At 42.8% G+C, this 144,179-nt stretch overlaps 3 protein-coding genes across 3 annotated transcripts; 1 reads left to right on the top strand and 2 right to left on the bottom strand.

The window, feature by feature from the left end:
* Positions 1–57,927: 57,927 nt before the first annotated feature.
* LOC144511886 (uncharacterized) lies at positions 57,928–81,450 on the bottom strand. Its single transcript, XM_078242315.1, has 9 exons — positions 79,973–81,450; positions 74,675–74,715; positions 73,034–73,109; positions 71,059–71,135; positions 68,194–68,273; positions 65,971–66,116; positions 64,063–64,164; positions 61,994–62,096; positions 57,928–60,204 (listed from the first exon to the last, which is right to left on the bottom strand). Exons 1-9 carry the CDS (start codon positions 81,378–81,380, stop codon positions 60,057–60,059), a joined length of 2,181 nt encoding a protein of 726 aa, XP_078098441.1. The 5' UTR covers positions 81,381–81,450; the 3' UTR covers positions 57,928–60,056.
* A 7,579-nt stretch (positions 81,451–89,029) lies between these two features.
* Positions 89,030–91,910, bottom strand: mlnl (motilin-like). The gene is made up of 4 exons (XM_078197871.1): positions 91,900–91,910; positions 89,887–90,055; positions 89,575–89,688; positions 89,030–89,161 (listed from the first exon to the last, which is right to left on the bottom strand). Exons 1-4 carry the CDS (start codon positions 91,908–91,910, stop codon positions 89,030–89,032), a joined length of 426 nt encoding a protein of 141 aa, XP_078053997.1.
* A 21,294-nt stretch (positions 91,911–113,204) lies between these two features.
* Positions 113,205–132,208, top strand: LOC144511885 (green-sensitive opsin-like). Its single transcript, XM_078242314.1, has 5 exons — positions 113,205–113,565; positions 114,461–114,629; positions 125,873–126,038; positions 129,756–129,995; positions 132,083–132,208. The coding sequence occupies exons 1-5, from the start codon at positions 113,205–113,207 to the stop codon at positions 132,206–132,208; spliced, it is 1,062 nt and encodes a 353-aa protein (XP_078098440.1).
* Positions 132,209–144,179: the final 11,971 nt, after the last annotated feature.

Raw genomic sequence — 144,179 nt, 5'->3', positions numbered from 1 at the left:
CAAACAAGGCAGAAATGCCGCAGTAGTCCCACCAGGATTAATGAGATTAATCGTCAATTAAGGCTTTCCCCTGTGGCCAAGTGCTATCTTGGTCACTGAACTGGTAAACCACAAACCTAGGTTCAAATCCCACCATGGTAGGTGGGTTTTGCCCTCCTGCTAGCTGGGAAGTGCTACAGATGCATTCGAGCCCGTACGACCAGGCTCAGGTACAGCTTCTTCCCCAAAGCTGTTACCCATCTGAACACCGTCCTTTAGCATATTCCCAGGTGATGGGCATTGTGCAATATGCATGTATACACTTAGTGACTATTGGCACCATTTTATGATGACTACTGCATTTGCTTTTTTTTGTATCTTGAGAGCCTTTTTGTTGTACTAGTATTTGTGCATTAAACAATGACAATAAATTTGAATTGAATTGAATTGAAATTTGGAATCTAAAATAAACCTAACCTTCTTCAAAACCTGAAACCACAAGCAAAGGCGGCCATGATCTTGGTTTAAATGTGAGTATTTTCTTGCTTCCTGTAGGGAGCCTTACAGTGGACAGTGGGTACTGGAAATTTGAACATGCGCTGTGCACGAGTTTCCAACCACTAAGTTATTTGTTCACCAAATCATATGCCACATGGCTCCAAACTTTTGATATGTGCTACTAGCAGATAATGCTTTTTGGCAGAAGCATGAAGTTGGAAAGTTGCACACTAACTACGATTCAAAGAATGGTGCCTGGAACATACGGCACTTGCTCAGTACTAGTTATTGAGCTCAGTACTAGTTGGTGAGCTCAAACTCTTTCATCTAGTACAGGTATAAGAATACTACCAACTAAGCTAAACTCGGATGATCTAAATAAATGCTGGCTCATTTATAAAATATTCGAGTAGGTACACTTACAACTTTCCAAATTAACTTGGATCCTCTAATGGCTTCTGCTGAGGAAAAGAAATAGTCAGTTTCCAAATTGTGTCATTCTGCTCAACTTCCAAAACCACTTAGCAATCCTTTTGTAGTTCATTCCAAAGGAGATTGTTGCTTTAAGAGACTTCCCCTCATGGCTTTGCAGCAATATTTATACTCAGTGGAGGGATCAACAAACTGGTGAACCTGATTCTCAATGATTAAATCAACAAACATTTTTTAAAATTCACTTAAAAAAAGAACTTCCGCAACGTTTTAATCTTTAAGCATGAATGCAAACTGTAACCACCTTAAGAATGCAGGTCTCGGAAAATGTACTGATAATATTCAATCTGAGAAAGAAATAAACCACAAAGGCTTCAGAACAGAATAAGGCCAATTACATTAATTTATGTTCAAATAGGCTCTGGCTCTGATAACAGGATTACTAACATTTTAATATGCCATAGGCATCAGTTTGTGTGGTTCTTTAATGGAGGTCTGTAGCATTGTAGTCAAACATTTCTCCTGTGTTTCAAAATTGTAAACCCAAGCAGCCTTATTGAAGGATGCAGGCTCCAGCATATCTCCTTTAGAAATTATTCCTTCTGGGATCAAGGACAAGTCAGAGAAGCATACCTGGGACAGCTGGCTGGGCATTCTCTTATTCTATGTCTTTTAACACACAAACTGCAGTAGGTAAATAACTCATCAGCTTTGAGTAGTTTATTTACTCAAGTTGTCTGGTACATCTTGGAAGAATAAGTTTATTTATTACAGTTCCTTCAATTAAAATCGCTAATGTCTAGTAAACAATACAGTGACAAACGACCACTATCACAATAAGTTAAAGGTACATAGCAATGTTACAATTTTGAAATACGATAAGATATAGAAGCAGAATTAGGCCATTCAGCCCATCAAGTCTGTTCCACCATTCAATCATGGCTGTTATGTTTCTCAACCCCATTCTCCCACCTCAAATACGCAACCAAGGCCATAATTAAGCGGTTTGGCTGCGTGTGGGTCACTGTGCTGCAAAATGGTTACCATTGTGCCAGCTTTAGGCTAATAAAATGGATACAATGATGTTGAATTTACATCTGATTAGGGTGTTTTAAATTCTCAAGGAATCGCCTTCTGTTTCATGTACCACATCAATACTGTCACTGAGTAGCATTGCTACAAAACAGCCATTAAGCGTTAACATCGTTGAGAATTTGAGATGTATGTTGTGTCCCAGGATCAACCAAAAAGCAAATCTATCTTTAAAAACAACATCCTCAGATATCGACTAATACTTTCCAGGTTTGTGAGAATGTGTTTTTGCCCTGAATGTTTATGATTAGTTCACACATATGCTAGATGGGATACATTTTCTTTTTGTTTCACTGATGGTAATATAATGAATTTATTCAAAACAGATTTACACTCTTAATTGTTGCATACTGACAGTTATGGGACCTAACAAAATGTGACTTGCATTTGTATAGCACTTTTCACAACCACTGGCTGTCTCAAGGCACTTTACAACTGATGAGGAACTTTTGAAGTGTAGTAACTTTAAACTCCCCTGCTCCTCATCAAAATAGTGCCATGGTGTCTTTTGCATCCACTCGAGCAGACAGATGAAGTCTCAGTTTAACGTCTCTTCCAAAAGATGGCATCTCCAACCGGGTAGATCTCTCTCAGTGCTACACTGCAGAGTCAGTCTTGATTTGTGTGCTCAAGACCTGGAGAGAACCCAGAATCTTCACAGGCAAAAGTGCCACTAATTGAGTCACCTACAAAAAAAAGACAAACCACGTAACATAAAAGCATTATTGTTCTGAGTTTAATTCTTCTGACATTTCTGTGGAGATGCCGGCATTGGACTGGGGTGGACACAGTAAGAAGTCTCACAACACCAGGTTGTGAAACCAGGTGGGTGGACTCCACTCACCTGATGGAGGAGCAGCACTCCGAAAGCTTGTGATTCCAAATATACCTGTTGGACTTTAACCTGGTATTGTGAGACTTCTTACTCAATTTCAATACACAGCTTATCACAGCTTCAGGTATGTTGCAACATGCACAGTGAATATTGCTTGCAAACTTGCATTTTAAAGAAAAATTCATTGTCAGTAATGGATAATTGGTTTCTTAAAGCTTGTATCAAAACAGATGAATTTCCATGTTCAAATACGGAGGCCACTAAGACTTTTTCTCTTTATGTGATATTTCCAGTCAATTAATTGGTTTCTTAAAGCTTGTATCAAAACAGATGAATTTCCATGTTCAAATAAGGAGGCCAATAAGATTTTATTTTCTTTCTTTATATGATTCTTTATATGATCTTTCCAGTTGAATTAAGTGAAAATTGTGCAATCGACCATATTACACAGACCATTAGCTAAGAACTTTTTCTCAGTCTAAAATGACTCTTGTTTCTCTCTGTCTGGTTCTGTGTTGCTGTGTCCAATTCTAATAGTGATTCAATGATCTAAGTCGAAAAGAGCGTCAATGCATCGTGTGAAAGCAGGAAATGCTGGAAATATTCAACAAGCAAGGCAGTATATGTGGAGGGAGGAACAAAAGTTATCATTCCAAGTCCATGATCATTGAAAGATCAATAACTTGAAAAGTTAACTGTTTTTCTTTGCCCCTCAATGCTGCCTGACCTGCTGAATATTTGCAGCATTTGCTGTTTTCATTTCAGATTTCCAGCATCTGCAGTGTTTTACTTTTGTACCATTCTATTGTAAACCACTTGCACATTTTTCCTTTTTAAAAATGTATCAGTGTGGAGTACAGGGGTTGCCTTCAGCTGTGTCCAGGCTTGGCATCCATAAAATATTTTGTTAATGTTACCAGTGGTCAGTTGTTTAGTGAGAAATGTAAGAGATACATATTTCCCAAAGGCTCAGACTTTTAAGATATTAGGAACTTAAGCATACCGATCATGAAATGTAGAATTAGCTGATTTCAGCTGAGAAAGTGGTTGGACTGCTATGATTCATCTCATCAACTTCGCATTAGAAAGAGAAAAATCCCATACTCTTGCTGGAAGAATATGTGTGCGTACATTAGTGAGGATAAGATTAAATTCAGCTGTGAAGACCCCTAAGGAGCGTTGACTGTCGGGCCATCTGTCACTTGTTCTGAAATTTTGCTTTCCCACAGCGCTGGCCTTTGTCCTGCTATTAACACATTCTGCCATTTTATTTTGCTTTCACACAGCACTGGCCTTTGTTTTTCCATTAACACATTCTGCCATCTTACCTTTATGTCCCTAAATTATCTTCTTCAGTCCTTGAATCTATCATTAACACTTCCTTTGTTCTTTGCCCAATCTTCCCTTCTCATATCTCATCATAGAATTCATAGAAACCCTACAGAGCAGAAGGAGGCCATTCGGCCCATCAAGTCTGCACCAGCAACAAACCTGCCCAGGCCCCATCCCTGTAACCCCTTGTATTTACCCAGATAATCCCCCTGACACTAAGGGGCATTTGGCATGGCCAATCCACCTAATCCACACATCTTTGGACTCTGGAAAGAAACTGGAGCACCCGAAGGAAACCCATGCAGACACAAGGAGAATATGCAAACTTCACACAGACAATGACCTGAGGCCGGAATTGAGCTTGGGTCCCTGGCGCTATGAGGCAGTGGTGCTAACCACTGTACCTCTGTACTGCCCTGACCTGATTTTCTCCACTCCTCTCATACAGTATAAAATCTGTGATGTGTTTCCCTCCCTCTTTAACTTTCTCTTGAACAAACTCAAAACGTTAACTCTGTTTCTCTCTCCACAGATGCCACCAGACCTGCTGGGGTTTTCCAGCATTTTCTGTTTTTATTTCAGATTGGCTATATTGAGACTCAGATGTGAAGAATGAGCATGCTGGCAACATAATCCAGACAACTTCTGGGAAATGGTAAAGAGAGAAGGCCTTGCAATGATATAGTGTCTTTCAGGACTGCAGGCCATCCCAGAACACTTTATAACCAATGAAGCATTTTAGAAGTGTAGTTACTGTTGTAGTGTAGCAAACCCTCGCACCAAGCAAATCCCCACAAACAGAAATGTGATAATGACCAGATAATCTGTTTTAATAATGTTGATTGAGGGATAAACATTGAACAGTACCCTAGAAAGAACTGCCCACTTATTCCTCAAAATGGTGCCACAGGATCTTGTACACCCACTGGAAAGGGTAGACAGGGACTCAGTTGAATGTCTCACCAAAAAGGAAATGCCTTGAACTATGCAGCATTCCTGCAGTACTCCACAGGGAATGACAGCCTGGGTTTTATGCTCAGTCTCTGGAGTGGGACTTGAACCCACAACTTGCCAACGGAGAGACGAGTTAGCTGCCATTGAACCTAAGCTGACATTGCTTAATAATGGCTCAATGTATTCAACAGAGAAGAAAGGGAGAACCTCAAATGAAATTTTCACAATAGAAACAAGTAGTTGTGAGGAAGCGTTGCTTACAGTAAAAAAAAGGAAACTATATAGCATTGTTTACAACCTCCAGATGTGCCACGGCAATATACAGCCAGCTTCAGTCACTGTTGTAATTTCTAAGCAGCAAGATCCCACAAATGGCAATATGGGGCACAATTTTACACTCTCCCCTGCAGGTTTTGAGGTGGGGCAGGGGCATAAAATTGTATGGATGGGATTCTCTCCGGGATCCCACCATCCTGATCCAGATGTAATACCATACTTGGGCAGGCAGGGCCTCGGTAGGAAATGCACTCTTTCCCCAATTAAGACCCACTTTATAGCCACTTGAGAGCCTTTTCCCACCCAGCCTCAATTTTTAGGCAGGTGGGCACGGGTCAGAGCAGGATGGGAAACCGAAAAAAGAAACAATTCTCCATTTCAGGTGAGAGAGTGGCGGGAGGGGGGGTGGGGGATGTGCCTAATCTGAAGGCCCCTTCAGGTTTGGGGACCTACCCCTCCAGGACCTTGGATCTCTGGCCCTCCTTCACACCTCACCCCCCCAACCCCAGTCAACTTCCCAATGCTATGATTACTCCTCTCCTGATCCCCAGGACATCCCCTAACCTCCGGGACTTAGCTCCAGACAGAGCACTGCAATATGCTGCAGTAAATCTTCTGGTCACTGCATGGTTGTGCCCAGACAGTTGAGAGAGCTGTCAGACAATGAGATTGACCGACATATCTCCAAGGTGGGGCTTCCTTTCAAGGACAGAGAATTGTGAAATGGCAGTGTTCTTCTGAAAGTCGACGGGTACACGTTCAGCTCGGTGCTCGCCATCCTGAAACTTCTGCCCATGATAATGGTCAGATTTTTTTGATATGGTGTTTGAGGGGTTACCATTGGTCAAGACACGGGGTAATTTCCTTACTCTTTGAAATTATACAATGGAATATTTTATATCCACTCAGTTTAATGTCTCATCTGAAACACAATACTTCGATTAGCATAGCACTCCCTTAGTACTGCACTGAAATGTCAGCTGGAGATTTTATAATCACCTGCGTTGAACCCAAACCCACAACCTTTGGAGGTACTGGTGAGAGTGTAACCACTGAGCCAGAACTGACACAGTAGCTGCTCTGATAGTGACTGAATAGTTTCTTTCCAATGAACTTACTCAAATGCCAAAGATGTGCAGGTTAGGTAGATCGGCCATGCTAAGTTGTTCCTTAGTGTCCCAAGGTATGTAAGTTAGGGTAATTAGCGGGGTTAATCCATGGGGTTGTGGGGATAGGGGCTGGGTGGGATTGTTGTTGGTACAGACTTGATGGGCCGAATGGCCTCCCACTGCACTGTAGGGGTTCTATGATTCTATATTATTTCAATTTCTTTCCAAATACAGAAATTGTCTAGATACTTTCTGTCCTCATGCAGTGAATTTTTCATCTTCAATTCTTATTTTCCCTCCTGTCTTATCTCCGAAACTAGTCTTTGTTCTTATTTATATAAATGACTTTTTCCCATGTTCCACATGTTATTTCTTGTGATAATTTCTTGTTATCAATAAAATGGAAAAGATATACACTCTTTGGCTTCAACACTGAAGAAGAGTAGAAATCCCTTGTTAAAATATTACTCATAGCATAATATACTAAGAATATATAAATGTGTACTTAACATTTCCTCCAAGTTTGTAATGGTGCGATAAGAAACCAGCACAGAACCATTAAACACAAATTCCTGAGTTCTCAGGGAAAATGCTATTAAATAATTTTTTTAACCATTAAACCATTGAAAGAAAATTCAGCAGCCATGCCCCATCTATATGTGCCCCTTTTAAGAAGGGGGCACTTACTACCCTCATTACATTAGGCATACGGCATGTGTGCCTTCATCGGTCGGGGCATTGAGTATAAAAATCGGCAGGTCATGCTACAGCTGGACAGAACCTTAGTTCGGCCTCATTTGCAATATTGCGTACAACTCTGGTCGCCACACTACCAGAATGATGCGGATGCTTTGGAGAGGCTACAGAAGAGGTTTACAAGGATGTTGCCCAGTCTGGAGGGTATTAGCTATGAGGAGAGGTTGGATAAACTCGGTCTGTTCTCGCTGGAACGGCAGAAATTGAGGGGTGACCTGATAAAGGTTTACAGGATTATGAGGGGCATGGACAGAGTGGATAGTCAGATGCTTTTTCCTAGCGTAGAAAAGCCAAGTACTCAGGGACATAGGTTTAATGTGCACGGGGAAAAGTTTAGAGGAGATGTGCGAGGCACTTTTTTTACACAGAGGGTTGTGAATGGCTGGAACGCGATGCCTGGAGAGGTGGTGGGAGCAGATACGATAGCGGCATTTAAGGGGCAACCAGACAAATACATGAATAGGATAGGAATTGAAGGATACCGACTCCATAAGTGCATACGGTTTTAGCTTAGGCAGGCATCATGATCAGCGCAGGCTTGGAGGGCCGAAGAGCCTGTTCCTGTGCTGTACTTTACTTCGTTCTTTGTAATTTTTACTGTTATCATTCGTTGAATAAAGATTTAGAAATTTGTTCACCTCAGCAATAGTGCCTCAAATGAAGTTTCCTTTAAATGTTCTGTTTAAGTGAGTTTGTTAATGGTACCACTTTAAGAAGGCAGCGTTCACTGCCTCTTTTAATTGACAAGCAACCTTAATTGTTTGAATATAAAAAAGGTGGAAATTCTGCAATTGTGACAGAATGTCATTGACCTGAAATGCTCACTGTTTCTCTCTCCACGGACGCTGCCTGACCAGTATCCGTAGTATTTTGTTTCGGCGGACATTCTGTAAGCTAAGTATTTCTGTGGTAAAATTTTATAATCTTTTTACAAGAAAGTCTCCCCAGTAGTTTTACTTGAGAGTAAATTTAAGTTGATTTGGACTAAACATAAAACCACCATTTCCTAGGGAGCACAGGGAAGTGGATTTTTTGAGATTTGTTCTTTGCTGATGACATCACTTTTACATCGATACAGCTAAAATTCCATTTGCATTCCTTCGCCTTTTCATAAGGGCCAGCACGGTGGCACTGCTGCTTCACAGCTCCATGGACCCAATTCAATTCCGGACTCGGGTATTCTCCTTGTGTCTGCGTGGGTTTCCTCCGGGTGCTCCGATTTCCTCCCACAGTCGAAAGACGTGCAGGTTAGGTGGATTGGCCATGCTGAATTGCCCCTTAGTGTCCAAAGATGTATAGGTTAGATGGATTCACCATGGTAAATGGGTTATGGGGTTGGGGCAGGGGAGAGGGTGTTGGTAAGATACTCTGTCAGAGAGTTGGTGCAGGCTTGATGGGCTGAATGGCCTCCTTCTGCACTCTAGGGATTCTAAAATATTTTAGTATGAGCAGAAGACAGAGGAGCACAATGGTTAGCACCGCTGCCTCACAGCGCCAGGGACTGGGTTCAATACCAGCCTCAGGTGATTGTCTGTATGGAGTTTGCACATTCTCCCCGTGTCTGCGTGGGTTTCCTCCGGATGCTCCAGTTTTCTCCCACAATCCAAAGATGTGCATGTTAGGTTGATTGACCATGCTAAATTGACCTTTAGTGTCAGGGGGATTAGCAGTGTAAATTTGTGGGGTTATGGGAATGGGGCCTGGGTGGGATTGTTGTTAGTGCAAGCTTGATGGGCCGAATGGCTTCCTTCTGCACTGTAGGGATTTTCTGATTCTCTGATTCTCTTCCTCGCGCTCTCCCTTTCTTCATGATGGCAGCCATTTTATGGGTTTGTACCAACTCTGGTACAAGTTCTTGGCTCCATTCACTAATCCAGTCCTCGCAGCACAGACTCGACCCTGTGTCCAATCTAAATATCAACATCCAGAAAAGCTGGTGGGAAAATCCTTGGAGAAGTTAGACATTTATGGTAACTTTCAGCATAACACCTTCCACGTTAACCATTATGATGATTGGCCGCTGGTTACAATCCTTTGGTGGGCCAAACTATGGCCTTCAGGCCATATGTTGAACAATGCTGATTTGCCTTGTCAAACCCCCTCAGAATTTTATGTGTTACAATAAGATCTCCTTTCATTCTTCTAAACTCCAGTGAGTATTGGCCTAACCCGTTCAACCGTTCCCCATAAGAAACCCATTTCATTGCAGGACTCAGTCTAGTGAACTCCCTCTGAACTGCTCCAAATGCAAGTATATCCCTCCTGTACAATACATGAGATGTGGTCTCACCAATGCCCTGTACAATTGTAGTAAAACTTCTCTACTTTTCCACTCCATCCCTCTTGCAATAAGGGCAGCATTCAATTTGGCTTCCTAGATATGCATGTGTGTGGCTTCCTAGATACTTGCTGTACCAGCATGCTAATGTCCTGTGATTTATGTAGAAGGACACTCGGGTCCCCCTTACTGCAGCATTCTGCTGTTCTATTCTTCCTGCCAAAGTGGACAACCTCACATTTTCCCACATTATATGCCATCAGCCAAATATTTTCCCCTTCATTTAACCTATCTATATCCCTTTGCAGACTATTTGTATCCTCCTCACACCTTGCTTTCCTACCTATCTTTGTATCATGAGCAAATTTGGCTACAATATAGTCGGTTCCTTTAGCCAACTGCCTGGGGCACTCAATTTACCCAGCCTCTCTGTTTCTTGTTAGTTATCCAATCCTCTATTCAAGCAAGTATCACCCCCAATACCCTCCTGCAATGAACTCTTACTTTTTATGCGGCACCTCTTCGAATGCCTTTTGGAAATCCAAATACATTACATCTACTGGTATCCCTTTATCCATCCTGATTGTTACACCTTCAAAGAACTCTAATAAATTTGTCAAACACAATTTCCCTTTCACAAAACTATTGTAATGTGAGACACGAACTGCCAGAAGACAACAAAACAGGGATTCTTTATTCCATTGGCATCAGATCTTTATAAGCATTAATGGAAGAGCTTAGCTCTAAGAAACCAACTATTTACTGTAGACATTCACCAGGATGCCATCAAGAGTGCAGTCTGATCTCTAATCAGCGAGGTAGCAGATTCAGTCCATGGAGCACCCATTGCCCGTGGTGGTCCCATGACCACCTGACCCAGATTAGCTTGTCTCCCAGCCACAAATGGGAACATCCCCTCCTCATGGCCTCTTGAACTCAGACGTCTAGGCAGTCTGCCTAGGTCTCCAACAGCTGCTGTAGTATGCATTAGAGATACTCCCAAAACATAAGGGAGATAATCTTCTCCAGATCATAGGTATGCCTCAGAGGAAAGCACAGCTACAGGAATGTCCTCACCATGCTGACAGTCAGCATGGTGAGGACAAACCAAAAGGAGATACAGGAGAAGATCCTGCAAGTCCAAAGATGTGCACCTTAGATGCATTGGCCATGCTAAATTGCCCCTTAGTGTCCCAAAATGTGTTGGTTACGGGAAATTAGTGGAGTAAATATGTGGGGGTATGGGGATAGGGCCTGGGTGGGATGCTCTGCTCAGTCAGAGAGTCAGTGCAGACTTGATGGGCCAAATGGCCTCCTTTTGTACTTTAGGGATTCTATGACTCTAGGTCTTGTTGACCTTATCCAACAAGTAATATATCTTTGATATCTGAAAGTTAATGGCCCAGATCTTCTGGTCTCTGAATATAATATAATAATGTAATATAACAATGTAATATAACAGCAATGGGATAGTTATCTAACAGTGATCAAATTCAATGTTAGGTTGGAAAGGAGAAAGAACACAATTACTAAGATGCAGTTGCTAAAAGGTGGAATTTTCTGGTCCCACCCATCAGCGGAATCTTCCAATCCTGCTGAAGTCAATGGAAATTTGGTTGACTTGTTGTGTCTGCCGTGGCGGAAGGGCCGGAAATCTTGGCCTAAGATCTTGGCAAGGCTAATTTTCACAGATTGAGACAGAAACTGGTAACAGCAAACTGCTCAAAACTGTCATTAGGTAAGACTACAAATAAACAATGGGAGATGTTCATAAAAGAATTTACTTGAATACATGAGCTGTATATACCCTGAATGATCAAGAGCTGTCCTTGTTGAACAAACAGGTTTATTTGGTAGCAAATGCCATTAGCTTTCGGAGCGCTGCTCCTTCGTCAGATGGAGTGGAAATCTGTTCTCAAACAGGGCACAGAGACACAAAATCAAGTTACAGAATACTGATTAGAATGCGAATCTCTACAGCCAAGGTTGGCTGTAGAGATTCGCATTCTAATCAGTATTCTGTAACTTGATTTTGTGTCTCTGTGCCCTGTTTGAGAGCAGATTTCCACTCCATCTGACGAAGGAGCAGCGTTCCGAAAGCTAATGGCATTTGCTACCAAATAAACCTGTTGGACTTTAACCTGGTGTTGTTAAAACTCTTCCTGTGTTTACCCCAGTCCAACGCCGGCATCTCCACATCTTGTTGAACAAAACAATTATGGTCCACACGAGGTAAAAGGTAACATAAAGCTTGAAGAAAGAGCATATAAAAATACAATGTATAGTATCTGTCCAGGGAACTGGATAGATACAAAGAACAGTGGAGAAAGCCAAAATATATCTATTGCTGACGATGTAAAAATGTAAGTGCCAATGGGAAAACAGGCCATGAAGGGGAAAGAACAGCTTTAAAATGAAGCAAAGTTTAGCTGGGTGACTTAAAGCGGGGATTTGCTGTAGTGTAAAATTACAAAGAGACTGGTAGATTTTGTGATTGGTCAAAACTGTGCCAGATGGCTTTCAATACAGTCATGTGAAGTCAATTATTTTGGACACTGACACAATTGAAATAGTGAAAGGCTAGGAGCATTGAAAGGCCAACGTGATATAGAGATCCATGTACACAGGTCATTAAAATGTATTTGATACAAAAAAAATTCAAAGAGATTAGATTTTACAATTAGAGAATGATAAGATGTGCAGGTTAGGTTGATTGGCCATGCTAAAAATTGCCCTTAGTGTCCTGAGATGCGTAGGTTAGAGGGATTAGTGGGTAAATATATGGGGATAGGGCCTGGGTGGGATTGTGGTCGGTGCAGACTCGATGGGCCGAATGGCCTCTTTCTGCACTGTAGGGTTTCTATGATAAGGGACCAAAGTCTTGCTAGAGGTATACAAAGCCCTGATTAGACTGCTTTTGGAGCATTGCGTACAGTTGTGGACACCATACCTCAAATAATATATTGTCCTTGGATTGAGTGAAGTGCAGATTTGCCTGAATATTACCAGGTCCTTCAGGGTTAAATTACGAAGAGAGATTATGTAAATAAATACAAAAGCAAAATATTGCAGATGCTGGAAATCTGAAATTAAAAATGGAAAGTGCTGGAAACACTCAGCAGGTCAGGCAGCATCTGCGGAGAGTGAAACAGAATACATTTACCTTATTTGTCAAGAAGTCAGTTCAGACTGTTGGAAGGGAAATCATAGAAGAGACATACATTTGCACAAGCCATGAGTGATTGCAAATGACTGTGAACGTAGTCCAATGATCATATGTGAAAAAGGAAAAGTAAGGACTTACGACAATAAATCTGATTAAATGTAGCAGTGAGCTGTCCATTGGTATGTGCAAGTCTAACTAAATAAAACATCAATAGTTCAGCACAATATCCATCAACTCAAATCTATAAAGTGCATTTAATCATCTTTCGGATCTAAAATATATTAAAGCCATCACTTTGCAGGTCACAGTTCTATTTTTCATCACCTAACGTTTGTGGTAATGACATTCCATGATACAATACATACTCGTTAATGGGCTCCCTGCTATTGGAACATTTACTCAGGAACTGACTCATTTCCCAATTCATTCAACACTCTTTGTTAAGTCGGAACATTTGGGTAAAGGGGATGCTTTATTCGCCATCGGGTTGTTCCCATTGAGAGGTTTCTACTGAGCAAGAAGTGATTAGAATGAATAAAAGGTAAATATTTCTGATTGCTCTTATTTTAAGATGAATTTGAAAACCCAGGATTACAGCATTTCTTTTGCAAATTTATCAGAAAGCCTTCTACAAGGTATAACATTCCAAAGTTGGGGTAAGTGAGTGCTGCTAGGTTTTACTCACAATGATTTTAAAATGCTGACCTTCTCACTCAAGAACAATAGTACTCTCTCCTTAAATTTACCACCTGCAAATCCCACTAATATAGGCACATCAGAACAAAACAGGAAATAAAAGAGACTACTGTACTCATATCAGTTTGTATTGAATTGAAACCACTTTCGTATTTTTTTCGGAATCCGGTTCACAAATGCCATTTTTCTGCACCGTATGTTGTTCTTGGCATGAGCTCTCCAAATGTATGTTACTTTAGACTAGTGTTTTTTTTCTTATGTTGGTTCCATACTTTATTTTTGAAATTGAGCCAAATGTTCCTCTATGAGTACTGTTTTGAAAATGCAGGCCAGCTGGTGCAGGATTCCTGACTTAATTCCAAGTAGATTTTAACTTGTGGTATTTCAGAGAAAGTCGGTGTAACCACTTAAAAGGGAACTTGCAGATACATGCACAGGGATGGAAATACCAAACTTGCATTTTGCATTGAGTTATTTGAAAAATGCTGAAACACCAGTGTAACCCTATAATGCCCTCATGCACCCCAAGTTCTGACTATATTGTGAATGGGGAAACCACATTAATTACTTGCTCAGTATACGACACTGTCCGTAAGAGAGAATTCCTGGGTCTATCATCCTTTGGATTATGATGCATTTTACGCAGAATTATTTAGAATTTGCACCATAGAGACTGGCCCACTTGGCCCATGGCAGTGCGTATGCACCACACCAGTTTCCTCCCACCCTTGGAGAGTCCAGGACCAGATGATCTCAGAGTAAGGGGTCAGCCATTTAGTATTTGGTTTTGCTACCAAATAAACCTGTTGGACTTTAACCTGGTGTTGTTAAAACTCTTACTGTGTTTACCCCAGTCCAACACCGGCATCTCCACATCATGTCAGCCATTTAAGACAGAGATGAGGAGGAATTTCTTCTCTGAGGGTAGTGAATCTGTGGAATTCTTTACTGCAGAGAGCTGAAGAGGTTGGTTTGTTAAGAATGCTCGAGGTTGAGATATACAGATTTTTAATCAGTAAAGGGAACGAAGGGTTTTGGAGATAAGGCGGGAAAGTGGAGTTGAGTATTATATCTGATCAATCATGATCTCATAGAATGGTGGAGTAGATTCGATGGGCTGAATGGCCTACTTCTGCTCCTACATCTGAGGGTCCTCTTCATCTGATGCTGCCTCCCAAACCTTCCTTTCCTTTGTCCCTCACGTGTATATGTAACTTTTCCTTAAGACATCTGTACTATTCAGCTCAACCACTCTTGTGGTAGCTGGTTCCATCCTACACTTTACTGAGGATATTAACCCTTTGTTGAGGTATCCAAAAGCTCCCTTCCTCTGGCTACTATTGCCAGTAAATTCTCCAGGCAGAACATCGAGTTTAAGACAGAAATTTCAGTTTTAGTTTATTTTCCACCAGTTGATAACTTCCACCAGATGTGAAATCGAGTGGAATTTTTCACCACAAAGTCTAATATTTAGCTCACTTACTAAAGGAAACGAAAATAGGATGGGACTAAATTGGACAGGCCCCGAGAATGAATGCAGGGCTCACCATGAACGATTACCTCACAGACATTCAATGTGATATAGGCAGCATACCAACTCTGGTGTTTGCCCTTTACTATTATTAAAGCTGGTGCTAACTCTTCTGTTGACTAGTTGCAAGCCTCAGAAGAAAATCATCAGAGACGAGTTAAAACTAACCAGCATAGCTCAAAACCTGCCCTGTATCTTTTCAAAGCGAGATGTATTGTGGCAGACATACTTGCACTGATGTGGAAAAAGACTAGGTGGGATTTTAAGGCCTCGTTCGTCTCGAAACCATAAAATCCAGCCCGAAGTCAATGGACCTTTCCATGGTCAGCCCCTCGCCCACTCCAATTCCCGTGATGGGTGGGGCGGTAAAGTTCCGGCCTCATTGAATCATGGAACAGCTTGAAAAGAGCATATTCAAGGATCTCAGACCCATGGATGAGAAGGAACAGAGTAGGACAGATGTACTTGATCCACTGCAAGTCAGGAGGCTCTGCAGACGAAAACTCAGAAACCAGTAGGGCAGATCAAAGGAGCAGTCAACACCAGGCATCATGCCACAAGAACCAAGACCCAAAAACGTTTAGTGACCTCCCAGGAGAGATAGGGTACTGAATTAATCTTCAAATGTTTTTTCCCCACAACTATATCACCTGTTTCAAATAGTGCTTAATGCACCATATCCAAGTCTCACACATCACACCCATCAGCACTCTGCTAGGGACCAGTTCAGAAACCCCAAGGTATATTATGAAGTTAGACTAGAGACATTTATACTAATTAATACACTCTGACTCACACACACTCATACTCACTCGCATCATATTCCCACACTCTCACTGATGCCCCAACACATTCATATTCTCACACATTCGTACTCGTTCAAACACACACATATTCACTCACACGGTCGTGTATTCATTCACACACTCTCATACTCACACACTCATTCTCTTACTCAGACACACACACTTGTACTCACTCATACACCATCATGCTCACTTATATTCACACACATGCTCACAAACACTCATGCTCACTTACACTCACGTTCACTCACACTTATGTGTATTCACACTCACACATTCATCCTTACCCTCACATACACACTCACAGTCACAAGCAGATAAAACACACGTACTGAAATGCTTTCTCACTCACATATACATCACCCCTACTCAGACACTCACATAGACCCTCACACACTCACACACTGACACACACAAGAACACCGACCCTCAACCACTCTCTCACAGGCTCACACACACAAACATTTCTCTCACCCACTCACACACGACCCACACTCAGACATACTCTCACTCATAAATGCACACTCACAGATACACACTCTCAGTCTCATACATACACTCACACTCACTCACACAGACAAAATGCACACACTGGCACGCTGACGCTCACACACACCACCCATGCTCAGACACTTACAGTCATGCACGTGTGCACAAACACACACACATGCCCATGCTCTTACACTCACTCTCTCACTCTCTCACTCTCATACACGTGCTCACGCTCACTCACACAAACGCACACCCTCGCACACTTACACACACAATCACACACACACACCCATGTTCTCACTCCCTCACACTCCGACTCAAACACACACATGCATAACACGGAAACACACACACACCCACACATGCTCACATTCATGCACGCTGACCCTCAACCACATTCTCTCACAGACACACACAGACCCACACACACAAACTCACACACACACACAAACACTCAACTCACTCAGTCACACACACACTGACACTTAACCCATGTTCAGAAACACTCTCATACACGCACACACACAGATTCACACACTCACCCTTACACACCTCACAGCTCTCCACTCACCTGATGAAGGAGCAGCACTCCGAAAGCTGGTGATACAAAAAAAAAACCTGTTGGACTTTAACCTGGTGTTGTGAGACTTCTTACTGTACGCACATAGCCAGCCATTCACTGCAGCAACCACATGAGTCCAACTACACACTCACTGTCACTTGCCTGACAATGTGGAGTACAATCAGAGGCAGCAGGAGCCTCTGTGTGTAATAGTCCCCCATTTTACTTTCGCTCTGTCCTGAACCTGTATCCACTTGGCCACAATGCAAAAATAAAAACCAACACAAAATAAACATTCCAAGGCAAAGTTAGAAATCCAAGCCTGTCTTATTGCATTCAAAAGTCAACTAATTCTTGTGCATTGCCTTAATGCTTTTCTTCTGTGTGCCTTTGCCTGTCCTCGTGCGCCTCTGGCTGATGGATGTTGCTTTCAGTCGGAGAGGCTCCAGATGGCTTTAGATGATGACCTTGAACAGGTTTGTGCTCCGTGCCATTGCCCTGAGGTGATCCCCCCTATTGGAGCACAGAATGCTGTGAGCCCCCTGCACAGTGCTCCCTTGAGAACTGGTATCTGCAGCCATGCTGGCAGCATTTTGAGCCTGCCTGACTGGAGGTCTCAGCGCACCCAGACATTGGGGGGTTTCTGTCTGTGCTGTAATGGAAACTGAGACATTAGCCATCAGCCATTGTGCCCAGGGTTGGTTCCATGAGTGTGCTAATGGAACTGACTACCATTTCCATGCTGCTTCTGCCCAAAGCCCTATGCAATGTTTTGCTGGATTGACATATTGTATACTGGATTTCTGACAGGTCTGCGAATGTGTAGTAAGTCTTCGGAGGCAGAAGTCCCTTCACCAAAATCCCTTTATTTACAATTCCAATATCGGTACACAGAGTTCTATCAGTCAGCAATCTACCTGCAGGAGTCCCAGAGGAACTGACACTCCCAGTTAAATACAAGGAAAAGACTCCCTGATTGGTTCATTAATTGATTCCATAATCAATGGGTATTTACAGTTACATTTGCTGATATTGCAGCCAGATGTGTTGTTCACGAACAGACTGGGCAAACAGGCACCGTCTGAATGGCCTCCTCCATTCCTCTTTCTCTTCCTCGTGCTCTCGCTTCCCAGCTGCTCACAATGTAGCTGATGGTAAAGGCCCCTCACGTTGGCAAGATGATACAACATTGCAGCGGGCCACTGCGAATCTTCACATCTGCTTTGTCAAGTATTATCTCCAGAGCAGTGGAGGCAGCGGAACCATTGATTCAGCACACCAATGGGTTGCTCTGTTATGTTTCATGTGGCAGCATGGCATTTGTGTTTGCCTGCTGCCCTGGTGCGTATAGGCTGCATGTCGGAGTCATCAGCCATGAGGATAGCCCTTATCACCCAGTAGCTATTGTTTGTTTTGCTGCAGGATGAAGGCACCATGACTGCAGTCAGGATACCAGGCATCGATCTGCGTGGAATCCCTTTCCATTTCAGTACATCCTCTGAGTTCACAAGCAAACAGATGTGTGTACACTCATTGACGTCCTGCATCCTGAAGAAGCCTACAATGTTCATGAAGCTGTGTACTCACCCTGCCTGCTGATACCCAGCAGAGTCTAGATGTGGTCTGCCCTCTTTGAATAGACCTCCCTTATGCAAAAGTGGAAGGAAAACTGTGAGGTGTTGCAAATGTCTCCAGCTCCAAACTGCCTGAAGCCTGTTGTGTTAAAATTCATGCCCATTATCAATGTGCTCTTTGGACTGTGGGAGGAAACCGGAGCCCCCAGAGGAAACCCACACAGTCACGGAGAGAATGTGCAAACCCCACCCAGACAGGTCGGAATCGAACCCGGTGCCCTGGCACTGTGAGGCAGCAGTGCTAACCACTGTGCCACTATGCTGCACTAATGCCATTTCCCTTCTCTTGCAGGAAACACATCCAAATAGGCCGGACCATCCTCGTGCCCCCTGGACCCACCAGACTCGAACAGCTTGGAGGGAGAATTCTCAGACCCCTCCATTGAAGAGGCATCACAGCTGTCACCCATACTCAGCACCAGCGCAGATGCTCAGACCTCAGTGGGTTCACTAAGTAGGCAGGCTTCTGGGCAACTCACTGGTGAGCATCTCACTGCTGATGATCAGCACCAGGTGGAGGCAGGGGTATTCCAGGGAACCAGCACTCGGGGGGGATGCCGGAGGCCAGGACTCTGCTGGACACCAGCTGATGATGTGCCCCTGGGCCATGTCATCCCAGATTTGATGGAACTGTAAAAGCAGAGTCGTGAGCATCAGGAGGGGATAACAGCATCTCTTCTTGGACAACAAGGTCAATTGGAAGAGTGCCATTGCCTTATGTCCAAAAATATAGTGCCGTCACTCCAGCACAATGAGGCCAACACTGTGAGGGGGGTGTCCACAGTGGAGATCTTGGCACAGGACATGCACTCCATGGCAGGAGATGTCCACACCATGGTTTACCTCACAATCTCCATGTTGAAGGGCATGAACTCCATGGTGCAGCCACTGGTGGGAATCCATGAGTGTCTGCACCAGAAGATGGTGAGGCTTCTGGACCTCACCAGAGGAATTACACCTCCCTGGTGTAATTAATTTTGCATCCTGGGGTTTTCTGCGGTCTTCCATGGTGGCCCTTTGTACCATAGAAAAGCAGTCTTCCATGCTGCCCCTTTGTACCATGGAAAAGCACCGGGGACCTGAAGGGATGAGGGTCATCTGGTGCACGGCAGACTGGGGTCTTCCACCCAGGACACTCTGGGGGTGTCCAGCTTATCTGCGTTTCTCCTTCCTGCGTGTGATGCCTCTCCAGTCCCACACACCTATGAGGACAGCACTGCAATATCCATGATGTTCAAAAGCAGGCCAAGTCCCCAAGGTCAACTGCGTCCAGTTCTGGTCGCCACACTACCAGAAGGACGTGGAGGCTTTGGAGAGAGTACAGAGGAGGTTTACCAGGATATTGCCTGGTATGGAGGGGCTTGGTTATGAGGACAGATTGGGGAAACTGGGGTTGTTCTCCTTGGAAAGATGGAGGATGAGGGGAGACTTAATAGAGGTGTATAAAATTATGAAAGGCATAGATAGGGTGAACGGTGGGAAGCTTTTCCCCGGGTCGGTGGTGACGTTCACGAGGGGTCATAGGTTCAAGGTGAAGGGGGGGAGGTTTAACACAGATATCAGAAGGACATATTTTACACAGAGGGTCGTGGGGGCCTGGAATGGGTTTCCGGGCAAGGTGGTGGAGGCGGACACACTGGGAACGTTTAAGACTTATCTAGACAGCTATATGAACGGAGTGGGAATGGAGGGATACAAAAGAGTGGTCTAGTTTGAACCAGGGAGCGGCGCGGGCTAATTGTTCTTTGTTTCTCGTTTCAAGGCTTCATTCTATGATCATCTTGCTGGTGCCAGTACAGAGCGAGACTGCAGATAGTTGGGAACCTGTCTCGGGGGCAGGGAATTCATATGGTGTTCGTGGAAGTGGAAATGAATAGGGTTGGGAAGCATTTTCCGATCAGGGCCAGTGTGATCTCCTGGACTCGTTTCGATCGCCTCAGGGGGTCAGAGAGGAATTTCCCAGATTTCTTTTCCCCATATTGGCCCTGGGGTTTTCACTCTGGGTTTTCGCCTCTCCCTGGAGATCACATGGTCTGGAATGGGGGGGGTGGGGGTGAGTTAATAGGTTGTGATAAACAAAGCATCGTAGCTGTGAGGGACAGCTTGGTGGATAGGATATTAGTATGTAGATAGGCTGGAAAATTGGGCGCGGATCCTGGATTCAGGATTCAATCCTGGACCGGGGAGCGGCGCGGGCTTGGAGGGCCGAAGGGCCTGTTCCTGTGCTGTATTGTTCTTTGTTCTTTGTTTGTTCTTTGTCAAGACTCCCCAGGGGACACATGCCAAGGTCATCTCGGGCAACAAGGCATGGAAGTCAGAAGGCTTCTTCAACCTCAGCTGCAGATCCTGGGGAAGAACCTATACATAGTAGGAGGGGGGGGGGAAGATTCATTCACAGAACATCGATATCAGAAGATTCTTGCCCAGCACTGTCTCTGACATTGCTTCTCCACCTGTGGTCCAGCACGTCATTGTCTCTGCTGCTGGCCAATCCCGATCAGTAGAAACACCAACTCAACAGGCCCCATGATTCTGATGAATCATGCACCTAAAGAGTGAGAACACCACTGTGAGTGCTGAGGAGTCCATCTCTGGCTGTCTCATGTTTGGTCTTAGCTTATCTACTGGCAAGAAGCCCATCCATACTTTAGTTAGCTATGGACTTGACTAATCCAATGCTCTCCTGCTCAACCTCACAATTTACACCCTTTGTAAGTTGAACTCATAAAGAACCCCCCTGCCCATTTCCTAACTCTCACCCAATCCTGTTCATCACACCAATGCTTGTTGACCTACATTGGCTCTTGTTACAGTAATGTTGCGATTTTAAAATTCTCATGCTACCTTTCAAAGCCCTCACCCTGCTCTCTGGATGGAATCCTCCCATCTAGTTCTAAATCCCGTGGCAGGGGCTGAATCAGGGAGTGTTTCCCGCTGCAGAGGCCAAGGGAAACCATGCCATATCTTCCATCCCTGGTGTAATTAATTTTGCATCCCGGGATTTTCTGCGGTCTTCCATGGTGGGCAGGTTTGACGGTGTGCGTCCCACCATCGTATCTGGATGTCTTATTTAAAAGGCACATATTAGCGGGATCCAAATCGGTTTCACACCGGCCCCCAGTAGGATTTCTGGTCCCCCATGGCGGGCAGCACTGGAGGATTCCACTGTAATTTCACACTCCAGCCAAGTTCTCCCCCTCCCCCAATGCCATTTGATCTGGCTGGCGGGAGCATGGGAGAATTCCACCCCCTAGCTTCCTCCAGCCCTATAATCCTCTGGAAAAATAAGTAGCAAAGTGATTGTGCTGCTGGTCTCATCACCCAGAGGATCGGACGAATGATGTGAGCTCTAAACACGCCATGAGCTGAGAAATTTAAATGCAGTTAATTAATACAAGCTAGCATAAAACAACTAGTCACGGGGCAGCATAGTGGTTAGCACTGCTGCCTCACAATGCCAGAGACCTGGGTTTGATTCTGGCCTCGGTTCAATGTCTGTGTGGAGTTTGTACGTTTTCCCCATGTCTGCATCGGTTTCCTCCGGTGTCCTCCCACAGTCCAAAGATGTGCGAGTTAGGTTGATTTGGTCATGCTAAATTGCCCCTTCGTGTCAGGGGGATTATCAGGGGGTTGTGGGGATAGGGCCTGGGTGGGATTGTTGTCGGTGCAGACGCGATGGGCCGAATGACCCCCTTCTGCACTGTAGATTCTATGATATTACGATCAGTAATGGTAATTATGGGCAGTTGGATTGTTGTTCACTCATGTGGTGGGATTTACCACACATCCTGCTATGTGTTTCGCAGCAGTGGGAGGCAGATCGCCACTGGTCTTGCCATTGTCAATGGGGTTTCCCATTGAATGCACTCCTTGCTGTTGTGAAACCCATGGCGAGGGTGCACCATCAGCGGGACCAGAAAATCCCGCTGACGTGAACAGCCGGAAAGTTCCGGCCATGGTCTTTAGGGTAAGAAATCTGCCACCCCTACGTTGTCTGGCCCACAGGTGACTACAAACCCACAGCAATGTGGTTGAATCTTAACTGCCCTCTGACGTGACCTAGCAAACGAATAAAGTATCTCAGCAACACCTTCTCAAGGACAATTAGGGATGGACAACAAATGTTGGCCTTTCCAACGAAGTCCGCATCCTGGAAATAAATAAAAATTAAACTCCAATCTTGGTCCCTTGTGCAGAACTGATTTTAATGATTGAACCATTAGTGGCCATTTTTTTTTATTTCAAAAATATACTTTATTAAAAAAAAACCTCTCAAATAAGACATTGCAAAACGACAGATCCAAAGTTATAAACAGTGCAAAAAAAAGAATCATTTTTACAGTACAATACAGTGCTTATTTACAAAACATTACATTTCATTACTTAAAACTATATACATACGTCAGAGTTTACTGTGTGCTGTTATTTTTCAGGTTGGCACACAGTTACGCAGGCCGAGGGTATTCTGCAGTTACCCGGCCCTCGGTCTGCCTCGGTTGAGACGCTTTACACGGTGGCCTTTCCCCATTGTGCCTTGGCGGCGGCTGCCCCAAGCTTGAGCGCGTCCCTGAGCACGTAGTCCTGGACCTTGGAATGTGCCAGTCTGCAACACTCGGTCGAGGACAATTCTTTCAGCTGGGAGATCAGCAAGTTTCGGGCGGACCAAAGCGCGTCCTTCACCGAGTTGATGACCCTCCAGCAGCAGTTGATATTTGTCTCGGTGTGCGTCCCCAGAAACAGCCCGTAGAGCACAGAGTCCTGCGTCACCGAGCTGCCCGGGACGAACCGCAACAAATACCACTGCATCTCACTCCAGACCTTCTTTGCAAAAGCACATTCCACAAGGAGGTGTGCGACCGTCTCATCAGCCCCGCAGCCGCTTCGAGGGCAGCGTGCGGTGAGGTTGAGCCCTCAGGCATGCATGAAGGATCTGACGGGGAGTGCCCTTCTCACCACCAGCCAAGCCAGGTCTTGGTGCTTGTTTGTGAGTTCTGGTGATGAGGCATTCTGCCAAATGACATTGACAGTCCGCTCAGGGAACCATCCGACAGGATCTGCCGTCTCCTTTTCTCTCAGGGCCTCAAGGACATTACGTGCTGACCACTGCTTGATAGCCATGTGGTCAAAGGTGTGTTTCCGGAAGAATTTCTCCACGAAGGACAGGTGCTGCGGTACGGTCCAACTACTTGGAGCGTCCTGCGGCAATGTGGCCAGACCCATCCTCTGCAACACTTGGGACAGGTAGAACCTCAAAAAATAGTGGCACTTGTTGTTAGTGTACCGAGGATCTACACACAGCTTGATGCAGCCGCACACAAAGGTGGCCATCAGGATGAGGGCGGCGTTGGGAACGTTTTTCCCTCCATTCTCTGGAGATTTGTGCATCGCCTCCCTCCGGACACGATCCACCTTTGATCTCCAGATAAATTTGAAGATGGCCCGGGTCACTGCTGCTGCGCAGGACTTGGGGAGAGGCCACACCTGCGCCACGTACAACAACATGGACAGTACCTCGCATCGGATCACAAGGTTTTTCCCAGTGATGGAGAGGGAGCGTTGCTCCCACAATCCCAATTTTTGTCTGGCTTTGGCGATGCGCTCCTCCCAGTTTTTGGCGCATGCCCCTGCCGCTCCGAACCATAACCCCAGCACCTTGAGGTAGTCTGCCCTAATGGTGAAGGGGACAAAGGATGTGTCAGGCCAGTTCCCAAAGAACATGGCCTCACTCTTACCCTGGTTGACTTTGGCCCCCGAGGCCAGCTCGAACTGCTCACAGACTTGAAGGAGCCTGCGAACAGATGAGGGGTCCGAGCAGAAGACAGCCACGTCATCCATGTAGAGGGAGGCTTTGACTTGCGTCCCTCCGCTGCCTGGGATTGTAACCCCTTTGATGCCTGGGTCGCTTCTGAGGGCCTCGGCAAAGGGTTCAATGCAACACACAAAAAGGACGGAGGAGAGAGGGCAGCCCTGCCTGACTCCAGACCTGATCTGAAACATATCTGATTCCCACCCATTGATTGAAACTGCGCTACTGATGTCTGTGTAGAGCAGTTGGATCCAATTGCAGATTCCCTCCCCAAAGCCCATTTTGGAGAGCACATCCATCATGTAGCTGTGCGATATTCTGTCAAACGCCTTCTCCTGGTCTAGACTGATGAGGCAGGTGTCCACCTGCCTGTCCTGCACGTAGGCGATCGTATCCCTGAGTAGCACGAGGCTATCAGAGATCTTCCTGCCTGGTACAGCACAGGTTTGATCAGGATGGATCACTGACCCCAGAGCAGACTTGACCCGGTTGGCGATGACCTTGGCCAGAATTTTATAATCCACATTCAGTCGTGAAATGGGTCTCCATTACTTCAGCTGACTAAGGCCAAAGATTTGGAATTCCCCCTCTGAACAACTTCACTGTGCCTCTCCCTCTTACTCCCCTCTTTTAAGTCTCCTTTTGCCAAACTTTGGTCACTTGTGTGATACCTCCTTACATAGTTTGGTGTCAATTTTTTGCCAATCAAAGTACCTTAGGATGCTTTGCTACATTAAAGGTGTGATATAATTGCAAGCTGCTTTTGTTGGGTACAGGACAGTCTTCAGTACTCCTGATCTTTTAGTCCAAAATATCAGCTGCCTTCCCAGGTAGTTAGCATTTCTTCAAAAGCAAACGAAGTTGAAGCGCTAATCAGCCAACATCTAACTGAATGGCAAAGCAGCCTCAAAGGGATTGATCTTTCATCTCTGAAAATCAAACAGCTCTGTGGAAATTTGCATCTATAATTTCAGCAAAGGCACGGGGTCTAGATCTTCTGCGGAGCAGCAATCGTCATTGGATGGCCACCGCTTCAGGAAATCTCCCCGGCCCGACACTGCTCCGCATTTCTTCGGGACTCTTCCAAACTTGGCTGTCCCAAAAACGTGAACTGCAGAGTCCCTCGGAAAGCTTCATCGGATCATGGCACAGTCACAGGAAGATGAGATAGCACCCCTCACCCCCACCCTACCACACCCTTTTTACAGCACTAGCAACTGTACGATCAGTTTAAATGTCCAATCTAAATGTTGGTGAATGAACATTAGTGGGTGGGTAAGGGGTAAATGGGGAAGGGGTAGGTGGGTGAGTGAGTAGGGGTAAGTGGGTAGTCAATCTGGGGATTAGTCGGGTCAAGTTGGGAGGGAACTTGTCTAATTGGGAGGGTAATTTGGGGATGGGAAAGGTAGTCGGGGTTGAAGTCATCACTGGCGGATAGGGAGGGTTGTCGGAGGTGTTGGGGGGTAGTCGGGAGGTGGGGAGTTTGGTGGTGTGATGGGGTGTCAGATGGATATTTGGGGGGGTTTAGGGGAGTGATAGATGGTTTAGGATGGTAACGGGGGGGGTCAGGAGGGTATTCAGGGGTGTTGGGGTGTGGTGAGTGGATGAGGAGGATATTTAGGGGCATTGTGGTAGGGCATTTGATAGGGTATTCGAGGCATCGGAGCTGAAGTCGGGGTGAGGATCGGGTGACTGGGAAGCCAGTTATGTAGTTCCCCCACAATTATACAAGGTTTTAGTCTGTCTGACATTTCCTGGGTAACAGAACTGTCCCAAGTTTCTGACTAGAACTCGGAGTTGGAGACGTTTGCAGAGGGTCCCAGGGAGTAGGAAATTGCCCATCGGAAATGAAAACATCCCAGACAAGAACAAAGAACAAAGAAAATTACAGCACAGGAACAGGCCCTTCGGCCCTCCAAGCCTGCACCGACCATGCTGCCCGACTTAACTAAAACCCCCTACCCTTCCGGGGACCATATCCCTCTATTCCCATCCTATTCATGTACTTGTCAAGATGCCCCTTAAAAGTCACTACCATATCCGCTTCCACTACCTCCCCCGGCAATGAGTTCCAGGCACGCACTACTCTCTGTGTAAAAGATCTGCCTCGTACATCTCCTTTAAACCTTGCCCCTCGCACCTTAAACATATGCCCCCTATTAATTGACTCCTCCACCCTGGGAAAAAGCTTCTGACTATCCACTCTGTCCATGCCTCTCATAATCTTGTAGATTTCTATCAGGTCTCCATCGCTCCAGTGAGAACAAACCAAGTTTCTCCAATCTCTCCTCATAGCTAATGCCCTCCATACCATGCAACATCCTGGTAAATCTTTTCTGTACCCCCTCCAAAGCCTCCACATCATTCTGGTAGTGTGGCGACCAAAATTGAACACTATATTCCAAGTGCAGCCTAACTAAGGTTCTATAAAGCTGCAACATGACTTGCCAATTTTTAAACTCAGTACCCAGGCCGATGAAGGCAAGCATGCCATATGCCTTCTTGACTACCTTCTCGACTTGCATTGCCACTTTCAGTGACCTGTGTACCTGTACACCCAGATCCTCCGCAAACGTCTCCAACTCCGAGTTCTATCAATACTCTTAAGGGTTCTGTCATTTACTGTATATTTCCTATCTGTATTAGACCTTCCAAAATGCATTACCTCACATTTGTCCAGATTAAACTCCATCTGCCATCTCTCTGCCCAAGTCTCCAACTGATATATATCCTACTGTATCCTCTGATGGTCCTCATCGCTATCCGCAAATCCACGAACTTTTGTGTCATCTGCAAACTTACTAATCAAACCAGTTACATTTTCCTCCAAATCATTTATATATATTACAAACAGCAAAGGTCCCAGCACTGATCCTTGAGGAACATATTCCAGACAAACCTCTCAGTCATAGGTCTGGTCATCTGGAAAACGGAAGATTTGGTCCAGGATTTTAATCATGCTTTGGAAATAGTATGGTTTTCCTAACATAGATTGGCTCACTTGTGATTCTGGTGTAGCTTGAGCTCAGTGTCAAAGAGCACCTTAGTGATAAAGAACAAAGAACAAAGAAAATTACAGCACAGGAACAGGCGATCGGCCCCCCAAGCCTGCACCGACCATGCTGCCCAACTTAACTAAAACCCCCTACCCTTCCGGGGACCATATCCCTCTATCCCCATCCTATTCATGTACTTGTCAAGACGCCCCTTAAAAGTCACTGATGAGGAGCTATCACTATGATTTCGCAAATAATGGCTCCTTCCATCACCTTGTGACAGTGCTAAACAATGACTAACATCAGCAAACACATCAAACTAGAAATGAACAAAAACTCATCTACAGCTTTAAAGAAAGTTGACACATTCCCAATCTGCCAACGCAAAAATGGTTCTGACATGTTAAGACAAGAGTTGCATGCACTTTGCTATTTTGTCTGTAGATAGAATCATAGAAACATAGAAACATAGAAAACCTACAGCACAAAACAGGTCCTTCCGCCCCACAAGTTGTGCCGAACATATCCCTACCTTCTAGGCCTACCTATAACCCTCCATCCTATTAAGTCCCATGTACTCATCCAGGAGTCTCTTAAAAGACCCTATTGAGTTTGCCTCCACCACCACTGACGGCAGCCGATTCCACTCGCCCACCACCCTCTGTGTGAAAAACTTCCCCCTAACATTTCCCCTGTACCTACCCCCCAGCACCTTAAACCTGTGTCCTCTCGTAGCAGCCATTTCCACCCTGGGAAAAAGCCTCTGAGAGTCCACCCGATCTATGCCTCTCAACATCTTATATACCTCTATTAGGTCTCCTCTCATCCTACGTCTCTCCAAGGAGAAAAGACCGAGCTCCCTCAGCCTATCCTCATAAGGCATGCCACTCAATCCAGGCAACATCCTTGTAAATCTCCTCTGCACCCTTTCAATCTTTTCCACATTCTTCCTGTAATGAGGCGACCAGAACTGAGCACAGTACTCCAAGTGGGGTCTGACAAGGGTCTTATACAACTGCATCATTATCCCCGGACTCCGAAACTCAATCCTCGATTAATAAAGGCCAGCACACCATGCGCCTTCTTAACCACCTCCTCCACCTGCGGGGCCGATTTTAGAGTGCTATGGACCCGGACCCCAAGGTCCTTCTGATCCTCTACAGTACTAAGGGTCTTTCCCTTTATATTGTACTCGTTCATCCCATTTGACCTGCCAAAATGGACCACTACGCATTTATCTGGGTTGAAGTCCATCTGCCACTTCTCCGCCCTGTCTTGCATCCTATCTATGTCCCACTGTAACATCTGACATCCCTCCAGACTATCCACAACCCCACCAACCTTTGTGTCGTCGGCAAACTTACCAACCCATCCCTCCACTTCCTCATCCAGATCATTTATGAAAATGACAAACAGCAAGGGTCCTAGAACAGATCCCTGGGGCACACCACTGCTGACCAACCTCCATTTAGAAAAAGACCCATCTATACCCACTCTCTGCCTCTTTTGGGAAAGCCAGTTCTGGATCCACAGGGCAGCAGCCCCTTGGATCCCATGCCCTCTCACTTTTTCTAGAAACCTTGCATGGAGGACCTTATTGAACGCCTTGCTAAAATCCATATAAACCACATCAACGGCTTTCCCTTTGTCAATGTGTTTAGTCACATTTTCGAAGAACTCCACCAGGCTCGTAAGGCACGATCTGCCTTTGACAAAGCCATGCTGAGTATTCTTAAGCATTCTAAATCTCTCTAAATGCTCATAAATCTTGTCCCTCAGAATCTTCTCCATCAGCTTACCAACCACTGAGGTTAGACTCACCGGTCGGTAATTTCCTGGGCTATCCCAACATTTTATGACTTCCGCTGTAGGAAACAAAATAACGGCACATGTTGGTGCTATCCAAATGTTGAAGACATAGAATCCCTACAGTGCAGAAGGAGATCATTCAGCCTGTCAAACCTGTACCAAGAACAATCTCATTCAGCCCCTATCCCTGTAACCCACTATATTTACACTACTAATCCCCCTAACACTAAGGGGCAATTTACCATGGCCAATCAACCTAACCCACACATCGTTGGACTGCGGGAGGAAACCAGAGTACCCGGAGGAAACCCACACAGACACGGGGAGAATGTGCAATCTCCACACAGACAGTCACCAGAATTGAACCTAAATGCCTGGCACTGTGAGGCAGCAGTGCTAACCACTGTGCCACCATGCCACCCTAGATGGATGTGTTGGGTTTAGGGTTAGGCTACATGCCCTCCCATCTCCATCTATAAAAATATGGAATTTGAACATTAAAAATTTGCATTTTGTTCATTTTAAGTGCTTTTTTACTTCACAAGTATTAGATTTTTAATTTTTACCTCAACAAAACCCATTCTATATCCAACACCTACAGCAGCAACCCCTCTGTCCCTACCACCCACTTCAGTTCATAAAAGCAGTCTTTGTGCTCCAGATCTGGGTCACAGCAAAACTAGGGGCCAAATTTTCCCTAAAAGTGACTAAAGCTGCGATTTCCCGTTTTGAGGCCAAGTGCCCACACCAGCAGGAAAACAGGAGTGTTTCCCGCTTGTGTTGGGAGTGTCTGTCAGCTAAAAGATGCAGATAAGCTCACTTCAAGCAACCTGTCAGCCAGACTGGCTGTTCCGAGACCAGGCTGCCATTTTTAAAGGAGGGCCTGATCTCCGAGCTCAATGACAGGCCCCCTCCCAAACAATGAAACGGTGCCCTCCCTCCTCCCACACTGACCACAGGAGCGCCACCAACCCCTCATCAAATAGAGGCATCCTCTGACCAACCTACAAATAATGGGTAGCCCCCCCTCCCCCCCCCCATACCATGCAGGCATGAGGGTGATCTGACCGGACTCTCCCCTCCCCACTCAGCCTCCTTCCCCCCCAGAATCCCCACCCAGCCTCCCTTCAGGCCACACACCTTGACAGTGCCAACAACAGATGCTGTCCCCTGACATCCTGGCCTGGTGCCTTGGGCCCTGAGTGGCTCAAGGAGGTATGTTCATTGGCCATTTGGCCCTCTGCTGCTGCCAGATTGCAGAGGAAGAATCCTTATCTGCGTTCTAGGTCACTAACACTGGGAGTAGTGAACAGAAAAAAGCGGGATCCGTCCCGTGCATTCGGCGGTGGACTTGCGATGAGTGGTGATGGAGGATAGCGGGTTGAGTGAGTGGCAGACAGTCAGCACAGTTGTGCTGATTTCTATCAGGAGACACTGACAGACTTCCAAGGTCCCCGAACACGCCCAACTCCATCACAACTATACAATGTGAATTCATGTTTAATGTTGATAATGTGTTAGCTTAATATGTGCAGAACCTTTTATGCAAAAATATTGATTGAGGTGTACACAATGACTGTCAGGTTTGCTTGAATGCAATGGGTTTGACCTCTGTAAAATGCTAAGGTGTGAAATCCAGATGGTTGGCGTTTACAAGGAACACTGGTTGATGCTTCCTCCTAGTTGAGAGATAGGAGGACCAATGTTAACACCTCTAATACTACCCAAGCTGAGGTCAATAAACTCAGCACAGGCCTGCAAATGAACCTGGGATCTTCCTGACACCACATTCACAAGGTGAAACGTGATTTCTTTTTGTGTGACAAGCAAATTTCTTGCCGATAGACATGATCGTTTTTTTTGTAACCAGATTGGTGAAGCTGACAGCTTGCATGAGATTACATGAGTTTAAAGGAACCTTTTTTAATTTAATGCACGGGCACAAGGTCCATGAAAAATGCCTTTTCTGCAGTTTCTTTGCTGAATAAAATCATTCTGACAGGGGAATTTTTCTTGGGGTGATTCACTCCAAAAATTGAACCGTTTTGTTTCACAGATTATGATCGAAGGCTGGGGTCTTGGCTTTTAATGCTCTCTTTCAGCCTCCTCCATATTTGTAGAATGTTTTCCAGCAATAATACTGTTCAGATGACTATAAAAATGGATCCTCCTGCACATATTAAGCTAACAGAGTCTGTCAATCTGCATGTTATGTTTCCGAAGTACTGACTCAGTGGTCCCTCCTGTATATTTCACTGACAGGTTATGATTAGCTTTTTGTGGTCCACATCCTCTAACAGGAAACTTTTGAAAGCCTGGAATGTGAGGGGCAGCTGTCTGCGCTGAATCAGAAATCATGAGCAGTGCATGACTCAGTCAAGCACCAAAAAAGAAACTTTATGGATTATGGAAATACAAACATAAACAGGGCAAACATTGTCTAGGGAGATTTTCATCAAAACAGGGTTGTCAGGCATTTTGTGACTGAATTCTGACATTGTTAAATTGTGAGACTATTTTAAAAAGTTATTTTTCCTTCCTTAGCAACAATTCAAACAATGGAAAACACATGGTAATACCAGGGTGCTTTGCCTCTGTGTGAATGTCAGAGATGATTTATGAAACAGTGTGGCTAATGTTTTCTTTTATGTGAAGCATTTGCCTTTGGTATGTAGAGGTTATTTATAGTTCAAGATTGATAATTAGGGTGCTCTACTGCAGCAATACTGATAAAGGCAGGTTGTTAACTGCGGCTCGATGGCAGTCTCTGAGTCAAAAAGTTGATCTCCTTCCAGCGATTTGAACACACAATTTAAGCACCTCAATGCAAAACTGAAGGAGCACTGTGATGGTCGAAAGTGCAGTCTTTCTGATGTTATGAGGTGGAGATGCCAGCGTTGGACTGGGCTGGGCACAGTAAGAAGTCTCACAACACCAGGTTAAAGTCCAAGAGATTTATTTGGAATCAGGAGATTTCGGAGCGCTGCTCCTTCATCAGGTGAGTCACTCCTGAAAGCTTGTGATTCCAAATAAGCCTGTTGAACTTTAACCTGGTGTAGTGAGACTTCTTACTGTTTCCGATGTTAATCCAAGGTCCCAGCAGCCCTCTCAGATGGATGTAAATGATCCCATGGCACTAATTAGGAGAAGAACAGGGGAATTCTTCTGAGCGTCCTGGCAAATTTATTCCTCCACCAACTTCACTAAAATAAATTATCTGTCATAATCAACTTGCTGCTTGCGGGTCCCTTGCTGCTTGCGGGTCCCTTGCTGCTTGCAGGTCCCTTGCTGTTTGCAGATCCCTTGCTGCTTGCGGGTCCCTCTTGCTGTTTGCGGGTCCCTTGCTGTTTGCAGGTCCATTGCTGTTTGCGGGTCCCTTGCTGCTTGCGGGTCCCTTGCTGCTTGCGGGTCCCTTGCTGCTTGCAGGTCCCTTGCTGCTTGCAGGTCCCTTGCTGCTTGCAGGTCCCTTGCTACTTGCGGGTCCCTTGCTGCTTGCGGGTCCCTTGCTACTTGTGGGTCCCTTGCTGCTTGCAGGTCCCTTGCTGCTTGCAGGTCCCTTGCTCCTTGCGGGTCCCTTGCTACTTGTGGGTCCCTTGCTGCTTGCAGGTCCCTTGCTGCTTGCAGGTCCCTTGCTGCTTGCGGGTCCCTTGCTGCTTGCAGGTACCTTGCTACTTGCGGGTCCCTTGCTGCTTGCAGGTCCCTTGCTGCTTGCGGGTCCCTTGCTGTTTGCAGGTCCCTTGCTGCTTGCAGGTCCCTTGCTACTTGCGGGTCCCTTGCTGCTTGCAGGTCCCTTGCTACTTGCGGGTCCATTGCTGCTTGCAGGTCCCTTGCTACTTGCGGGTCCATTGCTGCTTGTGGGTCCCTTGCTGCTTGCGGGTCCCTTGCTGCTTGCAGGTCCCTTGCTACTTGCGGGTCCCTTGCTGCTTGCAGGTCCCTTGCTACTTGCGGGTCCATTGCTGCTTGTGGGTCCCTTGCTGCTTGCAGGTCCCTTGCTGCTTGCGGGTCCCTTGCTGCTTGCAGGTCCCTTGCTACTTGCGGGTCCCTTGCTGCTTGCGGGTCCATTGCTGTTTGCGGGTCCCTTGCTGCTTGCAGGTCCCTTGCTGCTTGCGGGTCCATTGCTGTTTGCAGGTCCCTTGCTGCTTGCAGGTCCCTTGCTGCTTGCAGGTCCCTTGCTACTTGCGGGTCCCTTGCTACTTGCGGGTCCATTGCTGTTTGCGGGTCCCTTGCTGCTTGCGGGTCCATTGCTGTTTGCGGGTCCCTTGCTGCTTGCAGGTCCCTTGCTGCTTGCGGGTCCATTGCTGTTTGCAGGTCCCTTGCTGCTTGCGAGTCCATTGCTGTTTGCGGGTCCCTTGCTGCTTGCGGGTCCATTGCTGTTTGCGGGTCCCTTGCTGCTTGCGGGTCCATTGCTGTTTGCGGGTCCATTGCTGTTTGCGGGTCCATTGCTGTTTGCGGATCCCTTGCTGTTTGCGGGTCCCTTGCTGCTTGCGGGTCCATTGCTGTTTGCGGGTCCATTGCTGTTTGCGGGTCCCTTGCTGTTTGCGGATCCCTTGCTGTTTGCGGGTCCCTTGCTGCTTGCGGGTCCCTTGCTGCTTGCGGGTCCATTGCTGTTTGCAGGTCCCTTGCTGTTTGCGAGCCCTTTGCTGCTTGCAGGTCCCTTGCTACTTGCGGGTCCATTGCTGCTTGCAGGTCCCTTGCTACTTGCGGGTCCATTGCTGCTTGTGGGTCCCTTGCTGCTTGCGGGTCCATTGCTGCTTGCAGGTCCCTTGCTACTTGCGGGTCCCTTGCTGCTTGCAGGTCCCTTGCTACTTGCGGGTCCATTGCTGCTTGTGGGTCCCTTGCTGCTTGCAGGTCCCTTGCTGCTTGCGGGTCCCTTGCTGCTTGCAGGTCCCTTGCTACTTGCGGGTCCCTTGCTGCTTGCGGGTCCATTGCTGTTTGCGGGTCCCTTGCTGCTTGCAGGTCCCTTGCTGCTTGCGGGTCCATTGCTGTTTGCAGGTCCCTTGCTGCTTGCAGGTCCCTTGCTGCTTGCAGGTCCCTTGCTACTTGCGGGTCCCTTGCTACTTGCGGGTCCATTGCTGTTTGCGGGTCCCTTGCTGCTTGCGGGTCCATTGCTGTTTGCGGGTCCCTTGCTGCTTGCAGGTCCCTTGCTGCTTGCGGGTCCATTGCTGTTTGCAGGTCCCTTGCTGCTTGCGAGTCCATTGCTGTTTGCGGGTCCCTTGCTGCTTGCGGGTCCATTGCTGTTTGCGGGTCCCTTGCTGCTTGCGGGTCCATTGCTGTTTGCGGGTCCATTGCTGTTTGCGGGTCCATTGCTGTTTGCGGATCCCTTGCTGTTTGCGGGTCCCTTGCTGCTTGCGGGTCCATTGCTGTTTGCGGGTCCATTGCTGTTTGCGGGTCCCTTGCTGTTTGCGGATCCCTTGCTGTTTGCGGGTCCCTTGCTGCTTGCGGGTCCCTTGCTGCTTGCGGGTCCATTGCTGTTTGCAGGTCCCTTGCTGTTTGCGAGCCCTTTGCTGTGCACATGTCGGTTGTCACCCCTCCTGCATTACCGCAGTGACTACACTTCAAAAGTACCTAATTGCTTCTAAACTGTTTTGGGGTGTGCCAAGATCAGAAAAGCTGCTACACAAATGCAATTTCTTTCTTCGTCTTTGATCTATGTAGGGATCTTTCTTTATCTATTTTAACATGAGTAACTTCTTCCCAAAATAAATCTATTGATTCTGAAGCAAGAAGTTGTGATGCAACAAAAACCAAGAATCATTTGTATGTGCTATTGTGTGTCAGGTTTCTAATTGTGTTGCGATAATCATCAAGGATGGAGTGACAGGAACAGGAAGGTAGTTAAATACTGTCGTACCCATTTTGAGTGGGTACAAAATGAGTATCCTGGTAATCAGGAGCCCAAAACCAGTGGTGGGATTCGACTGCTAAATTCAGCATAAGCTGGACAAAGTGTGCACCATGTAGGCTCTACGTACTTTTACCAGCACTACAGCAGGCTAACCAGCAGTTCATAGAAAATCATAGAAATCATAGAAACCCTACAGTACAGAAAGAGGCCATTCGGCCCATCAAGTCTGCACCGACTACAATCCCACCCAGGCCCTACCCCCATATCCCGACATATTTTACCCACTAATCCCTCTAACCTACGCATCCCAGGACACTAAGGGGCAATTTTAGCATGACCAATCAACCTAACCCGCACATCTTACAGAGATTAATGGACACTATCGACAGAAGAACAATTGAACGTGTCTTTAGTTTAAACAGTTATATGGAGAGAAGGAACCACTCCTGACCCCAGATTGCCCCCTTCCAATTTTCCCTTATGCCCCATCCAGGACTGATCTCTAGGCAGGCTGAATATCTCGGGTTACAACTGACAAGCTGCATTGGCGTCCATAGCTTGCCAGTTTTACATAGCTGCAAAGACCACTTAGATCAATCCTCAGTTAAAGCCTTTAGGCGTGTGTACTAGATACACAATCCATTTTGTGGTGACTTCTAGCATTAGAACAGTTTTTTCCTCATTGCTCCTCTTCCCCTACCCCACTCCATGCAATGTCCTCGCCTGTTCCCTCCTCCTTTCATGTTGGCACTAAATCATGCTGGGATTGAGTTTCAGATTCCTCAGGTACCTTGTCTCAGGGAGTCAAGCTTCACCTGTGAGCCAAGAGTGTGAGTGTCACCACATGTATTTCATTAATGGAAGGCATTTCAGGCCTTAATCCATCCTCATGCAACAGCCACAGATCCACTTTACAACTATTTAACAGGCATAATTTGCCTCTCCCTTCCCAGTGCCACTCCCAGTGCAGTCTTGCTTCTATCAGCTAACTCAAACGCAGAACTGGAATTAAATTATTGTTTAAATCCGCATCTGGAATCTTCACTGCCAGACTGGGAGGTGTATTTATCCATTGGATATCATGACAAAGTACTTGACAACAAATTTTTGTTCGGGAAGCTGAACCAGAAGACCCATAAATATTTTGTTTAACAATAACTTCACACTCCAACAACATAAAATAAATTTGACATGCCCTAACCTTGTGCCTTAAAGAAATAAACAAACAGAGCTCTATCCAAAAGAGAAAATGCTGGAAAATCTCAGCAGGTCCTGCAGCATCTGTAAGGAGAGAAAAGAGCTGACATTTTGAGTCCAGATAAATGATAATGTGGACTCGAAACTCTTTTCTTTCCTTACAGATGCTGCCAGACCTGCTGAGATTTTCCAGCATTTTCTCTTTTGGTTTCAGATTCCAATATCTTCAATAATTTGCTTTTAAACAGAGCTGTATAACTTTATTTCCTGATTATTGCTGCCCCTTTAGAATATTGCAAATTTATCATAATTCCCCCATGAAATGAAATAATATTATGACTGAACATTCATGTTATTTCATAGATACATTTTATATCTGTTTTTGTCCATCTGTCGTAGAAAAGCATTTGATAATTATTGGACTGTGTTATTCTCCAGATAAAAATAATTGCTGAGGCAAGAAGTTCAATATTTCTCTTCTGAAATTCGAGTGTATCTAGTTTCAGACTAGATCTATATTTTCTGATAATATAAAAGCAAATTATGGTGGATGCTGGAATTTGAAACAAAAACAGAAAATGGTGAAAAATCTCAGCAGGTCTGACAGTATCTGTGGAGAGCGCAGAGCCAATGCTTCAATCAGGATGACACTGTCAGAGCTGAAGACAAGGAAAATAGGACAAAAGTTATACTGTGAGGGTAATGGGGGGAGGGGGGTGGCGTGCTGTAATTGATAGGAATGGCATAGACAAAAAGACAAAGGGAATGTAATTGATGATGATGAAGGCTAGGAATGGTTCTAAGAGCATCCATTAAGCGATCAGAATGTGTAAATGGCAGAACAAAGGTGCAGAGTACCACCTACTTTCTTCTTAATCGTGGTTTTCCACCCATTGTGGTTGACAGGGCTCTCAGCCATGTCTAACTCATCTCTCAGGCCACTGCTCTCATTCCCTCTCATCCCTCCCAGAACCAGGATAGGGTCCTTCTTGTCTTCACTTTTCACCTCACCAGCCTTCGCATTCAAAGGATCAACCTCCGCCATTTCCACCAACTCCAGCATGATGCCACCACTCAATACATCTTCCCCTCACTCCCCCTGTCAGCATTCTGCAGGGATCATTCCCTCCGGGCCACTCTGGTCCACCCAACACCTCACCCACCGCCAATGGCATCTTCCCACGCAATCGCAGAAGGTGCAACACCTGCCTCTTTACCTCCTCCCTGCTCACCATCCCAGGGCCCAAACACTCTTTTCAGGTGAAGCAGCGTTTCATGTGCACCTCCTTTAACCTGACTATTGCATTCGATCTACTCTACATCAGAGAGACCAGACGCAGACTGGGTGACCACTTTGCAGAACAGCTTTGGTCTGTCCGCAAGCAAGACTCAAACCTTCCTGTCGCTTGCCATTTCAACACACCACTCTGCTCTGCCGTCCACATGTCCATCCTTGGCCTTTTGCAATGTTCCAGTGAAGCCCAACGTAAACCAAAGGAACAACACCTCATCTTCCGATTTGGCACTTTACAACCTTCTGGACTGAACATTGAGTTCAACCACTTCAGAGCATGAATTCTCTACTCCACACCCACACTCCATTTCTATTTATTTTATTTCCTTTCTTCTTTTCATCTTATCAATCCATTTTTATTACTTTATATTCTTATTTTTACTTTTACTTTTATTTATAAAATCTTACTTTCCATTTTGTTCCCCCCTTCCCCCCATCCCACTAGGGATACCTGCCACATTCCTACACTCTGCACCTTTGTTCTGCCATTTACACATTCCAATCTCTTAATTTACACTCTTAGCACCATTCCTAGCCTTCATCATCACCATTTACAATCCCTTTGTCTTTTTGTCTATGGCATCCCTATCATTTACAGCCCCCCTCGTCCTCACAGTATAAATTTTGTTCTATTTTCCTTGACTTCAGCTCTGACAAAGGGTCATCCTGACTGGAAATGTTAGCTCTATTTTCTCTCAACATATGCTGTCAGACCTGCTGAGACTTTCCAGCATTTTCTATTTTTGCTGTCTACCTTTTCTGTGTTGTGGTGGACGATTTTCTTGTTTCACAAGTCAGAAATTTCAAGTCCTCTGGACTGTTTTCCAGTTAAGCATGCAAAAGTCTATCCTTACAGTCAATTGTTGATTTGCCATTTGTCTCATTTTCATTTTGACCAGTTCTGTCTGTGGAAAAGTGATCTATAATAATAGTTGTAACTACAAAAGTTGCAAGAATTCAAAACTGCAAACACACATCAATCAGAGTGGTAAATTATTTTGAATCGTTCAGTCGTAAAATGAACTTAACGCCACAATCTTTAAATGGCCATAAGTTGTTTTTGTTCAGGCTACTAAAGAGAGTGAGAACCATTCAAATTGTTTCTTATTGTTGATTTAAAAGCCTGAGGGATTTGTAAACTTCTAATTTAATAAAATATTTGATTTGTTATTATTGTCACTTGTATTTGTATACAATGAAAAGTATTGTTTCTTGTGCGCTATACAAAGCATACCATTCATAGAGAAGGAAAGGAAAGGGTGCAAAATGTTGTGTTACAGTTATAGCTAGGGTGTAGAGAAACTTAATATAAGGTAGCATTGTTAGAGAGTTTGAAAGAGTTATGAGTTTCAAAAGCATAGAATGAGAGTAAAAGATAGAATTAGACAGCTCGCAAGAAGTCACCTCGCTCTGGTGCCATCTTAGTTGAACATGATTGAAATAGTGACTGCTTCAGACAGGAGAAGACTGGCACTTTATCTTCTCCACTGTCTATCTATTTTGGTGAATCTCTAAAACCCTGAATCCAATTTGTTAACACAAACCGGTCTACTTTCTTCTTGAAATCTATTAAGGTTCCCATTAAGCATTAAAAAAAACCAAAATCAAACACCACGTAAATCCAAGAAAATTGGTAAAGATTAGTATTTTATTTGGAGGATAGCAAAAGCTCAGAGGGTAAAACAAGGTGAAGATAAAGATAGGGAAAAATGTGCATTTGTATATAGCCTTTTATAACCTCAGACCTACTCAAAAGTGCATTACAACTCATTAAGTACGCTGTAAAGAGGCATAGTCAAGTAAAATTATAATCCACAATTATTTATACATTTCTCTGGACACCACTTTTAACAGGTCATCATTGAACTCACTGAGCCTGTAGATTTATTTTAAATTAAAGTAACATTAAAGAACCTATGGTTTTGGGTGGAGCCACCTGCCTTCCACTGTGATGATTTTAGGAGATTATACACAGGACACCAGTTGCAGTTATGCTTTTAGTATGCTGCGCATTGGTATATAACCTGAGTCATCCTTTGATCACTGACCTAAGTTGTTAGTGTGGCTACTCTGACCGGGTTAGAAAAAGTAGAGCAGCACATTAATGAGGAGGGAAAGGCTTTCAATTGAAACAGTAAAATGGTTCACAGTCCAGGTCCAAGTCATAAGTTTCAGACCCTCCGAAAAGCGTAACAGGAATTACACATTGTAAGAAGTCTCACAACACCAGGTTAAAGTCCAATAGGTTTATTTGGCACTAGCTTTCGGAATCTCAGGCTCCTTCATCAGGTGAGTGAGGACTTGTGATCACAAACAGATCATATATAGACACAAACTCAATTTACAAGATAATGGTTGGAATGCGAGTCTTTACAGGTAATCAAGTCTTAAAGGTACAGACAATGTGAATGGAGAGAGGGCCAAGTTCAAGTTAAAGAGGTGTGTATTGTCTCCAGTCAGGACAGTTAGTGAGATTTTGCAAGCCCAGGCAAGTCGTGGGGGTTACAGATAGTGTGACATGAACCCAAGATCCCGGTTGAGGCTGTCCTCATGTGTGCAGAACTTGGCTATCAGTTTCTGCTCAGCGATTCTGCGTTGTCGCGTGTCGTGAAGGCCGCCTTGGAGAACGCTTACCTGAAGATCAGAGGCTGAATGCCTGTGACTGCTGAAGTGTTCCCCGACTGGAAGGGAACACTCTTGCCTGGTGGTTGTCAAGTGGTGTTCATTCATCCATTGTCGTAGTGCCTGCATGGTCTCCCCAATGTACCATACCTCGGGACAGTCTTTCCTGCAACGTATCAGGTAGACAACATTGGCCGAGTCGCAAGAGTATGTACCGTGTACCTGGTGGATGGTGTTCTCACATGAGATGATGGCATCCGTGTCGATGATCCAGCACATCTTGCAGAGGTTGCTGTGACAGGGTTGTGTGATGTCGTGGTCACTGTTCTCCTGAAGGCTGGGTAGTTTGCTGCGGACAATGGTCTGTCTGAGGTTGCGTGGTTGTTTGAAGGCAAGAGTGGGGGTGTGGCGATGGCCTTGCGAGATGTTCGTCTTCATCGATGACATGTTGAAGGTTCCGGAGAAGATGTCATAGCTTCTCTGCTCCGGGGAAGTACTAGACGACGAAGGGCACTCTGTCCGCCATGTCCCGTGTTTGTCTTCTGAGGGGGTTGGTGCAGTTTTTCACTGTGGCACGTCGGAACTGTCGATCGATAAGTCGAGTGCATTTTTTCGCTGTGGCACTGTCCTGGTTGGAGACAATACACACCTCTTTAACCTGTGCTTGGCCCTCTCTCCACTCACATTGTCTGTACCTTTAAGGCTTGATTACCTGTAAAGACTCGCATTCCAACCATTATCTTGTAAATTCAGTTTGTGTCTGTACATGACCTGTTTGTGATCACAAGTCCTCACTCACCTGATGAAGGAGCCTGAGACTCCGAAAGCTAGTGCCAAATAATCCTATTGGACTTTAACCTGGTGTTGTGAGACTTCTTACTGTGCTTACCCCAGTCCAATGCCGGCATCTCCACATCAGAATTACACATCCCCATTGCTTTACCTGATAAAATTCATTCCCAGAGACACATGGGGATGGTTTTTACATTCCATCACAAGTGGGTTCGAAGACAGCAAGGGAGAAAGTGAAATCTAGTGGGTGGCCTTTCTGCCCCTTCCCACTGTCCCTGATCTGCCTAAAATTTTACAAAGGGTGACCAAGGCGTCAGGCAGCCCAACCACCCTTGGGTCTATAAAAGCCCTCAAGTAGCCAAATACTGGCCTCATTCTACCACTGCCAGTATTTGACCCTGGCTGGGATGAGGCCCACGCCATGCAGGAAGTCTGACAGTTTTAAATGTGCGAACTGGGTTCACGCAAGGAAGGAACTTGCTTTGGGGGTCCCAGGGCCCATTTGAGGCATCTCCCCCCCCCCTCAAAGTCACCCCCCCTTAGAAACTCCCTCCCCACCCCCCTCCAACCACTTGAACTCAATCAATACCCCTTCTCACTGAGAACCCCAACCTCAGACTTAACTAGGCTCTTTGACATGGTGGGACTACCTCTAGTTTCATCAGTGGCCTCAGTCTGCTGGTGTTGCTGGGACTACAGAACTGCTGGTCATCCCATCAACTGGCTGCTTTCTAAAGTGAGATTACTCCTCAGGTAGGGGCGGACGTCTTGCCTTAAAGCAATTAACCCTGCTCCCAGTGTTAAATTGTTGATTCTCTGACCTTTTAGCCAAAAGGGGTGGGGGAGGGTGGAGGGTGGGGGTGGGGGAGTGCAGGGGAGTAATTGGGACTGCAGCACCCATGTAAAACCCAGCCCCATGTCAGTGTGGCACAGAGAACACCATCGCCACAGGTGGGATTTTCCAGCCACGCTTGCCCCAAGGCCAGAAATTCCCGGCAGAGATCAACTTTGCAGGTTTGAAAGGTCCTCCCCCGCCTGCTACAATTCCCGTGACAGGCGGGACGTGAAAATTCTGCCCATAACTGAGGCAAAGAGGCCTATGTTTATCTTTGAATGGTTCTTGCACAAAGTACTTGTGGCTGCTAATAAGGTGGATGTTATTGTTACAGGTGCAATGTGAGGCTATCTCTGGAGATGTGTTAGGTGAAGCAAGATTTAAATTCTGAAGAAAATGAATTCTGATCAATCCCAACATCTGAACAGAAAATGTTAATTAATGGGAAAAAGGGTTAAAAAAAAATTTAAACAATGTTAAATTATGAAGAGAATTCCAATTTATTCATCCGAAAGTTAAAGGGGCTTTGAGGTTGTCACAGCCCTCAGTAGCTGCTGTACTGCTCCTCATGCCAATATAACCATAGGAAGCCGCAGTCTGAACTCTATAGTCTGAACTCTACTTTGTATTGACACAGTAAACTGGGCAATGTAACAGGGCATTAGCAGGGTAAATATGTGGGTTACGGGAATAGGGCATGGGTGGGATTGTGGTCGGTGCAGGCTCGATGGGCCAAATGGCCTCCTTCTGCACTGGAGGGATTCTACGGATTCTATGGAACGCTCTACTACTTTCCCTTTGAATAATTGCAAAAGCAATTTGAAATCTAACGGCCCTCCCAGTATGTTCTGAGCGGCCCCTTTACTCCTCCACCAGCAGTGGATATGTGAGACACTGACGGGGAAATTGGACATTTTCAGCTCTTTTCATTGCTTGCAGAATGTCTCAATTCAAAACCCAGCTGCTGTGTTGAGCCAGGTCTCTGGATCCGGTTCCTGCCCAAGGTTTAATGTAGACTACAAAATGGAGATGAAGCTATTTTCAAACTGTGCCTCATCACCTACCACAGAACATTTCAAATTGCTTCTGTAAATATTCAAAGGAAAGCAAGTAGAGTATTACATTGTCCAGTGTGCTGTAACAGTACAAAATAGAGTTCAGAGTCCACCTCCTATCGCAGAAATGAACAAAGAACACATTCTTTATGAAATATCTTCTCCCTTCACCAGCTTTAGATTTATTTACATAGTAAGGAATGTTCAGAGAAGTACCTCCTCATACAGAGTATATAAACCCCGAGTGCCCATAACCCTGATGCTCCATATTATATACACATTCAGGCCTCGCTGATTGGACGAGCCATTGCTGCCTTAATCTGGGAGCTCGTATTTTAAGAGGTCCACATTGTGGGCCTTGTTAAAGTCATTACACTTTAGAACTTAAATCACAATACAAATGTCTTCAGCAATCCGACTGGTGACATGTAAATTTGTTTTGGTAGTGTTATTTGTGTTAGGGCCTTGATGATAGAATGGAATGGAATAGAATAGAATCCCTAGAATGCAGAAGGAGGCCATTCGGCCCACCAAGTTTGCACCAACAACAATCCCACCCAGGCCCCATCCCCGTAACCTCACATATTTACCCTGCTAATCCCTTTGACACTAAAGGACAATTTAGCATGGTCAATCAACCTAACCCGTATCTTTGGAGTGTGGGAGGAAACCCCCTCAAGCACCCGGAAGAAACCCACACAAACACGGGGAGAATGTGCAAACTGACGGCGACCCGAGGCCGGAATTGAACCCGGAAAGTCAGTGCAGACTTGATGGGCCGAATGGCCTGCTTCTGCACTGTAGGGTTTCTATGATTCTATGATGCCAGATATAAAGCTGAAGTATTTACAATGAAACCGATTTTCCTTTTAACATTAAAATAAAAACAGGAAATGTTGGATAAGCTCAGCATTTGTGGAGAGAGACACACAGTTAATGTTTTGAGTCCATATGACTCTTCGTCTTTAATATTCATTGATTGAAGTTTCAAGATGAACATGAAAATAAGTACCTAACATCATAGCCAGATCCAATTTAACCCAGAATGAGCGAATCCGTACATCAATTTCTCATATTTTGCTGGCTTCATATGGAAGCAAAATTTGAAAATATGCTTTACAACTGCATGAAATCGCATCAGTGCTTACCAAAGACTAAGGGGCTCTTATTTCATCAAACTAATTTATCAATCTGGCACAGTGGTTAGCACTGCTGCCTCACAGCGCCAGGGACCTGTGTTCAATTCTGACCTTGGGTGACTGTGTGGAGTTTGTATGTTCTACCCATGTCTGCGTGGGTTTCCTCCGGGTGCTCCGGTTTCCTCCCACAGTCCAAAGATGGGTTGGGTTGATTGGTCATGATAGATTGCCCCTTAGTATCAGGGAGATTAGCAGGGTAAATGCATGGGGCTACAGTGGGAGGGCCTGGGTGGGATTGTTGTCAGTGCAGGCTCAAAGGGCTGAATAGTCTCCTTCTGCACTGTAGGGATTCTATCAAAAAGGTTATGGCACTATTTCCAAACCTACCACTTCCTTCATGATCTAGAATTACAGTAATATTAAATTGAGTTTGAGACGTTTACAACAACATTACACACTTCCTACTCCCCAATGAAGAACTGAGTTGGAGATCATCAGTGCCAGAATTAATGAATCCACTATTCAAGGTCTCGGAGTAAAATACAACCTCGGAATGAGGTCACTCCCAAGTTTTCATGATGCTGCTGATGATGTTTGAGTAAACGCAGTCATTCCTAAAATAAAAAGGAAAATAAAAGTGGGACACGCTGCTCACACTCAGGGAAGTTTTTGTTTCAAACAAGCAGATTTCTTGTGGTATTGCTCACAGCTAGTCATGAGTCTGGAGAAAGTTGCAATGTTTAATTGCTTACCTGGCCTATTCCTTTACAACTCCCATCCCCAAGCTTTGACTTGTGCCAAAATTATAAATATAGCTATAAAAAGCAAGCTCTGTCTGTCACAGAGGCCAATGGCATGGATCAGCGAAAAATGTACTTTTCGACCTTATTTTTATTAAACAGCTGATGAGTCAATTTCCCTTCCTGTCTCTCGTGTTAACTGATATAGTTAATGGTTCTTTCTCATCACAGACTGTCTGTCTACATTTCAAAATTGTTGTCGTCATTCTCCTCCTTAAAGTGGTACAACCCATGATCCTCCTGCATTTGTAAAGCACTGTCCAAACTTCTCCCTCCCTTTCCTTTCCTGTCTTTGTCACCTCTTAAATCCGTGTCTATCTTTTCTGCAACTCCATCTTTGAACCTCTTCAACCAGGTTTCTGCTCTGCCACAACCTGGAAATAACGCTTACCATCCTGTGTGACTGTGACCACTGTCCTCCATCCCTTCTCAACCCAGCTTCAGACTTTGACATGGTTGGTTACATCAATGTCAACAAAACGAAGGAGATTGTCATCGACTTCAGGAAGCGTAAAGGAGAACATGCCCCTGTCTACGTCAATGGGGACAAAGTAGAAAGGGTCGAGAGCTTCAAGTTTTTAGGTGTCCAGATCACCAACAACCTGTCCTGGTCCCCCCAAGCCGACAGTATAGTTAAGAAAGCCCACCAACGTCTCTACTTTCTCAGAAGACTAAGGAAATTTGGCATGTCAGCTACGACTCTCACCAACCTTTACAGATGCACCATTGAAAGCATTCTTTCTGGTTGTATCACAGCTTGGTATGGCTCCTGCTCTGCCCAAGACCGCAAGGAACTACAAAAGGTCATGAATGTAGCCCAATCCATCACGCAAACCAGCCTCCCATCCATTGACACTGTCTACACTTGCCACTGCCTCGGCAAAGCAGCCAGCATAATCAAGGACCCCATCCATTCCAGGCATTCTCTCTTCCACCTTCCTCCTTCAAGAAAAAGATACAAAGGTCTGAGGTCACGTACCAACCGACTCAAGAACAGCTTCTTCCCTGCTGCTGTCAGACTTTTGAATGGACTTAGAAATCATAGAAAGAATCATAGAGACCCTACAGTGTAGAAAGAGGCCATTTGGCCCATCGAGTCTACACCGACCACAATCCCACCCAGGCCCTACCCCCATATCCCTACATATTTACCCACTAATCCCTCTAACCTACCCATCTCAAGACACTAAGGGGCAATTTTAGCATGGCCAATCAACCTAACCCGCACATCTTTGAACTGTGGGAGGAAACCGGAGCACCCGGAGGAAAACCACGCAGACACGAGGAGAATGTGCAAACTCCACACAGACAGTGACCCAAGCCAGGAATCGAACCCGGGTCCCTGGAGCTGTGAAGCAGCAGTGCTAACCACTGTGCTACCGTGCCGGCCCTTACCTTGCATTAAGTTGATCTTTCTCTACACCCTAGCTTTGACTGTTACACTACATTCTGCACAAGAAAAAAATACTTTTCACTGTATGTTAATACATGTTAATACATGTGACAATAATAAATCAAATCAAATCAAATCATGCTCCTTCAGTGATTATTCCAACAGGTATACTGGGTCAGGTGTACTGGGCATCCTGCTCTGGAGTAGGTTTGGACAGTGCTGTACAAAGGCAGAAGGACCATGGACCCTGCACTGGAGTAGGTTAAGATGCCATTGAGGTCTCAATCATTTCCATTCATTAATCTCACGCAAATCAGTGACTGTGTTGTGTCCTGGTTAAATTAATGCTCGATTCTAAACTTCACTTTTTAATATTTTTATAAATTTTTATGTATCCGTTCATGGGATGCGGGCATCACAGGCTAGACCAGCATTTATTGTCCATCACTCTCTTCTACCTTCTTCCTTCAGGAAAAAAATGCAAAAGTTTCTGGTCACGTACCAACCGACTCAAGAACAGCTTCTTCCCTGCTGCTGTCAGACTTTTGAATGGACTTAGCTTGCATTAATTTGATCTTTCTCTACACCTTAGCTTTGACGGTATCACACATTCTGCATTCTCTCATTTCCTTCTCTATGAACAGTATGTTTTGTCTGTATAGCGCGTAAGAAACAATACTTTTCACTGTATGTTAATACATGTGACAATAATAAATCAAATCAAATCAAATCAGAATCAAATCTAATTGTACTTGAGAAGGTGCTTCTTGACCTGCATTCTTGAACCCCTGCAGTCCATGTTGTAGGAACACACATTGTGATATTAGGGAGGGAGTTCTAGGATTCTGAAGCAGCGATAGTGAAGGAACAACAATATAATTTCAAGTCAGGATAGTGTGTGACTAGGAGGGGAATTTACAGGTGGTGGTGTTCCCATGCACCTGCTGCCATTGTCCTTCTAGGTGGTAGAGACTGTGGGTTTGAAAGGTGCTGTTGAAGGAACCTTGGAAGTTGCTGCAGTGCATTTTGTAGCACACACTGCTGCTATTGTGCAAAGAACAAAGAACAGTACAGCACAGGAAACAGGCCCTTCGGCCCTCCAAGCCTGTGCCGCTCCTTGGTCCAACTAGACCAATCGTTTGTATCCCTCCATTCCCAGGCTGCTCATGTGACTATCCAGGTAAGTCTTAAACGATGTCAGCGTGCCTGCCTCCACCACCCTACTTGGCAGCGCATTCCAGGCCCCCACCATCCTCTGTGTAAAAAACGTCCCTCTGATATCTGAGTTATACTTCGCCCCTCTCAGCTTGAGCCCGTGACCCCTCGTGATCGTCACCTCCGACCTGGGAAAAAGCTTCCCACTGTTCACCCTATCTATACCCTTCATAATCTTGTACACCTCTATTAGATCTCCCCTCATTCTCCGTCTTTCCAAGGAGAACAACCCCAGTCTACCCAATCTCTCCTCATAGCTAAGACCCTCCATACCAGGCAACATCCTGGTAAACCTTCTCTGCACTCTCTCCAATGCCTCCACATCCTTCTGGTAGTGCGGCGACCAGAACTGGACGCAGTACTCCAAATGTGGCCTAACCAGCGTTCTATACAGCTGCATCATCAGACTCCAGCTTTTATACTCTATACCCCGTCCTATAAAGGCAAGCATACCATATGCCTTCTTCACCACCTTCTCCACCTGTGTTGCCACCTTCAAGGATTTGTGGACTTGCACACCTAGGTCCCTCTGTGTTTCTATACTCCTGATGACTCTGCCATTTATTGTATAACTCCTCCCTACATTATTTCTTCCAAAATGCATCACTTCGCATTTATCCGGATTAAACTCCATCTGCCAACTCTCCGCCCAATTTTCCAGCCTATCTATATCCTGCTGTATTGCCCGACAATGCTCTTCGCTATCCGCAAGTCCAGCCATCTTCGTGTCATCCGCAAACTTGCTGATTACACCAGTTACACCTTCTTCCAAATCATTTATATATATCACAAATAGCAGAGGTCCCAGTACAGAGCCCTGCGGAACACCACTGGTCACAGACCTCCAGCCGGAAAAAGACCCTTCGACCACTACCCTCTGTCTCCTATGGCCAAGCCAGTTCTCCACCCATCTAGCCACTTCTCCTTGTATCCCATGAGCCTTAACCTTCTTAACCAACCTGCCATGTGGGACTTTGTCAAATGCCTTACTGAAATCCATATAGACGACATCCACGGCCCTTCCTTCACCAACCGTTTTTGTCACTTCCTCAAAAAACTCCACCAAATTTGTAAGGCATGACCTCCCTCTTACAAAACCATGCTGTCTGTCACTAATGAGATTGTTCCGTTCTGAATGCACATACATCCTGTCTCTAAGAATCCTCTCCAACAACTTCCCTACCACGGACGTCAAGCTCACCGGCCTATAATTTCCTGGGTTATCCCTGCTACCCTTCTTAAACAACGGGACCACATTCGCTATCCTCCAATCCTCAGGGACCTCACCCGTGTCCAAAGAAGCGACAAAGATTTCCGTCAGAGGCCCAGCAATTTCATCTCTCGTATCCCTGAGCAGTCGAGGATAGATGCCATCAGGCCCTGGGGCTTTGTCAGTTTTAATGTTCCCTAAAAAACCTAACACTTCCTCTCTTGTAATGGAGATTTTCTCTAACGGGTCAACACCTCCCTCCGAGACACTCCCGGTTAACACGCCCCTCTCCTTCGTGAATACCGATGCAAAGTATTCATTTAGGATCTCCCCTATTCCCTTGGGTTCTAAGCATAATTCCCCTCCTTTGTCCCTGAGAGGTCCGATTTTCTCCCTGACAACTCTTTTGTTCCTAACGTATGAACAGAATGCCTTAGGATTCTCCTTAATCCTGCCTGCCAAGAACATCTCGTGACCTCTTTTTGCCCTTCTAACTCCCCGTTTGAGTTCTTTCCTACTCTCTCTGTATTCCTCCAGAGCTCCATCTGTTTTCAGTTGCCTGGACTTAACGTACGCCTCCCTTTTCATTTTAATCAGATCCTCAATTTCCCTGGTTATCCACGGCTCTCGAATCCTACCTTTCCTATCTTTTCTTTTTACAGGCACATGCCTATCCTGCAGCCTTATCAATAGTTCCTTAAAAGACAGTGAATTTTGAAGGTGGTCCCAAAAAAATGCTGAACGCTCAACTACCCTATGGCAGCTGAGATTTAAAGTGGTTTCCTCTACTCAGATACTGTCCCCCTTCCATTCCAAAACTATCATCAAACCTCGGCTCAAAAAAAAGCCCCTGATTCTCTGTGTTCTTGCAAATCGCTGTGGCCCTGACCAAAGTCACGAGTAAAATTCTCAGTGACTGTGACTGCTGCAGTGTTTCTTGGTGCACTCATTGACTTTTGCAGCCAGTGACGTGGTTTTCTCATGACACCATCTCTCCCAACCTCCTTTCTGATGAGCAGTGGATTATTCCATTGAGGGTGATTGCAATGATACTTCTGCAACGACATTAACCAAGATGAAGATGGATATGGGAAACAGAGCAGGGCCAAGTTCAAACCACTGAGGGACTCTTCTGTGGGTGGTGTGGTAAGACTTTTGTTTTTCTAGCTTAATGTTCCTTTTTTCCTACATCATCTCTCTTTATTTCTAAAACTATCCTTTCTCCAGCTGATCATCGCAATAGGTTGTTGTAACTTCCATACATTCAAAATGATTTTTATTCCTCATTGAGTGTTTCCAGCTTTTTCTTTTATATTTTTCCATTCCATATTTATTTCTCTTGCAGTAACTGAAAGTAATAACTCTTTGGAGAGAGAAAAAAACTGTCCCACCTGACCTGTTAATCATTCTTCCCACAACAATTCAAAAAGATGTAAACTCCCAGAGAGTGCGTTAGGCCCAGATTAAGAATAAACAAAACCCAATTTAAACCATTTATACAGCAATAGAAAGGACATCGAATCAGGCAGCCAATGCCACAATGAAAAAGAAACAAATTCAAAATAATTTTCATTCCTCAATGAGTGTTTTCCAGCATTTTCTTTTATATTTTTCCATTCCATTTTTATTTCTCTTGCAGTAATGTCTACTTTCCCTCATTTTACACTTCTTTTCAGGATTAATTACTCTTTGCACATTCTCATTGTAGTTAACTTGCAGAGTCCAAAACTACATGGACTCAGTTCACAATAAATTCAGGCATTCGGAAAATAGAATTCCTATCAATTGTTTCTTACAACAAACAGTTATCACTTAAAGTTCCACTGTGCAAATTCATTCTCTCACAAAATCAAAGCACTTCTTCCAGGTGAAATGAATGTTTAGAAAAGAACACTGGATGATAAACCAAATAACCACGTCAGGCTTCAAATATTCAAAGTTTCAGCTTCAATGGTTTTATTCACAGGGTGGCACAATGGTTAGCAGTGCTGCCTCACAGTGTCAGGGACCCGGGTTCGATTCCTGGCTTGGATCAGCGACTGTGCAGAGTCTGCATGTTCTCCCCGTGCCTGCGTGGCTTTCCTCTGGGTGCTCCAGTTTCCACCCACAGTCCGAAAGACGTGCTGTTTAGGTGCATTGGCCAGGCTAAACTCTCCAGCAATGTACCCGAACAGGTGCCGGAGTGTGGCAACTCGGGGATTTTCACAGTAACTTAATTGCAGTGTTGATGTAAGCTTACTTGTGACACCAATAAACTTTATTCAAAGTGCATCCCTGCCTTCAGCACAATATTTAAAATTCAGTTTCATTTGACAATAATTTTTTGATTGCTTTTGTGTGTCATTTTCCTATAATATTGCATATATTTTGGTATGAAGAACCATCCTGTTTGACCTGCTCTGATAAACCTATAAAGCTATAAGTAGCTTTTTTGCAGACTTGAATGAGATCATGGCATCATATGCTTTAATGTCAATATTTGCTGGTGGGAAGGCAAGTGGTGAAGATGACATTAAGGGCGGGACTTTCCGGCTGCACTCGTCACAAAACCAGAAAATCCCACTTGAGGTCAGCGGACCTTTGCATGGTACGCCTCCCCCCACCCGCTACGATTCCTGTAACGGGCGGGACAGGAAAATTCCCCCCAAAGAGTCTACAGAGGGATATGGACAGGTTAAGTGAGTGGGCAAAAACTTGGTAGAAGGAATATAATGCAGGAAAATGTGAAGTTATGCACGTTGGTAGGAAGAATAAAAGAGCTGAATATTATTTAAATGGAGAAAGACTGCGGAAAGCTCTGGCACAGAGGGATCTGTGGTCATTGGCGGGGGTTCCTTGAGCATAAATCACAAAAAGCCAGCATGCAAGTTCAGCAGGTAACTGGGAAGGCAAATGGAATATTGCAAAAGGGAATGGAGTATAAAAATAGGGAAGTCTTGCTAAAACTATAGAAGGCACTAGTTAGACCACATCTGGAATACTGTGAACAGTTTTGGTCCCCTTAGCTAAGGAAAGATATACTAGCATTGGAGGCAGTCCAGAGTAGGTTCACTAGGTTGATCCCTGGTATGGAGGGTTTTTATGAGGAGAGGAAGGGATTGGCATGCTCAAGATGCGCTTCATGTTAGTTTCCTGGACAGATCTGGAGATACCCTTTCGTACACAGGACCCAGGGTTTCTAGAATGGTTATGATGTGAACATTGCACTTCCATGAGAATGGAAGCTGCAGGGCGAACAAGGCAAAGAGCATACATTGTATGCAGACTAAAAAAATGAGAAGAAATGAAATGAGGAAGACAAGGGGGAGAAAGTTGATGATGCCAGTATAGCATCAGCCACTCACATTGCTACCCAGATTATCAAAGATTCACTTATTGATGAAAGGTTTGGTTAGTTATTACCACTTCCAAAATGGAATGGCAGTGATAAACCTGAATAAAGTTCTTCATCCATTTGAGAAGGAATTGAATTCCTCTTAACTCTTAAAAATGCACTATAAACCAACATTGTTTAGAAAAGGAGTTAGAGGAAAAATAACGTGTGCTAGGTTCCTTTCCCCATGCTGTCCCCACTGCCACTGTCAAAGTTTATCCAGCGAACAATCAACACCCAATACATATTCTCTCATTGGTCACCATCCATTCACATCTTGATCATTCACCATTGACCATCAAGCAACCGCAAAGATGACTTGCCATGTAAAAATTGGCAACACAGATAAGTGGTGCCAAGTAATGAAATTCATCGGATTCTCTTAAAGAACAGAAACTTCACAAAGTAACACCTTCTTGTACACCCATAGAATCATAGAATGTTTACAGCACAGAAAGAGGCACTTGGCCCATTGTGTCTATGCTGGCTGAAAAATGAGCCACCCAGCCTAATCCTACTTTCCAGCATTTGGTCCATAGCCTGACAGATTACGGCACTTGAGGTGCATATCCAAACACCATGGGCATGCTTTTGTTTGAAGTTTTACTCTTCCTTTTCCTAGCATTCTGATGTGGTGCAACCCCTGTGGCATCAGCTAAAGTAGAGGTAGGCGATTAGAATCTCTGCTTTTGGCTGATGGCCCCCACCTTTTGCAGCTTGTGGGACTCCACTATAGATCGCTATGCCTTTACCTGTGCAGGAGGAGGACTCGACCATCAGGAGAGATAGTATGCTGGGAGAGAGTAGCCAACAGATGAGCAGTAGGAGCACCTTCAGTGGAGTCTCTACTTCCATGTCCTCTTACATTATCATCGCTCTGGTAGACCAGCCATACTTTACTGTCATCATTGTGGTAGTGAGCAGATTGGTGCAGATCAGTGTTGCACTCTAAGGCCAAGTCTAAGCAACCTGTCATCTTATGAAAGTGTGTAGGAAGCAGATTCAACTTTCAAAAGAGAACTGGATAAATATTTGAAGGAAAAAATTGACAAGACTATATGAAAAGAACAGGGGAATGGACTATTGTATAGCTCTCAAAGAAGTGGTACAGGCATGATAGGGCAAATAGCCTTAGTTTGTGTTGATCATCCTATGATTCTACTCAACGAACCAGCCAACCAAAGTCTGCATGGCCAAGGTCAAGATATGGGTGGACTCATTTCATTTCTCCAATTGATGTTGCATGCAGTGGGCCACGATATCCATGCAAGAAGACATAATTTCAATTTCCTGTGACACCAACCCACACATGCCTGAGGTGGACTGTTCCATTCCCTCTACAATTGTTGTTAGTGTATTTAGAAGGACTGTCAGTACATCGCACATTCTCTGCTGCTGCTCATTAATGACCCCGACTGCATAGCATCACTGTCCACCTGAGCAGAGCTTGGAATTGGCTGCACTTTCTGATGAGGACTTTCTACTGATGTCCCTGTCACCACCATTTTCTCTTGCTTACTTGTGAAATGTGAACCACCTGGGTGAAAACCCAACCATCTGTGTAGCTGGACCGTCTGAGAATCTGCGCTGGTGCTCGGTAAGCACCTGTGGTAGTGTACCCTCAGAAATAATCAGTTCCTCTGAAGATCCTTTATTTATGAAGTCCATAGACTTCTGCTGTAATGATATGTCATCTCCTCCAGCCCCACAGCCCTCAGAAATATCTGCGCACGTCTAATTCTGTCCTTTCAACATCCTCGATTTTTAATCACTACCATTTCAACGGCCAAGATCCTGGACTCAGGAATTCCCTCTCTAGACCACTCCTTAAAACTATCTCTTTGACCATTTGTCCTTATATTCCATAAATTACTCGATCATTTCTTTCTTTATAAGACTCCTGTGAAGGGACTGTTACATTAAAACTGCAATATAGATACAAGCTAATGAAGTTAGCTATGCAATATATCGGTGAAGTGCAGTGCTCAAAACAATGCCTTCAAGTGGTAATACAATGGTACTGCAAAATACCAACAGCTAGTATAAAGTATGGGGTAAGCCGGGATTTTTGATTTTGTACGATAACTTTCCTCACATTTCACTATCTCACTTGATCTCTATATTTTTAACTTTACTGATAAGATGTGATGAAAATTAAATGCCTTTGTTCATATTTAATTTTAATGCCAAAGTTTTCCCTGGTATTTCTTCAAGTGATAACAGGGATTTCCCCGGGTTAACTAGAAACCATGGTGGAGATTTCGACTTCAACATGAAAAATGTTTTGTGGGACTAGGTTATTAGCTAAACAGGAGTTCAGAAGTAAACAAAAGTCATCAGGATCTCAGTAATGATTGATTTAGGGAGCTAAAGTATTTATTTTACCAGGTTGATGCTCATATTTATCGGATGTTTGTGAAAATTAAACACATTTATTAAATAATCCACTGGTGATATAGTTTAAATAATACAAAAATTCACATGGCATGACTTCAGACTTCATTTTTGACAAATTATATATTATAAATATATTTTCAAAATTCAGAGTGTGACAACCAATTTCTGTCAAACTTAAATAATTTGCAAATTGAATGAATCGTTCAGCTGCTGTCACCTTCTCTCAGGATTATCATCAGGCATGATGCAGGTAAAATATATTGATGAAAGTGATCATTTTTTTTATAACAACAGGCGGCACGGTGGCTCAGTGGTTAGCATTGCTGCTTCACATTGCCTTGGGTGACTGTGGAGTTGGTACGTTCTCCCCATATCTATGTGGGTCTCCTCTAGTTGCTCCAGTTTCCCCCCCACAGTCCAAAGATGTGCGGGTTAGGATGATTGGCTATGCTAAATTGCCCTTAATGCCAGGGCGACTAGAAGGGCAAATATGTGGGGTTATGGGGAAAGGGCCTGGGTGGGATTGTGGTCAGCACAGGCTTGATGGGCCGAATAGCCTCTTCTGCACTGTAGAGATTCTATGAATTGTGTAATGCTTTAGATTTAAGGGGGAACCATTGAGATTCTGAAATGGTCCATGGGACAAAAGCCTACTAAGTAACAGTGAGATTGTGACCAAGATTTCTCACTATTTCATGGTTTTGGCATATGCATTCTGAGCCATCGGCACAGATTGGCACAATGGCTAGTTACTGTGCAAAGTGGATAACTGTCTTGAAACAACACTTGAGTGGCAATTGTGCATGTCAGATACCAAGCAAGAATTAAAAAATGCAAATTTTGATTTGTTTGCAAGGCAGAATGTGAAATCTATTATTTAATGTATTACATTGATATTATACAATACAGCATGTTGTTTTAAGCCCTTCCAATTCTGATTAAGGATCTGCATCGCATTTCAAATGCAGAAGAACGTGCAATGTAGCTCAGGTATTATTTATTTTAACTTCAGATTTCCAATTGTTCTGTTAAAAATTCATAAAAAGATTGCACTTAAATAGATAAATTCATTCAGCGTTATGATTATGAGTTTGTGTAATCGACGAGAATAATGAATAGACTGTTCAAGGAAATTGTGCCATCCCCAAAACCTCTGCACTGTCGTGTTAATTTTCATGTACAAATATCAACTTCATTAGATTTTAGCATTTTTTAAAATTTAGGCAAGTTTTATGTGTACTTTACATAGCAAAATTAGATTTTAAAAATCTGTTTAATTTCCATTCAGCAGGTACACCACACCTTGTACTATAATATGCTAGTGTTGCAAAAGGGTTCTGTATATACTTTTCTCTTCAAACTCTGAAATATGAACTGTGACACTAGAGATTCCAATGTTGGGTCTGAAACAATGACTGAGCATATACATACTGCCAGCCTCAAAATCTTTAATGGACAATATTTGTCATAATCTTGCTTTGGTTACATTAAAAATATATTGCTAATAGTCAAACAGGGTCTGGAATAATATCGTGATGCAACATCACTGCATGGAATTTTGCACAAAGAATTGCCATGAAGCAAGACATTTTAGTGTTAACTTGAAATTAAATATTCTCTATTGAATATTGCACAAATTTGCTTCCATATTCCACCTCATTGTCTTTCAAAATACATCACATAGACAGAAGTCCATGCTCTAATTATTTATTGCCTAATATTCAGGAATGAGACTTTCTATCAGGGACGTTCCCATTCTTTTAGCGAACCAGGTGTGGCATTGTACCCACTTGATGTACAAATATATGTATTATCTTTTATATACTACTGCTGTCATTGCAGAACAGTATTCTAATCCTGTGTGAACTTCGCTCTGTAATAAATTTCATTATAAAAGCACTTACCTGCAAAACATCTTATACTTGTATACTATCATAGGTGTTTGCAATGAAGCCACTGCAGATGTGCATAACCTTTATTCACTCTCCACGCAGTTTGACCACTGGGTGCTGCTATGGAGCAATTCTTGCCATTCGATTAAAAGAACATTATCTCAATAATTTGACCAACTAAATGTAAAAAGTCAAGGAAAAGAAGGTGCAGCCCTATTCTGGCTATTTCTATGCCATTGGAATGAAGGGGAAAGAACGAGGAGGATGTTAAATTTTACACCAATGGAACTTTTGACCCAAACCATGGTTCCTCAAGTAACTAATTTCATGCAGTTGCAATGCGTCCACCCACCATATCATTGCCCTCACTGCTCCAGTTTCAACTGGATCTTGCACTGATTATCACAAGCCAGGCACGCATTTTCACTCTTGCTTTCTGTCTCATTTCTTTCTCTCTCAACAAAATCTTTCCCTCCCTTTATTTTTCTCTATCTGGGAAGCATATTGTCAAAAGATGGCTACTGCCATAAATAAATCATAACTAAAATAACAGTTGGTAAAGAATGCATTTTTCAAGGCTAAAGAATTGGTGCATAAGAAAAATAAAAGATTTTAAGACAATAATCATCAACATTGATTTGGAGAGTTGTTGTACAAGGATGAGGTGTGGATCTTCAGCAAAAGTGAACTTCTACTGAATTAGAAAGAGGTAAAATGTGGTTCTGGAGAAGGATGGAGCAGGTTAGTTTGAGGGAATGCAAGAGCAATGAAACATAACACTGTAATAGTAATAAAATACTCTTCCAAACTTTGGTTGAGGCACCTTGTTGGGACAGAGAAGAGGAAGTTAGGTGTGCTTAAATGTCGTAACAAATAATCTATTATTCCATTGTCACAAAGTTAAATCATTGTCCTGTTGACAACACCTCAGGTAATTAATTTACGGAACAGAATGCTCACAAGTGCCCACCATTTGAAGGTCATTTTGCAATTGCAACAAAATACCTAGTTAGATGTGTCACTTTTGATATATTAAATAGAATATTGCCTAGGCATGCTGTTTATGGTTGAATTAAACAATATATTGTTTTATAATTGTTATTAAATAATGTAATGCATAATTTAAGGATATAAGGGCCACTGATTTACTTTGACTAAAGAAGTCAAATTTCCTTCTTATCGCTTGATATTCTAGGATATTTACCAGCATCTCCAAGGTTTAATTATACAATTGTTAATTTGTCAGTGAAAATTGTAAATTAGTGTCCTTGATTACTAGTTTCCACTTTAGACACATTAAGTGATTCCAGTGCAAATTGTTAAAATAAAAGCAAATTATTGATGTCTGAAATCTGAAACAAAAACAGAAAATGCTGGAAAATCTCAGCAGATCTGACAACATCTGTGAAGAGAGAACATAGCTAACGTTTCAATCTGGATGACTGTCAAATAAGTGCAAATTGTGCCCGTTTTGAAAAGCTGGCCTCCCCTCACTCTCCTGGGTTTCCACTCAAATTCATTTGCTTGTCACCAAACACAAAATCTGCCTCGACCAAGTGCAGTCAGGCAGCATTATAAATTGCAATTTATTTTTAAAACAAATTTTGCTTAAAAAATATATCCCTTGATATATGCAAGAACAGTAACCAGGTATGCAACTGACAGTAGATCTATTACTAAACCTAAGTATTTTAAGTCAGTATTGATTCAACACCTTAAGGTAACCAGAGTTGCTGATAATGACTTTAAAATTATAATTTTAATTTAAAATGTCACAATTAATTTAACTGAGATTTTAATCATATTCAGATATTTCATAAATCCACAAGCATTGTTTTAATATTTTATTAAACTCTTCAGATAATTTTGGTTCTGAAAAATTGTGAAACTCAATACAAAAAGATGCCCACATAAAAACTGTACCAAATGCTAAATATAAATGGACAATTAATTTGTAGAATGCAATTTTTTAACTTCCTTAAAGAGAGCAGTTTGGCACATTGTGAGCATAATTCACTAAATTATACACAAAATATAAACCATGAAAAGATTCATTTATATACCGATCCAATAAGAAACTGTGTACAATAAAACATTTAACCTAATGCAGTGCTTTTTAGTTCATGCGCTATTATGTTTTAAGATATGCATATTCTAATTTAATCACTTATTTCTTCATGCAAAAGAAAATGTATTATAAAATAAGAATCAGGGATTTGCAATAAGTGCTGGTGCGGCATGGTGGCACAGTGGTTAGCACTGTTGCCTCACAGTGCCAGGGATCCAGGTTCAATTCCGGCCTTGGGTCACTGTCTGTGTGGAGTTTGCACTTTCTCTCTGTGTCGCGTGGGTTTCCTCCCACAGTCCAAAGATGTGCAGGTTATGTTGATTGGCCATGTTAAATTGACCTTAGTGTCGGGGAGATTAGCAGGGTAAATGTGTGGGGTTACGGAAATAGGGCCTGGGTGGGATTTTGGATGGTACAGACTCAATGGGCCGAATGGCCTTCTTCTGTATTGTTGTGATTCTATTATATTCAAAAAATGTGAATGAATTAAAAAAATGCTAAATATTAAAGCACTATAAAACTCAAACTCATTGCCTGCTGCATTTTTCATTCCCAAATAGTCTTCCTCTAATATGTAAAACAGTTAAGTTGTCCATATAAAATAAGTGAATAGGTATCGTTTTAAGTCAGAAAGCTGCAACTCAGCCATCACTTTTCATCAGGTATTACATAACTACATGAAACTGTTTTCACCTTTTAAAATAAGAAAGGATGAGCTTGCATTTTAAGAAGTAAAGTTAAACAAAATTTACCTTTTGGAAGAAAATACCATTTACAAATAATCTGAGCTACCCAATTTTGGAGATTTGCTTTATCCTTTTGCTGCTCAAGTTCAAAAACAGAAATAGAGCAGATGTGGGTAAAGGGTAGGTGAGTTGTACACAGTTGTGGGGGAAAACTAATGTGTACTGAAATTATAAACATGTTTATAAAGAATATATTTGTTACGTACAGTATGAAAGGAAATCTACTCCAAAATGTGTAATATCAGGTGACGAAAGAGCAGCACTCCGAAAGCTAGTGCCTTTTGCTACCAAATAAACCTGTTGGACTTTAACCTGGTGTGTGAGACTTCTTACTGTGTTTACCCCAGTCCAACGCCGGCATCTCCATATCAAGTGTTTAAAACTCAGGGTGACCTGACTAAAGTCCCCTTACATAGAAGGATTAATTCAAGGCTTTGCATCATTTTATTGCTGTCAGACTAGAAATCTCTCTTTCCCTGGTATTTTTGGATATCCACATACTATGCACATCCTCTAGCAGTTAGAAGAAGCAAATGACCTACTTCTATATTTCTATCAATTTTAATAAATACAGCTATGGTGTAGTGTTTGTTACTAAATGAGTAATCCAAAGGCCTGAGCTAATAATTCAGAAGACATAGTTTAAATCTCAACGTTGAGATTTGAACTATGTCTTGAATTTAGCTTAAATTGGAAATTATAAACTTTTGAAATCTGTCACTCCTGTCAGGAGAAACTCTGCCATCTATCCTGTTTGGACTATAAGCATCTCCAGTTCCTCAATGTATGGTTGACTCTTAACTGCCCTTTGCTGTAGCCTGGTGAGTCACTCAGTTATATTAGGGATGAGCAATGCTGGCCTTGCTAATGATTCCCCAATCCCAACAATGAATAATAATAATTTTAAAATCTGTGAATAGGCATTGTAAGATGACCCAGGGTATTCAGTGATTTCCTCTCCCTTCTCATGGAGTAGTGCTTACCACTTGCCTTCAAATGACCAATCAATATCAACTGGTGTGTGGAGAACTTCAGACACAAACACATATTTGTTCACTACATGGTAAAGGGTGCTGCTCTGCCAACACACCACATCAGCAGGTTAGCTCCTAACTTCCCTCTACATCATACATTGAGTTATTTATCACATTGAGTCACAAAGAGATGAAGGCTGTGTCCACCTCCAGACCAAGAAATCTTCTCCGTTTATTCTCTGTGTCTCTGTACGAATCCGGGACTCATTTGCTTCAAGAAACTGAACAGCCTTCTGCCAGATCTTCTTCAGCTTTTTCCTGCAGCAAAAAAGATTTAAAAAAATAAAAGTTTGATTAAGTTAGCATCAAAATTTGCTTTCTATTTCAAAAGAAACATTCTAAAAACAAAGAGAAGCGTATTTTAGATAAATTTTGTTGAGGCATGCAATTGTAGTCTTGGCATACTATCTACAGGTAGTCCACAGAGTTAACACACAACACAGTTTTCAGGAACTAATTATAAGTTGAAACATTGCAAGTTGGGACCAACTTCCCCACAGAAATAATACTATAAATAGGGAAATGGTTCCTGAACCAAGACCAGAGATCAGTCACGGGGTGCCCAGTGGTCTTAAATGCTCTCAACTCTTGCCCTGTCAAAGTTGCTGAGGCGGCTGTTGATGCCTGAACACCTTAGCACAAGTTCTTCGATTAGGGGGATACAAGGAAGCCATTGATCACTTTCAGTTGCCTATTTAACCTTGAATGGCTGCAGGTCTGAGTGCATATTAAATACAATGTAAGCGTATAAATGCATTAATATTGTGATGGCTGTGCCAAAAAAATAGACTGACACTGGCTCACGGATGGATTCACAGAATAAAGTACTACTTTCCAACCTAATAAACAAACGGTTTGACCTGATAAAGATGGTATAATGGTTGGAGTGACATTGTCCAGTCATGGAGATGGGTGGCGCAGAATGTCGATGTACACATATTAACGTGCTGGCATGGCGTCGTAAAGTCAATACCAACTTTATAAAGTTGAAAGAGAGTGTCAATCCATAAACATGGCAAGTGTCATTCGTTGTAACACAAATGTCATAACGTGGAGTACTGCCTGTATTGTATACACTTTTTTCCCCCTTTTGGGCAGTGTCACGTTATTGCTTTGGTATTTTTATGGCGAACTACATGGTGGAAATGCAGAGTCAATGACCAACTTATCTCAAAACAAGATAGAAATTCTTATACACAAAACAAGGAACTTGGAACATGATTTTTCAGCTGAAAATAGTAAAAAGGGGCTGTGATGTTTGCTTGCATATACCAGCAAGTTTGTTTTTTCTAGGTTAATAGCACTGCTGACAGTGATAAAGTCACAGTAAAGGCAGCCTTTTATCTGCTGCAAATAAAGTGAGCTGTACAGTAATTAACATTCTACTGTTTTTGAGTGGTGTTTGAAAAAATAAAACATTTGTAGCATGGAAAGTCTGTTTGCACAATTGGCATAAATTAAATTATCACTCACGATCACGGTAGCAATGGGCGGCACGGTAGCACAGTGGTTAACACTGCTGCTTCACAGCTCCAGGAACCTGGGTTCGATTCCCGGTTTGGGTCACTGTCTGTGTGGAGTTTGCACATTCTCCTTGTGTCTGCGTGGGTTTCCTCCGGGTGCTCCGGTTTCCACCCACAGTCCAAAGATGTGCGGGTTAGGTTGATTGGCCATGCTAAAATTGCCTCTTAGTGTCCTGAGATGCGTAGGTTAGAGGGAATAGCGGGTAAATATGTAGGGATAAGTGGGTAGGGCTTGGATGGGATTGCGGTCGGTGCAGACTCAATGGGCCAAATGGCCTGTTTCTGCACTGTAGGGTTTCTATGAAAAAGGATACTTAAGTTTTGGATGGTGGGGCATGAGTAGTTGCAACAATATTTTGATTTTGGTGTAGAAATATTGCTACGTTGCTGATGAGATTAATCAGCAGGAAGGATTGAAAGAAATATCTGTAGGAGTATGTGACATTTATTTTTATGCGTGAGTTTAGAAACAAAGATACATGAACAGTCGTACAGATTTATTTCTTGTAACTTAGTAAACTCACCTATCCTCAGGTTGGATCAGTGTGTCACGGACATGGGGAACAGGTACATAAGGTATGAGTTCTAAATCCTTTTCCCAGTCTTGATTGTGAGCACGAACGACACCTGTTTAAAATTAAATTAAATTTGTGAACCAAAAATCTGACATACATAATTGTAAGACAAAGAATTCAATTAAATCTATTCTGTTTCATTAACTGAAAGACACAATTTACTCCTTTGGCACTGACTTTTGATGAAATATGGTCCTGTGATTGTCAGTTAACTTTGAATACTCACAAAAATTGTGAGTTTGCAGGTGAAGCTCTCAAGTATGGATCAGCAAAGTATTCCACGCTTTTGCAATCAACGCCAAGCCGAATCATATCCTATCTATGTTCAAAATAGCCCACTTTGAGGATGACAACTTTGGAAGATAAGAAGTGGAAACCCAAGCCAATTCTTCCCCATCCTAACTTAGAACCATTGATACAGAACTTCTGTGGAGTGACAATCACAGTTGGAGTACCACTCTGCTTCTTTTTATTTACCTTAGTCTGGAGCTGCACATTTGGCTGGACTTCCAATCCAAGCTTGCTGAGAAATGTGCAGATGGTGATGATGGGGAGGGGGTGGTTGGGCGTGGGGTGGCCAGTCAGAGGACAGCCAGGGAAGAGTGGTGGTGATATTGAAAAATTGAAGAATTAAAACCAATTGTAGCTTCTGGGTAACTACCCTGCCCCCCCCCCCCCAACAGACATCCCACCTGTGACCCCCACCCCCCCAACCACACAGGACTCCCCCCGACACCTAAGGACCTTTATCTCCCAAAGGGAACACCCCAACCTACAGGGTTTCCCCCCAGCCCCAAGGCCTCCCCCCACAACCAGGCCCAACTTTATCTACCTTCTCCCACAAAGCTGCCACCAGACCTGACTCTTACCCAAACCACACTCCACTTCTCAAGGCCTGACCCTACAACCCCACACCCCCACTTCAAGGCCTGACCCAACAACCACCTCCTCCATCCAAGCCTGACCAGATACCCCCAAACCCAAGGCCTAATCCACCACCGCCCTCCCGAAGACCCGACCTGACACTCCACGCTTGTCAAGGTATGATCCGAAACCAGCCCTTCATTCCCCCAAAAGCCCAACCCGCCGTCGCCTTCCCAATCCTATCCACTGGCCTTTTACACTTATCTCTCACTGGCTTTTCAAGGACCTGGCTGGACCTTTAAACTTACCTGGTTTATGGTAGCTAGTGGCTTCCCCACCGGTGACTGAGCTGCCCTCGATGCTAGGCTCTGGGGACGCACTTTTGTCCAAATTTTGCCAGGTCTGAGTCGGAAAGTTGGGTGAATTAGGTTGTTTGGATTTCAAGGTTCAAGGAGAGTAGAAATCCAACTCAATTGCCACTCCACCAGATGTTAAGGCAATACGTAAATCAATGTAAAAACCAGGGAAAGTATAGAGAAAACAGTTCAAGTCTGCATGGCTCTGGCCAATCAAGCAGGGTAAAACCAGAAATCTGAAGTTTAAACTAGCCATGTAAGGATCAGAGACGTGATTACACTAGGGTTTCCGATGGGTTCCTCATGTAGCTTTCAGGGTACTTCCAGTCTCTAACTCTTCAGAGACAGATAGATCTGGGCTATTGATTACAAATGTGGTGATTCTAGTGGTGGCTGAATGAGATCAAATATCTCGAACTTTTCAGACATGTATGGTTAACTGGATAAACTCATTGAGTTATCAAAACATTTTCAAAACTGCTTTTAAAACAAATTAGAAATATCATTTGATTTGAATGCTCAATTTCACAACCATATTGGGACAAGCTTAATTTGCCATCAACTGAACAGAAATAAACTATTTTTAAGCTACTTTAACTCTATGTCATAACCCAGAACTGTGACTTTACTATTGTAAGGGTGCACATTTTAATTGAAAAACAGACAGCATGAGAAAAAGAACATGTGCCAGCCACAAAACAAACACACCGCCTGCACACACACACGCAATGACTCAAACACAAACATTTGCAACTTTAGCAGTGTCATACAATTTTATTTTTAAAAATCATACAGTACCTATGATTTTGTTCACCATTTCATACACAGCTTGTTTTTGTTCTTTCATTTTCTTCATTTGGTACTTCAGAAGTAGCAATATAATCCACAAAAGGCTTAAAGCTTTATAAAAACACGGAAAAGCTCATCAGCACACAAATTCTTTTCTGGCTCTTTTATAATAAATTGATTAAGCAATTGTGTGTTCTAAATGGGAATCTGGCTTCCTTTGTCTACTTCCTCTCTCAGCTCCACTGTCCAAATTGCAGCCTCCAGCAATTCTGTCTCTACTGTCCAGAACTCTTTCCCTAAATCCCTCCACCTTATTTCTTCTCTTCCCCCATAAAAAATCCTAAAAATTGAAATCTTTAACCATTCTTTTGGTCATCACACCTAAATCTTCTACTGCCTGGGATTACAGGTGTTATTTATATCAATATTGTTGCATCAGCCCTTACAATAGAATGTAAGGTTTCAGAGTTTCACATTGAACTTTACATGCAACAGTTAATCTATGGTTACTATAAACAACAGTGGTCAAAACCATTAAGGACTAGCATGCTTACAGAACATTCACCTGAAAGCAGGTTTTGAAGAAGCTTTTAATGGTGGAGGGATCTGGGAAGGATTTATAGAGCCAGGAAAAGTGAAGGCTGCGATACAAATAGTGACAACAGAGTACTGTGGTGTAGTGGCTATGTTGCTGGCTTGGTAATTGAGAAAATGAGAACATGAGTCCCAAACCCAGCAGTTAGAGAATCTGAAGTCAACTTAAACAAACTCTCAAAGTTAAAGGCTGGATGGTTGTAAAAACCTAATGGGTTCAGTAATGTCCTTCTAGCAAAACAACCTGCCCATTCTTATCTGATGTATATGGTTGGGGTTGACGTTACATATTAATGTGCTTGTCCACTGGCAATAGTAGAGTACTAAGGTTTACTTTTGTGTTCAGCCAGCGAGTGGACTACAGTTGTGTTTTGTTCAGAATACAAAAAAAGCTTATTTAATTAATTTAAAACACTGGGGAACGTCATGAGAATTAAAAGAACCAACCTGCGTTTGTTTAGTGGCTTTCAAAACTTCAAGATGTTTCCCAAATTGCTTCACAGTTAATAAATTGTTTGAAATTGTAATTAAACTGTTGATTTGTAGATGAATACAGTGGCCAAAGTGTACAAGCAAAATACCACTATAGCAAGCTGACACTTTAGGGGTGAAAGTTATGTAGAAGCAGACCAAGGGAAAGGGGTGAGGCAAAAGGAAGAGGAAAAATCAAAAAAAGAAGAGGATTGTGGCAAACAACTTAAATACAAGGGCAAAGAACTTTTAGCGAAACTTTATGGAACCGAGATACTACCAGTTTGGTAACTTACCCTTACTAATTATTTAGATTACCTGTTGCTTTATATAACAAACTCAAAGCAGATTTATTGCTACAACGCAGTGATTTCAGAGAGGTATGATATATGACTGTTTTGCTACAATAAACAAATTATAGAGGGTGAGGCGACTTGTCAAATTATAGACTGGTTGCAATAAACAGAATATGATCAGTGTTTATCATTCCAAACATTAAACTAGTTGGAAAGGTGCTGTTTATGTTAAACAATTTGAGTAAGAAGTAACAAATTTAAGGTAACTGAAAATAACAAATGCGTTAAAATATATCACATTTTCCCACATATATCTATACTGCAACACATGATTTGGATTCAGAGAGTTTATCCTGCTATTCTTCATTAAACGTAATCATGAGTGCTCCTCTTATCTTACATCGTGGGCTTTTTTCAATGATTATTTTTATAAGGATTGTTGCCAAATCTGTCACAGATCTTGATTTGAGACAACTATAATTACTGTGGCACTGACCATTTTAAAATCTAAACCGGTGTATTACATCTACACAGATTAACATTTTCAATGACTTACCCAAGATAACGATTAACATTCTGTGGAGAATTAGGAGAACAGCCTGGCGGAGGCGACAATGCAAATTCATTTGTGGACGAGTAGATTCAAGACAAATCACTTGATCCACGGCAGTTACTGCTGTTTCTGAATCTTTACCAACTAGCCTGTAACAAGATATGCAAAAAGATATAAACTGACAACTGCATGAACTTTCTTCAAGAGCATGGCTGCAATGGTCACTAAGTTTTTAAATGACACGCACACAATATAGAGTGACTCAAGTAAATAATTCAAATTTGACAGCGACAATCTTTATTAAGGATAACTTTCAAACAACTTTGCCTGAGGACCAAGACTGTTAATTATTATGCCATCTCAAATCAACTGACTGTTTCTACCATACATCAGGTAACTCAGACAAAATTTTAGCCAGAGACTTCTGTGACATACCATTAAGAGAACATATACAAAAGAGATAATTTCCTAAAGTTACTAATAAGTAAAGTTTATTTATTAGTCACAAGTAGGCTTACATTCGCACTGTAATGAAGTTATTGTGAAAATCCCCTAGTCGCCACACTCTGGCACCTGTTCAAATACACTGAGGGAGAATTGAGCATGGCCAATTCACCTAACCTGCACATCTTTGGACTGTGGGAGGAAACCGGAGCACCTGGAGGAAACCCACGCAGACACGGGGAGAATGCGCAAACTCCACACAGACAGTGACCCAAGCCGGGAATTTAACCTGGGTCCCTGGCACTGTGAGGTAGCAGTGCTAACCACTGTGCCACCATGCTGCCCCCATATTTTTGCCCATTCTAAGTTCAAACAATTATGAGAATACTTGATCAAAATAACGAACCATGCAGTCCCAGCAGAAAATTAATATTGAAAAAAACTTTAAAATTTAATCTATACTTTGCCACATGGCTTGACTTCTTTTGCAAAACTGTAATTTTTCAGGACATTGTTTCCAATTAAGGAAATAAAGTCTCATGATTGTACAAAGCAGATTGGATTTTTTTTTTAAAAATCAAAAAGGGAAAATTTATAACACCTAATTTTTGTCTTCTTGCTACCTCATCAACCAATGCTCCCAACAGTAGAAGGGGATGGTTCACTGATTTCTGTGCCTTTCTATGAGAAAACATTTCAGTTGGAAGCAGTGCCTTCCATGAAGGCAGGACCTCAAACTAATAATTTCTTGTGTGCCACATCTCCAGTTCAAAACCACATTTTACCACTTCACTCCTTAATATTGCTGAATCTAAAGCTGCTTCATTTAAAAAAAACTGAATGGCTAATAAAAAGGAAATGTGCCAACTTTTTACAATGGTGGCACAGTACTGCTGCCTCATAGTACCAGGCACCCAGATTCAATTCCAGCCTCTGGTCCCTGTCTGAGTGGAGTTTGCTCGTTCTTCCCATGTCTGCGTGAGTTTCCTTCAGATGCTCCGGTTTCCTCCCACAGTCCAAAGATGTGTGGGTTAGGCTGATTGACCATAGTAAATTTCCCCCTAGTGTCAGGGGGACTAGCAGGGTAAATATGTGAGGTTACGGAGTGGGATTGTGGTCGGTGCAGACTCGATGGGCCAAATGGCTTCCTTCTGCATTGTAGGGATTCTACGAATCTTATCAATCCACTTAAATTTACAATGCGGATTGCAGTTTACCGAGAGGAGTGCTGTATTAATGTTATTTGTATAAATGATTTTTTGTAAAAATAAAAGATAATGTTTGAACTCCATTAATATGGCACTTAAAATGCTGAGACAGTTGAACATTGCGCCAATTGTGAACTACACTGAAATTGCCAAAGCAGATTTAAATTTGGACTCCTGACATGCAGGAAAGACATTTTAATCCAATCTCTTCTCTTAATTTGTATCAACATTCTAACAAGTCTTTCCGAAACACAGATATATGGTGATTGCAGAAGTTTGCTTGTTCACCTTGGTGAAATTTCCTAATTAAATAATTGCAGTTTTCAAAAAGTTTATTTCAAAATAAATTAAAAACGAGATAAAAGTATTATTTCAAATCTGGTCAAAAAGTGATTCAAACTTGAACTGTTTCTCCAATTGACCATTATTCTATATGTTCAAAGATTTTTTTAAAAAGATAGGGTAAAGATAAAGTGGTAGAATCCATGCACATGTACAACTACAAGAGATTGTGGTTTTTTTTCAAATACTGTTCATTAGTTCCAACTAGAATTCAGAAGAAAACACAACTCACCTAATCCCAAGGTCCCGGGTACTCTGAATGATCCACTCTAGTGCCTCATCAAATTTTTCTGAATTAGGAACTTCAGAAATCTGGGGAAGCAAATGAGGATTTTAAAAACATACCTTCAAGCCACTTTGCTAGATGGTCTGGTAAACATTCTATTTTGCCACATTTAAGATGGTGCAGATCATTTTCAACAGGAAATTTCAGGATGCATTTGGTTTTGAATCTAAACCTAAATTTAACATTGAACCACAGATAGTTTGAGAATAAGATTTTTCTGCTGCCCTAATTAATGAGCCTTGGAACTTCAGTGGCAAAATTCAACAATAAGGCTGAAGGAAAGCAATCGAAAGTGGTCTCTTATAAAATGTGCTGGTGGCCAGGTGACACTATCAGCATATCAAAATCATGCTGCTTGGGGAGAGAAAAGTGTTGCTTGATAACAAACTAGATTAAAAAGTCACCAATCAAGTGTTGTATACATCAGCTTTTTTACATACTATACAGTAATATCAGTGCTACTCTCAATGAGCAGGTCATTCACAATTACCCGTAACCCCAAGTCAATGCGCTTGATTCATTAAGTAAAGCTCCTGGGAAGATCTATAATTAGCTCGGTCCAACTGCAGAATTTTGGAAGTCCAGTAAATTGACATGGGGAATGCCAGTGCTTGCACACAATCCATGTATCAGGAAGAAGCCTGGCTAGCACATCAAATGGCAATAGAAAATCAGCTATTGAAAGGATTTAATGCCCAGAAAGTTCAGGCCAATAATCTAGGGCTAAAAATGTTTGTTTCTTTCCTTCAAGCATGCCAAGAGCACCAATTGCGAAGTTGTGCATTCCCAGATCAGAATTTTTCACCCATTACAGTGAACATACAGAAAATCATTGCATCTGGTGTGCTTCTTTGTGAAGAAAACGTTTGACAAAGTCCCGCACAAGAGATTATCGTGCAAGATTAAAGCGCATGGGATTGGAGGAAATCTATTGAGATGGATAGAAAACTGGTTGGCAGAGAGGAAACAAACAGTAGGAATTAATGGGTGCTTTTCAAATTGGCAGACAGTAACAAGTGGGGTGCCATAGGGATCGGTGCCAAGACCCCAGCTATTCACAATATACATTAATGATTTGGATGAGGGAACAAAATGTAATATCTCAAAGTTTGCAGATAACACCAAGTTGGGTGGGAGGGTGAACTGTGACGAGGATGCAGAGATTCTTCAGAATGATCTGGACAGGTTGGGTGAGTGGGCTAATCAATGGCAGATGCAGTATAATTTGGATAAGTGTGAGGTTATTCACTTTGGAAGCAAAAACAAGAAGGCAGATTACTACCTGAATGGCTGTAAATTAGGAGAGGGGAGTGTGCAGCGGGACCTGGGTGTCCTTGTGCACCAGTCACTGAAGGTAAGCATGCAGGTGCAGCAGGCGGTAAAGAAGGCAAATGGCATGTTGGCCTTCATTGCGAGAGGATTAGAGTACAGGAGCAGGGATGTGTTGTTGCAACTATACAGGGCCTTGGTGATGCCAACACCAAAGTATTGTGTGCAGTTTCTGAGGAAGGGTGTTCTTGCTCTCGAGGAAGTGCAACAAAGGTTTACCAGGCTGATTCTGGGGATGGCGGGACTGATGCATGACGAGAGGTTGACTAGCTTGGGATTGTTTTCGCTGGAGTTCAGACGAACGACGGGGGATCTCATAGAGACTTATAAAATTCTAACAGGTCGAGGCAGGATAGGTGCAGGGAGGATGGTCCCGATGGTGGGGGGAGTCCAGAACCAGGGGTCACAGTCTGAGAATTCAGAGTAGACGATGTAGGATGGAGGTGAGGAGACATTTCTTCACCCAAAGAGTGGTGAGCCTGTGGAATTCATTACCACAGGAAGTAGTTGATGCCAAAACATTGAAAGCATTCAAGAGGCGTCTGGATATAGCACTTGGGGCAAATGGGATCAACGGTTATGGGGAAAAAGCAGGATTAGGCTATTGAGTTGAATGATCAGCCAAATTCTTAATGAATGGCGGAGAAAGCTCGAAGGGCCAAATGACCTCCTCTTGTTCCTATCGTCCATGTTTCTATCGCAATCCTAGTACATGATAAGGAATTGCAAATCTAAATGTTTACCCCCTCAATACCAGGAATATTAGACAAATGAAAGGGAGAAAATGTAAAACCAAATATCATAGTCAGATTTTTCTAGCTTCAAACTGAAGGTAAACATGCTTGTCACATTTCACTGGATGGCAACATACGGTAGTATATATCAATTTGTTTTAAGTATGTACTCCTCAGATTTTGGCCGATGTACAATTCCAATGGAATCAATCCAGTGGTGACAGATCACAATGTAAGAGTTTAATTCTTTTCTCCTGAGGCCAAAGACTGATTCTGATGTACGCTTGCAGATTTTTATGACTTCTAAATACAGTGGTGTTACTTATGAGCTGACATAAAAAACACAATGATTTTTTATAGCAATTAGCCTAAAAGAGCAATTATAATCATTTTCATTGCATATTCCAACAATAGTTTGTTACATTAATTTTATTATTAAATGAATGCCAGTTTAGAGGAAAGAGAAATGAGTATACAGTACAAAACAATTGTATTTGTATGAAACTTCTTCGTCCAGTATTTTAAAAGATTATAAATTCATTCAAAATAAAATGGATGAATGTCAACATTAACAGGGTAGGCAAACAAATGTCTGATGAGTGCATTAGCAATATTTCACCCATATCTTTGTTAATCATTTCTAAGGCATGTTTTATTGCCCAAAACACCTGATCCTATCAACTGCAATTAACCTAGAACGGATTGTATTTGGCTTGAAAAATATTTTCAGGTTAAATCCATTACTTACCACCAAGTGTCTCTTTACTTCAATGACTGGTACACATTTGCTCTTCAATGGATATTCAGATCCACATTCAAATTCACCTAAAAAGTTCAAGAGTTAAACAATTTGCTTTAAATACAATCATCTACTTAATAACTAAAAATGTGCATTTCTAAGGGAGAATCAAATATCCCAAATTAACTGACACTTATAAATTTATTTAGGTCTAAATTTATTAGCACTTTCTTTGATGTGGCACCTTATCAAATGCCTTCTGGAAATCTAATTGCAGTACATCCACCAGTTCCTCTTTATCCACATGACTTTTTCAAAGAACCCCAATAAATTGGCTAAATGTGATTTCCCTTTCACAAGACCATGTTAACTCTGCCAGATTACACTAAATTGATCTAAGTGCCTTGTTATAATGTCCTTGATAATACCTTTTAACATTGTCGCTATGACAGATTTTAAGCTCGATGGACTATAATTTCCTGCTTTCTGTCTCCCTTTTTGAATAAAGGAGGTATATTAGCTATTTTACAATCTAATGGAACATACCTGAACCTAGGGAATTTTGGAAAGCCAAAACCAATGCATCTCACTAGCCACTTGAGAACATAGAATGAAAGCCATCAGGATCCAGGGAAATGTCAACTGCAGTTCCAACAATGTACCACTACAGTGATGATTGCAAATTTTCTGGGGTTCTTTCCTTCCAATTCCTGTTATTTGCATCCTCTATAGTGAAGACTGATGCAAAATGCTGTTCAATTCATCTGCATCTCCTTATTTTCCATCTTCTCCCCTTGCTGATTTTAAACAGTGCAGCTCCCGTCTCACTCCTTGCTAATTTTGAACAGTAAAGCTTCAGGTGCTTTCCTCGCTGAGTTTAAACAACGAAGCTGCCATTTCCCTCCTCGCTAATTATGAAAAGTGAAGCTCCCGGCTCCCTCCTCACAAATTTTAACCAGTGAAGCTCCTGACTCTCTTCTCGCTGATTTTGAAGAACAAAGCCCTCAACTCCTCCTTCATTGAATTTAAAAAATGAAGTGCACTCTTTTGCCTGAGAATACATCAGCACCGATTCTCCCGAATTGGGACACAAGTGCCCATTCCAGTTGGCATTAGCAGCACCAATCAGGTGTGATTCTCCCATTTAATGGATTCTAATTTATGCATCGCAGACAATCTGCAGGCCAGCCCTGCTGTTCCAAGACCAGGCCACCATTTGTAAATGGCTCCCCGAACGTCGTGCTCAGAGACAGGCCACCCTCCCTAAAAAATGAATTGTGTCCCTCCCGGACTGACCAGGGGAGCACCACCAAGTCCTCACCGAAGAGGGGAAGGGAATCCTGCCCTGCCGCCCCCTCCCCGGCTGCAAAATCGCCATAGCACACAGGCATGGGAGTGACCTGGCCCGAAACCTTCTCCCTCCTCTGCTTCCTTCCCCCCCCCCCCCAATGATTTCTTCAAAACAACTGTGCTATGCAAGAGAGGAAAGAGAAAACGGAATCACAGGCTGTTAATCAGGTTCTGGCTACACTGCAGTCAGGATCAATGGGATAGTTGAGATGTATTCAACTGCAAAGGGAAATGAAAATAAACACAGGTGGTTGGTGGATGATAGAAATCCAGTCTTTTTCAAGGCACTGTTCTATGAAAGTTAAGCTGGATTTAAGTCACTGTCTTTGCAATAGACTGTTCTCTCAGGCTTGAATTTAGAGTCTGTTTAATGACAATGACCAGATAAAATCCTTCAGCCTTGTTGTTATCGGACATAATTAATTTTTCAGTTAGCTGCATGACATCTTATCTACAATTGTGATTAATTTAAGCAACTTAATCTCTTCTTAAAAAGCCATGTTATGGTAGGTGTTAAATTTAGTTTTATAGATTTCATATTTTGCTTAGCACCTCACAGCTTACATTTTTGTAGTTAGATATTGTAACTTACAGCAAGAATACTTCCTTATTTTGAGATTATCCTCTAACTTACCTGCCATTTCTGCCAAATACTCAAACATTTCAGACAATAAGAGCATTACGGTTTTGTGTTCTTTAGCTTGGCAAAACTGGAAAAAAATAAAACTCACTAAATGAAATTGAAATATTAATGCAAATAACGCATGAAATTTAAGATATAAGCAAAATACTGCAGATGCTGGAATCGGAAATAAAAACAGAAAATGCTGGAAAATCTCAGAGCTCTGACAAAGGGTCATCCAGACTGGAAATGTTGGCCCTGTTCTGTCTCCACAGACCCGCTGAGATTTTGCAGCATTTTCTATTTTTGTTTGTATGCAATTGAACGTACATTCAAAAATGAAAAAGGCTAAACTAAATACTGTGAAAAGTTCTGTACTGTATTAAGTATATCTAGGAATAAGAGTCACGCAATTATTCAAAAACAAATAAAGCAATGTTCAATTTTGCTTTTGACTGAAAACACCATTTTGCTAATTATTCCATCTGGCATTCTGCACAAGACGTGCGGGTTTGGTACATTGGCCATGCTAAATTCTCCCTCAGTGTACCCAAAAAGGCACCGGAGTGTGGCAACTGAGGGATTTTCACAGTAACTCCATTGCTGTGTTAATGTAAGCCTACTTGTGACATGAATAAATAAACAAACTGAAAAAAACACTGCACATCTAGTACAGAACAGTGACCTCCAGTGAGCTATTAATGCCATAGCCAAATATCAGCAGGTGAATGCTCAACATTTTTGAACTCCTTATGTACATACATAATGTGTGTGTATAAATATGTATCAGCATCATGAGTCCAAATCAGCTTTGAAAAGGGTAAAATATCATAGAAATCATAGAAACCCTACAGTACAGAAAGAGGCCATTCGGCCCATCGAGTCTGCACCGACCACAATCCCACCCAGGCCCTACCCCCATATCCCTACACATTTTACCCGCTAATCCCTCTAATCTACGCATCCCAGGACACTAAGGGGCAATTTTAGCATGGCCAATCAACCTAACCCGCACATCTTTGGACTGTGGGAGGAAACCGGAGCACCCGAAGGAAACCCACGCAGACACGAGGAGAATGTGCAAACTCCACACAGACAGTGACCCAAGCTGGGAATCGAACCCAGGTCCCTGGAGCTGTGAAGCAGCAGTGCTAACCACTGTGCTACCGTGCAAATATGTTTTAGGTTTAGACTAATGATGGTCTGAATTTGAGTCAGATTGTTCCTATGCTGAGGAAGACAGAGTTCCATAGAAGTAATTGGTGAGAAGAATATGCAGTTCCACAACTGATCTGTTATGGGTTGCCAACAGGCATTTAGTAATTATTTTGGTGACAGTTTGAGCTGGAGAATTAATTATCCTTAAATTCAAACCTAAGTTATAAGTACGATTTTAGTCCTCTTATTTTGAAGTTGAGACACAAGTTGAAGTGGTTGAAGTGAATTAATTGGAAATATAACTTTGCTCAGATACACAAAAATATCCATGCACTTCTATTGCACCTCCTCAATATTGCCAAACCCTGCTGTTATCGTGGATGGGTGGAGTGTTTATCAAATTTGGATTTGTGTATTGAATATTATAGAAGTTCCAGATTAAAATCTACCATCGTCTAAGGATCAACTGTAATTGCAAACAAAATGGTTACTCACTGCATCTGTTTTACCGCTGCAATCCACTGGCAACATCTTAACTATAATGAAAGAAAACCATAGATGATATAATTCTGTACAGCGCACAAAATAGTTAAATACAAGTATCTGGTCTGCTATACAGAAAATTCCTAGAATAGTTTTCAGTTTGATGCGTAGAAAAATAGGTAAAAAGCAGGTAGTCTTAATATCGCAATTCATGTTAATATCATTAAACAAGACTATATGACATTGCAAAGAAATATTCAGAATCAGCAATATTGGGAGCACAAATAATCATAGAATCCCGACATTGCAGAAAGAGACCACCTAGGCCATCGAGTTTGCACCGACTCTTCAAAAGAGCATCCATGCCCTCCTCTTTGCCCTATCCTGTAACCCCTCGCATTTACCATGGCTAATCCACCTAACCTACACATCTTTGGACTGTGGGAGGAAAGTGGAGCACCCAGAGGAAACCTGCACAAACATGGGGAGAATGTGTAAACTCCACACAGATAGTCACTTAAGACCGAAATCAAACATGGGTCCCGGGCACTGTGAGGTAGCATTAACTACTGTGCCACCATCCCTGTTAAACCAAGATTCAGAATGAGGGTTGAAAACATGCTGAAAGCTCAGAAATATAGCTGGTGTGGATTAAAAAACTGAGCCTTACACATAAAATCGTTTTCAAAATAAACAGAGGGACAGTCCAGATTTAATCCCCATTCTCCACAGAACGAGGTGATCCAAGCCTCAGCAACACTGCTATTGTGTGTGCGTGCTCAACAATTAGAGAAAGGTCTGGATACATACCTGCCTTCAGTTGGGTTCTGATGTTGCAGATGTATAGAACGTTGGTTCGGCCGCATTTGGAATACTGCGTCCAGTTCTGGTTGCCACACTACCAGAAGGACGTGGAGGCTTTGGAGAGAGTACAGAGGAGGTTTACCAGGATGTTGCCTGGTATGGAGGGGCTTAGTTATGAGGAGAGATTGGGTAAACTGGGGTTGTTCTCTCTGGAAAGACGGAGGATGAGGGGAGACTTAATAGAGGTGTATAAAATTATGAAAGGCATAGATGGGGTGAACGGTGGGAAGCTTTTCCCCAGGTCGGTGGTGACGTTCACGAGGGGTCATAGGTTCAAGGTGAAGGGGGGGGGGGGGAGGTTTAACACAGATATCAGAAGGACATATTTTACACAGAGGGTGGTGGGGGCCTGGAATGAGCTGCCAGGCAAGGTGGTGGAGGCGGACACACTGGGAACGTTTAAGACTTATCTAGACAGCCATATGAATGGAGTGGGAATGGAGGGATACAAAAAAATGGTCTAGTTTGGACCAGGGAGCGGCACAAGCTTGGAGGGCCGAAGGGCCTGTTCCTGTGCTGTATTGTTCTTTGTTCAGTACACTTAGTATATTGCAAAGCAGATTGCTACAATTCCTCATGAAGTTTTACTTTAGGCATAAAGAACTTTTTTAAAGTGACTGCTAATGTAATTGTGATACATTTTTGCTGCAGTTAAACTTTTTCTACATTTTATATTCTCATGTTTCAAACTTATTTTGACCCATGTGAAAATTTTAAAATTACTTGAAAATGTCATCTTTATTGAAGCTAAACATACAACTTTTACATTTACAAAATGTTAACTGCTTGCATTAAATTTCAACTTAAATAAACAGTCTTTTCATTATTTCTCCTGAGCTGAATTTAGTCTTATTTCTAAGAAGCTATAAATGTCCAATGACACAAACTAAATCTATTTGTTACACAAGAAACTGTATTTAGTATCATTGGCAAAGTGCCTGGTAATTCTATCCTGAAATTAGAAAAGCTGTGCACACTGTGATTTTCTCAAACACATGGCACAATTCATCACCTGACTCAAGGACAGGTGGAAGTGGACTCAAATGGGCCAAGTAGTAACTTCATGGTATTTGAAAACATAAAAAAGGAAAAGAAGTTCTTTGCAGCAAGGGCTGATTGATTTTTTAACACCAGGTAGATATCTACCTGATAGAATATATGACTAACAAGTGCTTGCTGTACTGTGGCTGCTCTATATTTTCATAAAACAGTACCAAGGCATGCTTTTAACTTCCCGTAAAGCCAATTTTTATTATTCTTTAGCTTAAGAATAAAAATCATACGTGTTACATGTAGTGAAATATCTAGAAGCTACATGACCATTCACAGTAGACAGCAGCTGCTGTGGATATTAGTTTTTCTTCAAGGGTGTATAACAACTATTAACAGAGGAACTTTAGGAACAGGAGTAGGCTGTTAATCCCCCAGCAGCTGCTCTGCTATTTAACTAATTCATGGCTGATCTATAACTCTATCCACCTTTTCTCTTACCCAACAAAAATCTATCTTAAAAACGCCAATTGTTCTAACATCCCAGCTTTTTGGATTAGGGAGGGAAAAAAGCCTTTCAGATTTCTTCACCCGTTATAAGAAAGTGATTTTTGAATTTGTTCCTAAATGGCCCAGCTCTAATTTAGTGTTCTTTTCTTCATTTCCACTACCACAGGAAATGGTTTCTCCCTATCTAGCCTATTGGATCCTTTTAACATTTCAAATACTTCAATCACATCACCCTGACTGATTAAAAGCAATCAAAAGCTCTCTCATTCTTTATCTAAAGTGTTCACTACAAGATGTGGACAAGCACCAGTACCACCCACAAAGTAAGAGAGAGATATTCTTGTGCAAAATGGACACTTTATCAACCTAATGGAAAATAAACACCCACATTTCATGGTTAATCTTAAGCTTCAGAAAGTCTGTTTGTTGCCACAAACCTGCTACTTTTGTCCATACTAAAAGAGATACAGAATTATACAGAAAAAGAATACTCAAGTATTTGCTTTTTTGTACCACAGGGTGCATAAGGAGCATTAGGGTTATATATAAAGTTTAAATGCATATTCTCAATAAGCTATTTTTACTACAGATTTTAGTCTCCTGATTTACTAACCAATGAGGCAATAGTATTAAGGACAGATCTTTCCAAATCTCCAGGAACCCAAAATTCAAACAGGACAAAATAAAATGAAAAGATAAACAGGACTTGACTACCAGGACTCAGGAGCTGCGTGTGGCTGGGGATTGCAGTTCAAATGTAGTACTCTATCTTATGTAACAACCTAGTAATGCAGAGTTCACAAATCACTATATAAAATAGTAGATTATTCTGTTTCCGTATCATGAGACAGAAGAGAGGAAATTCACATGGCATGGGATTCATGGATTAAGTTTCCGAGATCAGGACCAAGATGACTGAAAGCTTTGCCACAAAATTAGGAATACCTGGAAAAGAGGTGATGCAATGGAGGTGCTGAAAGTGAGAGGACTAGAGAGCTTTGTGCATCATTACAGAGATGGAACAGAGCGAGGCCATGAAAGGCTTCATCAATGAGCCCAAAAAATTTGAATTTTGTATCGATGCAACTCTGTGATTGGACGATATTTGCTAAACAATACTGATTGTGCTAAGAATTACACTGAAACCAATTTAAGATCATCAGTCAGGCTCACAGTGTGGCTCATTGATGCATGCTGGAAACTACATATATTTGCACACAAGGTCCTGTCCTTTGCAGACTAAAGGAACATGTCCACATTTTTCACCTAAACAAAAGCTTATGGAATGGTCATTTGCTTGTTCATTCCTCAGGACAATGGTTGACCAGAGTCAATCTGCCCAGTTTAAACTTGAGCAAAATTGGACAGCTAATGGCTGCATACTGCATTTTCCATGATAATGCCTTCACCGATCAGAGTCCATTTGCCAATCAAGCAGCACTCTCTTCTATACAGTATTACATGTTGTTCCCCTGTTAATATTTGGTAATTTCCTGTTGAGTGCAAGACAAAAAGCTTAGATTTCATGTCTCTTTTTCAGTATTACTCAAAACTTGAATTTGTTGCACTGGGAGACTCAGTGGAAGTCAGTGCAGTCAGGGTAGGGAGACTTCAGCAGGGTTAAGTTTGGACATGGTAGAGAAATTTGTTTGAAAAAATTAACTTCGACAAAGGGTCATCTAGACGCAAAACATCAGCTCTTTTCTCTCCTTACAGGTGCTGCCAGACCTGCTGAGATTTTCCAGCATTTTCTCTTTTGGAGTTAGTTTGAAAGGCCATCAAGGATATTGTACAGGGGCTGATATACTGATAGCATGGAAAAAGATTACAGATAAAGAAGTGAAAATGGCCAAAGTTCGAAGCGTAAAAGTAGGCTGCCTTGACGATATATAGGATATGAGGTTTGAAACTCAGCTAATGTATTTAAAATGTTGGCGCAAGTAGAGAACAAATCTTCTCTTCTCTTCAAAAAATACTGGGCTCTCAAGAAACAGTCCTAGATGTTATTAGGCACAGATCACAAAGTCCATCACCAAAGTAGAGAAACAGTCACACTAACTAACAGGATATTGTTGTATTAATAGAACCATTGTGTAAATTGAAGCATATCCTTTTGTTGCTATACAGGTTGCTGATCAGATTGCATCTGGAGCAGTGTACCAAATTTTGATCTTTCCACATGGTGAGTGCTGTAGTGGACTGGAAAGAAGAGCTACAAGAAAGATTCCTCACTCAAAAAACTTCAACTACTCTGAAAGACGAAGGTCTTTGGCCCATTTACTTTAGATCAGTGTGGGTTCACAGATTTATAAAATAATTAGTGGCCTGGATAGCGTCCTAATTGATATATTTTAGGTTAACAGATTTCACAGGACCAGGGACATGAGTTGAATTGATCCATCAGTAGAAATAAACTGGATGTTAGACAGTTCTTCTTTTCCCAGAATGCAGTGAGCTTCTGGAATACTGTAGTGGCTGGTGGTGGATCCTAACTCTCAGTATGCCTTCAAGAAGGATGTGACTGAGGCAGAGATTGCACCATTTGAAAGATAACATAAGTAGGCCATTCAGCCCTTCGAGCCATTAAAATTGTCTTCATCTTTCAGCACTATCTATATCCCTCAATATTGAAAAATATTTTTTCCTCATAGGCCCGTGTTTTTATCTTTCTCCCAAGGGAGAGGGGTTAAGGAATTTGTATTTAGTCATAAAACTCCAGTCCTCAAGGCATGGAACAGGATTAACAGAACAACTAGATTTTGTCTCATCAATTTCTGAAAGCTCTCAAATTTCTAATGTTTACACCTCAGCTGAATCAAATGACCTTTTTGTGTGCATCTATTTAATCTCTCAGTATTTCTCACAATATTTTATTTTGTACTACCACCAAAAGCTGTAAATAAAACATCAAGATTAGTTACTTCAAAAAGCAATGTGTGTACTTACTATTTTTTCCTACGTCTTCCACAGATCCTTCAAACAACCCTAAGGTTTTGACACAGATTAACCCCACTAGAACAAGGCAAAGGACAATTGTAGCCACCTGGAGAAACCACGATAGGTAAAACTCAAATTTATCTAGACGATTCTTAGGTTTCTGCACTTCCTTCTTAGGAAGTCCACCAGAGGCTTGTCTTGTGTAGCGTTCATTTTCAGACAAACTATCAGACTTTCCTCTGTAACGACCATCAGAATAGAGGCTGCCTGAATTCCTCAAATATCGATCCGAATACAAGCTGCTCAATCTTCCTGGACGTACATCTGAACTCAGGCTGTCAGATTTTCCTGCATATCGATCTGAATACAAGCTATCAGATTTCCTTGTGTCTGGATTTGAATCCAGGCTTGTATATTTCCTTGTATATCGATCTGAACTCAGGATGTCAGATGTTTTTGCATACGGATCTGAATATGAGCTATCAGACTTCTTTGCATATGGGTCTGAATACAAATTGTTAGATTTTCTTGTATATGTATCCGAATGTAAACTGTCTGATATAATGGTATATGGATCTGAATATAAGCTGCCAGATTTCTTTGTATATGAATCTGGATATAAGTTGTCGGATTCTTTTGAATATTGATTTGAATTCAGACTCGTATATCTCCCCGTGAATCGATCTGAATATGGGCTGTCAGATTTTCTGGTATATGAATCTGAATTCTGGCTGTCAGATGCGCTTGTATATCGATCTGAATATGCGCTGTCAGATTTCCTGGTAAATGGACCTGAATTGAAGCTGCTAGAAATCCCGGTGTATCGATGCGAACTCAGGCGGTCAGATTTCCCCTCATATCCGCCGTCCACAGCATGAAGTCGATCCGTGAAGTAACCGCCCGACGTCCCTGTATACTGTCTGATGGGCGGCTCAGGGTCAGGCTCAGGCTCGGCCTGCCCGCCGTCTAAATCGGCCTTGGCGCTGGAGGTGAAGTCGGACCTCCGCCTTCTGGGCTGTTCCGGGGCCGGGCTCTCCACCTCCCGCTGCCTGAGGCTCTCGCGACTCCGCAGCACTCGACCGCGCTGTTCATTCTGCCTCTTTTCGGACTGCAGCTGGTCTAGTTTGTTGAGGTACAGCGACCGAGTGCTGTCGGTAATGGGTCCGGCCGTGTAGCCCAAGGCCTTCAGTTTGCGTCGCAAATCTTTGTCGTTAATTGTCGACGCCATTTTGCACCTCGCCGCCTCCAATTCGCCTGCGCAACCCTGCCCCGAGCATGCGCGGCCCTGCTCCCAGCCCCGAGCATGCGCGGCCCTGTCCCCAGCCCCGAGCATGCGCGGCTCTGTCCCCCAGCCCCGAGCATGCGCGGCCCTGTCCCCAGCCCCGAGCATGCGCGGCCCTGTCCCCAGCCCAAGCATGCGCAATAGACACGGCTCCAGTTTGACTATTGTCTTAAGGCCAAGAGGCAGTGCCGGATTTAGGCATAAGCTAAACAAGCTACAGCTTAGGGCCTCACAAAATTTCAGAAGGTTTACAATGAAGAGAACATTTAAGAGCGGATACCAGAAAAGAAAAAGAAAGCAACAGCTTGAAGAGCAACTCAAAAAATTACTAAAAGTTGACAGTCACTTTACTCCAGAAACAGATAAGGATCCACAAACCCAAGGTGATCAGCAAAGTCCAAAACAACCACAGCCTAGTGCCTCTGCTACTGAGACAACAGAGTCTGGAATCTCAGCTGAGGAAAACACTGGAAGTGATGCAAATGTGAGCGTTGCAGAGCCGACATCCACAGTTGAAACAACAAAATTCACGAAATTCAATGATGTAGGTCAATGGGGTGCCTTAACCGAGGATGAACTCTCATACTGGATCCTTAAGGGTCCTTCAGAGTGTCAACACTGGAACGGTCCATTTGAAAACTCAAAGCGGTCATTCAAAAATCAAGATAGATATTGTTCAAAAGGTCTTTTTCAGTCCAGAAAAGTTAATGGTGAAATATACGATCGGGAATGGCTAGTGTACTCTCCAACAACTGGCTGTGTTTACTGCTTTGTCTGCAAGCTCTTTTCAACATCAACTGCAGCACTAGCTTCTGGTGGGTTTTCTGACTGGCGAAATCCCATTGCAATTAAAAGTCATGAAAACTCTGAAGAGCATAGAACAGCTTTGCTGACATACTTGACAAGAAAGTGTGGTTCAACCTTAGACTCAAGACTAGCAGAACAAATAAAAACAGAACAACAGTACTGGAGACATGTGCTTGAGCGTGTTGTCGCGGTGATATGCACATTAGCAGAACGTGGGCTAACTTTTAGGGGAGACAATGAAACTTTTGGATCACCAAATAATGGCAACTACCTTGGCCTGTTAGAATTAGTTGCTAAGTTTGATCCATTTCTTTCCAACCACATAAAACAATATGAAAACAGAGGATCTGGGTCTCCTTCATATTTGTCTAAGACAATATGTGATGAACTTATTCAGCTTATGGGTAATAGAGTAAGAGAATCAGTTTTGGATGATTTGAGAAAAGCAGGCTACTTCAGTTTGTCTGTGGACTCTACACCAGATCTTTCCCACGTGGATCAACTAAATGTTATAGTAAGATATGTATCACCTGATGATGGTTTACCTGTTGAACGCTTTCTAACTTCCCTCGAGTTGGAAAATCACAGTGGTGAAAGTATGGCGGATATGGTGGTGGACTATCTAAGTAAAGACTGCAAAGTTGATTTCAGTAAGTGCCGAGGACAGTCATATGATAGTGCAGCAAATATGGCTGGTAAATACAAAGGAATGCAGCAAAAAATTCTAGAGAAAAACAAGCATGCTATGTATATTCCCTGTGCCGGACATTCACTAAATCTTGTTGGCCGTGCTGCAGTAGATTGCTGTTTAGATGCAGTAAACTTTTTTGCTGTTGTGCAAGAAATATACACTTTCTTTTCATCTTCTACAAAGAGGTGGGCTGTGTTGTTATCATTCTTGAATGCAGACTCCAGAGTACCAAAGTATGTTAAGTATCTGTCCGACACTAGATGGGAAGCACATGCCAAAGCTGTGTCTGCCATAAATGAGAGTTACAGGTCAATCACCGATGCTCTAAGTCATCTCCATACTAATGAGAATGAAAAGGGTGATACAAGAAGACAAGCTGGTACTCTTCTGGAAAAAATGGAGGAACTGGAGTTTGTTTTTATGCTACACTTATGGACTCGTTTGCTGGAGGAGTTTCACAAAACCAGTAAGGCTCTCCAGGATCCACAGATCGCACTTACCGCATGTGCGAATCTGTACACGTCACTTTCCCACTTTATGAAAAATATTCGAGAAAACTTTGATGATATTGAACAAGAAGCTAAATCCAAACTGCCTGATGTAGATTACAAGTGTGCAGAGAAAAGGAGGAGGGTGAGAAAAAAACAAGCCTACGGTGGAGTTGCACCTGATGCTGATGAAGAGCTTTCTCCAAGAGACAAATTTCGAGTGAAATCCTTCATTCCTATAATCGATGTCCTTAAAGCAAACTTGAGGAGAAGAGCAACAGTCTACAATTATGCTGCAAACAAATTTTCATTTTTAGTTGATTTAGAAGCTTCAGAGGCACAGCTGCGTGAAGCAGTAGAAACTTTGATGAAAGAGTATCCAAACGATGTTGATATTAACCTTACGGGGGAACTGAAGCACTTCCATGCTTATGTCAAGCAGAATTATCCAGGAAAAAAACAAATTTGCCACAAAGATCTGTATCAAATCATCTTCCAAGACAAGATTCATTTAGTTTTCCCTAATGTGGAAGCAATATTACAACTATTTTTATGTCTGATGGTAACAAATTGTTCAGGAGAAAGGTCATTTTCACAGCTAAAGAGAATCAAAAATGAACTGAGAGCAACCACGTCTCAAGACAAACTGTCTGCACTTAGCATCATGTGCATAGAAAGCGATAAGCTGTGTAGCATATCATTTGAGGACATAATTCATGATTTTGCTTTTGAGAAATCAAGAAAGAAAATGTTTTAAGTTGTATCTGATATCAGTTTTCTGATTTTTGCAAACAATTTCATGATTACTTATTTTAATAAAAGTGATCGTAATTACTTATTTTGTCAGCATTTTGTATATATATTAATGTATCTTAAAATTATTTTAAAAATTACATTTAAGCACTGTTTCCAGGGTATACTATATTATAATCTATGAGAGAGATCAAGCCAGCCAAATGATAAATATGTAATCAGTAAATGCATTCATTTGAAAATAATTTGTATTTTTCACTTTAAATACCTTGCTATTAAATAATTAAAAGGCATCATTATGTTTTCAATTTTTTTGTGGCGACCCAAGGTCCTGTTTTGGTATGCACCTTTGTGAGACCTTTTGGTGTAACTTTTTAACAAGAGGCCTCCAAGCTTTATATAGCTTAGGGCCAAACCAAGTCTAAATCCAGTACTGCCAAGAGGTGACTGATGGTAAATGTGCAGAAATAATTGAAGGTGACATATGATAGTTTGAGAAAGGATTAATAAGGGGCACGGATCTTGGGTTTTGGAAATAGAGCTTGAATGAAAGTCTTGATGATTCATTACAAAACACCAGTTTGGCCTCAGCTGGAGTATTGGGTCCAATTTCTCAGTACCCAATGTTTTTTTTTAGGAAAGGTTAAACTGGTTGGGACTCCACTGATTGGAATTTAGATGAATGAGGGGTGATCTCATTGAAACAAGCATTCTTAAGAGGCTTGACAGAGTAAATGCTGAGAGGATGATTCCCCTCATGGGAGAGTCTAAGATAAGAGGGCATAACCTCAGAATAAAGGGGTGCAAATTTAAGACTGAGATAAAGAGGAATTTCTTCTCTCAGAGGATTGTGAGTCTTTGGAACTCCTTGCCATAGAGAGCTGTGGGAGCAGAGTCCTTATGTATATTTAAGGCTGAGATAAATAACTTTTTGTTCAGTGAGGGAATCAAGGGTTACGAGGAAAGTGGATGTGAAGAATGTCAGATCAGCCATGATCCTATTGAAGGTCTGAATGGCCTACTCCTGTTCCTATTTCTTATGGTTTTATGAAGGTGTTGGCGAGGGTGCAGAAAAGATTTGTGAGTAGGATTCCAGGGGTGAAGATCTTCAGTTATAAGGATACATTGGAAAAGCTGGAGCTGTCCTCCTTTTGAGATAAAAAGGCTGAGACGTTATTTGATAGAGGTGTTCAAAGTCCCAAGTAGATAGAGGGAAACCTCCCATTGACAGAAAGGTCTAGAACCAGAGGACACTAAGGTTAATGGTGAAAAAACCAAAGGCAAGCAATGAGGTACTTAAAAGTGTGGTGGAGGCAGATTCAGTTGTAGCTTTCAAAAGAGAATTGGATAATTATTTAAAGGAAAAACAATTGCTGGACTGCAAAGGAAAGGGCAGGGGTTTGGGACAAACTGAGTTATTGTGGAGAGCTGGCATGGACACAAAGGACCGAATAGCCTCTTGTACTGTAATCTTTCTATGATTCTTTGACTTAATTGCTTTTTGTGAGATCTTGGGAAATGTTTGCCACTTTTGCTTACATAAGTACACTCCAAAAATATAATTAATTGAAAGTGAAATACTTTGAGACGTTTCTGAAAAGTGTGATAAGTTGCTAATTAAAATAAGTATTTTGCTGATATTTTTGTTTACTTAAGTTTCCTTTCGACTTTGTTTTTTGTTCGGGCTGTTCCCCCTTCCTTTTTGGGGAGCTGCCCCTCTTAATTTGTCCCTAAGTTAATTTGAGTTAGTTTATTGGTTTGGTATTTAAGAGATTCCCTAATGACCAGTGTTTACCAGTCACTTAAAGTCATAGAGGTTCGCAGCATGGAAACAGGCCCTTCGGCCCAACTTGTCCATGCCGCCCTTTTTTTTTGAAACCCCTAAGCTAGTCCCAATTGCCTGCATTTGGCCCATATCCCTCTATACTCATCATACCCATGTAACTGTCTAAATGCTTTTTAAAAGACAAAATTATACCCAAATTTGGTTTGAAAGGGGAAGGGGTATTGAAGAGAAAAAGGTCTTTATTCTCCTATTTATGTCATAAAATTAATATCTGAGTATTTGTATTCCTGAAACAACTTACGATTTATTTTTTATTTCCAGCACTGCTGTGTTGGCTACCAAAGCAAATTTTTGCTTGGGAAACACAAAAATAAAAATTAAAAGGGTTCAATAAAGCTGAAGATCATTAATCCCAATAGTGTGAGACAAACTGAAAAGCAACCACTGTCTAACTTTATTTAAATACACCTGCTTCATACATTGCTATGGATTACAAAAACAGAGCCGTGGAAATTTAGCCAAACTGAAAAAGAATTGTGCAACAATGTGGTAGAACGTTACAATGTTGACAACACTTCAAAAGTACTTCATTCATTATAAAGGGCTATGGATGTGCCAAAGTCCTCCTTTCAATGAAGACTTCTTTGCCTCATTTCCGATGTAATACTTGTCTCTGCTGAGTTTGCAGGTGAAGTAGCAATCTCGGCTAGCAATTTGAAAACCAAACTCGATTCTGATTTCTGATTGTTGCAGAGTGATCCTTAGAAAGTGAGGGTGTTTGGATATGAGGGATAGCAAAGGATTGTGCTCAGTTGTAATGCCCTGTCCTCATATTAGAACACTCAGTGGGCTAGGCAGAGGAGAGATTTGTGGGTGTGACATATGTACTGTTTTAAAATTAGTGGTCGCCCCTTATAGGACAAAGATGAGATTTTTTTTCACTGAGGGTTGTGTGACTTTGGAACGCTCTGGACGGAATTTTCCCGTCTCACCCACCACGGGAATTGTAGCGAGTGGGACATGGACCATGCAAAGGTATATTGACCGCGGGTGGGATTTTCTGGCCTAGGGGCGAACACAGCTGGAAAATTTAATTCCTCAGCCAGCACTGAATTGTGATGGGATCAGGAATAATGGATGTCAATTGGCTCACTAATGAACCTAATTTACATCGCACTAGTGTTGGCTGGGAATTCTGTGTCAGCCCCTTCTGCCCTTCGACTTAGAGGAGGTTTTTCCACTGCCATGAGGCCTCTCTTGCATTAAGTGGGCCCAGCCACCATGTTTCCCACTATGACGGGCTGCATTAAATCCAGCCCCATATCTCAGCATGAGTCACTGTTCCCTTGAGAGATATCAAGAAACAGGTGGGGAAGTTTTAAAATAATCCACAGAGTGAAGGAAAAATTAATCCCAAGACTGCTCCAGAATTGTTATAATTAATGCTGTATGATGCACATATAAGCAGAGTAATGAGACACTAGACAAAAATCATAGTTGCATGCTAATTTTATTAATTACTAAACATCACTATACATAACATTTCTCACAATCTTTTTATATACAGGTATAGACTGTATGAATTATACATCGATATTTAACCGGTCTGATTGTTGATGTCATTGGCCTGTTAAAAGAATTGAAATTGCCTTCAGTTTTTATACATCTTTCAACATCACATGATCCTCAAACAATATCAAAGCCTTGAAAGTAACATTTGATTTCAAGATCGTTTTAATGTGAAAAGACGAGGCGATGGCCTGGTAGTATTATCGCTAGACTATTAATCCAGCAACTCAGCTAATGTCCTGGGGACTTGGATTCAAATCCCGCTATGGCAGATGGTGGAATTTGAATTCAATAAAAAATATCTGGAATTAAGAATCTATTGATGACCATGAAATCACTGTTGATAGTCGGAAAACCCATCTGGTTCACTAATGTGCTTCAGGGAAGGAAATCTGCTGTCCTTACCTGGTCTGGCCTACATGTGACTCCAGAGCCACAGCGATGTGGTTGACTCTTAATTGCCCTCCAAGGGCAACTAGGGCTGGGCAATAAATGCTGGCCAGCCAGTGAAGCCCACGCCCCACAAATTAATAAAAGAAAAAGTGACAGTTACCTTAATAGACTTCTAATAGTATAAAAAACTTTTCAAATTAGTTGTACAGATCCTGAAGAACACCATAGGATAAACCTGAAATTTAGATCTGCATTTTTACTTCATACTGCTATCTAAAACTATTTTGGGGAAGCTCAGATCTGTATCTATTTAGAATAAATGGATTAATACTTCCACTAAAAAAAAGCAACTTCATATGAATGGATTAAATTTGTATCCCAGAATATAATATTTTGCTCATAACTTTTCATACTGTTTTGTTTTCATTTTTCTCGTACCGATTTGCTTGACACCATCTCATTAGCAAATGGGAAAATTCTAAATGATAAGAAATCATAGAAACCTTACAGTGCAGAAGGAGGCCTTTCGGCCCATCAAGTCTGCAATGACCACAATCCCACCCAGACCCTACCCCCACATATTTACCCACTAATCCCTCAAACCTACGCATCTCAAGACTCTAAGGGGCAATTTTTTTTTTTTAGCATGACCAATCAACCTAACCTGCACATCTTTGGACTGTGGGAGGAAACCGGAGCTCCCGGACGAAACCCACACAGACACGAGGAGAATGTGCAAACTCCACACAGACAGTGATCCAAGCTGGGAATCGAACCCAGGTCCCTGGAGCTGTGAAGCAGCAGTGCTAACCACTGTGCTACCATGATGTTTATATTCTCTGAAAAACTGGCAGTGTGACAGGTCTTATTTCCCATGTTTACTCGATTATGTCACATTTTCATGAATATTACTGATATTGCTTTTTGTAGAGTTAAAGAGCACTATGAGGACTGTTAACTGGGATAGAAATGTCATAAATGCCTGATCAAGATTTGACACTATTGTTTTGAGACTGAATGTGTTTTTTCCAATAAATTTGGTCGGAGATTACCGTAAATATTTTGAAATTTGCAGTTATTTAAATAAATTTGAGATTTAAGGACAATAGGATAAGTAATTTCTTATTTTATCAAAACACTTGGATCTACTGTATAAATAGTGAGGTGAAGACTAATCGGTTCGAAAATGCAACAACTAAGAATTACTAGAGAAATTTCATTCCTGATTTAGTTTATTGCAACATGATCATTCAATGTTTTAAGTTTTAGTTTTCTCTAAAGCCTTGGAGATGACGTTTCAAGGACTGAGTAGAACCTTACCATTTGTGCCTTCTGATAACATGTTCTTCAGGAACTCACTCAAGAGTTCTCCGTACTTCTGAGATTGTTTGGCATTCATCTTGATTCCAATTTCCAGAGGAACACAAACCTGTACAAAATTTGTAAAGTAGAAAACAGCAAAATCAGATACAAGTAGTTTCTGTGAACAATATGTGGCCTCCACAATAGCTTCAATTTGTCTGATATCTTTAATGTAAAAATAAATCTCTCATTGCTTCACAGATATGTAATCAGACAAAACTGGACACTGAGATGTCAGAACCAGTGACCAGAAACTCTCCCACTTATGCTGGGCTTATGTTGGAAAGATTTCCAACTTGATACTCAACCAGTTTGGCTGTGGAATGAACACACCTTCCTTGACCATCAAGTCTCCAAGTGGGCTTCTGGCGCAGAGGCAGGGTGCTACCTATCGCACCCAAGACCTTCCATCAGTGTAAATATCTGACATAAGAAACAGTTTGTACAAAGAACTATGCTACTATTTTTGCATTTACGTACCTTTATTACTTCTTTCATGTCTTCCATACCCAACACTTCTGATAAGCTACGTTCCTCAAATCTCTGTTGGAGGTGCACTGGCACTTCATTCCCCTTCCTGATTCTGTCATTTTGCTTTGAAACAAGAAGGTATTGTCAAATGGCATTGCAATAACAGTAAATGAATAAGAACAAAACCAGATGTATCTTTCATGGGGCAAGATTAGACCAATTCTGGACTGCTTCCTAGCTCTTAAAATGTGACCCCATTTATTCAGTACTTTAATATTACAAACTTTTAAAGAGCAAATGGGACAATCAGCCACTGCTTACAACACAATCAGTCAAGTATTTAAATGATTTCAGTGTTTTACGTACAATCTTCTTTTGGTAATCACTTGGGCTCAGAAAACTCAGGAACCCCTCAGTCTCTTCAGCCAGCATTGCCACAATGCAAATGACCATCATGCTTATCATTACATTCTTAGAAGTCATCTTTGACCTGGAAAAGAAACATGTTTTTTAAAGAATGAATGAATTTTTTAACCAAGATCAGACAGTCGGAATGAAATATTCAACACTGTGGGAAATAATTTATCCATATATCCATTCATTTATTTATCCAGACTTACCACAATTACCATTAACTGGAGATATCAGGTACTAATTTGAAACTATTAACAGTTTCTGTAAATACAGTAAATTAAAATTATCTAAGTATCAAATATCTTTGTGGTAACTAATTACAAATGTCATCCTCAAAGAAGAGCAAGATTTGTTGGGAAAAAAAACTTAAGAAACATAACTCATTTATATTAAAGATTTCAATAAACATTCATTCAAAAAAGTAACTGGATTTTTATACACCTGATAATACTTAGTTTACAGCCCAAACATCACAATGTTTTACTTTCACGTGAAGGAACCAGTAGTTCTGACTTGAGAATAACAGATCAATCTTCATTCCTCCAGTGAGCAGTGAGATTGGTATTCATCCTACCCTTTAAAAAAGACCCTTTTACACGTCGGTTTTATTTTGAAAGGATTTACTTTTTTCTGCATTTACATCCCTCCGCCACCTTCCACTTCCAGTATGACCTGTCTACCTTTCTATTTTTTGGATAAAAATTGATCAGACGATCTTGGATCTCCAAAAGAAAAATAATACATTCCCTCTCCAGCTTTTAGGACAGTTTAAATAAATGATCAGAAGTGGAGCTGTGCAGAAGCCCGTCACCATGCATATGCAAAGCTCCCTTCTTGGCAGTATAAATGACAACAACTTAGCAAGAACCAATACTTCAGGACTTGTCGCTGATAAATGGGTGCACTGTAAAGGGGAAAAAAATACATAAGAGGTTAAAATCAGTACAAGTTTATGACTTGAATATAACTTCCCATAAATGTATTCATCAATCAATATATACAGTTTAAAATTCTTATATAAAAAATACTGACATCCAATTTCAGTATTTACTGTTGTGATTTCTTCTTAGCTGAGTTCTCTGTTTTGCAATTCTATTTTTAAGATATATGCTTGCTTGCTGGGCTTTTATACCGATGAATGCTATCTGTTTTATTTAATAAATCTTCCTTGTACCATAGCAATATAAAGCATCACCTTCTGAAACAAAAAAACCCCATTAAAATATTTTGTTTTCATAGAAACAAATATGTTTCCCTATTTTCTGTAATTACGTGTAAGATCACACATCCTCGAAGTGCAATAAAAGTGCAGATTATTACTTGTAGGATTGTTTCCAGAATCATATTACAATGTGATTATGGTTAATGCGTATTGATTGATAGATTATTTAGCCGTCCAGGTTTGTGCAGTATTATTTTTATGGTCTGTCATTTTTTTGATACCAGCAATAATGTCACTTTCCAAATGTCAGGGTCGATTTTTAGTACATTTTTATTCATTGCAGTTTAAGCATCATTTTGAAGGCCAGATCACATATTCAGATCAGTTTTCAGAATAAAAAGACCACAAAATACTTTTTGTCTAATGAGGAGCAACATCGTTCATAAAAAGATTCATAAAAAATGACATTTGTTCACAGATTAATAAAAAGTCACTGACTTCAACTTCTGATGCAAATCCAACAATGTTTTATTTGCCTTTTAAAAATGGCATGATCTCATGCCTACATGATCTTATGTAGGCATGAGATCATGGCTAATCTACTCCAACATCATTTTCCTGCATTATCCCAGTATCCCTTGATGTTTTTAATGTGTCGAGATCCAGCAATCTCAGTCTTGATTCTGACCTACTCTGGATGCACAGTTCAAGACGGCAATTTCACTAAGATGTAAAAAAGATGAAGGATGGAATCTTACCAGCTTGCCATGCCGGTAGATCGGCATAGCGAGCCGGTAAGATATGACAAATGGCAAAAAATCAGGTTCGCGCCTGATTTCGCACCTCTCGCGATCTTGCTAGCCCTATTCTGCTGGCAAAATCGTGCTTGGGAAGGGCACGAGGCTGATTTAAATATTAGTAAGAAGTTTAACAACACCAGGTTAAAGTCCAACAGGTTTATTTGGTAGCAAAAGCCACACAAGCTTTCGGAGCTCCAAGCCCCTTCTTCAGGTGAGTGGGAATTCTGTTCACAAACAGGGCATATAAAGACACAGACTCAATTTACATGAATAATGGTTGGAATGCGAATACTTACAGCTAATCAAGTCTTTAAGATACAAACAACGTGAGTGGAGAGAGCATCAAGACAGGCTAAAAAGATGTGTATTGTCTCCAGACAAGACAGCCAGTGAAACTCTGCAGGTCCAGGCAGACTGTGGGGGTTACAAATAGTGTGACATGAACCCAATATCCCGGTTGAGGCCATCCTCGTGCGTGCGGAACTAGTCTATCAGTTTCTGCTCAGCGACTCTGCGCCGTCATGTGTCGTGAAGACCAGGTGGTCGGGTCATGGCCAGTCAGTATCCATGCAGCACTGGTAATCTGGCGCCCAGGCAGTGCCCACCGGTAGTGCCAAGTTTTTGGGACCTGATGGGTGGGGCCTGAGGGGGCAGAATCTGACAGGACAGAGCCTGGCCAGGGGGGAGGTTGAGGCGGGGGAGATCCATTGCAAGGGAGGGAAGGGGAGGAACTCTGCATTGGGGGGTGGGGGCTGATTGGTAGGGGTGGCGATCGGGGGGGGGGGGGTCCAATCGGCCGGGGTGGTGATCAGAGGGAGTGTATATTGGGAGATCAGGGTGCCTGTGTAATGGCGCCATTAGAGCACAGCAGCCAGCCTCACAGGCAAGCTGAGACTTCACCCTTCCCCCTACTTTCAGTGGGAAATTGAGGAGCAAATATGCAAGGAGATTACAGATAGCTCCAAGAAAAGTAGTAGTAGGGGACTTTAACTTTTCCAACATTGACTGGGACAGCCATAGTATTAGGGGCTTGGATGGAGAGAAATTTGTTGAGTGTATTTAGGAGGAATGTTTCATTCAGTATGTGGATGGCCCAACTAGAGAGGGGGCAAAACTTGACCTCCTCTTGGGAAATAAGGAAGGCAGGTGACAGAAGTGTTAGTGAGGGATCACTTTGGAACCAGTGACCATAATTCCATTTGTTTTAAAATAGCTATGGGGAATGATAGGTCTGGCCCAAAAGTCAAAATTCTAAATTGGGGCAAGGCCAATTTTGATGGTATTAGACATGAACTTTCAAAAGTTGATTGGGGGAATCTGTTGGCAGGCAAAGGGACGGCTGGTAAGTGGGAGGCTTTCAAAAGTGTGTTAACCAGGGTTCAAGGCAAGCACATTCCTTTTAGAGTGAAGGGCAAGGCTAGTAGAAGTAGGGAACCCTGGATGACTCAGGATATGAGGCCCTGGTCAAGAAGAAGAAGGAGGCATATGATATGCATGGGCAGCTGGGATCAAGTGGATCCCTTGAAGAGTGTAGAGAGTGTTGGCGTAGGGTTAAGAGAGAAATCAGGAGGGCAAAGAGAGGACACGAGATTGCTTTGGCAGATAAGGCAAAGGAGAATTCAAAGAACTTCTGCAAATAAATAAAGGGCAAAAAAGTAACTAGAGAGAGAATAGGGCTCTTAAGGATCAACAAAGTCATCTATGTGCGGAGCCACAAGAGATGGGTGAGATCCTAAATTAATATTTCTATCAGTATTTACTGTTGAGAAAAGCATGGATGTTAGGGAACTTTGGGAAATAAATAATGATGTTTTGAGGAATGTACATATTACAGAGAAGGAGATGCTGGAAATCTTACAGTACATCAAGGTAGAAAAATTCCCGAGAAGTGTATCCCAAGACGTTGTGGGAGGCTAGGGAGGAAACTGCGTGTCCCCAAGCACAGATATTTGATTCTCAGGTGAGGTGCCTGGAGATTGGAGGGTGGCAAATGTTGTGCCTGTTTAAGAAGGGTTGTAAGGAAAAGCCTGGGAACTACAGGCCGGTGAGCCTAACGTCTGTAGTGGATAAGTTGTTAGATGGTGTTCTGAGAGACAGGATTTACAGGCACATAGAGAGGCAATAACTGATTAGGGACAGCATGGCTTTGTGAGTGGAAAATCATGTCTCACGAATTTGACTGAGTTTTTTGAAGGGGTAACCAAGAAGGTAAATGAGAGCGGTGCAATCGATGTTGTGTACATAGACTTTAGCGAGGCCTTTATTGGGGTGCCACATGGTAGTTTGTTGCATAAGGTTAAATCTCACGGGATCCAGGGTGAGGTAGCCAATTGGATACAAAATTGGCTTAATGACAGAAGTCATGATGTGGAGATGCCGGCGTTGGACTGGGGTAAACACAGTAAGAAGTTTAACAACACCAGGTTAAAGTCCAACAGGTTTATTTGGTAGCAAAAGCCACACAAGCTTTCGAAGCTCTAAGCCCCTTCTTCAGGTGAGTGACTCACCTGAAGAAGGGGCTTAGAGCTTCGAAAGCTTGTGTGGCTTTTGCTACCAAATAAACCTGTTGGACTTTAACCTGGTGTTGTTAAACTTCTTAATGACAGAAGACAGAGGGTGGTTGTAGAGGGTTGTTTTTCAAACTGGAGGTCTGTGACCAGCGGTGTGACACAGTAAGAACTCTCACAACACCAGGTTGTGATCTGGTGACCAGCGATGTGACTCAAGGATTAATGCTGGGTCCATGTTATTTACAGTAAGAAGTCTCACAACACCAGGTTAAAGTTCAACAGGTTTATTTGGCAGCACAACTTTCTTCAGGTGAGTAAGGAGTTGTGTTCACAAACAGATATATCGACACAAACTCAATTTACAAGATAATGGTTGGAATGCGAGGCTTTACAGGTAATCAAGTCTCAAAGGTACAGACAATGTGAGTGGAGATAGGGTTAAGCACAGTTTAAAGAGGTGTGTATTGTCTCCAGCCAGGACAGTTAGTGAGATTTTGCAAGCCCAGGTAAGTCGTGAGGGTTACAGATAGTGTGACATGAACCCAAGATCCCGGTTGAGGCCGTCCTCATGTGTGCGGAACTTGGCTATCAGTTTCTGCTCAGCGATTCTGCATTGTCGTGAGTCGTGAAGGCCGCCTTGGAGAACGCTTACCCGAAGATCAGAGGCTGAATGCCGGTGACTGCTGAAGTGTTCCCTGACAGGAAGAGAAAACTCCTGCCTGGTGATTGTCGAGCGGTGTTCTTTCATCCGTTGTCGTAGCATCTGCATGGTCTCCCCAATGTACCATGCCTCGGGACATCCTTTCCTGCAGCGTATCAGGTAAGAAGTCTAACAACACCAGGTTAAACTGCTGTTAGATTTCTGACTGTGTTTACCCCAGTCCAACGCCAGCATCTCCACATCATGCGTATCAGGTAGACAACGTTGGCCGAGTAGCAAGAGTATGTACCGTGTACCTCGCAGATGGTGTTCTCACGTTATCCGTATCGATGATCCGGCACGTCTTGCAGAGGTTGCTGTGGCAGGGATGTGTGGTGTCGTGGTCACTGTTCTCCTGAAGGCTGGGTAGTTTGCTGCGGACAATGGTCTGTTTGAGGTATGTGGTTGTTTGAAGGCAAGAAGTGGGGGTGTGGGGATGGCCTTGGCGAGATGTTCGTCTTCATCAATGACATGTTGAAGGCTCCGGAGAAGATGTTGTAGCTTCTCCGCTCCGGGGAAGTACTGGATGACGAAGGGTACTTTTTCAGCTGTGTCCCGTGTTTGTCTTCTGAGGAGGTTGGTGCGGTTTTTCGCTGTGGCGCGTCGGAACTTTCGATGAATGAGTCGAGCGCCATATCCTGTTCTTATGAGGGCATCTTTCAGCATCTGTAGGTGTCTGTTGTGATCCTCCTCATTTGAGCAGATCCTGTGTATACGGAGGGCTTGTCCGTAGGGGATGGCCTGTTTAATGTGGTTGAGGTGAAAGCTGGAGAAGTGGAGCATCATGAGGTTGTCCGTACAGTGAAGTGCTGAGGTGACCGTTCTTGATGGAGATGCGTATGTCCAAGAATGCAACCGATTCATCCACTGTTATTTGTCATTTATATTAATGTTTTGGATGAGAATTTAGGAGGCATGGTTAGTAAGTTTGCAGATGACACCAAGATTGATGGCATAGTGGACAGTGAAAAAGGTTATCTAGGGATAATGCAACGGAATCTTGATCAATTGGGCCAGTGGGCTGACGAATGGCAGATGGAGTTTAATTTAGATGAATGCAAGGTGATGCATTTTGGTAGATCGAACCAGGGCAGGACTTACTCAGTTAATGGTGGGTGTTGGAGAGAGTTATAGAACAAAGAGATCGAGAGGTACAGATTCATAGTTCCTTGAAAGTGGAGTCACAGGTGGACAGGATGGTGAAGAAGGCATTCGGCATGCTTAGTTTCATTGGTCAGAACATTGAATACAGGATTTGGGACGTCTTGTTGAAGTTGTACAAGACATTGGTAAGGCCACACTTGGAATACTGGGTACCCAATTATAGAAAGGATATTATTAAACTAGAAAGAGTGCAAAAAAGGTTTACTAGGATGCTAGTACCTTTTCCCAAAGGTAGGGGAGTCTAAAACTAGAGGGCATAGGTTTAAGGTGAGAGGGGAGAGATACAAAAGTGTTTCAGAAAGAGTATGGTGAGTGTCTGGAATGAGCTGCCAGAGGTAGTAGTAGAGGTCGGTACAATTTTGTCTTTTAAAAAGCATTTAGACAGTTACATAGGTAAGATTGGTATAGAGCGATATGGGCCAAATTCAGGCCAATTGGGACTAGTTAAATGTAAAAACTGGGCAGCATGGACAAGTTGAGCCAAAGGGCCTGTTTCCATGCTGTAAACCTCTCTGACTACGACTGAACTGGTGAGAATCACATTACGGCCTCTGTATTGCACAGAGTGCCGTAAATTATCATTAACTACCTCGCTGAAAAAACAGGCGAGAAAACCTTCCATTTTCTCATCCATTCGACACTTAGAATACTTCTGAGTAAATTCTACCTGAAGTGTGCGATTCTCCCAATTGCACACAAAATGCTATCGCCAGCGGGAAAGTTGGAGGAATTCCCTCTGGTGCTGGCAGTGCTTAACAGATCTAATTCAACTTATTTAAATGAACTATCTCTCCCTCACAGGAATCACACTGTGCTGAACAGCCCAGACACATGCCCTGTTGTAATTGGCAATCAGATTTTCAGCCGAAAGTCAAGCCCACTTCCTGCTTTTCCTTCTGTCACAAGAACTGAAGGAACAATAACTGCAGAAAGCATTTTATGTTACATCTTTCATCAGACCAATATTTTTTATTTGGAACTAAGGAATAACCTCTGAAAATCTGTACTGTAGCAAGACCCAAAAGAAAACATTCTACTATCAGACTAAATCGATATTAAATGCAATATCCCTGTAAAAAGAATGTGGTTTAACAGAAGCAAACCTGTAGTTTTCCCCATGACAACTGCACCTCAATAGTTCTATCCTTCACACAAACCCATAATAATAGAATGAGGTGTAGTTCTGAAATTGGACCTGGTGCAGGAGCATCCGAGAGGCACATGACACTAGGATTTTCAGCTTGTGGACAATAAAGCTGAGAATTAGATTAGCACAGATGGTGCCTCATGAGTTTCCAATCCCATCTAAACATTGGAAGGCAAACATTAACCACACCGGGAGGGAGAGTTACTCCAGTACCAGCCCATGCGTGCCTCCTAGTGACCAGCTGCCCGCCATCTCAATTGCAGATGCTGAAAATGTTGAGAGAACCATCACAACCAAATTTGCATTCTTGCATAGCATCTTATCATGACCTCATGGTGAGTCAGAGTGCCAATGAATGACATTGACATAATATTAACAGGATTTAAGAAGGTGAACATTGATCAGGAGAAAGTAAAATCATACAGAAAGAGTCTGGTGCTTTAATTAGCAGTTCTCTCATGAAGGATCTGGCATGTTTGTTAAATGTGATATTGTCATTACTCTGAGGTCAATTTCAAATCCAAGGTAGCCACAACAAGGACAGACTTGTGAGACTTCTAGAGAATACGAGCAGAGGAGAAGGCCAATCAGCCCATCAGATGTCTGCCTTCTGAAAGAGAAATCATTTTTCAGTCCTTGGCTGTATCCCCATAGATCTTTGAACTTTAATGCATAAGCACACCTTGCACGTTTCATAAGCTTTCTGCCTCTAACCCCCCGCGCAGCTTAAAATATCTCCCTCCTCAACTCCCCTTTATTCCTTCAGCCAATCCCTTTTAATTCATGCCCCTTGGTGACTCCTTTGCCATTAGAAATAAGTCCTTACATATCCACTCTGTCAAGGCCCCCTCATTGTTTTATGCAGTCAAACTAAATCTTCTCTTAGCCTCTATCTCAAAGATTGAAACCCCAGGCTATCCAACCTTGAAGATTGGCAAAGTTAAAAAAAAGTACAGTAAGTGAAAAAAGAGGATCAGTGAAGCTCATGGGTTCAGTGAGAAACTTTGCAGGCAAGACAAAAAAGTCAATGCTTAAAAGTAAGGGGTACTGGAAATTGTTTCTGCTTTCTGGAAAGGATCGGAGACTGTAAAAAAAAGGTGCAGTGTTAAAAAATGGGGCCAGACAGAACAGCTGTGGTGAAAAGAGGAAGTACTTCAGGATTACTGAAGCATGAAATGATTGTATCAACAATGCAGGCTTTGCTCTCCTCTGGAGCTGTCACTCAAAAAGCTTTCGGCTGCTAATGCACCATCTGCTCCTTATGTCAACAAAGCCAACCTGTTCTTTGATGTGGTTTGGGCTGTCAATCAGGCAGCCTTACAATCAGGTGAATGTACAGACAAACACTTATGGAGCAAGTGAAACTGACAGCCTCCTGTCAATCAAAGCAGTTTAAAGAGGTTTCAGATCAGCTGGGGTTTATAAGAGAAAGCAAGGGGATCTCCCTGCTGCACAGTGACACAGGGGTTCGCACTGCTGGTGCACAGTGCTAGGGACCTGGATTCGATTCCTGGCTTGGGTCACTGTCTGTGTGGAGTTTGCACATTCTCCCCATGTCTGCGTGGGCTTCCTCCGGGTGCTCCGGTTTCCTCCCACACTCCAAAGTTGTGCGGGTTAGGTTGATTGGCCATGCTAAATTGCCCTTTAGTGTCAGGGGGTTAGTAGGGTAAATAAGTAGGGTTATGGGGATAGGCCTGGGTTCGATTGTGGTCGGTGCAGACTCGATGGGCCGAATGGCCTCCTTCTGCACTGTAGGGTGTCTATGAAACTGACAGTTCCTTTCAGGGTTTTGAGGAACACAGACAATAATGAAGATCTGAACCAGAATGGTATCTGAAATCGTGGAGTGATTATCATGTTTTCCAAGGCAACAAGGAGAGGTCCAGCCACAAGAGCCCTATCCTGGGGAGAGTCCTATCATGGGAGGCACTCCTGAAGTCAAACCCTTCCCCCCAGCCCGAGCACCCCTCAACCCCAGATCCCTTAAGGGACCCCTCCACCTCTGCAGCCTGGCAGTGGCAGAGGGCCCATAGGAACAATTGGAGGCTGGACTTATTTCCTTGCCCACCCCCCCCTCCCCTCCCCTCCCCCACCTTGGAGTCCATGGTGCCACATCCTCACTTGTCAAGACCCGTACTGTCTGGTGCCCACTGACATCCATTGGGGGCGGGGGTGTTGTGGTGGGAGAGCACCGGGATGCCATTGAATTGAGCTTCCAACCTGCAAATTACATTCAAGTACATTAAAATCAGTTTCAATCAACCAAAAAAATAGTAATGCCACCCTGGACAAAAGGATAGACAGCAATAAACAATTTAAGAAATCAATGGAGCTAACTTCAGTTGCTTCCATAACCCTGAAATTAGATATGAAATAGGTAGGTGCGTAATATTGAATATTTGAATGGTTGCAAATTTGAATGGTTGCAAATTCTCACTAATCAAACCACATTTTAGTGTGTAATGCTTGAGCACATTTTATTTGAAGAAATTATGTGCATTCTTTTTAGTGTTTTAATCAGTGTTGCATGAGTATCTACGAAGAAATATTATGCTATCTCTGCAGTCTATTTTAGCTACTGTATATTGTAGTGCACTCCTGTAATTTATTGTAAGTTCCACAGAAATGCTGTTAATTATATCCAATTGTGTTGAGAACTGATGTAAAAATAGTTGCCTCACTGGGGAATGTGGCATTCCGATTTTATTGCAGCACTAAAAAGTACTGCACTGAAGGAAACTGTGAATGTCACCAAATAGTTTAATGCATTTGCAAAACTAATCATCTCACAAATAATGGCAATAAATACAGGAAGCACTTGGTAAGGACTTGGCTGCCATGGCTTTTATTGGTGTAATTTAAGCAATGAGGTGGAAATGCCGGCGTTGGACTGAGGTAAACACAGTAAGAAGTCTCACAACACCAGATTAAAGTCCAAAAGGTTTATTTGGTAGCACAAGCCACTAGCTTTCGGAGCGCTGCCCCTTCATCAGGTGAGTGGGAGTTCTGTTCACAAACAGGGCATATAAAGACACAAACTCAATTTGCAAGATAATGGTTGGAATGCGAGTCTTTACAGGTAATCAAGTCTTAAAGGTACAGACAATGTGAGTGGAGAGAAGCTTAAACACAGGTTAAGGAGATGTGTATTGTCTCCAGCCAGGACAGTTAGTGAGATTTTGCAAGCCCAGGCAAGTCGTGGGGGTTACAGATAGTGTGACATGAACCCAAGATCCCAGTTGAGGCCGTCCTCATGTGTGCAGAACTTGGCTATCAGTCTCTGCTCAGCGACTCTGCGTTGTCGTGTGTCGTGAAGGCCGCCTTGGAGAATGCTTACCCGAAGATCAGAGGCCGAATGCCCATAACCGCTGAAGTGTTCCCCAACAGGAAGAGAACACTCTTGCCTGGTAATTGTCGAGCGGTGTTCATTCATCCGTTGTCGTAGCGTCTGCATGGTCTCCTCAATGTACCATGCCTCAGGACATCCTTCCCTGCAGCGTATCAGGTAGGCAATGTTGGCCGAGTTGCAAGAGTATGTACCATGTACCTGGTGGATGGTGTTCTCATGTGAGATGATGGCATCCATGTTGATGATCCGGCACGTCTTGCAGAGGTTGCTGTGGCAGGGTTGTGTGGTGTTGTGGTCACTGTTTTCCTGAAGGCTGGGTAGTTTGCTGAGGCTGGAGACAATACACATCTCTTTAACCTGTACTTAACCCTCTCTCCATTCACATTATCTGTACCTTTAAGACCTGATTACCTGTAAAGACTCACATTCCAACCATTATTTTGTAAATTGAGTTTGTGTCTTTATATGCCCTGTTTGTTAACAGAACTCCCACTCACCGGATGAAGGGGCAGCGCTCCGAAAGCTAGTGGCTTGTGCTACCAAATAAACCTGTTGGACTTTAACCTAGTGTTGTGAGACTTCTTACTGTAATTTAAGCAATATAGCTGGATACTCAAGATGTATTATGTTCTTAGCATTATATAGTAGAAGCCTGATCTTTTTAACTAAGTGAATCATGCTTGATAAGTGATATGACGTTAAGAGATTTGCAGTTGTACAAGACTTAAATGATTGTTCCAATTTTGCTTTGGAAGTTAGCAATTTAATGATCTCTGTTTCAAGGTAATGTTTTCCAATGTTTTCGTTTATTGTTTTAAATTAGTACATTGTATCTCATCTCATGCTAGGGTCACTTTTACACTGAGTTTATTTCAGAATTGTCTTCAGAATTGCTGTTGCACAGAAAAATGTTTTAAACAAAAGGAAAATGAAGCTTTTTTCTTTTTATTTTCTAAAATAATCTGAGAATGATTGAAGAAGTTTTTTGGCTGGGATCTTGCGCATGTGCTTTCTGCAAACACAAATGGCTACATGGGTGCAAAATCCCGCATGAGCCAAAAGTGAGAATCTCGCCAGCAAGGTCTCACAACACGATCATCCCCATCCCCTGCCATTGACGTAATGATGTTCCTGCCCAGAAAGGTCGGGAACTAATGTAAATACATCAAACTCCTATTAGGGGGCTTCATCATCCGCTGCATCATCCCCCCACAATGGGATTTCCCTCTCAGGTGGGCAAGGTTTATAACAGGTCCAGGGGTGCACAGGTAACTGCAGTCCCCAGCGAGGAGAGGGCGCTAGGGGGAGGCAATGGCCTAGTGGTATTATCACTAGATTATCAATCCAGAAACTCAGCTAATGTTCTAGGGACCTGGGTTCGAATCCAGCCACGGCAGTTGGTGGAATTTGAATTCAATAAAATTATCTGGAATTAAGAATCTGCAGATGACCATGAAACCATTATCAATTGTTAGGAAAAACCCAATTGGTTCACTAATATCCTTCAGAGAAGAAAATCTGCCATCCTTACCTGGTCTGGCCTACAAGTGACTCCGGAGCCACAACAATGTGGTTGACTCTCAACTGTCCTCGGGCAATGAGGGATGGACAATAAATGCTGGCCAAGCAATAACGCCCATGTATGAATTTAAAAAAACAATTTTACTGAAGTTGGTCTGAAGTAGCTCTTTGACAAAAGAGGATAGGGTTCATAATGGGAGAACATTCATAGTGAAATTCATATTTTTATTTTCTGATATTTCATTGCTCATAATGTTACTCAGCAGAAAAAAGGGAACTATGTTCTATCGAAAATGTCTGTATTTTGTAACCTAGAATAGTCGTATTAGATCAATGATAATACTGTTCTTATTATGGTTTGCCAAAAATTCTGCATTAAATATTGATTTTCAACTATTTTACAATTGTGTTAACTATTAATACAATAAAACTTATTCCAATAAACTGTAATTATACAACGTTCCACTTTCACAACCTATTCCTTAGTCCTTGCTCAGAAAGTTTTGATACAAATTTTAGATCAGTAGCTATAGATTCTATTTCAGTCTGTATTGTGCCTCCTGGTTGCAAATCACACTCACTGAGTAAGTGAAGAACTCCATGAATGTTTATTCATATACATACACTTGAGTTTCAATTCCAGCTGTTTTTGTAAGAGTGTTAGCATGATTTTCCATTTTGACATGCTATAAATGGTCAGGTTAAGCTTATAAACTTCTTGAAGCTTTGAATGCAATTTTCACACTGAATCATCATATCCAAGCAGTTTAAATTGCTTTTCATGCGCTGTCATACTATTGCTCTCTAAATTCAGAATGGAATACTACTCTAGAGTTATATGAGCACTTAAACATCCAAAGTACGATAAAAATAGCCATATAACTGCACTCCCAGATTTTTAATGGAGAGTCTTTAAGCTCTGACCAAAGTCTTGACCACTCTTTGTCAATAATTGAGTGGGGTCAATAGGCTTTTGTCCAGGGTTTTAATTTGTTTTTCTGGAATTGATTTAAAAAATCAATGTTATTCTTCTTCCATTATGAAATTCTGCCTGTTAAACCCACCCTTGCCCCCGCCGATCCACATCCAGACCCACACACAAGCCCATATTAAAATTCCCCCAATGATACTGAATCTTACATTTATAATTAATTGAATTAATAGGCATCTGACTATTATAATCAAGTTGTGTACAAGTTTGAGCTCTGATAAAAGAAGACCTTCCAGATTATTTTTAAAAAATGAATGGTGATTTGATATTAACTAGAACATTGGGCAAACACAGGAGTCAAGCAATACAATTTCTGCAACTTGTTTTTTTCCAAAGAATTGTGCAGAATAAAAGTTCCAAGGTATGTGACGTTCAATGTCCAGGCAATAAAGTTCAAAATCCAAATTGAAGAATTAAAATAAAACAACTGAGATTTTCTTCTTTTTCATAGAATCATAGAATCCCTACAGTACAGAAGGAGGCCATTCGGCCCACAGAGTCTGTACCGACCACAATCCCACCCAGGCCCTATTCCTGTAACCCTGCTAGTACTACTGCTAACCCTATCACCTAGCAGAATATTCTCTGTAAACATATTTCTTCTTGAATATTACCCTGCTAATCCTCCTGACACTAGGGTCAATTTAGCCTGGCCAATCAACCTAACCCACACATCTTTGGACTTTTATTTTATTGGGCAAGAGATTCAAAGGATATGGAACAAGGCAGTAAAAAGAGCCAAGGCAGAAAAGTGAAATAGGATTAGGTCATTCAGTCTCTCATGTTTCTTCCACCATTCAAGGAGACCATAGTTAACCTCAACTACATCTCCATTGATCCAGTATAAGGAACAGGTAACCTAGGCTGGAACTTCAGTGAGGTACTGATGCAGCGTTGAAGATGCTGTATTGGCTATTAAACCAAGGTTCTCAGATGAACATTAAAGTTAAAGTTTATTTATTAGTCACAAATAAGACTTACATTAACACTGCAATGAAGTCACTGTGAAATTCCCCTAGTCACCACAGTCCGGTCCCTGTTCGTGTACACTGAAGGAGAATTTAGCATGGCCGATGCACCTAACTAGCACACCTTTCAGAATGTGGAGGACTTTTGGGGGACAGTCATTTTAATAAATCTACAAATGAAATCTTATTCCGAATGCAAACATTTTTCTTTACAAGATATTATTGATATTTTAAGAAAAACTAGTGATACAGAGCAAACTAAGTGGGCAGGCAGTGCGTAGTGCTATGGTCACTGGAGTAGTAATCCAAAGACCCAGGGCAACACTCTGGGGATCTGGGTTTGAATCCCACCACGGCAGATGGTGAAATTTCAATTCAATAGAAATCTGGAATTAGAAATCCGATGATTACCATGAAACTATTGTCCGTTGTTGTAAAAACCCACCTGGTTCACTGATGCGAAAACTGTCATCCTGACTTGGTTTAGCTTAGATGTGACTCTAGATCCACAGCAGTGTTGTGGTTGACTCTGGAACAGCCTCTGTTCAAGAGCAATTAGGACTAGGCAATAAATGCTGGCCCAGCCAGCAGTGTCCACATCCTGTGAATGAATTTTTAAAAATTTGCTGATATCACACATCTTTTTGACTGGTGGCTGATATAATAAACTAAAATAATATTGAAACCTGACTGAAACCAGTTTTCAATATCTTTCCAGCACGGTAGCACAGTGGTTAGCACTGCTGCTTCACAGCTCCAGGGACCTGGGTTCAATTCCCAGCTTGGGTCACTGTCTGTGTGGAGTTTGCACATTCTCCTCGTGTCTTCGTGGGTTTCCTCCGGGTGCTCCGGTTTCCTCCCACAGTCCAAAGATGTGTGGGTTGATTGGCTATGCTAAAAATTGCCCCTTAGAGTCCTGAGATGCATAGGTTAGAGGGATTAGTGGGTAAATATGTAGGGGTATGGGGGTAGGGCCTGGATGGGATTGTGGTCGGTGCAGACTCGATGGGCCGAATGGCCTCCTTCTGCATTGTAGGGTTTCTATGATTCTATGTAGATGTAAAAAGCAATGCAAATATTAATCAAATGTAGGTTGGGATAGTCACTTTCTCAGCATTACCAACCTGTGTTGGAAAGCTTACCCAAGCAATCATTTTGTTATGGACACCTATGAAGGTTGTGACAAAGAATAAGAAAGTTAAGAATAGAAATAGAATAAGTAAGAATAATGTAATAATGTAATAATATTTTAAAACTTAGATGCTTGCTTATGTGCCCATAAATTAACACTTCACAAATGTGACCAAAAAATTTAGAACATCAAAGACCAAAATCTTTCAATAGTCCAATTAGTCAAGCAGTCCCCTAATATTTTCTGTTTGCTGTATTTGTGCAGATATCTTGCTTCAGACTAACGAACCAGAACAGCAGTGACTTTACTTTGGACCAGACCCAGTCACCGTCTGAAGATTTAATCCTACTCAGGAAGTAAAGTGTGCAAATCTCATTAGTGGATAAAGAGGGCTCCCTGAAACATTGAAGTTGTGAGAACCTACCCTTTTCTCCTCCTCCTCCAGTGTAAATTAAAAGAATTTTGTTATGAAATACACAGATTTAAGCTAGTCTATGTGAAAAATAATAAGATATTGGGATTTTATTGACATTCATTTTTGTTTTCCCTTGCATTTGTAAAAGTCACCACCCTGCAAAAATAAACCCTTGACAGACAATTTGATGCTAAAATGCACAAGCACAATGATACATGGTGCCTTTGGTGTGGTTTCCTTGAGAACTAAAAAGATGGATTTGCTGTGCATGTTTTTCATGAAGACAGCCTGTTTAAAGGATCTAAGACACTTCACAATACAAACAAATTTCTATTCTGATATTTAATTGAAATAATATAGCATAAAATTAATAAGCCAACTTCTATTACAAACCTTCATCTGGTCCTTAATATTTTCTTAAGTATGAGAAAAATGACAAACACAGTGGGGCGATTTTCAGCGCACTTTAGCCATCAGCGTGGATAGTGATGGGGGTGCACAAATCAGGAAATGTGATTCTTGCCGGTGAGATCACGTTTCCCGATTTCCCAGGGCCTTCGCAGGTGGTGTAACATGGTCCCAGCATGGAAGGTGGGTAAACCACATTTTAAAGCATTAGCATATCATTAGCGAGCCCTCTCGCCAAGAATTGTCCCCCTCACTGAATATACGTTGGGCGCCGGCATGGCATCACACCAGGGCAATTTACAACAGCTCTATAAAAATGAGATTATTCATTCATGGGACATGGACGTCGCTGGCTAGCGAGCATTTATTGCCCATCCCTAGTTGCTCTTGAGAAGGTGGTGGTGAGCTGCGTTCTTGAATCGCTGCAGTCCATGTGCTGTGGGTTGACCCACAATGCTGTTAGGGAGGGAATTCCAGGATTTTGACCCAGCGACTGCGAAGGAACAGCTATATATTTGCAAGTCAGGATGGTGAGTGGCTTGGAGAGGAACTTGCAGGTGGTGGTGTTCCCATGTATCTGTTGCCCTCGTCCTTCTAGATGGAAGTGGTCGTGGGTTTGGCAGGTGCTGCCTAAGGATCTTTGGTAAATTGCTGCAGTGCATCTTGTAGATAGTACATGCTGCTGCTACTGAGTGTCGGTGGTGGAGGGGAGTGGATGTTTGTAGATGTGGTGCCAATCAAGCAGGCTGCTTTGTCCTGGATGGTGTCAAGCTTCTTGAGAGTTGTTGGAGTTGTGCCCATCCAGGCAAGTGGGGAGTATTCCATCAAACTCCTGACTTGTGCCTTGTGTGGATAGGATTTGGGGAGTCAGGAGATGAGTTACTCACCACAGTATTCCTAGCCTCTGACCTGCTCTTGTAGCCTTGGACCACCAAGCCAAAGGAGATATTGGAGATGAGTGCTCAGGTCAACATCACTCTTCAGGGTGCCAATTGCACAGGAGGCACCAGAGAGCATGGAGGGGACCCAGGTAAATGAACTCGAAGCTGGTGGCGCGGCGGGGGGGGGGGGCGTTCAGTCTCGAAATCTCAGGGGGTGGAGTCACTCGCAGACCTTAGTGCTCTTCTTGACTGTGAGCCTCTAGGTTTAAAGGGATCTGGCAGCTAGTTTGCAGGTAGCACTTCCCATTTCCTCCTTGCTGGCTTGTGGCAATATCACCACTGTGGGATTGCCTTCGAGAGTGACAGCCGGAAAGTGGATGGGGGCATGTGAATCAACAGGGTCAGCACAGGGGGCGACTGTGAGGTCCCTTGAGATGCCAGATCCTCAAAAGTGGTGGAGGATGAGTGCAGTAAGAACCCCCACACTCGAGCTGTATCTTGAAGCCCGAGGGCATGAGCTGCCTGAAGTTTCAAGGTCACTGGTTATGGAAGCCAGACTGTCAGGGCTGGCTGTTCAAGTTGGAAGACTTGTTTAATCTTCAGCCCATGAGAGCTGGGAGAATGAGGGTGCTCTGTAAGGATGAAGCTGACTGAAAATCACAGTCTTCACATGCATCAGGTGTGCCTCGCCTGCCACAAGGGGAATTCAGTTGCTGAATTAGCTCTCTGACCCTTCCTCGATGAGTCAATTTAGTCAGCATTGCAATGCATGAGTGTGCCACTGATTGGAGCCCAATAGTTCATGGGCATTACATTCCTATGTAACTTCTTCACCTTAAGAATCCGTGTCACAAGGTCCACGAAACTATGATATAGGCTGTTTAATGGTTAATTTTTTAATTAAGAAAATGTTGAATGAACTCACTTCTAAAACTGTATGAGCACTGTAGACAGAAAATTGAAATCAAATGTGCATCAAAAAAATAGACAAATTAAAGTTAAATAGACAAAAATTGAACTTCAAGAAAGAAAAAGTTACTTCCAAAACCTAAAGAAGGAAAGATAAGCAAATAGCTGCTAATTTTTATTTAATTTAAGCTTGCAACAGGATGTCAAAGTAACATTTCATTATCCTTCATTCGTGATGTGTGCAAATCCAGAAAGTACAGGGTATCAAAGGAATTAGAAAAGATTCACGCAAGTCTTTCCAAGATGCTTAAGAAAAGCCTGCTAAAATGCATTTATTTCAGGAACTAATTTCTTAAATCAAATTAAGGTGTTATAATCGTATTAGTGTCTCATTTGGTTATTGCATTTACCAACCAGACCAAATTTTAAAGCAGAAATATTTACTTTACTAAGAGTGTTTTATACTGTACAATCAGATACATATGGGCTAGTGGAGATGCTTATTTCAGGAGTTATTAGAAGTGTTGTTACAATCTCCGTTTTAGATTTTTTGTTCCTAGGATCTACCAATGGGATAAATTAGGAATGCCAAATATTTGGTAACAAATTCAAAATATATACAGAATGCGAGAATAATATATTTCTTTGAATTAACACTGACTTGGCCTGTGCACTGTAACTGAAACAATTGCACAGTGTCAAAGAGTAGAATTTTAAGCATAGCTAGCATTCTGAGAATTGACGTGTAACGTGCTCCCACAGATTCTCAGAAGCTCGCTGAGCATTGATCGGCAGTGAACCCAGTCTGTCCACCCTTGGAAGGGTGTCCCAGTCTGATTGGCCAACAGCTCTCCAATCCATCCAGGCATAACACTCTAGTGGCCAGAGAAGTCTCTTCGGTGCTCTGTTGGGAACAAAGTCACGGGACCATTCTCAAGGTGAGCCCCAGGGGTCCTGGGGAAGTAGCGTAGAGGATGACCTGCCAGCCCGGAAGGGGTAGGGGTGGCAATTGCAACATGGAAGGAGGGATGGAGGGAGGGATGGAGGGAGGGAAGGAAAACCAGAGCTTCAAGGTCCCAGAAGGTTGGGCGCCCCAAATTTGAAGGGGACTTCAGATTGAGTTCCCATCCCCCAATTCCTGCCCAAGATGGAGAGATGTTTTCTTTCTTCCTCTGCTTGCACCCGCTCTCGCCTGCCTAGAAGTTGAGGCTGGGGCAGACAAAGGCCCTTAAGTGACAAAACTTGATGTAGCTATGGTTGAAAATATTTACTAAATCATCTCTATTTATATTTTGTGATTTTCCTTGTTCACCATCGTATAATGGTACCATTCTCACCTATGAATCAGGCAATTGTAAGTTCATGCTTCACCAGAGACTTAGGCGGACACTTCATTGCAATACTGAGGCACTGCTGAATTGTTTGGTTGCCCTATTTTGCATGAACAGATTGCTTGCTCTCTCAGAAGCATGTAAAAGATCCCATGGCACTATTCAAAGAACAGTGGAGTCAACACAATGTCGCTAATCTGTCCATCTTCCTGCTGGGGAATCTCTCGGAAATCACTCTTCAGCATTCTACTGTGTGGAAGTCTATTCATAAATAATTGATTCCGGTTGTTGTTCATCTCAAAGTTTGCTATCTTTAGTTTAACATTACTCTGGCTTATCCTTGGTACTGTGGTTGGTGACTTATACCACTTACTGTTGATTGAAACTCCTCATTGTCTTTAAATCTAATCCTGCTTAGAAGAGAGAATGTGAATCAGCTTAGAGGATAAAGCCTCGTCACTCAAGCAAATAGTCTGTTAAAATCACCATCTAGTTTGTTCTAAGTTGTACATTATCAACTGATTGTAGCTTACTCCCCGTAAAATTGGCCAACAAACATAATGTGAAGCAAAATCCTTATCATCCTATGGGGTGATATGTTAATTCGACTTAGTTTGAGACAGACAACTGTAATGCCATTATTGCTAAGTACTGAGAATTATTTCTCCTCAGTGAGCTTTGGTGATCCAAAGACAAAGAAAACAGGCCTGCTTCTCAGTACAAGTTTATAGAACATAATGCTGTTACTGAAATGAATGCACTTTTTCTGATGGTATCTGGAATTGTAACCATGAATCAAAGCGCACAGTGATTTAGAAACATTGGGAAAAATTCTCCCATTTTGATGCTAAGTGCCGTGACAGGGGCAGAAATGTGGTGTGTTTTCTACTGCAGCGGCCGGTGGGACAACGTGCCAAATCTTCTGATCCTAAAAACACCTGGATGTTTCGCGCCATATTCAGTAAGGGGGCTGGGTTGGAAGGCACATGGTCCACCTTGATGTCTGGATGCCTATTTGAAAAGGTGTCCAACATCACTGAGCCACCATCGAAGTTGGACCTCCTGAAAATGAAGATGCATCTCTGGGAGACTCTGAGGCTGGAAGACAGACCCCCTCCAGGACCCTTATCCGAAAGGTGCATTTGCAGAAAACCTCGCCCCTCAGCTGTGGTGTTTCACGGTATTAATTAGATGTAAATGAAGTTCATGCCGGTGTGAATTTACAATGGGATTTGGCAGGTCGACGTGCCATGACAGGCACCAGCGGAAAATCCTACTGTAAATTCACACTGGCGTGAAACCATTTTCTAGGAATCCCACCAATTTCTCCCCCACACCCACCATTAAACACACTGGCGAGAGCTTGGGAGAATTCCGCCACAATATTTCTGCACAATTTCAGAATACAGTCAATTCAATAAAATAAGCCAACACCTCATTCACTGTGTATAGGTGCCTCACACTATTTGAACATGATGACGAGTCAACTAATAACCCCTCAAACACTTTCAACTTCCCTCTTAGTGGGTTCTATCCTAGCTATAGAATGCACATCTCTTATTTTTAGTTCCAATAGACCTTTCATTTATTTGTATTGAGCTTTGCCACTGATCCACCCAGGTGCAAACGCAGTCAAACTCTAAAATCTGGGCTGCTTTGTCTGACCAGCCTATTTCTATACCATTTTCCAATTTACCCACCTTGGATTGAAGTACAACACCACATCAATTATGTATGTCAGGAATAGGAGGGATCCCAGCATAATAAATGGAACGCTCCAGAAGTTTTCTTTCACTGTGGTTTCAGTCCCTTTGCAACTGTTTGCTGTTTCCTTTAATCTAATACTGTAAGATTCAAATAGTGGCTGAAAATTCCATCCATGCAATGTTATACCTTTTGAAATCGTGGTACTAACATGCTTTTGCATTGAATTCTGCAAATTATTGGTTAAAAACTGACCCCAAACCCTCCCATTCTGCGCCACAGTCTGTACAAGTTATTTTAACAAAAGTAAAAAACGCAATAACGATAATACTTCAATAATATCCATGAAATAACACGCCACCGTTACTTATCAGCAAGCAAATGCTTGCTTAAAATTTATCTAAAAACTCTATGCTTCAAAACCTTTCTGTAGATTCTCAGATTAAATTAGTTGCATGCATAAAGTTTACCATCAATATTTGAATCTACCAGATTATGCTAAATTAAACAGCAATTTGTTGCAAGGGGACTGTCGTCACAATGAGCGACGGTAATAAGTTCCACTGCTATCCCTCCTACTCCTGGTAGACATAATTGACAGAGTCACACTTCAGTCAAAGGTAGTTAAATTTGCAAATGATTCAGAAGTCAGGTGGTCACATTAAGCAGCCAAGACTTTACAGAGAAGCCACCATTTTACAAAAAGTTTGACAAAGTTTGTACCTGGTGACAAGTGGCTAACGAAGTTCAATACAGTCAAATGAAAGATATTATGCATATTGGAACCAAAAAAAGGAAATATGTGCACTCTATGGCTTGGATAGAACTTGACCCAATTGGGGAAGTACTTGGACTGTTTTAGTTGACTAGCCTCTCTTGCTCAAACTGTAAGAAGCACCAGTAAACAAAGTGAATGAGGTGTTGGTTTATTATAAATCAGCTGTACTAAGTCATGCGGATCTATTATAGTTGCTTAATTAGGGTGAATCTTAATTCATATTTACAGTTATAGTCACGGTAGCACAATGGTTAGCACTGCTGCCTCACAGCGCCAGGGACTCAGATTCAATTCCGGCCTCAGGTGACTGTGTAGAGTTTGCACTCTAATTGCCCCTGACATTAAAGGGGCAATTTAGCATGGCCAATCCACCTAACCCACATATCTTTGGACTGCGAGAAGAAACCAGAGCACCTGGAGGAAACCCACAGAAACATGGGGGAATGTGCAGACTCCATACAGACAGTGACCCAAGCCAGGAATCAAACCTGGGTCCCTGGCACTGTGAGGCAGCAATGCTAACCACTGTGCCAAGAATTTAAAAAAATTGAAGGAGAAACAATATCAGACTTTTGTGGAACTTGCTAAAGAAAAATAAAATGATTTGTGATCGATGGTATAGTTCAATGTAATTTGAACAGAATTTTGAATATGTCAGAGGTTTTGTAAACAGAGGGATTTAAAAACAGTTCCTTTAGGAATCAAGTCCCATATAGAAGACAGCTAAGTTTTCACTAAAAGTGAAGTAGTTGTTTTAGCTAATAATTACAGTTAATCCACAAACACCTAAGTGACAGCAAACCATTATTTGCAAACCCACATAGGAGCTCAGAGAGAAGTGAAGCGATGGGTTCAGATCTTTCGGACTCTGGATCATTGGAGAAAGTATAAGCTGACCATGAAAAGAAAATGCAATTTATTTAATTTGTGTTGTCTTTGGTATTGACGCAATAAGCGTTCTTTAAAAACGTGAAATCTTGACCCGTCACCCTTTCGGCTAACAAGTTTCCATTAACACTACCAAACATCTACGGCTGAAAAAATATACAAAATCTATCTCAATGTGTTAATTAAATCACTCCACATGCACGTCAATCGAAATCCACAGTGACGAAAAGTCTTAAAGAGCTTTACAACAGGTTTTGGCAAACCACTATCTTCTTTAATCGTACTTAAGATTGTCAATTCCGTTAAATCGTTATGCCTTTGCCCCCAATCCTTGGCACGACTTAAAAAGCGTATAAAGTGGTGAATTAGTGGAAGCGGTTGTGAGTGTTGCTTTTCTCTGTCAACTTTCCCATTGGCTGAGAATTTCTGCAATTGAATACATTTTCTGTTAGTAATTTCGGTTTAAGATGAACGGCACAGAAGGGGAAAACTTTTACATCCCGTTTTCCAACAAGACTGGGATCGTTCGCAGTCCTTATGAGTTCCCTCAGTATTACCTGGCCGAACCCTGGAAGTTCTCCATCATTGCGGCTTACGTATTTCTGCTGATGGTCATCGGGCTGCCCATCAATGTTTTGACTCTGGTGGTCACTTTCAAGCACAAGAAACTAAGACAGCCTCTCAATTACATTTTAGTGAACCTGGCGGTGGCCAATCTGTTTGTGATGCTCTTTGGGTTTGTGGTCACGTTTTACACGGCCTTGCATGGCTACTTCGTATTTGGACCGATTGGCTGTGCGGTAGAGGGCTTCTTCGCCACTCTAGGCGGTGAGTGCAACGCGGCCAAAATTGGGATGTGATTCTTTAAAAATTCATTTAGGAGATGTAGGTGTCGCTGGCTATACCAGCATTTATTGCCCATCCCTAGTTGCCCTTGGAAGGTGGTTGTGAGCTGCCTTCTTGAACTGCTGCAGTCCCTGGAGTGTAGGTATACCCACAGCGCTGTTAGGGAGAGACCTCCAGGATTTTGACCCAGTGACAGTGAAGGAACCAATACATCTCCAAGTCAGGAAGGTGAGTGACTTGGAGGGGAACCTCCAGGTGCTGGTGTTTTCATCTGTCTGTTGCCCTTGTGTAGTTATGGTGTAGTTATGACAATTAACAGCAATAGGTCGGAGAGACCCTCTCCCCTCACCAACTGCATGGTTGACAAAACCGGCTGGGGCTGTGTCACCCTCCGGGGTCAGTGTTGCATGTAGATCTTCCCCCCCCCAGCAGGGCAGCCAGTGCCTGGTTCAGCTCGTTTCGGTGCTTCAGTTACCCAATATCCTTAAAATATGAATTATTAACAAATCATAGAATCCCTACAGTGCAGAAGGAGGCCATTCAGCCCATTGGGCCAGCACCGACAACAATCCCACCCAAGCCAAATCCCCATAACCCCACATATTTGCCCTGCTAGTCCCCCTGACACTAAGGGGTAAATTAGTACGGCCAATCCACCTAACCTGTACATCTTTGGAATGTGGGAGGAAACCGGAGACCCAGAGGCAACCCACACAGACACAGGGAGAATGTGCAAACTCCACACAATGCAAGAACTGAATCTAGATTTTCTTGCAGTTAACCGCTTTTGTGCTTGCCGGAATTATTTTCAATTTGAGAAACTCCCTGAGGAATTCCTAGTATCTCCCATCCATTTTACATTTCTGTCTTTCTACAGGCGAAGTCGCCCTTTGGTCTCTGGTGGTCTTGGCTATAGAACGGTACATTGTGGTCTGCAAACCTATGGGGAATTTCAGGTTCGGAGCCACTCATGCCTTTACTGGAATTGGCAGCACTTGGATCCTGGCACTTGCCTGTGCCGGTCCTCCTCTGGTTGGTTGGTCCAGGTAAGAAGGTGATCTAAAAACAACCTAACAAATGTTCCACTCTCTTAGATTTTCACGTGTAACCAGGGTTTAGGAATTAAGATCTGCTCACAAGTTCACCTCCAATGTTAAGGATATATTGTGGTCTAAGAACCGGGTTTACATTGCTTGCCTTTCTGGTTGATTGTTGCAAGTAGACTTCAATTATTCTATAATAGGAAAGAGTTGAGCCCACTTTCTAATCTTGGATTCACACCACACTCCATGGGATGTCAATCCCAAGCAGAATAAAATTAACTCCTTCAAGGAACCTCATTCTGTCTTACTTGAGGTCCAGGTTCTGATTCTGAAAATTCACTGTAAATGTACAAATGGAAGTAAGAAGCCATCATGAAGTTGAAGTCCTATACTCGTGGTGCGGGTGCACCTATATTAAGTTAGGAAGTTGTATATTAAGATTTTCTTGTTACAATAGGGTGAAGCTAATGATGCTCATGCACAAGTTTTAAAGTTTAAAGTTTATTTATTATTGTCATAAGTAGGCTTACATTAACACAGCAATGAAGGTACTGTGAAAATCCCCTAGTCGCCACTCTCTGGCACCTGTTCGCGTACACTGAGGGAGAATCTAGCCTGGCCTATGCTCCTGACCAGCACGTCTTTCGGACTGTGGGAGGAAACTGGAGCGCTCAGAGAAAACCCACGCAGACACAGGGAGAACATGCAAATGCCACACAGTCACTCACGCCGGGAATCGAAGGCAGCAAGCTAACCATTGTGCCAATGGTATAGCAACTTCAGGTGTGGGACAGATGCACTTCAAAGTGACATTGAGATGTACTACCATTATGTTAGCTTCGTGGGAATGCGACCTCAAAGGCTAGTTCATCATAGAAACGCATTGAATCACAAGTTATTTTCGTTGATGACGGGGATTGTATCAGAACATCGAACAACATCTGGTGTTAGTTAAACTTTTCTTTGCACATTTGGATTTTAAAAGGTTTTGCAAAGCAAATTGCTGAAAGTGCGAGCTGATAACATCATATCAAAGGAAAGTGGGCATCTGGGACATGAGTGAATAGAGCAAGTAACTGTGTGTAACTAATTAGATTCAGAGATTTTGAAAGTAACAGTGCAACAGTACGAGCTAAACACCACAGAAATTTAGGTCTTGTTCATTCTGGTCTAAGAATCCTGTTAATATTTACTTGCTTTTAATAATTACAACATATCCTATGTGTTAATTATTGCCAAACAATGTTCTAGCTCTGAAAATCAATTATTAAGCTTGTAGAGTCTAGTTCCTTTGGATTTTAATTGCTGAAGATTTTTTTTCTCTCTTATTTCTCTTTCTGTAACTGGTTTGAGATTGAATTCATACACTAATTTATACTTCTTTCTCCATCATTGTACTGTTACTTTCAAAATCACAGAATCTAATTAGTTACAGAGGTACACAGTTACTTGCTCTATTCACTCAGGTCCCAAATACCCACTTTCTTTTGATATGGTATTATGAGCTCGCACTTTAGAAACATAGAAACATATGAACCCTACAGTGCAGAAGGACAGCATTCGGCCCATCGAGTCTGCACCAACCACAGTCCCACCCAGTACCTATCTCCATAACCCCACATATTTACCCTGCCAGTCCCCCTGACACAAAGGGTCAATTTAGCATGGACTGTGGGAGGAAACCGGAGCACCCGGAAGAAACTCACGCAGATACGAGGAGAATGTGCAAACTCCACACAGACAGTGACCCAAGCCAGGAATCGATCCTGGATCCCTGGCACTGTGAGGCAGCAGTGCTAACCACTGTGCCACCCATCTAAAAATCCCACCCAGCAACCCCACATATTTACCCTGCTAATCCCCCTGACATTAAGGGGCAATTTAGCATGGCCAATCAACCTAACCTGCACATCTTTGGACGGTGGGAGGAAATCAGAGCACCCGGAGGAAACTCACGCAGAAACGAGGGAGAATGTGCAAACACCCGAGGTTGGAATTGAACCCGGGTCCCTGGCACTTTGAGGCAGCAGTGCTAACCACTGTGCCACCATGTAATGATCTCATTACTTTGCAAAAATTTTAACAATCCAATGTGCAAGGACAAGTTTAACTAACACCAGATGTTGTTTGATGTCCTGTGTCACAATCCCCATCAGAGGATTATAAACGAAAATAACTAAATTTACCAAATGAGACCCCAAAGGAGAAATTACCAACAAGATTTCACTTTTTGCAACTTTTACTTTTAACACAAATCTGAATCAACATGAATTAACAGGCAAACTCTACTTCAGATGAAAAGGTAAATTTCACTTTAAATAGTTCATACAACAAAGAAAAGTCTTATGCAACCACAAATGCCTTCTTCATGCCCCACAAAAATGTGGCACTACATACCTACACAGTTCCAAATATGCTGTTCTTTGTTCACACAGTGTAGGCCAGGAATCCTATCTGACAACAGTTTTCCCCTTTGTGGTTCGCAGGCACGATTATCATCAGCAAGGCACACTTCTATGAACCCTCTCTCCCTTGGGTCACAACTGTTCTCGTGGTATAGACTGCTAGAGTACCTTTTCAACCAACCTACGAGTTAAAACCCCAGTTCATGGTTTTATGTTTCTGGGAAAATACCCAGCTCTTTTGCATCTCTGAGCTATTCATAAAGATTTCCATCCAGGCTTTGAACCTTTTTAGCTAATTGACGCACTGTTCCCAAGAGCTCCTGTCTCCTTTCCTAGCCAAACATAAAGATGACCACTTTTCCTTACAAGAATTCCCTGCGTTCTTCTTGCTGTCTCTTTCTGTTTTCTCATTGTGTCTGCATCTGTGTGCTGATGGCTTTCACTCTCCAGCTCCTCTGCTTGTAGCTCTCCCTCATGTCTGCAAGTCCCTCTTGTTTCTGGCCACATAACATCTGTATCTTAACTTCCTTCTTGTTGATACTTAGGCTGGAAATTTGGGCAAAGAAATGGCAGATGGAGTTCAATCCTGATAAATGCGAAGTGATGCATTTTGGTAGAAATAATGTAGGGAGGAGCTATACGATAAATGGCAGAACCATAAAGGGTGTAGATACGCAGAGGGACCTGGGTGTGCAAGTCCACAGATCCTTGAAGGTGACGTCACAGGTGGAGAAGGTGGTGAAGAAGGCATATGGCATGCTTACCTTTATAGGACGGGGCATAGAGTATAAAAGTTGGGGTCTGATGTTGCAGATGTATAGAACGTTGGTTCGGCCGCATTTGGAATACTGCGTCCAGTTCTGGTCGCCACACTACCAGAAGGACGTGGAGGCTTTGGAGAGAGTACAGAGGAGGTTTACCAGGATGTTGCCTGGCAAGGAGGGGCTTAGTTATGAGGAGAGATTGGGTAAACTGGGGTTGTTCTCTCTGGAAAGACGGAGGATGAGGGGAGACTTAATAGAGGTGTATAAAATTATGAAAGGCATAGATAGGGTGAACGGTGGGAAGCTTTTCCCCAGGTCGGTGGTGACGTTCACGAGGGGTCATAGGTTCAAGGTGAAGGGGGGGAGGTTTAACACAGATATCAGAAGGACATATTTTACACAGGGGGTGGTGGGGGCCTGGAATGCGCTGCCAGGCAAGGTGGTGGAGGCGGACACACTGGGAACGTTTAAGACTTATCTAGATAGCCATATGAACGGAGTGGGAATGGAGGGATACAAAAGAATGGTCTAGTTTGGACCAGGGAGCGGCACGGGCTTGGAGGGCCGAAGGGCCTGTTCCTGTGCTGTATTGTTCTTTGTTCTTCTTTGTTCTTATAATAATTTCAGGAATAAGTTGTAAAGGAACTATGTTTTATTGCACAAAATAAAGCAAAACCACAGGCTTGTGGTGAACACAAACAGGTCCCAACTGGGACAATACAATAATGGTCCCACTCAGGGGCCTACTTTACACAGTGCGCTGGAACAGGAGCTTCACCTAGTGAGTTAATTATCAATCCCCAGGGAGCTCGTATTCAATGAGTCCTGCAGGGAGGTCAATCAATGATTCCCCAAGCAAGTTCTGGGGGTTATCATAGTACTGGGTCAAGGTTCACCTTGAATCAGTATTTCTTATTATCCAAGAAAGATAGAGTTGATCCCATTACAATTGATGCAAACTATTGAAAGTTCTTTCCAGATATTCTTAAAATTATTACTGATTCCACCAGCATTTTAAAGAAATTATAAATTTTCCTTACAGTACTGCTTCTGGATCAAAGATCCTTAACACCTTGCGAGAGGCCCAATGCTGATTCTATAACTGGTGCGGAGTCTACATGTTCTCCCAGTGTCGGGTGCTCCAGTTTCCTCCCACAGTCTGAAAGACATGCTGGTTAGGTGGATTGGCCATGCTAAGTTCTCCTTTACCTGAACAGGTGCCAGAGTGTGGTGATTCGTGGATTTTCACAGTAACTTCATTGCAGTGTTAATGTAAGCCTGTTTGTGACAGTAACAAAATAAACTTTTTAAACTTTGACCTTATTAGAAGCTGTGCTGCAACTCCTTTTGGTTCGATTCTCACAAGTTGATGATGAGAAATCTGGGGGGCGGGGGGGTGGTGGAGTGGTGGAGTGGTGGAGTGGTGGGGGGGGAATCTCCCATCCCGCTAGATAATCTTTTAGCAGAGGGCTGGGAGAATCTCAAAGAACAAAGAACAATACAGCACAGGAACAGGCCCTTCGGCCCTCCAAGCCTGTGCCGCTCCCTGGTCCAAACTAGACCATTCTTTTGTATCCCTCCATTCCCACTCCGTTCATATGGCTATCTAGATAAGTCTTAAACGTTCCCAGTGTGTCTGCCTCCACCACCTTGCCTGGCAGCGCATTCCAGGCCCCCACCACCCCCTGTGTAAAATATGTCCTTCTGATATCTGTGTTAAACCTCCCCCCCCCCCCCGCCCCCCCTCACCTTGAACCTATGACCCCTCATGAACGTCACCACCAACCTGGGGAAAAGCTTCCCACCGTTCTATGCCTTTCATAATTTTATACACCTCTATTAAGTCTCCCCTCATCCTCCGTCTTTCCAGGGAGAACAACCCCAGTTTACCCAATCTCTCCTCATAACTAAGCCCCTCCTTGCCAGGCAACATCCTGGTAAACCTCCTCTGTACTCTCTCCAAAGCCTCCACGTCCTTCTGGTAGTGTGGCGACCAGAACTGGACGCAGTATTCCAAATGCGGCCGAACCAACGTTCTATACATCTGCAACATCAGACCCCAACTTTTATACTCTATGCCCCGTCCTATAAAGGTAAGCATGCCATATGCCTTCTTCACCACCTTCTCCACCTGTGACGTCACCTTCAAGGATCTGTGGACTTGCACACCCAGGTCCCTCTGCGTATCTACACCCTTTATGGTTCTGCCATTTATCGTATAGCTCCTCCCTACATTATTTCTACCAAAATGCATCACTTCGCATTTATCAGGATTGAACTCCATCTGCCATTTCTTTGCCCAAATTTCCAGACTATCTAATCCTTCTGTAGCTTCTGACAATGCTCCTCGCTATCTGTAAGTCCTGCCAATTTTGTGTCGTCCGCAAACTTACTGATCACCCCAGTTACACCTTCTTCCAGATCGTTTATATAAATCACAAACAGCAGAGGTCCCAATACAGAGCCCTGCGGAACACCACTAGTCACAGGCCTCCAGCCGGAAAAAGACCCTTCCACTACCACCCTCTGTCTTCTGTGACCAAGCCAGTTCTCCACCCATCTAGCCACCTCCCACTTTATCCCATGAGATCCAACCTTTTTCACCAGCCTACCATGAGGGACTTTGTCAAACGCTTTACTAAAGTCCATCTAGACGACATCCACGGCTCTTCCTTCATCAACCATTCTGGTCACTTCTTCAAAAAACTCCACCAGGTTAGTGAGGCATGACCTCCCTCTCACAAAACCATGCTGACTATCGTTAATGAGTTTATTCCTTTCTAAATACGCATACATCCTATCTCTAAGAATCTTCTCCAACAATTTCCCCACCACGGACGTCAAGCTCACCGGCCTATAATTACCCGGGTTATCCTTCCTACCCTTCTTAAATAACGGGACCACATTAGCTATCCTCCAATCCTCTGGGACCTCACCTGCGTCCAGTGACGAGACAAAGATTTGCATCAGAGGCCCAGCGATTTCATCTCTCGTCTCCCTGAGCAGCCTTGGATAGATTCCATCAGGCCCTGGGGATTTGTCAGTCTTTATATTCTCTAACAAACCTAACACTTCCTCCCTTGTAATGGAGATTTTCTCCAACGGTTCAACACTCCCCTCCGAGACACTCCCAGTCAACACATCCCTCTCCTTTGTGAATACCGACGCAATGTATTCATTTAGGATCTCCCCTACTTCTTTGGGCTCCAAGCATAATTCCCCACTTTTGTCCCTGAGAGGTCCGATTTTTTCCCTGACAACCCTTTTGTTCCTAACATATGAATAAAATGCCTTGGGATTCTCCTTAATCCTGTCTGCCAAGGACATTTCGTGACCCTTTTTGCCCTTCTAATTCCCCGTTTGAGTTCTTTCCTACTTTCTTTGTACTCCTCCAGAGCTCCCTCTGTTTTTAGCTGCCTGGACCTAACATACGCCTCTCTTTTCTTTTTGACCAGTCCCTCAATTTCCCTGGTTATCCACGGTTCTCGAATCCTACCCTTCCTATCATTCTTTTTTACAGGCACATGCCTGTCCTGTAGCCCTAACAACTGTTCCTTAAAAGACTCCCACATGCCAGATGTGGATTTACCCTCAAACAGCCTCTCCCAATCAAGAGCTACCAATTTCTGCCTAATCCCACTAAAGTTAGCCTTCCCCCAATCCAACACCTTACCCTTGGGACACCACTCATCCTTTTCCATCACTATCCTAAAGCTAACAGAATTGTGGTCACTATTTGCTACATGTTCCCCTACCGAAACTTTGAAGACCTGACCGGGCTCATTCCCCAGTACTAGGTCCAGTATAGCCCCCTCTCTAGTCGGGCTATCTACATATTGTTCCAACGAACCCTCCTGTACGCATTTTACAAATTCCTCCCCATTCAGAGTCCCAGCTCTCAGCGATTTCCAGTCTATACCGGGAAATTGAAGTCTCCCACTACAACAACCCTATTTTTCCTGCACCTATCCAGTATCTCCTGATATATCCATTCTTCCACTTCCCTTGGGCTGTCGGGGGGCCTGTAGTATACCCCCAACATAGTGACTGCGCCCTTCCTGTTTCTAAGCTCCACCCAGAGTGACTCGTTACACGACCCCTCTGAATTGTCCTCCCTCTGCACCGCTGTAATATGCTCTCCAACTAATACTGCTACTCCCCCACCTCTTTTGGCCCCTCCTCTGTCTCGCCTAAAACACTTGTACCCCGGAATATTCAGCTGCCAGTCCTGTCCCTCTTTCAACCAAGTCTCTGTCACCGCAACTACATCCAAATTCCTCGTGAGCACTAAGGCCCTAAGTTCGTCTGTCTTACCTGCTACGCTCCTTGCATTGAAGTATAAGCACTCCAGACCTCCAGGCCCAGTGAGGTCATCCTCCCCCAGAGTGCTCTTCTTCTTTGCCAGCCTTGTCCCAGCCCCAAGCTCGTCCCCAGCCTCTACACTTGTGGATCTAATATTTTGATCCCCACCCCCCTGCCATACTAATTTAAACCCCCCCGAACTGCACTAGCAAAACTCCCAGCCAGGATATTCGTGCCCTTCCAACTTAGTTGTGACCCGTCCTTCTTGTACAGGTGCCATCCTCTCCTGAAAACTTCCCATTGATCTAGGAAAATGAAGCCCTCCCACCTGGACCAGTCCTTTAACCAAGCATTCAATTGTACTAACTCCCTATTCTTAGCCTCACTGGCATGAGGCATTGGGAGCAGCCCAGAGATGGCCACCCTGGAGGTCCTACTTTTTAGTCTATTTCCCAACTCCCTGAATTGCTCTCGTAGGATCCCCCTGCTCTTCCCATCTACGTCATTTGCACAAATGTGTACAATGACATCCATTTCTTTATCTTCCCCTTTTAAGATGCCTCCTATCCGCTCGGTGACATCCATTACCCCAGCACCAGGTAGGCAGACTACCGTCCTGGAGTCCCGTTCGCACCCACAGAATCGCCTGTCCGTGCTGCTAACCAACGCATCCCCCACCACTATTGCTCTCCTAACCCCTCTCTTTCCTTTCCGGGCCACAGAGCCTGACTGTGTGCCAGTGACCTGGTCACTGTGGCTTACCCCTGGAGAGTCATCCTCCTCCACACTATCCAAAACAATATACTTGTTTTGGAGTGGGACAACCACAGGTGACCCCTCCTCTAATTGCTCACTCCCCTCCCCTCTCACACCTGTCGCCGAGCCCTTCCTATTATGAGAGACAGCCACTGGAGTACTCTCTGGTACATTACCCTTCTGACCTTTATTCCTCCTAACTGTGACCCACGTGTCTTCCTCTCGATGCCCCGGTGTAACTAGTTCCCAATAACTCATGTCAATTATTCTCTCATTCTCCCTGACTAGACCAAGGTCAGCAATCTGCATCTCCAGTTCCGTGACGCGGTCCCTCAGGAGCTGCAGTTCCACGCACCTGGCGCAAATGTGGTCCTCCAGGAGGCTAGGTGTTTCCAGGAACTCCCACATCCCACACCGGAAGCACTGAACTGGCCTATCACTCGTAGTTACCCTTATCCTATATAGGTTTGGATAAAAATAACTTACCTTGCCTCGTCCTTTCTGCCTAAGCCCTGTGAACCAAAGCCCTGACAGCTTTCACTCAGCTTCCCACTCACTCCACTGCCTGCTCCCAACACTGCCCGCTGTATACTGCAGCCTACATTTTATACTTCGCGCGCTTAAAAAAACCCTTCTCATGGCAGGTGATGCGTGGGTTTTGCGCATGCATTCTCGCTGTGATAGCATCTCCCAGCGCTGGATTTCTGGCAGCGTCAGCTCCATGCCAGGAATCGGCGCGGAGGTGCCGAAATTATTTGAATGACAATTCAAATATCTTTTAACTACAATTAGCGGGCCAGGGACTGAATTCTCTCGGCCCGCTAGCATCTCTCTACCCTTGCCAGAGTGGTTCACTCCAGCTGGAATTACAGTAGCCCCCCCCCCACTAATGGGGAACTAGTGGCCTGACCCCATTGGAGTTAAGGGGGACAATTGGGGACCCCCAGAGGGTCGGTGATCCCTGGGCATTGGCACCCAAGGGACAAAGTGCCATTGCCCAAGGGGCACCTTGACACTGCCCATTGGGCATGGGCAGTGCCAAGGGAATGCTGCCTTTTGGGGTGGGACTTGATGGGGGCAGGCCTGGTGGGGCAATTGGTGGGGGTGGAAGATCAGTGGGGAAGGGGGGAGACCAGTGATCGGGAACGGGGGGGGGGGGGGGGGGGGGTGCTGGGGAGTTGTGGGGGAATCAGCCTGCTGGAGATTTCGGGACTCCGGGGGGTGGGGGTTGGGGAAGCGGTGGGGGGCTTGGCATTGTGTGGGGGCTAACTGTCGGGAGGGTATCAGTTGGGGTGCTGGAGATCAGGCCAGGATGGGGATTGGGGCTGGGCCTGGGAATGGTTGGGGGCCAGCGATCTGGTTGGGGGCCAGCCATCCAGCTGTTGCGGGGGGTGGGGTTGGCCGGCATTGCAGGGGTAGCGATTTAACTGGCCAGCAATCAGGAGGCCAACAGACCGGGGCCACTGTGCATACACCAATCTCAGTACTGGCAGATCGACGCAATGCGCTGTGGCCCCCTCAGCGCTATGCTGTCGGCCTCTCCAGTGGGAATAGGCCCCACCCTGTGGTTTATAATGATAATGTGGAGATGCCGGCGTTGGACTGGGGTAAACACAGTAAGAAGTTTAACAACACCAGGTTAAAGTCCAACAGGTTTATTTGGTAGCAAAAGCCACACAAGCTTTCGAGGCTCTGAGCCCCTTCTTCAGGTGAGTGGGAATTCTGTTCACAAACAGAACTTATAAGACACAGACTCAATTTACATGAATAATGGTTGGAATGCGAATACTTACAACTAATCCAGTCTTTAAGAAACAAAACAATGGGAGTGGAGAGAGCATCAAGACAGGCTAAAAAGATGTGTATTGTCTCCAGACAAGACAGCCAGTGAAACTCTGCAGGTCCACGCAACTGTGGGAGTTACAAATAGTGTGACATAAATTCTGATTCTAGGATCGCATGATAAAGACTCAGGAGGAAAAAAGCAGAAATATTTATGTGAAATAGTGTGACATAAACCCAATATCCCGGTTGAGGCCGTCCTTGTGTGTGCGGAACCTGGCTATCAGTTTCTGCTCCGCGACTCTGCAAGCAAGCAGGCTTGACCTGCAGAGTTTCACTGGCTGTCTTGTCTGGAGACAATACACATCTTTTTAGCCTGTCTTGATGCTCTCTCCACTCCCATTGTTTTGTTTCTTAAAGACTGGATTAGTTGTAAGTATTCGCATTCCAACCATTATTCATGTAAATTGAGTCTGTTTCTTATAAGTTCTGTTTGTGAACAGAATTCCCACTCACCTGAAGAAGGGGCTCAGAGCCTCGAAAGCTTGTGTGGCTTTTGCTACCAAATAAACCTGTTGGACTTTAACCTGGTGTTGTTAAACTTCTTACTGTGTTTATAATGATATACATGCCAGTGTTCTCTGCAGTGCACAGAGTGTGGGAGATTCTTCTCTGAACTCCCACTGAAAAAACCAGTGAGAATTACTCCAGTTTTCACGCAAATTTGACAAATTTCTTTGGAAGAATTCTGGCCCTGATATTTCTAAACTTGTAATTTTATTGACAAGTTGCGAATATTGATCAGGACCAGTATTTTCCAATTTGTTGTAATTTCAGTGCTAATCGATGTTTTAGAGTTTCAAACTCCACCATGATTTGCCTCCATTCTGGACAATTTTCAGGGGTCACAATAAGTTGGATATTGGCTGGCTTCCTGCAGAACCTTCATCTCCACTCAGGAAGGAACAGGCCTTATGAACTTGCCACAAAATACCAGGGCCAGTTGCTGGCTGGAGTACCTGAAAATCTGCATTGTTTGTGTAGGGCTAGGGAACTAATGTAACGTTAGATGAAAATATTGTCCGCTGCATTTTTCCCAATTATCTTAAGCAGAGGAAAATGGGCCCCATACTAACTTACAACAGATCTGGGGGAGTTAGAAAGTAGTGAGAGATTCGTTGTGTCTTCAATGAGATATAGATTTTAAAGAATACTTGTTAATTGTTTTTTATTTCAGGTACATACCAGAAGGATTTCAGTGCTCATGTGGTCCAGATTACTACACCATGAATCCACATTACAACAATAAGTCTTACGTAATTTATATGTTTGTTTTTTATTTTCTGGTTCCAGTGGCCCTCATATTCTTTTCGTATGGAAGGTTGATATGTAAAGTAAAAGAGGCAAGTAGAACATTTCTACGTACTGTAAAATTTACTTGAGTTTATTTATCGAGTTCCAGCAAGCAGGCTTGAAAAGGCACCTAATAATGTATGTAAATTAGTAAAATCTCAGGCATATCTATTGAACAGCAAATTTGCAAATATTACACGTGAAATCAGTAAAATGGTCAATACATTTCTGTACAGGGTATATCCAAACATTCTCCTCAGCAGCACTGTGGGTGTACCCACAACACATGGACAGCAGCAATTCACCACTCTTTCTCTCAAGGGCAAATATTGATGGGCAAAAATTGCTGCCCTAACCAGTGATGCCCAAGAATAAATGTAAAAAGTGAATATATAAAGTGAATCCAGGTAAAGAAATGAAATACCAATGACAAGCATTTATTTAAGTATTTGAGAGCATTGGTCACAGAATCACAGAATTGTTACAGCACCGAAGGAAGCCATTCAGCACCAGTTCTCCGAATGAGCAATTCAGTGCCTTCTCAGACCTTTTCCCCATTGACCTACACGTTCTTCCTTTTCAGATAATTAATTTCCTTTTGAACGTTTCAAGTGAACCTGCCTCCACTACAGTCATCAGGCTGTACATTCCGTTTCTTAACCACTTGCTGTGTGAACAAGTTTCTCCTCATGTCTCAATTCCTTCTTTTGGCAATTACCTTCCACCTGTGCCTACTTGTTCTTGATCCTTCCATCAGTGGGAAAAATGTTTCCTTATCTACTCTGTTCAGACCTCCCATTATTTTGGATACCTCCATCAAATCTCTGGTCCACCTTCACCAAGGAATGCAGTCCCAATATCTCTAATCTATGTAACTCATGTTCCTCACCCTGGAACAATTCTCATTGATCTTTTCTTCACATTCTCTCATGCCTTCACATCATTCCTAAAGTGTGACGCCCAGAACAGAACAGGAAGCAATACTTCAGTTGAGGCCGAATCAGTGTCTTCTAAAAGTTTAACATAACCTCCTTGTTCTTGAACTTTATGAGCTGGATTTTCGTGGAGTTCGGAAGGTAAGGACCTTTAAAAGTGGTGGCAGGACCAAATTCTGGGATTCCTGGCCTCATTCCCGGTGCCCCCAATTCTCATCAGTGCAGATTAAGGCTGCAGGTTTGTGCAGATCATGAGGTTGCACATTGCATTCTTGACCTAGCTGGCTCCATTGTGATGATCGCCACAATTTTTATGGAGTCAGGACAGTTTCTCAAGGTCTCGTGGTTTGTGGCCCATCTAAGTTGTCACAAACTGCAGTATGGATGAACCTGTTGGAAGGTAAGTTTAAAAGGTCTTACCCATGCCACTCTATACTCCTCCAATCATCCCAATGGCTCCTCATATAGTTTATGCCTCCATCCCCTCAATGGTCCCTTATATCCTCCCATGCCAACCTATGGTGTGGCATCTCCATGTCCCTACACTCTGTACAGAACCAATGAACCCTACAGTAACAATGGGATGTATGAAAAAGCATTCAAAAAGTCATTCACTTATAACTTTATTTTTAAAAACTGCTTATACTGTAGCCCTATAAAAGTGTGAATCATCCAGACCTTTAAAGTATCAATAGCAAGGTTGCATGCCCTTGACACCATTATGTTATACAAATGAACATTGTACATTTAGCAAACTAGATCCATGACACAAAGCTGTCAATGAAGCAATATTTTCCCTTGCTGCAGCTGTTTCAATAGACTAATAGATGTCTGGGCTCTCAGCCAAGCTTTATCATGCATTATTAACGGAGAGACCAAATATCCATTAGCCTGTTGAAACTGCGGCACCCTTAAGCCTAGGATACTGTATACTTTAAGAAACACACTCTCAACCTGCCCTACCACCTTCAATAATTTATTCACATTTGCACCTAGGACCCTCTGCTCCAAAATTATCTTTGGAATTTTATCCTTCATTTTATACCATCTCTCCATGTTCTCTCCATATATAGCTTAATGCTGCATATTGCAATATAATGTATTGCAAAATTCAATAACCTGGAACATAGATTTGTTCTGGTTTGCAGTTCCTTCTGGGCTGTCAATTCAATTGTTCAATGCAGACAACACATTATAATGGTTATTCAGGTGGAAGCAAGAATCGACACAGTACAATATTTAAGCGACAGCTTACAAGTTGAGAATCATATGAGCCCATTTTTCCTTAGCTGGAAATTGTGGGCGGAATTTTCAGCCACGCTGGTCTAAAAGCCGGTAATTCCCGCCCGACTGTCAATGGAGTTTCACATTCTCCGCAACCCGCCCACTAAAATTCAAATGGTGGGCTGGATGGGAGAATTCCGGCCTGTGTCTTGATTTCACATCGATTCACCAGTTAAATCATTTATCCTAGCAAAGACTTAAGTCTCCTGAATTATTCTTCAAAATAGAAAACTATGGAAAATTAATTCAACCATGTTTTCTTCAATACATTCTCATTTTACCCAAACATACATGTCCAGACCCAGATAATTTCTCATGACCCCTTGCCTCTGTTTTAAGACTTAGTATAAACTTCCTTTGTTTCTGTGGTTAATTGAACACAAGAAATAGAAGTAGGAGTCGGCCACCAGGCCCTTCAAGCATGTCCCACCATTCAATATGATCATGGCTGATCTATACTGGCCTCTGATCTATACTGGCCTCAACTCGTTTTCCTCGATCTATCAAATATTTATCCACCTCCACTTTAAAGACTTCTAATGGTCCGGCCTCCACCACCCTTTGGAACAGAGAATTCCAGAGATTCACCACTCTCTGCAAGAAGAAATTTCTACACATCTCAGTTTTAAATGACTGGCCCTTCATCTTGTAGCTATATCCCCTTGTTCAAAACTCTCACTAGTGAAAACATCTCATCACCTACCCTGTCAAGCCCCCTCAGAATCTTTTATGTTTGAATAAGGTCACTCCTCACTCTTCAAAACTCCAACTATAGACCCAGACTATTTCACCTCTTTTGATGGAACAACCCTCTCATCCCAGGAATTAGCCTGATGAACCTTCTTTCGACTGCCTCCAATGTTACTACATTCTTTTTTAGGTAAGGGGGCCAAAACTACATGCAGTATTCCAGGTGAGGCCTCATCAACACCCAGTACAATTACAAAAAACCTTCCAATTTTTAAACTCCAACCCCTTTGCAATAAAGGCCAAAATGCCGTTTGCCTTCTTAACTACTTGTTGGACCTGCCTGCTAGCTTTTTGTGATTTATGCACTAGAACACCTAGATCCCTCTGCATTTCACTCACCTGCAGTCTCCCTCCATTTAGAATCGCTTATTCTGTGGACCTTGAAAATAACAACAGTTCCAGCTAAATTCTAAGATAAATATCATTTACATTATTAATTATAATAAAGGTTTAAATGTAACTGTGATTCAAGAGAGCTTGATAGTAAAATGCATTGTGGCAAAGGTTAATATTAAAAATTATTAAAAGGAATTATAATTTGACAAATAAGTTTTGTTTTTAGTACACAAGACCACAGCTAGGGAACGAATAACAAGGTAGCTAGTTTCATATCTCAAAGTTCCTTCTTTGGTTTGCAACAACAGATACTCGTGACTATTCTGCACTTGCAAATATTAGTCTGAAAATAATATGAGCAGTTCAATAGTTTAAACGACTGTTCCATCCAAAGCTTAGTTACTTAATCCTGTCAAGACTAGTTTCCCCTAAGTTCCCTTCTAAATCTATGTTTTCTTGTAGGCTGCAGCTCAGCAACAGGAGTCTGCCAGTACACAGAAGGCTGAAAAGGAAGTCACCCGCATGGTAATTTTAATGGTCATTGGTTTTATGACTGCTTGGTTACCATATGCCAGCGTTGCATTTTGGATCTTCATGAATCAAGGAGCAGAATTTTCCGCTACGCTCATGACAATTCCTGCATTCTTCTCCAAGAGTTCAACAATATATAATCCAATCATCTATGTGTTAATGAACAAGCAGGTAGAATTTTTAACCTGTTTACATACGAGAATGGAGCACCAACATTATTTAATGGGAGGAAAAATACCTCAAGTATTATGGTCCCCTTTCTTAATGGTTCTGTCTTAGCATTCTGTTGGCATTATCCATTGTAGACCTTAACAGGAGATGGTTTAAAACATATTTGTCTTGATTACAGACAGGAGCTTTGACAAAAAGTGAAACATTTTAGTTGCCAACATAATTACATTGGAAATCTATACATTGTTTTGTGTTTGACAGAATTGTCATCAGGCATCTGCATATTACACAGATAAATGTACATATTAATATGTACATATATATACATGCATAATATATAATATGTGCGTATAATCTGCATATGATACAGATAGATCAATCTAAGGCAAGCAGCTGGAGTGCAATACAGCTTGAGATGGGTACCACATGCAAAAACAAAACTTGAAGAAACAAGCTCTACAAATAATAATACTTTACGGAAGAGTTGAAGCTTTGGGTGCTCGTGGCGATTCAGATGCAAGTGATACTCAAAATTGTGTTAGTTTTCTAAATTGAAATCTTTGCTCAATTTTCCATTCGAACCTCCTGTCATGGTGCCATGGACAGTTTGCTCATCCAACCTGCACAATTTGTTCTCATCTAAACAAGCAGTTAGAATCTTGTCACTGTTTGATTAAGGGCAAAGATCGAAGCTTCTGTAGTCCTGTAATGGAGTCCCTTATCTATCTGGGGAGAGAGCGGGTAAATGGAGTTGAAATCAACCATGATTGAATGGTGGAGTGGACTCGATGGGCCGAATGGCCTTACTTCCGCTCCTATGTCTTATGGTCTTATCTACCTGAATCACAGTCACACCCTCTTATCTTAGACTACTTCCCAGACTTGTACCTAATGTAATCTGAAGGTTGGGGAGGTGGGTGGGGGAGAGTTGGGGGTGGGAGGGGGGTTTGAGTTGACATTTCTCAAGGAGCAGAGTTACTACAGATCTGGTTATCTGGGATCACTATGCTCTCCACGAACTCCCACATGTTACACTCTCTGCACACCATCTGCAGTGCCATCAGTACCTTTGTTTATTTATTTAATTAAACTTTATCCATTGAATCAAGTTAATTTTCTTTTAGCTTTTCAATTTATCTTTTTTAAGTTACAAGTAGGTTAAATTAAATGTTTGCTTTTAAACTTCCCCCTGCTGCCTTTCCTATACTGTGTGAATTATTTTCTCCCATGCCATTTGCTGACTCACTGGGCTGGATTTCGCTGAGATCACTGGGACCCAGATGTTGAGCTTAACTCCAGGTCAGGGACCCAGAAGTGACCAGAGCAGGACATCGTTCGTGATCTTCCCAGAGGTGGCTGTCTCTGGGACCTCTGTCCAATTAAGGGCAGACCAGTGAAGTGTGAAGCCCAATCAGAGGGCTCACTACGATGTCTGGCTGGAAGTTCCACCAGGAGAGGTGGGTGTCGCTGAAGGAGGCAGAAGACTTCAAAATGAAGGCTCTGATTGTAAAACGTTAAAAATTCCTCATGACTACAGCTGAGGAACCCTCCATAGAATGACGTACAGCCGTGACTGTGGCCATCAGATCCCTGAGAACCCATGCTGGGATAATGGAGAGTAGGTACAATGGCCCCATATCTATCAAGACTGGTGTCAGTAGGCCATTTCTAGTTCAGTTCCTGGTTCAGGGTTCTAGGCTCCAGCTGCAGGAGGATGCCTAGCCACTATTGGATATAAACCACAGTCAGTGACATCCCTCTCCCAATTGGCTCAATAATAAATTTCCTAGCTGGCTACCTGACACTGCTGGCCCATTAGCTTTTGCCGCAATCACCCCATATCAGTCCTGAGCACTTGGATTGGGAAATGCATCTAATTTTATCCCTGCTCCCGCCTCCTACCTGTACTGTACAAGATCAGCTTTGTCACAGGTTCCCTGTTGCATTGCTCTTGAGCTTGTCCTTTTCACTGTGTTAGTTTGCTTCATAAACATAGTTAATTTACATTTAAAGTTTATTCAATTAAAATTAATTTAATACAGAAATTTAGATATCCAGATAAACAAACCAATTTATTTTGTTTCTAGTTCCGGAATTGTATGATTACCACCTTGTGCTGCGGGAAGAATCCATTTGGAGATGATGACTCTTTAGCATCACAAAGCAAGACAGAGGTTTCTTCAGTGTCATCTAATCAGGTTTCCCCAGCATAGAGACAGAATGAGTCATGTCAAAATGACATATGCGGACAACTGCCATTATTATACTGTACTTAAAAACATTTTAGACTTTGGTATCTTTTAGCCATTTAAATGACCTGAAGCAGGAGATGAACTTCATTATGTTACTGGATCTGCACTCAAAGGCCAAGTTTAAATCCAACTTTGACAAGATGCAAAATTGATTTCAATAAATCTAATAACTTGCAAGCTTCAGAAGAAAGATGACCATGGAAACTGATGATTATTGATTAAATCCCAACTAGTTTATTGACATCTCTGGGGAAAGGAAACCTGCTACCTTTACTGGTCTGGCCTACCTGCCTTGAGTTCTAAGCTATGTGGTTGACTCTAGCCAGAATTTAACTCTGTGTAAGTGAATGGGTTTTGAATGGATTAAAGTCTGTTCCTAAATGAATGTACTCTAAAGTTATCAAAGAAGGCATTCAACCATTTTTTTAAAAGAACAATTCCTATCGAGAAAGCCCACCACTAATAATTGCACCCGTGACAGTGTCAACCATGATCCAAGAACAAGTAAAACATTACTGAATTTGAATTAATTTTAGTTCTTGTTATTCACCCAGCATTTTGTACTGGAGATTTATCCTCCTTCAATATGAGCTTCTGAGATTTTAATAACTCACAAAAATCCTAATGATAGTAAATCATTCCATATTCGATAAAATAAATTCAGTCCAATGATTTTAGCCTTTATTATTTATACAGTAATAAAAAGGGAACAATACCCAACTTTGTCCAATATCATCCAGACAATCCATGTTGGAACGCAAATACACATTGTATATATAAGAACAAGAACCTGAAACAACTGAACAACCCTTCTCAATGTGAAAGTGTCAATCATCTGTTGGTATTTTCATTGTATATACTTCCTCTTACTACCATATAGCTACGGAATATTTCCAATTCAAAAATTACACATCCATGTTTTCATTTTTTCAACATTTATGCAAAAATGTTATTGATTTAAAACATGCCTTACATGTACATGGCATGATCACTGTATTTTTTTAATATGAAGCAGCATAAGAAATGTGAAAAAGGATTGTATGGTGAACTAGCATCAGAAATAAATGTAAGTATCACATATTTACATGCTCCATAATTTTATATATATATTTATATATACATAATTTTAAAGCTTTGAACCCTCTCTTTAGCTTCATAAAGGACAAATATAGTTTTTTTTCTTTTAACACTGCATATATCTCTTTCATACTCCTGCAAATGTTGAGGGTTGGAGGTCAGCATTCAAACAGCATTTTCTGGTATGAATGCCACTTCATGTGGGAGGATGGGAGATGGATACAAGGCTTATCCCACTAGTCCAACAGCTGACAAAACATCTCGTCACTCTACTTATGTGTCTGGTGCCAGCTGACACTTGACCTCAAACTTACAACCCTAGCAATATGAGGTAAGCATCATCATGATGTAACTAAAGAATTAGGTTCAAACTACAATATGTTTTTAATGCTCCCTCCAATTTATTTGGCAGAATCTGTGTTTAGTAGGTTCTTCAATGAGCTTCTACGCTCATAAAACTAGGAACAGGAGTAAGGCATATAGCCTATTGAGCTTGCTCCATTATTCAGTAAGATCACGGCTGATTTTCTACTTCAAAGCCTTTTACCCGTCCTATTCACATTCTCTTTGATTCCTTTACTTTCTCCTTCATTTAATCTTTTGAGTACTCCCAAGAGACTATCTCATCCAGTCTGACCACTGCTATCTCAAAAAAGACCAATTGACCACTTCCGAGCAAACAAATTGACAGCTCCTTAAAGAGCACTGGAGCTAAAGGCAAAAACTTCAACAGGAACTTATCAAAACTAAATTAAAATTCCATTTTGGTGGCTGATGATGCCCTCCAGCCCCCACCAGTCGCAGGTGCCGACCACCTATATTAATTAAAGTTTATTTATTAGTGTCACAAGTAGGCTTACATCAACACTGCAATGAATTCACTGTGAAAATCCCCAAGTCGCCACATTCTGGTACCTGTTCAGGTCCATTGAGGGAGAATTTAGCATAACCAATGCACCTAACCGGCATGTCTTTCGGACTGTGGAAGGAAACTGGAGCACCCGGAGGAAACCCACACAGACACGGGGAGAAAGTGTGGACTCCGCTCAGACAATGACCCAAGCCAGGAATCGAACCGAGGTCCCTAGCACTGTGAGGCAACAGTGCTAACCAGTGTGCTACTGTGCCCTCCAGTCATTTTGCAGTAAAGATTCCTTATTGAATGATTGGAATGTCATTCCACCTCAATTTGCCACTCTGACTACCGAGCTGGTATGTAGAAATTAATAATGAACCACTGGAGAAACTAATCCCACCTGAAATCATTGAAGGACAAAAAGGAAACAAAATAAGTCAGAAAATAATCAAGTATGATCAGTTGCTTTATTTGATTATTTCTCCTGGAGCCCACCACCCCAAAAAGGGCATATTTAGCTCATAAGATCCAATTAACAACTAAGAAAGTCTTTAAAAAGTAGGCATTTTTGTAACATGATTAATGGACATTATTTTTTTTGCCGGGTACTTTCCCTTATCTTAGTCAATATAGGCTGATTACAGTTTCTGACTCCAATTCGTAGACACAGAAATGCCACAATAGCGAGAATTAGAGAATAATGGGGAGAGGAATTGCCAATCCGTCAGATAACATTTTCTCATATTCGATCAGGAATGTTGGAAAGCCAGAAGACCCTCCCCAGATGTGGGAACAGTATTCAAGTCTTCGGCAAGCTTGGCAGCTAGCCAGGGAAAGGGGGCCATATTTCAGATGAAAGAGGAAACTGAGCTTAAAGCTCAGACCTGGCAGAACTCTCTTAAAACCTTGCGTTCATGTGAAGCAGATGGGTTCAATCACCACATCAGCAGGTCATATTTATGGGATCTGTGCAGCATTCTATATTATGTTCATTTAGCTCAGTTAGCAAGGGAGATGTTAGTGTTCTATCTGAGGTCAAAAGGTTTAGTGAGGCCAAGAATATCAACAGACAAAGTACCAATGTTGGAGCTGTCAAAGCTGGGAGATAGCAGCTGTGAACAGCAAGGCAATAACTGCTGTCCTTGAAAAATTGATCAGATTATTGTCATTAACCTCTTGAAAGGCCGGTAAAAGGCTTAGGTAGACACTGTAATAGGGCTCGAAGCTGTGAGTGTGACAGTAAGTGAGGAAGAGGAAGTAAGTTGTTGGACGTATTGTATATGGGGCGGCATGGTGGCACAGTGGTTAGCAATGCTGCCTCCCAGCGCCAGGGACCTGGGTTCGATTTCGGGTTTGAGTCACTGTCTGTACGCAGTCTGCACGTTCTCCCCATGTAGAAAGTTAAGAAGCAGGACTTCTAGGGTTGTAATCTCAGGATTACTCCCTGTGCCATGTGCTAGTGAGGTTAGGAATAGGAAGGTAGTGCAGCTCAACACATGGCTAAACAGCTGGTGTAGGAGGGAGGGTTTCAGATATCTGGACCATTGGGGTCTCTTCCGGGGCAGATGGGACCTGTACAAGAAGGACGGGTTGCATCTAAACTGGAAGGGCACAAATATTCTGGCCGGGAGGTTTGCTAGTGTCACACAGGAGGATTTAAACTACTTTGGTAGGGGGATGGGAACCAAAGCAAAGGTGAATAGTTGAAGGGGAACCAGAGAGTAGGGCCAGTAAGACTCAGAGAAACAGCAGGCAGGATGGGATTGCCAATCAGAGAGGGTCTGGTGGACTGAAATGCATTTGTTTCAATGCAAGAAGTGTAACAGGTAAGTCAGATGAACTTAAGAACTTGGATTAGTACTAGGAACTATGATATTGTTGCCATTACAGAGACTTGGTTAAGGGAAGGACAGGATTGGCAGCTTCAGAGATTCACCACCCTCTGGCAGGATACAGATATTTCAGGCGGGATAGAGGAGGATGTAAAAGGGGTGGGGGAGTTGCACTACTGGTTAAGGAGAATATCACATCTGTACTCTGGGAGGACACCTCGGAGGCTCATACAGCGAGGCAATATGGGTAGAGCTCAGGAATAGGAAAGGTGTAGTCACAATGTTGGGGGTTTACTATAGGCCACGCAACTGCCAGCAGGAGATTGAGGAACAGATATGTAGGCAGATTTTGGCAAGGTGTAAAAGTAACAGGGTTGTTGTGGTGGGAGATTTTAATTTCCCCTATATTGACTGGGACTCTCTTAGTGCTAGGGGGGTGGATGGGGCAGAGTTTGTAAGGAGCATAAGAACATAAGAACATAAGAAATAGGAGCAGGAGTAGGCCATCTAGCCCCTCGAGCCTGCCCCGCCATTCAATAAGATCATGGCTGATCTGACGTGGATCAGTACCACTTACCCGCCTGATCCCCATAACCCTTAATTCCCTTACCGATCAGGAATCCATCCATCCGCGCTTTAAACATATTCAGCGAGGTAGCCTCCACCACCTCAGTGGGCAGAGAATTCCAGAGATTCACCACCCTCTGGGAGAAGAAGTTCCTCCTCAACTCTGTCTTAAACCGACCCCCCTTTATTTTGAGGCTGTGTCCTCTAGTTTTAACTTCCTTACTAAGTGGAAAGAATCTCTCCGCCTCCACCCTATCCAGCCCCCGCATTATCTTATAAGTCTCCATAAGATCCCCCCTCATCCTTCTAAACTCCAACGAGTACAAACCCAATCTCCTCAGCCTCTCCTCATAATCCAAACCCCTCATCTCAGGTATCAACCTGGTGAACCTTCTCTGCACTCCCTCCAATGCCAATATATCCTTCCTCATATAAGGGGACCAATACTGCACACAGTATTCCAGCTGCGGCCTCACCAATGCCCTGTACAGGTGCATCAAGACATCCCTGCTTTTATATTCTATCCCCCTCGCAATATAGGCCAACATCCCATTTGCCTTCTTGATCACCTGTTGTACCTGCAGACTGGGCTTTTGCGTCATCCAGGAGGGCTTCCTGAAACAACATGTAGATAGTCCAACTAGGGAAGGGGCCATACTAGACCTGGTATTGGGGAATGAGCCCGGCCAGGTGGTCGATGTTTCAGTAGGGGAGCAGTTCGGGAACAGTGACCACAATTCAGTAAGCTTTAAGGTACTGATGGATAAAGATAAGTGTAGTCCTCAAGTTAAGGTGCTAAATTGGGGGAAGGCTAATTACAACAATATTAGGCAGGAATTGAAAAATGTAGATTGGGGGCAGATGTTTGAGGGCAAATCAACATCTGGCATGTGGGAGGCTTTCAAGTCTAAGTTGATAGGGATTCAGAACTGGCACATTCCTGTAAGGATGAAGGATAAGTATGGCAAGTTTTGGGAACCTTGGATAACGAGAGATATTGTGAGCCTAGTCAAAGAGAAAAAGGAAGCATTTGTCAAAGCTAGGAGGCTGCGAACACACGAAGTGAGTGTGGAATACAAGGAAAGTAGAAAGAAACTTAAGCAAGGAGTAAGAAAGGCTAAAAGGGGTCATGAAACAGGATTGGCCAGCAGGATTAAGGAAAATCCCAAGGCTTTTTATACATATATAAAGAGCAAGAGGGTAGCCAGGGAGAGGGTTGGCCCACTCAAGGACAAGGGAGGGAATCTATGTGTGGAGCCAGAGGAAATGGGTGAGGTATTAAATGAGTACTTTGCGTCAGTATTCACCAAAGAGAACTTGGTGGATGATGAGTCTGGGAAAGGATGTATAGATAGTTTGAGTCATGTTGAGATCAAAAAGGAGGAGGTATGGGGGTTCTTGAGAAACATTAAGGTAGACAAGTCTCCAGGGCCTGATGGGATATGCCCAGAATACTGAGAGAGGCAAGGGAGGAAATTGCTGGGGCCTTGAGAGAAATCTTTGTATCCTCACTGGCTACAGGGGAGGCATGATGTGGAGATGCCGGCATTGGACTGGGGTAAGCACAGTAAGAAGTCTCACAACACCAGGTTAGAGTCCAACAGGTTTATTTGGTAGCAAATACCATAAGCTTTCGGAGCACAGCTCCTTCGTCAGATGGAGTGGATATCTGTTCTCAAACAGTGCAAACAGACACAGAAATCAAATTACAGAATACTGATTAGGATGCAAATCTCTACAGCCAGCCAGGTCTTAAATGTACAGACAATGTGGGTGGAGGGAGCATTCAACACAGGTTAAAGAGATGTGTATTGTCTCCAGACAGAACAGCTAGTGAAATTCTGCAAGTCCAGGAGGCAAGCTGTGGGGGTTACTGATAATGTGACATAAATCCAACATCCCGGTTTAGGCCGTCCTCATGTGTGCGGAACTTGGCTATCAGTTTCTGCTCAGCGACTCTGCGCTGTCGTGTGTCGTGAAGGCTGCCTTGGAGAACGCTTACCTGAAGATCCAAGGCTGAATGCCCGTGACTGCCCGTGACTGCTGGCAGATGGAGTTTAATCTGGACAAATGTGAGGTAGTGCATTTTGGAAGGTCTAATACAGATAGGAAATATACAGTAAATGGCAGAACTCTTCAGAGTATTGATAGGCAAAGGGATCTGGGTGTACAGGTACACAGGTCACTGAAAGTGGTAATGCAGGTGGAGAAGGTAGTCAAGAAGGCATACGGCATGCTTGCCTTCATCAGCCAGTGTATTGAGTTTAAAAATTGGCAAGTCATGTTGCAGCTTTATAGAACCTTAGTTAGGCCGCGCTTGGAATATAGTGTTCAATTCTGGTCGCCACACTACCAGAAGGATGTGGAGGCTTTGGAGAGGGTACAGAAAAGATTTACCAGGATGTTGCCTGGTAAATTAGCTATGAGGAGAGATTGGAGAAACTGGGTTTGTTCCCACTGGAGCGACGGAGGTTGAGGGGAGACCTGATAGAAGTCTACAAGATTATGAGAGGTATGGACAGAGTGGATAGTCAGAAGCTTTTTCCCAAGGTGGAAGAGTCAATTACTAGGGGGCATAGGTTTAAGGTGCGAGGGGCAAGGTTTAAAAGATATGTACGAGGCAGATCTTTTACACAGAGAGTGGTGGGTGCCTAGAACTCGTTGCCTGGGGAGGTCGTGGAAGCGGATACGGTAGTGACTTTTAAGGGGCGTCTTGACAAGTACATGATTGAGATGGGAATAGAGGCATATGGTCCCTGGAAGGGTAGGGGGTTTTAGTTAAGTCAGACAGCATGGTTGGTGCAGGCTTGGAGGGCCGAAGGGCCTGTTCCCGTGCTGTACTTTTCTTTGGTCTTTGTCTGCGTGAGTTTCCTCCCACAATCCAAAAGACGTACTGGTTAGTGCATTGGTCATGCTAAATTCTCCCTCAGTGCACCCGAACAGAACCCAGAGTGTGGCAACCAGGGAATTTTCACAGTAACTTCATTGCAGTGTCAATGTAAGCCTACTTGTGACTAATAAATAAACTTTACTGTATATTTCTGTACCATGTTAGACCAAGTACCAACAAAGCAGAAAATATCTTCCACAACTGGGTAATTACTTTGTCGTAGTTGTGGATATATCACAGTAGTTTCCCTCCCCCTCACCCAGCCTCCCACAACCTCTCACTGCAACCTCCTTACCCACCCACCTCCCACACTCAAAGTATCCAATTGGTTCTAAAATTGCTGGGATTTCACTTACAATTTTTCAAGCAAGAACACTCTCCTGACAGTTGCTGTGCTGCTGTTGACCTTCAGGCAGCTCTGTGGTATTGTGGCAGACTTTTTTTAAAAAAAGGAACCAAAAAACTGCCCAATGATTGGAACCTGCAGTACAGCAACTCAGTGAAATTGATACTGACAGACCAGCTTTAAAAAGAATGCAACCCTCAGCCTAATGATTCTGATTTTTTAAAGCCAGTCCATCAGGTTCTGGATGAAGGACGATGAGAAACGCTGTTTGAAACATGGAACCTAAACTAGCCCAAGTCCATGTTTGGCACCATCTGCATCCTCTCTCTCGAGTTGTCTCTGTCTCAATCTTGTTCTATGTGTTTTTCTTTTGTTTTGCTGGATTGACCTAGCTTGTCTTGTTTCCACTCATGTTGCATTTGGATAGTTCTATGTAGTAATTCATGCTTCATTTGTACACAACCATTATTTATTTATTATATCCATTACCACTTTCTTTGGCTGTAACTTCATTAAATCTTTTATTATTTAATCTTCCCTGGCCTCCTCCCTATCACAGATTTCTCCTTTGTTGTTGCAGTCTCCTCTCCCCTTACTCTGGCTTAAAAACACAGACATTTCCACCTTTCTTCCATTTTCATGAAAGGCCATTGACTTGAAAAGTTAACTCTGCTTCTCTCTATAAATGCTGCCTGGCCTGCTGAGTTTTTCAAGCACTTGTTGTTCTTGTTTCAGATTTCCAGCATCCACTTGTATCTATCTAGTCAATCTTGCTACCAAAAAGAGAATCACAGACCCAGTGGCTGGAATTCTCCTGTCGCACCTGCCGTGGGAATTGTAGCGGGCGGGGGGAGCGGTGCATAGATCCATTGACCTTGGGCGGGATTCTCCAGCTTTGGGGCAAGCGCAGCTGGAAAATCCCGCCCAGTGTGTATTTTGAGTTTAAATCTGAAAACTTGGCTATGTTCATGATCCATACTAAGGTTAGCAGCTTTAAGGAAATTAGGAAAATACACTCCCCTCTGCTTATTGTACCAGTTGGGGCTGCACTGAGTGCCAACATTTAACTCTCACATTAGAAAGTGTTGGCAAACCAGATGAGTTGCCAAACCAGAAGGACAAGGGGTTTTGACAATGAAATAACTCATTATCATAGTGCAATTCCCTCCCTATGCATGCTTAGTTCAGCCCAAGTAAAGAAAATTCCACAATAATTACTCATTGTAGATTCAACAGTGTAAGGAGTTTCAAACGGAATCAACTTCTAGCCGCAGTATATATGTTTAGTTTAATTTTGGGGAACATTTCATAAATAATTGCATCCCTAATCGAAAGATGTTCCATTCTATTACACTGAAGTGAATCTTTGGATTGGTTTTGCAGCCTGGCGAATGCTTCAATAGGAATTCCCTTCATTGATAATTAAATGGCAATGGCAGTAATGCAAGGCCCATTGGTCACTGTCATTATTGTTGTAATATGTCTCAATACCAGCTGAATATTTGATTAAAATTGTTACACAGTTAGGAGCAACGACAGTTGTGTGGGAGATGGATTTTTTTAAATACAAAATAATAATTGTTGAGTCAAACTGTATTTGCCACAATGAGGACATGATTTTTTTCAAATATTACGACAAACCCGAATATTTTGCAAATAAACATTAACTCAGGGTCAACTCCCACAGCGGCTGCAGAAGAATGCAGCCTTTTAGATAAAGATTGATGTTCTTTGAAAGTTTCTGCTTTTCTGCAGCTTCGATACTGAGGTTCTTAGATACAGTTGTGGGTGATTTCTATGTAATCCAGGTTTGGTATTATTTCCTGGTGTGTATAATTCCTATAGGTGCAGTTCTTGTTGTATTTAGTGGTGTCCATTTGCTGTAGCCTCTGTGTTGGTATAATTTAGCTGTGTTATTTAAAGGCAGTCATGGTGTATAAATTATTTAGTGATGTTTCTCTGCAGTCCCAGTGTATATGCAGTATTATTTGGTGATGTTATCTTCCTTCTGTGTATATTATTTGATGTTATTTCTCTGCAATCCCTGTGTGTATATTATTTGGTAATGTTTTTCTGCAATCCATGTAAATACACTATTTGGTGTTATTTTTCTACAGTCCCAGTGTGTATATTATTTGGTAATGTATTTCTGCAATCCATGTAAATACACTATTTGGTGTTATTTTTCTACAGTCCCAGTGTGTATATTATTTGGTGCTGTTTCTCTGTAGTGCTAACTAAGGCAGCATTTACTAACATAGGAGGCCTTATGGTGCAGTGGTAGTGTCCCGACCACTGGACTGGAATCTCTGTGTTCGAGTCCAACTTGTTAGCCACAGAAGGAGCGTTCAATGCGGTTCAACATGCTGATAACCAGCTCGGAAATCCTTCCACCACTTAGCCCAAAGGGTATTAAACAGTGTGGGTGTGAAGATATGCTAAAATAAAATTGACAACATGACCACTAGATGGAGAATTACCCACACATACACAAATGTCATAGTCAGCAATGTCTCAGACAACTGCCTCTAATAAAGATGGTGCTGTTCAACTGTATACAAAAAAGCATATAAACTCTGCAATGACAAATTCCACTTGGCACGCATGCATGCACAGTATTCTAAAAATCAGTCCAAAAAACACAATCAGCCCTCCTTCCCTCTTTCCTGGCTTGATTCTTCTCCCCTGCTCAAGTCGCTTCTCAACTATCCCCTCCTCCCTTTCCCTCCACCCCACTCCCCTCATCCTCTCCCTCTCCTTCTCCATTCCCCCCTACTCCATTTCCCTCCCCCCGACTCCTCTCCTCCATTTCCACCCCCACCCCAACTCCTCTCCTCCATTTCCACCCCCACCCCCACCCCCCCCCATTCCTTGGACTCACCACATGTCAACCAACGCCTCTTCCCCTCCCACCAATTCCCCCCTTCTCCCCACCTTTCTTCCTGCCCCCTTGCCCATTTTGCTCCTGTCTGTATGACTAAGGTAAGAAGAGTAGGAGGCTAGGGAGTCAAAGACTGGGAGAGAATTCTGTCTGATGTCGGGAAGCCCACATCATCTGATGGCCATTTGGGAGCAGGCACCAAATTTCAAGGGCAGCCAGCCCAGTCTTTGAAGCTAAATTTGTCTTGCACACTTTTAATGCAAGATTTCCAATTGAAATCTTTGCAAGGTAATCTCTTGCTCTCCAGCACAGATAATTGATAAACATATGAAATAGGAGCAGGCTATTAAGCCCATCGAGCCTGCCCCGCCATTCGACAAGATGGCTGATCTATTTGTGTTTCAAGTTCTACATTGCAATCTACTCCCGATAGCCTTTGATTCCCTTGCCTTACAGGAATCTATCTACCTCTGCCTTAAAAATAGTCAATGACTCCGCTTCCACCATTTTCAGGCAGTGGGTTCCAAAGTCGCACAACACTTTGAGAGAAAAAAGTTCTCCTCATCTCTGTCCTAAAAGGCGGCTCCTAATTTTAAAACAGTGCCGCCCCCCCCTCCCCCCCCCCCTAGTTCTGGACTCACCCATATGAGGAAACATCCTTTTCACATCTACTTTGTCGAGACCCTTCAGGTGAAATACTTCAATCAGGTCACCCCTCACTCTTCTAAACTCAATGGAAACAAGCCAGGTCTGTCCAATCTATCCTCAGAAGACAACCCGATCATTCTTGATCTCAATTTAATAAACCTCCTCTGAACTGCCATCTGAATGCAGATACTTAAATGAGGAGACCAAAACAGCACACAGTATTCGTGATGCTGTTTCACTGATGTCCTGTATAACTGAAGCATAACATCCTTACTTTGATGTTCAATTCCTTTTGTAATAAAGGATAGCATTCCATTAGCCATCTTAATTACATGCTGTACCTGCATACTAATTCTTTGTGACTCATACAGAAGAACACCTAGACCTGAGAGCACTGCACCTTGAATTCTGTACTCGTTCTCCATTTTGATGCTACTCTGCTTTTTATTCTTCCTGCCAAAGAGGTCACAGACCATCTGCACATTGAGCAAACAGAAGACCCTTTCTGTTGATGAATGCCACCTGCTACTTCGATGGTTCCTTGATGGTGTCATGGGTGCATTCTATTACACCCTGAAACCCGGCCATGGCTTCGAACCCCATTGTACTGCCAGCCTGGTTGTCCTCGTCCATTCGGAATCTTCTCCAGCTTTCTTGTGCAGCGCATCCATGGCCTTCTTTCTGCAGTGGAGTAGCTGCATGGGGAGTTCCAACTAAATATCACCTGTTGACCCCTGATGAACTAATGAACTAGCACTTCAGAGCTACAGTGACTTTCCAAGCCACAGGCATCAGCTGCCTTGTGCAGTAGGGCAGAAGTAGATGAATGACACCC

The sequence above is a fragment of the Mustelus asterias genome, chromosome 25 (genome assembly GCF_964213995.1).
Source record: "Mustelus asterias chromosome 25, sMusAst1.hap1.1, whole genome shotgun sequence".
Classification (NCBI taxonomy): domain Eukaryota; kingdom Metazoa; phylum Chordata; class Chondrichthyes; order Carcharhiniformes; family Triakidae; genus Mustelus; species Mustelus asterias.
Note: the sequence above shows the minus strand (reverse complement) of the source record. Positions and strands in the feature narration are given on the sequence as shown.

What these genes read in the sequence shown, in the direction of transcription:
- LOC144511886 (XM_078242315.1), bottom strand. Translation starts at nt 81,380, where the DNA reads ATGCTTGGGCTGGGGACAGGGCCGCGCATGCTCGGGGCTGGGGACAGG. An exon ending in GGAAGACGTAGGAAAAAATA is followed by an intron (nt 74,716 to 79,972) that starts GTAAGTACACAC and finishes CTTTCATTATAG; the next exon opens with TTAAGATGTTGCCAGTGGAT. An exon ending in CTGATCCAACCTGAGGATAG is followed by an intron (nt 60,205 to 61,993) that starts GTGAGTTTACTA and finishes TTTTTGCTGCAG; the next exon opens with GAAAAAGCTGAAGAAGATCT.
- mlnl (XM_078197871.1), bottom strand. An exon ending in AATACTTGACTGATTGTGTT is followed by an intron (nt 89,689 to 89,886) that starts GTAAGCAGTGGC and finishes CTTGTTTCAAAG; the next exon opens with CAAAATGACAGAATCAGGAA. An exon ending in ACATGAAAGAAGTAATAAAG is followed by an intron (nt 89,162 to 89,574) that starts GTACGTAAATGC and finishes AATTTTGTACAG; the next exon opens with GTTTGTGTTCCTCTGGAAAT.
- LOC144511885 (XM_078242314.1), top strand. Translation starts at nt 113,205, where the DNA reads ATGAACGGCACAGAAGGGGAAAACTTTTACATCCCGTTTTCCAACAAG. An exon ending in CTTCTTCGCCACTCTAGGCG is followed by an intron (nt 113,566 to 114,460) that starts GTGAGTGCAACG and finishes GTCTTTCTACAG; the next exon opens with GCGAAGTCGCCCTTTGGTCT. An exon ending in TGATATGTAAAGTAAAAGAG is followed by an intron (nt 126,039 to 129,755) that starts GCAAGTAGAACA and finishes GTTTTCTTGTAG; the next exon opens with GCTGCAGCTCAGCAACAGGA.